We start from the raw sequence: 140,229 nt of genomic DNA, 5'->3' as shown, positions 1-140,229 counted from the left end.
CTTTTCTTAATATCTTCTGCTTCTGTTAGGTCCATACTGTTTCTGTCCTTTACTGTGCCCATCTTTGTATAAAATGTTCCCTTAGGATCTCTATTTTCTTGAAGAGATCTCTAGTCTTTCCCATTCTACTGTTTTCCTCTATTTGTCTGCATTGATCACTGAGGAAGGCTTTCTTATCTCTCCTTGCTATTCTTTGAAGCTCTGCATTCAGATGGGTATATCTTTCCTTTTCTCTTTTTGCCTTTTGCTTCTCTTCTTTTCTCAGCTATTTGTAAGGCCTCCTCAGACAACCATTTTGCCTTTTGCATTTCTTTTTCTTGGGGATGGTTTTGATCACCACCTCCTGTACAATGTTACAAACCTCTGTCCATAGTTCTTTAGGCACTCTGTCTGTCAGATCTAATCCCTTGAATTTATTTGTCACTTCCACTGTATAATTGTAAGGGATTTGATTTAGGTCATACCTGAACGGTCTAGTGGTTCTCCCTACTTTCTTCAATTTAAGTCTGAATTTGGCAATAAGAAGTTCATGATCTGAGCCACAGTCAGCTCCCAGTCTTGTTTTTGCTGGCTGTATAAATGCTAGTGATAATTTCTAAAAAACCTTTGCTTTCTTATAGAAAGCGTCTCAGGATGGCACCAAGCATTTTTCATCAATAGCTCAAAGTTTCTCTGTAAGAGGAAATTAGTTTTCAAGAATCAGTGTTTCAGAATCTTATTTTATTTGGAAATGACCTAGCTATTCAATAAGCTTTTATCACTCAGTTTAGCATAACCCTAGAAATTCAGGTTACCAAAATCTGCAGAGACTATTTTAGACAGATATTTCTAAAGTATAATTATTCTTAATAGAGTTTATCTAAAAGCTCCTATCTCATTTACATTCTTTCCTGAGAGGTTTCTTGAGTTACTTTCCTTGCTGATAAACTTGTAACAGATATAACAATATTTAACATATTAAACCTACGCACAATTAAAATATTGTGCTTAATGTTAATGACTCTTAGACATGTCTGTATTAGTTAGATCAACAAACTAACATTGACACCGGGTATTAACTTAATACTGAACATTTCCCAATTCACATGGACCTGAAATTCATTTAGGTTGATTTCTCTTATATTTAGAATTGTTTGATTGTGCTTACTTTTCTTTCTGCTGATTAGATTATAGCTCATTTACAAACTAACCTCAGCAATCACCAATATTATCCAAAGACAAAGCCACGAGCCGAGACACATGTACATCCAAACAGACACGAGAGATCTCATAACTTTGTTTTCCAAACTTAGCTATGAATCAGGTATCACAATATAAAACTCACTACTTGTAAACAGCAGTTGGAATAAAAACATTTTTAAGGCTTCATTCCCTTTTTTTCCCTTCAATTTCAGGAATTAGAGATGGTCTAGATAAGTGATCCAGAGAGCTCTGGTCTCATGGCATAATAGGAGTTATTTCCTCAGGGCAAGGATTCTAAAGAGATCATTTTCCTTTCAAACTTTCTCTGGAGGCTAAAGACTATTGTGACCACACTGTCAAAAAGCATATTTATTTTCCTGTGGTCATAGTTTCAGAGCCAAATTTTAGGCCAGATAGTGCTCAAATTGGCCCTAACTGGCTGATAAAATGTCTGTCCCAGAAGGGATTGTCCCTCTGAGAGATGGGGGGTCTTAGATCAGCTCCAGGCTGTTGAATACAGGAGTAAAGTCTTAGACGTAAGGGAACTTCAGTCTATTTTCCCATCCTATGGCAATAAAGATCTAATATTATTAGGCCATTCTTCCTTGTCATTGGATCATAATGTATGGGGTGATCAGTCATTTAAAATCGTTCCCAAAAGGCTCCCAGGTGAGAGGTAGGCTTCCAGTTTTAACTTGAGCAGTTTGTACAGGGGTCTGTGTGCTCAAACCAAACCAGAAGCTTACCAACCAGAAGTCACACTTCAAACAAAACAAAAGGCAAAGAGATGCCCAAGAATTCAATAGCCAAATGGCATAAATGTCAAATGTGACTTATCAGTCCCATTAGACCTGTGACCTGGCAGAGTCAGGGCTAGGTGGCATTTTTTAGTTCCGATATACTTTCAAGCAATTTCATTTGATTTCCTGCAAAGAAGTTACTCTGTTGTTCCCTCTTTTAGAACCTTCTAGATACTAAAGAAAGCATTCCATTCAGTCTGTTTGATCTTATGGCCAGCATTTTCTAAGTGTATGCAAAAATATCAATTTTGGAATATCAAAAGAACTCCAAGTTGGACATTTTTGTTGAGAGGTCCTTTAGTATGATTTCTCCAATTAACTACATCTGTTAGTCACCCAGTCATGTCCAACTCTTTGTGATCCCATAGACTGTAGCCCTCCAGGCTCCTCTGTCCATGGAATTCTCCAGGCAAGAATACTGGAGTGGGTTGCCATTCTCTTCTCCAGGGGGTCTTCCTGACCCAGGGATCAAACCTGGGTCTCCTGCACTGCAGGCGGATTCTTTACCGTCTGAGTCACTAGGGAAGTTCAGTTAACTAGGTACTTGTAAGTATATAAGTCTGTATATATTGCACATAAATCTAGTTGGAATGTTAATCAGAAGTTGACTTTCTGATGCCCTTCATTTCTGTTTTTGAGATACTGTTTCCCATTTTAAGTTGAATTTGTCAGGGACAAAAGGGAAAATTGTGTGATGGGCCTGTGTGCTGCTTGTTAGCTTAACTCCTCCAGGAGTCATCCCAAAGTTGTTTCAGCCCATCTTACTTGTCTCAGATTCTGCGTCTGGCAATCCAAGATGACTGTGGCTGCTCAGGTTGCTAAATGGCCAATTCTTATTGTGACCCCTGGATGAGCAAGTGTTTTAATCAATGAATGGGTTTCCCTAAGGGACCACTGCATGGTATGAGGACTAGGCCTCCACTACTTCTATAAATTTCTCAGTCACCTGAGAAAACTGTAACCAGCTGGGAGGAGACTTGTCCCTTTTCTTCATTCCCCTCACTTTTATCCTGACAAATTCTATAAAGGCAGCAGAATTGAGGAAAAGTGACAGATCAGCCTCTTACCTAACCACTCAGTCCTCTGCAGCAGAGCGATGTTGGTAACTTTCAGCCAAGCCCCCAGTATCCCTGAATTTTTTTCAGTTGAGCCCCCCGACCCAGTACCTTTCCACTGGGTGGGTATTCCCATGGTATCTTTCAACCAAGCCCCACACAGTGTCTGGACTATGAGTGGGTATTGTTCTTGTTCAGTTGCTAAGTCATGTCTGACTCTTTGCAATCCCATGAACCACAGCACACCGGTATTCCCTGTCCTTCACTATCTCCCAGAGTTTGCTCAAATTCATGTCCATTGAGTTGGTGATTCCATCCAACCATCTCATCCTCTGTCATCCCCTTTTCTTCCTGACTTCAATCTTTCCCAGCATCAGGGTCTTTTCCAATGAGTTGGCTCTTTGCATCAGGTGGCCAAAGCATTGGAGTTTCAGCTTCAGCATCAGTCTTTCCAATGAATATTCAGGGTTGATTTTCTTTAGGATTGACTGGTTTCATCTCCTTGCAGTCCAAGGGACTCTCAAGAGTCTTCTCCAGCAGCCCAATTCAAAAACATCAGTTTTTGGGTGTTCAGCCTTCTTAATGGTCCAGCTCTCACATCCATACATGAATACTGGAAAAACCATATCTTTGACTATACAGACCTTTGGTGGCAAAGAGAACGTCTCTGATTCTTAATACACGTCTAGGTTTATCATAGCTTTCCTTCCAAGGATTGAGGGTCTTTTAATCTCATGGTGGCAGTCATTGTCCACAGTGATTTTGGGTATTAGTGGATGTGCCCCAGCATATTTCAACTCCCCTCCCTCAGTATATTTCAGCTGGCAGGGGGAGCAGGTAACCTGCTCCACCACCAAATAAAACTCATGATCTCAACCAATACAGGATATCTGAGAACCAGGAGAGTTCCCATCTGCACTCCCCAAGGAGGCGGATGGGCACAAGGGTCCCAGCTGCTGCTGGTACCAAAGCTCCAATTTCTCATGAAGTTCAGGCGGAGGAGGGAAGTCGACTTAGGTCATTTCATTGGCCACCATAACTGTTGACTAAAAAGGTGCACAATGTGAGCGTTGCAGGTTGAGTTTTACTGGGGATAAAATGAGGACTGCAGCCCAGGAGATAGTTCTGAGAGACTGCTCCATAGAGGTAGTAGGGGATGTAAATATTTAAGATTTTGGTGAAGGAGGGATTCATTGCAATCAAGTGCTTACTTTACAAAAGGTTCTCTGCTAGTCATGAGGAGCTGATGTTACTATGAAGGGATTTAAGGATTCTCTAGACATGAAAAGATACAAGGATTGGGATCATGAAATCAGTTCCTGAAAATAATCTAACTATCCAAAGGCCTGTTACACCAGATTCTCTGGAGCACAGAGTGCCTCACTCTCCACCCTGATCTCCCTCAAGGGGTGTTGAAAGTTGGCAGCTGCAGCAGCACAGGCTTCAATCTCCACAGAGGTAGACCGGAAATGTCCTTGTTGCTGTTCAGTTGCTGGCAAGAGCTCTTGGCAAGTGCCAATTTGTGGCTGACAATACCATCATTGGAAAAGACCCTGATGCTGGGAAAGATTGAAGACAGGAGGAGAAGGGGATGACAGAGGATAAGATGGTTGGATGGCATCATCAACTTGATGGACATGAGTTTGAGCAAGCTCCAGGAGTTGGTGATGGACAGGGAAGCCTGGCGTGCTGCAGTCCACAGGGTCACAAAGAGTCAGACATGACTGAGCAACTGAACAAACATTTAAAAAAGAGAGAAACTGTAGAGGAGAGTAACAGCACATATATCACCAAACTGGGCCAACCAACATCCAGACGCAAACAGTGTGGGAAGTCCCATGTAGTAGCAATCTGGAGTCCCAATTGGGAAGGTTCTTCCACCCCATGGGTGAGACTTGAAAGTTGTAATTTCGGGGCTTCTGATTATAATCCCAGGCCACAAACTGATCAACAGTTTGCAAGCAGAAATGTAGCTCTGGTTTCATGTTAATCTTTTTACAATGCTATTTTTCTTTTATCTTGTAAGTGATAAGATTGCCAGACCATGGGGGATTGGCCAGATTCAGGGGCTCAAGAGAATTCCAGGACTCACTCCCAATCTTATCTACAGTGCCCCTGGCTTACAGGTAACAACTGGTGCCCTCAGGAGCAGACAGATAGTCAGGGTAGTGTCCAGGCAGGCCTGCAGCAAGGTTGGAGGCCTGCTCTGCTTCCTTGCTTCTGAAGCCTGAACAAGACTACTTCCATTAAATTCCCCTAATACCTGATTTTATGGAGTTTCTGCTATTAGGGTGCTTCTAATTGTTTAGAAATTGTTCAGCCAGGGGCCCATCTACCTCTTGCCTCGAAGGCATCTCCCCAGCACCCCAGCATGCTAGGACTCAGTGGCCTGGCCTTTAAAATCTTCCACATGCTCTCCCCAAGACAGTCCCATCTGGTTGGAATGTAACTGGCCCTCAACCCCTAGGGTCAGTGTGGAAAAACTTTTCTTAGTTAAGAGGACGTGGTTGGTGGCCTTGTATCTGTGCCTCTTCACGTACAGGGACTAAAGACACCATGACCTCATTGTGCCCACTGCCGGGTGGGGAAACCTGGGCCCAGCATGGTTCCTGCAGAAGGCCCCAAGCCAGGAGAACAGCGCATCAGGGCTGTGAGCTGACATCCCAGACCGGCCAGTTCCTGCCTCCATGACCTCAGCTGCCATGAGCTTTAGTGCCACAGCTCAGCACACTGCTGACATCACAAGGTCACAGGGTCACACACTGAAAGGACCTGAGGGCCACAGGTCAGAGCCCAGAGTTCGTGTCCCTGCCGGTCCCTTTCAGGGCAGCCCTGAGCGAGCCTGGGTCCTGCCGCTGCTGCTCTTTGGTGCCAGGAAGGAGCCTGGCCCTCCCGCACACAGAGACCAGGTCACAGACCCGCACAGGTCTCTGAGGTCACATCAGTGTGACTGTCGAATGTTTTAACAAGACTGTCTTCAGCTTTGCTCTGGCTCTTTGTAGAGGGGCAAGGTTCCTTCCTGCCCGTGTCAGGCAGCAAAGGGCCCTTGCCTGCAGTAAGCTGTGTCTGCCCCACCTCTTCCAGTTGTCGATTTAAAGAAGATGCGCAATGTGAGAGCTGCAAGTTAAGTTTTATTTGGGGCAAAATGAGGACTGCAGCCCAGGAGACTGCCGGAGATAGTGTTGCCAAAATCTTGGCTCTCTGTGCACCAGGGCCAAACAGAAATATGGAGACAGAGTTATGGAGGAGAAGGAGAGACTAGCTTTATAACTTTGCCAGGCAAAGGGGGAACAGAGTAGGCTAGTGCCTCAAGAACTGTGCCCTCCTCCCCGGTGAGCAGGGAGAGGTTATATAGTCAGGCAGGAGTATGTGATAAGAATTAAGACAGTAACAGGCTATTCATTCTTCTGCAAGATTTCAGGGGCTTCCCTGGTGGCTCAGATGGTCAAGAATATGCTTGCAATGTAGGAGACCTGGGTTCAGTCCCTGGGTTGGGAAAATCCCATGGAGGAGAGAATGGCTACCCACTCCAGTATTCTTGCCTGGAGAATTCCATGGACAGAGGAGCCGGGTGGGCTACAGTCCATGGGGGTCGCACAGAGTTGGACACAACTGAGTGACTAAGCACAGCACAGCACAGCAGAGTTTAGAAAAGGCAATGTTGCTGACAAGATGAGGGGTGTGCAGGGTCTCAGGTGCTCTGTCTCCTGATCTTGATGAATCTCTTTGGCCCTTCAGTCTGGGCTCAGGTGGTTCATTGCTGATCCTCCTTTGATTAAGAACTGCTCTGCCTCTTGGAACTGAGAGGTCATGAAGGCTCGAGTCTTACCTATAGGAAAGGCGGGACAAAAAGGCCTCTGTGTCCAGGAGTCCCACAGGGCACTGCTTCGCATCAATAACTAAGAGAAACTGCTCCAAAGAGGTAGGTGGTAAACTACAAAACTCCAATATTTTGGCCACCTCATGCAAAGAACGGACTCACTGGAAAAGACCCTGATGCTGGGAAAGATTGAAGGCAGGAGGAGAAGAGGACAACAGAGGATGAGATGGTTGGATGGCATCACCAACTCAATGGACATGAATTTAAGCAAACTCCAGGAGATGGTGAAGTACCAGGGTCCAGCCCCGGTAGGATCCAGGGATTCCCTCGGGAGGACGGCATCGGCGAAAGAATAGATAAAGAGATGAGGAAAGAATTTTGAAGTTAAGAAAATAGAAGAGAGAAAAGAGGCTGATATTCTTTGGTTTACGCAGAAAGCCAATAAAGTCCCAGCACGGGACTTGCTCTGTTCACGTAGGCCGCAGGCGCCCTCTCGAATAGCTGAAGGTGCCCCACATTAGGCACCTTCTCGAGTGGGTCTTAGAAGCCCAGGCAGGAAAGTGAACGCAGAGAGCCCCTGCGCTCCTTGGAATCAGCCTGAATAGGAAAAGGAAAGAGAAAGAACGACATGGGGAGACCAAGCTTCAGTGAGCAAGGCCCGCACTTTATTTTCCAAAGTAGTTTTTATACCTTAAATTGTGCATAGAGGATAATGGGGGAAGGGGTAGAGTCATGCAAGGTCAGCAGTCCTTGACCCTTATCGAAGCCAGGCTTTCTTTCTGCAAACTTATCATATGCAAAAGTTTTTAGGTGATTTACATCATCTTCTGGCCAGGAGGCCTGTTAACATTTTATGACCCTTTCTTCAGAAAACTGATTTTTCTCTAAAGGTGATTATTCTAAAGTCAGGCGCCACCCTCCGAAAGCATGAGATAAAGTTGCATTCCTATAGGGTAAAAGTGTGGTGGGCTATAACAAGAAAAGAATTAACTAAAGGGTCCAAGGTTACAAACATTAAAGCTACTACTTACATTTCTATACACCAACTATATTAATCAATACACTCCCAGGGACACAGTAGGTAAGGGATATGGAAACTTGGCAGCAAGCATTAGCTCAATAAAGAAATCCTCTACTAGTTCTATTTTAACAATTTTAATTCTCTGAGAATCTGAACAAACCTGTCAGGCAAACTAGAAAGTCATCAGAAGGGTTTGAATTGAAACACTCCTATTATGCCCAGGAGATTTATTAACTAGAGTTTTAAGTTGATTTTCTTACAGAGAAAGGTGGTAGGGGATAGCCCCCCATTAATGTCAAAAGAGTTGGTGAAAGTTGTGAAATAGTAAAACAGATTCTGGTTTGGGGGTAGATGCTCAGGCAGGCCCAGAGGGGCACCCCTCGAGTTCTGGCTTGCCTTGCCCACCAGAACTCTCCCACATGACCTTGTCATGGGTGGGGACTCCCATGCTGGCTCCCTGCAGGGAAGGCTGGTGTGCTGCAGATCATGGGGTTGCAAAGACTTGGACACAACTGAGCGACTGAATGAAATATGAGCACCTCTGCATTCAGATGGGTGTATCTTTCCTTTTCTCCTTCGTCTTTCACTTCTCTTCTTTTCTCAGCACTTTGTAAGGCCTCCTCAGACAGCCATTTTGCCTCATTGCATTTCTTTTGTTTGGGGACGGTTTTGGTCACCGCTTCCTGTAGAGTGTTACAAACCTCCGTCCATAGTTCTTCAGGCATTCTACCAGATCTGATCCTTTGAATCTATTTGTCACTTCCACTGTATAATCATAAGGGATTTGATTTAGGTCATACCTGAATGGCCTAGTGGTTTTCCCTACTTTCTTCAATATAAGTCTGAATTTTGCAATAACAGTGAGCTCCAGGTCTTCTTATTGCTGACTGAATAGCACTTCTCTGTCTTTGGCTACGAAGAATATAATCAGTCTGATTTCAGTATTGAGTATCCGGTGATGTCCATATGTAGAATTGTCTCCTGTGTTATTGGAAGAAGGTGTTTGCTATGACCAGTGTATTCTCTTGGCAGAACTCTGTTAGCCTTTGCCCTACATCATTTTGTACTCCAAGACCAAACTTGCCTGTTACTCCAAGTCAGGTTACTCTTGACTTCCCACTTTTGCATTCCAGTCCCCTATGATGAAAAGGACATCTTTTTTTCTGTTAGTTCTAGAAGGTCTTATAGGCCTTCATAGAACAGAAATAGAAGATATTAAAAAGAGGTGGCAAGAATACACAGAACTATACAAAAAAGATCTTTATGACCCAGATAATCACGATGGTGTGATCACTCATCTAGATGCAGACATCCTGGAATGCAAAGTCAAGTGGGCCTTAGGAAGCATCATTACAAACAAAGCTAGTGGAGGTGATGGAATTCCAGTTGAGCTATTTCAAATCTTAAAAGATGATGCTGTGAAAATGCTGCACTCAATATGCCAGCAAATTTGGAAAACTCAGCAGTGGCCACAGGACTGGAAAAGATCAATTTTCATTTCAATCCCAATGAAAGGCAGTGCCAAAGAATGCTCAAACTACTGCACAATTGCACTCATCTCACACGCTAGTAAAGTAATGCTCAAAATTCTCCAAGCTAGGCTTCAACAGTACGTGAACTGTGAACTTCCAGATGTTCAAGCAGGATTCAGAAAAGGCAGAGGAACCAGAGATCAAATTGCCAACATCTGTTGGATCATGGAAAAAGCAAGAAAGTTCCAGAAAAACATCTATTTCTGCTTTAGTGACTATGCCAAAGCCTTTGACCATGTGGATCACAATAAACTGTGGAAAATTCTGAAAGAGATGGGAATACCAGACCACCACCTTACCTGCCTCCTGAGAAATCTGTATTGCTCAATCTGTATTGCTCTAACTGTTGCTCAAGAAGCAACAGTTGCTCAAGAACCTGGAACAAGGGACTGGTTCCAAAGTGGGAAAGGAATACATCAAGGCTGTATATTGTCACCCTACTTATTTAACTTATATGCAGAGTACATCATGCAAAATGCCAGGCTAGATGAGGCACAAGCCGTAACCAAGATTCTCAGGAGAAATATCAATAATGTCAGGTTTGCAGATGACAAGACCCTTATGGCAGAAAGTGAAGAGGAATCAAAGAATCTGTTGATGAAGGTGAAAGAGAAGAGTGAAAAATCTGGCTTAAAACTCAACATTTGGAAAACTAAGATCATGGCATCTGGTCCTATCACTTCATGACAGATAGATGGGGAAACAGTGGAAAACAGTGACAGACTTTATCTTCTTGGGCTCCAAAATCACTGCAGATGGTGACTGTGGCCATGAAATGAAAAGACGCTTGTTCCTTGGAAGAAAAACTATGACAATCCAAGACAGCATATTAAAAAGCAGGACATTAGTTTAGTGACAAAGTTACTTTACTGTCTAGTTAAAAGTATGGTTTTTCCAGTAGTCATGTATGGATGTGAGAGCTGAACCATCAAGAAGGCTGAGCACCAAAGAATTGATGCTTTTGAACTGTGGTGTTGGATAAGACCCTTGAGAGTCCCTTGGACTGCAAGGAGATCCAACCAGTCAATCCTAAAGGAAATCAATCCTGAATACTCATTGGAAGGACTGATGCTGAAGCTGAAACTCCGATATTTTGGCCAACTGATGCAAAGAACTGACTCACTGGAAAAGACCCTGATGCTGGGAAAAATTGAAGGCAGGAGGAGAAGGGACAACAGAGGATGAAATGGTTGAATGGTATCACAAACTCAATGGACCTGAGTTTGAACAGGCTTGGGGAGTTGGTGGTGGACAGGGAAGCCTGGTGTGCTGCAATCCATGGGATTGCAAAGAGTTTGATATGACTGAGCAACTGAACTGAACTAACTTCCAATAAAAAATTTTAAAAAGCCACATTTGCATTCTTAGTGGAGTACATACCATCCTCGGCTTAGAACTATGTCCCCAGATAGCAACATTTAAAAAAAATTTATTTTATATTTTTGGCTGCACTGGGTGTTCATTGTGTCAGCAACAGATTGCCAGCGCTTGCCAAGGGCACTTAGCATCTGCCTCTGTGGTTTACTGAACCCTGTGCTGCTGCAGCTGCTGACACCCTGTGAAGGGAGTTCGGGGAGGAGTGGGGCACTCTGTGCTCAGGAAACTGGTGGAATGCATCTTTAGATAGTTAGATATTTTCAAGAACTGATTTCCTGATCCCAATCCTTGCACCTCTTCATATCTAGAAAAGCACTGAATCCCTTCATGGTGACGTCAGCTCCTCATGACCAGCAGAGAACCTTTTGTAAGATAAGTTCTTGATTCCATGTACTCCCTCTTCACCAAAATCACGTATAATGGCCTTCCCCCCCTACCTCTTTGGAGCAGTCTCTCATAACCATCTGAGGTGCCGTCTCCTGGGCTGCAGTCCTCATCTTTTTAAGTCGACAGTTGCTGCATGTGAGTTTTCTCTAGTTGCATCGAGCTGGGGCCTCTCTCTAGTTGTGGTGCTCAGGCCTCTTCTTGTGCTAACTTCTCTCGTTGTGGAGCATGGGCTCTAGACTCCTGGGTTCGGTAATTGTGGCACACAGGCTTGGTTGCTCCTTGGCATGGGGGGTCTTCCTGGACCAAGGATCGAACTGGTGTCCTCTACATTGGCAGGTGGATTCTTAACCACTGGATCACCAGGAAAGTCCAGAAGGCAACATTTTTTTTCATCCTAACAACCACAGGACAGCCATGTGCTGGCTCTTGAAAGACACTGGGCATTTGTCACATTAACCAAGACACAGTGTTCACGGCTGCATCTCAAATGCTGCCCTCAGCAAAGGCATTTAAAATCCAACTGAGGTTTTGGGATAATTAGATAATGAGGAAGTTTTAAAAATAGTAACTAGAGCCTTAGTCCCTGTTTGAAAAGGTGGAGGTGGTGACAGCATTATTAAACTTGATGCATTCAATTGTCAGAGAGCATCAAGCTGATGAAAAATGTGAAATACAGCACTTTCTGGAGAAACTGATTGTTGTCTGCAATGTGAAATCTGTTTTTGCAAGCACAATGGTTAAGGAATTATACTGACACAATCACAGTGGAGTCAGCTTGGGAGAAATAATTGCAGCACCCCAGCAAGATGGAGCAGGCTGTCCACAGACAGAGCAGACCAGTCCCAGTGGGCGGTGGCCTAAGCCCTGGTGGTTCTGGAGCGCCAAGGCCCCCTCCCCAGGAGTGTGCATGTGGGAGTCACTCAAGTTAGGCATTTTCACCTGAATTTCTTGCAGGAAAGGGGACCTCTCAGGGCCTGAGAGTGGGCAACACTCGGAAATGAATTGTCCAAGTAAACAATAGCTACCGACAAGCAAGAGACTGAGTTGAGAAGGGGCGCTCAGGCAGAGAGCAGCAGGGTAAGGGAACCCAGGAGGACCGCTCTGCCATGTGGCTCAAAGTCTCAGGTTTAATGGTGATGGGATTAGTTGCCTGCTTGTCTCTGGCCAGTCATCTTGACTCAGGGTCCTTCCTGATGGTGCACACGTCACTCAGCCAACACGGTACCAGCGAGGAGAATTCTGGGAGATTGGTAGGACACATGGGCTTGTGTGTCCTCTCTCCTTTTGACCTTTCCCGAATCCTTCCAGTTGGTGGTAGCTTGTTGGTTCCGAGTTCCTTATCGGGACCTCCTGTTGTAATATAACCCACGCAAGTGGTTACTATCAGGCCTGGTCAGGACAGGCGACTTCCATCAGTGATTCCTGTAACATGTCGTTTTTATTAGGTGGTCGAGCGTGCCATTGATTTTCTCATCATTGTTAGTATATTCTATAGAAAGTTAAAGAATGACTTCCAGAAAGGCTGTGTGAAAAGATGAAAGCTTCTACCCAGACAGGTCGCATTTTAACCCCTGGGATTATTTTCAGTTCAGCTGAGGGCAAGGGAACCCTTGAGCACTGGGAGGGATCTGGGAAGGTCTGCAGGGCTCTTAGATAGGCAGGGGTCATTGGGAGGGATGGACAGAGGCAGAAGACTGTGCTGAGTGTCCGGAGCCCACTTTCCATGGCTGGATTGAGAGACGGTATGGGCCATGCATGCACCCCCAGGTATGAGGATGGCTCCAAGGAGGGCTGCAAGCAGGAAGGCTCCCCAGGCCCTGGCAGGTCGGGCCTCTCAGGGCCCTAGGATTTGTCCTGGACTGAAGCAGGGGTACTCTGCCACCCATCTCTTCCCACGTGGGCAGTCAGGATCCTTAAAGCAAGGATTTAAGGATTTGTCCTGGACCAAGGCAGGGGTACTCTGCCACCCATCTCTTCCCACGTGGACAGTCAGGATCCTTAAAGCACTTCCTCTCAGGGACAGGAAGGGGGCGCTATGGACCCCTCCACCAGTACCTCTTTCTTTTTCAATTGAAAAAAATTAGAGGGCCATGCTATGTGGCATGCACACGACACTTCTCTGACCAGGGATGGAACCCGAGCCCCTGCACTGGAAGTGTGGAGTCGTAACCACTGGACTGCCAGGGAAGTCCTCTGCCTGCACTTTGACAAAGCAGAAAACAACTTTTTCCCAGGTCATGCCGGGGAGGCAGGTTGGGCCTGAACCTAAGGGTTCACCCCGAGGGTCCACTCTCCTTCCTGGGGTCTCCATCCTACCAGGAGAAGGTGGAAACATTTCAAAAGGATTATTTGCAAACTAGCCGAAATAAGTCACAAAAACAGGAAATGGACTGAGTCTGCTGTTCATATTCCTTCAGGCTCCTGATCCTAGCCACTAGACCAGTGGTCAGTGACCAGGGCCCTGGCCCTTTAGCTTGGCTGAGAAGAATTGCCATAGGGATGGAAAGAGGTGAAGTAAGTATTTACTAAGCGGAAAAAGAGTGCAGTACAGGCGGTAGACACACAGGAGTTCTGTACGTGTGGGTGGACACACAGGGGTGTGATACGTGTGGACAGACACACAAGATACAGTTCAGGTGGACAGACACACAGGCCGACTCAGAGGGAGAGCCCTTGAGATGCAGACTTGCACCCTCGTGGCAGATTAGGTTACTTTTATGAGGCATTTCTTCTGGGCTTCCTCTGACCAGTCATTCTGGTTTCTCTAGTTCAGTTCTTTTCTGGTATATCTCAGGGCGCTCCCACGTGTGCACACATCTCTCAGCCAAGACGGATTCTATCACAGAGGCATATGGGTGGAACATCCCATGACATCCCTCCCCTTTGACCTCCCAGGAGCCTTTCTGAGCGTGTGTGGTCAGGGAGGTCTCCTGACCTCAGGAGTGAGAGATCTGTGGCCTAGGCAGGGCCCAGCCTCCTCTTTTAATTGTCCTGCTATTCTCATCCTGAAGTTTCAGTCTACAGGGAAAGAATGTTCAAGGGCTTTACCCTGGTGGGGGTGGCATCTACCTCCCGCCTCAAAGGCATCCACTATTCTAGTTCCTCACCTGCCCAGGTCCTAGGTCTCAACAGTAAGAGGCCCTCAGCAGTTAGAGTTTAAAATAAAAGTAGGTGACTCAATGGACCTGAGTTTGAGCAAACTCAGGGAGATAGTGAAGGACAGGGAAGCCTGGCGTGCTTCTTGGGTTTGCAAAGACTTGAACACGACTTTGCAACTGAACAAAAGGGACCAAAAGCCAGGTGCCCTCTACATGTGTCCCTTTGCAGGTCTGCTTGGGACCCCGAGGATTCTGTGATACTGTGATATAGTAAGAAATATATGTTTGTTCAAGGCACAGAGCTCCTAGAACTCTTGGAATTTCCTGAGTGATGAGTGAAAAAATATGTGTCTTGGTTACTCACAACAATCCCCTTTCAACCACATCAGAGTTTGTTCAAGCTGTGACCTTTGACAAGTAGCTGTGGATGGGGGCTGGTTGCCAGGAGAATTTCCAGTCCCCTTGGCAGTCCGACCTCCAGGGAGGGGAGAGGGGCCCAAGTGATATGATCAACCATGCCTAGGCCTATATAATAGAAATATTATGGGAACCACCTATCAAAACTGCCTGCCCTGGCCAGACCTGAGAGTAACCACTTGTGTGAGTTATCTTACAATGGGAGGTCCTAGTAAGGAATGCAGAACTAACAAGATACCACCAATCAGAAGAATTTAGGAAGATTAAAAGGAGAGAGGAGTCACTAGCCCACATGCCCTACCAATCTCCCAGAATTTTCCTCACTGGTACCATCTTGGCTGAGCATGCGTGGGCCACCAAGAAGGACCCTGAGTCAGAATGACTGATCAGAGACAACCTGGAAACTATGCCCATCACCATAAAACCCGAGACTTCAAGCCATATGGCAGAGCAGTCCTCCTGGTTTCCCTTAACCTGCTGCTCTCCGGCTGGGTGTCCTTTCTCAATAAAGTCTCTTGCTTTGTCAGCACATGTGTCTCCTAAGACAATTCATTTCTGAGGGTTACACATGCAGGTCCCCCTTCCTGCAACAGAACCTCCATAGAAACCCCAAAAGGGCAGGGTTCGGGGGGCTTCCAGGGCGAGGAGAGTGGGCTCAGAGAGCGCAGAAACCCTGCAGCCCTTCTGGCTGTTCATTCATTACAAAAATAAACTGGTAATCTAGTGAATAAATTATTTTCCAGTTCTGTGAGCCCCTCTGGCAAATTAACCAGATCTCAGAGCGATGTAGCTGGTCCATCAGAAGCACAGGTGGCCTGGGACGGGCAAGGATGGGGGCGGTCTGGTGGGACTGAGCCCTTATATCTGTGAGATCTCCAGGCAGATGGAATCAGAATTAAGTAAAATTTGTGGGACGCTGGTCAGTGTCCTCAGGGAACTGAGTTAATTGCTTGGTTGTGTGGGAAAGTGCAGATAGCAGAAGTGGCCCACTGTCCAAACTTGCCCAGATGCAGGATTTCCCAGGATAAGGAAATCTGAAGGTTAAACCGGGTAATCCCTTCGGACATCCCTGGTGGTTCAGTGGTTGGGACCCCGTACTTCCACTCCAGGGCACTCAGGTTCATCCCTTGTTGGGGAACTAAGATCCCACATGCCATGTGGCTCGGCCAAAAAAAAAAAAAACCCCGGACATTCCAGGCCACCCTGGATAGTTGGTCACTGGGCCTGGCTATGAACCATGCCCCCACATCATTCTGATACCCTCCCTCCCCCCTTTTCTCCTCCCTCCCCACCCCGTGTATGCCACCTGCCAAGGGTCACGACCTGCCTGTATGGGAACCCAATCCTAAATTATCCATTTGGGCTGTGTGCTTGCTCTGCCATGGTTCAGAGCTTTTCATAGCACAATCCCCTGGTAGGGGCAGGGGGGCAGAGGTTGAGGGAGGGCCCCCCTGACCTGTGGTCCTAGCAGCATCTAGCTCCTTTCCCGGTGGTATCGGTGCTGGGATGGACTGGCCTAAGGAGACAGGATGGTGCACGATGGAGGTGACATTGTTAAAGGATAAAACAAACCCACAAAATTAGCTTGTTGAAATGCACCCACAGTCTAGAAACAAACATCTGAAAGGTTGTCATTGAATGAAAAGACTGCTGGGATTCTTGGCCTCCAGAGAAGAATTCAATCCGGGGCCAGAGACTTGATCTGAGGCTTGATCGCTCAGAGCTTTGCGTAATAAAGTTTTATTAAAGTATAAAGGAGATAGAGAAAGCTTCTGACATAGGCATCAGAAGGGGGCAGGAAGAGTACCCCTCTGCTAGTCTTCAGCTGGATGTTATATAGTCACTAGCAGTCTGTTAATGAAAGAAAGGAATGTCTTAAAACTCAGAATGGCACCAGGCTCCTCACCCATAAGATGCATTTTGGGATAATCTTGGCACCAAATGGTTCATCCTGGGCCATAAAATGATTAACTTGAATCTTGTAGAAGGACAGATTACCATACAAATAGCTTCGTTTACATAAATTGGGGGAACAATATCTGAGTATAACATACTGGTTTGTCAAGTAGGTTCTGAGCCATTAGGCAGAACGACTTGAAGAAAGAGTCTGGAGTAAATGCATAGCACGTTAACATAGCTTAAGACAAACATTTCCATAAGAAAAATGCATTGGTTATCTCAAGGTTTGAGAATAGTTAACTTCAGGTGAAACCAGGTGTCATTTTGGCAACACAGTATTTTAAGAGAAACCTCCTTTTAAATTTGTATAGAGAAGAAAAAAATATGCTAGTTTGTTTCCTCCTGCCGCTTAAGAGAGATAAAAATGTCTGACACTTGCAGGCTATTTCCTCCATTTGGAGACCCCTGGCCTTCCTGCCTGTTACCCTCTCACATCCGCGGAGTTGCTTGTATAAGCGAGGTAGGATTGTGACCCTATCTGAGTCTAAACCTGTGTTTAAAGCAGAGAGTGAAGGAGAACACTACAGGATCTGGAGGGTGAGGCTCCAGCTGTTTTTTTCTGGTCCACAGGCTTGTGCTGCCAGGAGGAGGTTTAGCTGGAGGTTTGGGGACCAAATACCCATAAGGGACAGCACCCTTATGGCAGAAAGTGAAGAGGAACTAAAAAGCCTCTTGATGAAAGTGAGAGTGAAAAAGTTGGCTTAAAGCTCAACATTCAGAAAATGAAGATCATGGCATCTGGTCCCATCACTTCATGGGAAATAGATGGGGAAACAGTGGAAACAGTGTCAGACTTTATTTTGGGGGGCTCCAAAATCACTGCAGCCATGAAATTAAAAGACACTTACTCCTTGGAAGGAAAGTTATGACCAATCTAGATAGCATATTGAAAAGCAGAGACATTACTCTGCCAACAAAGGTCCGTCTAGTCAAGGCTATGGTTTTTCCAGTGGTCATGTATGGATGTGAGAGTTGGACTGTGAAGAAAGCTGAGCGCCGAAGAATTGATGCTTTTGAACTGTGGTGTTGGAGAAGGCTCTTGAGAGTCCCTTGGACTGCAAGGAGATCCAACCAGTCCATTCTGAAGGAGATCAGCCCTGGGATTTCTTTGGAAGGAATGATGCTAAAGCTGAAACTCCAGTACTTTGGCCATCTCATGCAAAGAGTTGACTCATTGGAAAAGACTCTGATGCTGGCAGGGATTGGGGGCAGGAGGAGAAGGGGACAACAGAGGATGAGATGGCTGGATGGCATCACTGACTCAATGGACGTGAGTCTGAGTGAACTCCGGGAGTTGGTGATGGACAGGGAGGCCTGGCGTGCCGTGATTCATGGGGTTGCAAAGAGTCAGACACGACTGAGCGACTGAACTGAACTTGGGGACCAAGGGGTCACAGCGTGGAGAGGACTGCACCTTGTTGTGAGACAGGGAATAAGATCACGACTGCCTGCCTGTGTAGATGCCAATGCGCAGCAAGGGCAGGGGGACCCCACCCAGGAGGGCCCCAGAGGAAGGAGCCACTTGGGGGAGATGCCAGACGGACTTGCCTGTCTTGACACTGGGGGGTGGGGGTGGGGGCGTCTGCAGGGCCTCGAGGCTGGAGTGGGGCCCCTCAGTGTGCAGACCAGGTGTGAGGAGGGGCTTGCCTGCCAGGGTGGCAGGGAGGGTAAGGTCAAGACCAGGCACACGCAGAGCCACCCACATAAACCAGGTGGGGAGCCGGGGTGACCTGCGGCCCAGCGTTGTCTGGAAGAGAGTTCATGTTGTTCAATTGGGTTTTAACATTTTGGAAAACCAGCGCCCGGTTCTCCTGGGCGCGGAAGGATGCAGCACCACGAAGGTGGTAGAAGGTTGACCTTGGGCTGCTCTGTATCAAGCCCTCGTACTTATGAACAGGGTAGGAAGAAGAGACGCCTGGGCGCTGGAGCGAAGGCTTCCAGGCGGGAGCGCGCCTGCGCCCTCGGCCACGTTCTGTGATTGGCGGCCGGATGGCGAGGCGGCAGAGGCACTAGGTGGGAGGGGGAGCTCCCCCTGCAGGAGAACAGGCAGCAGTGCAGGTTACTAGCGGCAGAAGCCTAGTAGGTGAAATGTGCGTGTGTGCTCAGTCGCGTGCAACTCTATGCAACCTGATGGACTGTAGTCCGCCAGTTTCCTCCATCCAAGGGATTCTCCAGGCAAGAATACTGGAGTGGGTTGCCGTTTCCTCCTTCAGGGGATCTTCCGGACTCAGGGATCGAATCGGTGTCTACTGAGGCGCCTGCACAGGCACCCTCCCTCTAGTGCCACCTGGTGGGCGACATGGGCACTTTTATTTCTTTAAACCTTGCTCATTAGAAAAGACCCTGACGCTGGGAAAGATTGAAGGCAGAAGGGGACGACCCACTCCAGTGTTTTTGCCTGGAGAATCCCAGGGACTGCGGAGCCTGGTGGGCTGCCGTCTATGTGGTCTCAAAGAGTCGGACACGACTGAAGCGACTTAGCAGCAGCAGAAGGGGACGACAGAGGACGAGACGGTTGGATGGCATCACCTACTCAACAGACAGTGAGTTTAAGCAAGCTCTGAGAGATGGTGAAGGACAGGAAAGACAGGCGTGCTGCAGACCATGGGGTTGCGAAGAGTTGGACACGAGTGAGTGACTGAACTCAGTTCTGGACTGCGTGCCCTTCCGTCTCAGCGTGCATCCTTTATCATTTCATACCGGCAGGGAGGCTACCCTGCGTGTACCTCCGTGAAGGCAGTGAGCGTCTCTCCTTTGCCCAATCTTCTCTGCAGTGACTGGCAAAGGCAGAACTTCATAAGTGCTGTTTGAATAAACAGGATGTTCTTTTTAACAAAGCATTATGCTGGGGTTTTAATAAAGAATTATATATTTTAGGGAAAAATAAGGACAAATTTCATCTGAAACTATGTCTAGGCATTTGAATATATATCACAAACATGCACTCCATACTCAACATCTGTCTGCCTCTCTTAGGCCTGTGTAACATGAAGAGAGCCAGCACCAGCCGGGTTTCAGAGGATGTATTTTTTTTGCTGTTTTTCATTTTTGGCTGTGCTGGGTCGTTGTTGCTGCCCAAGGGCTTTCTCTGGTTGCCCTGAGCAGGGGCTGCTCTCTCTCTGCAGTGAGCTTGCTTCTCTTGTTGCACAGGCTCTAGGGTGACCAGGCTTCAGTAGTTGCGGTGCACGGGCTCAGCTGCCCTTTGGCATGTGGGATCTTCCTGGAGCAGGGAAGGAACCCGTGTCCCCTGCACTGGCAGGCAGACTCCCAACTCCGTGACCAGAGAAGTCCCAGAAAATCTTAGTTTACGGGAGTACGGCCCTTCCTTGGGGATCCAAGGACTGTCCCATCCTCACGGGCTCTCACTGGCCACACCTGGACCCTGACCCATACCAAGCGTACTGAGACTGGCAGATACACACAGGTCTCAGTGATCACGGTGGGACCTTCCCTCTGCTGTCATCACACATCGGATCAACGTGACCTCCAGGTCACTCTAGAAAACAGCCCACAAGAAACACACTCAAACTCTGTCCCATCATTAGCCGAGAACAGGTGTAGACAGTGGAGAGGGGGACAGACGCCCACTTTCCCATCTTGCCTCAGCCCTACTCAGGCTCCACAATGGGACCCCCTTGTGGGGGTCTGCTCCTTCTCAAAGCAGCTTTTGAGGGGGACCCAGGTAGGGACAGAGAGAGGCTTGCATGGGCCACAGATGAGGAAGGAGAAAAAGAGAACCCCATGCCCTGGCCCAGAGGCCACACGGACCCTCAGAGTGCAGTGGCAGAGGAGCAGAGCCTGGCTCCCATGAAAGCTTCTGCACAAGAAGATTTTATTGATTTTTTTTTTATTGATTGGGGGCAGCATAACCAAGGGGATGTAACTTCATACCCTGAGAAGTTCACACATAAATAATTCTTCATCAGACTGCTGTGCTAATTTTTACAAAGGACCTGTGTGTAACCATACAAAATGTAGGCAATTCCTTCTCTGACTTGCTATCAAAAGTCATTCATATCAGAAGGGGTAGGCTGGCCCTTACCATGAGCCCATAGAATAACCTGGCCACGCCCATCATTCTGGGGCAGAAAAAGCAGTGCATTTTTGGTTAACGGTGAAGTTGTCAGCCACGTCCACGAGGCAGCGGGGTCACGGTCAGCCTGCTGGAGGGGACGTGGAGAGGGGGTGTTCCCATCTGGGTGGTGCAGAAGGCCTTGTCTTCACCGGGCACCCCTAACTCTCGGCAAACTTAGGGTTCATGACTGTCGTGGTGGCACTCTTGAAAAGAGGGTTATCCTGGTGAGAAAAGCAAACGTGGCTTGTCAGCACAGGGAGGAAGGCGCTGGGCTCTGGGCCACAACAGTGTCCACTGGGGGTGGACGAGGTTCAGGGGCGGGGGTGGGGCAGGCGCACACGCCCGTGGGGACGCCTTGGCTTGGAGGGTAGGAGGTGGGCCTTCGCAGGGACCCTGAGGCCACTCACGTTGTTCCACTGGGACTTGAGCTTCTCCTTCTCGAAGCGATGGTACTCCCTGAGGTCGCTCAGGTGTGTCAGGGCCTTCCAGATGACCAGCAGGAGGATGCCGACGAGCACGACGCCCCCCACGGTGCCCCCCACGATGGCAGCGATGTTGGGGCCCTTCACACACTCTAGGGCACACATGTGGTGTCAAGGCTGCCCCGGCTCCCAGGCCCCGGGTGTCAGCCCTGTCCCTGCACGGTGTCCAGGTCCCACTGCCAGATCTCTGTGGCAGGTAGTAAGCAAACCAGCCCTGGCCCCGGCCCCCAGCCCAGGAGAGCCCAGAGCTGAGCACAAGGCCAGGCTCCGCGGTTCCCAATGAAGTCGAGAGGGCCCTTGTTTACAGAGAAGGAAAGGGGGGCCCGGATTGCCAGAAACCAGGGCCAGACTCTGGCCTCCCACCCAGACCACACTGTATCAGAGTTTAGGGGGGACTCTCCTCATGCAAGCATTCCCGGGGAGACTCACAGCAGCAGCCTTGGGAATGGGAGGCAGGGTCCCAGGGCCCAAGGGGGCTGCACCCAGCCTCCTGCTGAGCTCAGGTGGGGGTCTCTGGACTGCCACATGCCCACTTTGGCTGCCGACAAAGGCACCGAACTTGGTGCAAGCCCCCCTCCGGCTGCCGACAGAAGCACCGCACTTGGTGCAAGCCCCTCCCTGTCTGCCTGGCTGAGGGCACCGGAGTCCGTGGTGGCACCGCACTTGGTGCAAGCCCCCCCGTCTGCCTGGCTGAGGGCACCGGAGTCCGTGGTGCTCCCTCGTTCATCACCCTGGCCTTTCCAGGGAGCCTCATGTCCTTAGAGACTAAACACCGTAGCCACAGCTGCCCCAATCCAGACCTGACGGCACATCTGCTCTGAAAACCCAGGGAGAGCCATCTACCCCAGCAGGCTGGGCTCTGCAGCCCTGGGGATACACAATGGACTGGGCCCCACATGCCTTCTGGGGGTCCTTTCCTGGGGAGGGAGAGCGGGAGCAGATCCCAGTCTTGCAAGAACCTGGGTGGACAGCTGTCACATGTCTGCTGCGGTCACCCTGGAGGCTGGCCTGGAAGCCTGTGCTCGTACCCTCAGCCTCTCTGAGTGGGAAGGGTGGGGTACTCAGATCTGGTGTCCAGATGGCTCTGGGTGCTGCTGCTCCAACCCTTACACTCATTCCCTCAGGGGTCTGTTGTTCTAAGTCCCTCCATCTCAAAATGTCATCATCACTCAATGTACCTCCTTGAAACTGACCCACCCTCTGCCCCCACTCATCACCTGTCCCTTTCGATCCTGCCCAGAGTTACATTCCAGAGCAGGCTCTGTCCACGCCGCCCCCAGGGCCCCAACCCAGCCCTGCTCAGTGCCTGGGCCGGGCTGTGGCCCTTCCCAGGTGTGTGTCCGGCTTCTGAAAGCTCCTCTGAAAGCTGTTGGCAGCCTCCTTTTATGTCTGGGAAAAGACCTAAGGCTCCCCTGGACTCTCAGGGGTCCAGTAAGTGCCCAGCCCAGCACCTGAAACCTTCTCCAACTATCTGCAACTGTCCTCCTTAGAGATACCTTCTGACCTCTGACCTCAGAAACAGGCCCCGCTGGAGTCTTTGCCCCTCAGAACCTGCTCATATGTCCCCAGACTGTGTCATGGGGGGACCTATGAAGACTGCGCTGGTCTCTGGGTCCTGGGCAGAGCCGGGTGACTGGAGGGTAGTGGGCATCTGGGGAAGAGAGCAGCAGCTCTGCAGGCCCCTCCAGGGCAAGGGCTGGACTTGGGTCTGGAGGTCCCCACGATCCCCTCCGCCTGGCTCTCAGGACCCGCTCGGCTTGGGGAAGCTCTACTGTGGGACAGCCCACCGCCCACAACGACGTGGGCGGGCTGAGAGATGAGGTGGGGGCGGGGTATGGTGGGGGTGCGGCGGGGGCGGGTTGAGAGATGCAGGGCCCCGGGGTGGAGAGTAGGGGCGCGGAGGGGACTCTTCCCGACACCCCCACCCCCACCCCGGGCTCACCGAGCATGTCGTCCACGTGCACGTCGTATCTGTCCCGCCCGTCGCGCTGCACCAGGGTGTAGGTCATCCAGCAGCCCTCGGAGTCGCGCTCCTTGCACTTGCGGCCGGGCACCGGGCTGGACAGCAGCTTCGTCTGCCCGCACGCTGCGCTGCAGTTCTTGGCGAAGGGGCCCTTGTCGAACTTCAGGCACTCTGTGCAGGGGCTGCGGGGAGCCGGGGCGTGAGCGCGGGCGGGGTTGGGAGGAGTGGCCGCCGGGAGCGGCGGGTCTGTGCAGGGCCTTCTGGGGAGGGCGGGCCGCCCGCGCCCCCGCCCCGCGCCCGGGGCCGGGCAGTGGTTCTCCCCATCCGCAAGGAGGTGCGAGCCCGGCGGGGCGGCGGACACTCACGCGAAGCCCGCGCAGGGCACGGGGCAGCCCGGGCACTCGCTGCACAGGGGCGGCTGGTAGCCGGGGTCGCACTGGCACACATTGCAGCGGCATCGGCCGCGGCCGCTGCACTCGACGCCGTCCAAGTTGAGGCAGCCCTGAGTGGACTTGAGGCACTGGCATGCCGAACCCTCATACTGCTCGTCGCACCTGCAGGTGCCGCAGAAGCAGAGCCCCCTCTCTGGAAGACAGCGCGGCCGCGGACTCAGTCCCGCCCCAGCCCCGGCCCGCTCCGGACCCCATCCCCGCCCTGGAAGACAAAGCCGCCTCGGACTCAGTCCCTCCCGAGCCCCGCCCTGGCCAAAGCCCCCGGCCCCATGCGGCCGAGGCTCTGTCCCGCGGCCCCCCAGCACTCACTTTCGCCCCCGCAGACTTGGCCGTCGTAGCGTTCGCAGTTGACGTTGTCGCACTCGCAGAACTGGCCGTAGATCTTCTTGTTGGGCACGTCGCTCGTGTGGCACACGCACTGCCCGCAGATGCAGTCCCCCAGCCCCGAGCAGATGATGGAGCTGTTGTCCTTGCGGCAGCTGCCCTCCAGCTCCTGGCTGCTCCGGCCCTGCGTCTGGCACTCGCAGTTCTTCCCGATGTAGCCGGCGTCACACCTGCGGGAATGCGGGGTCAGAGCCCTCCGGAGCGCACCCTGCTTCCGGGCGCCTGCGCCGGGGGCGGGGCGGAGGCCTCACCTGCAGACGCCGCACTCCATCGAGCCTCTGCCGCCGCAGATGCTGCCGTCCCTGCTGGCGTCCCGGCATTGGCACTCGCACTGGGGGAGGACCCGCACGGTCACCGTGTCCGTGAAGCCCAGCGCCCGGATGGTGAAGGACTGCTGCTGGATGCACTCGGTGGCTGTGACCTTCACCTGGAAGGTGATCTGTCATGGGAACGTAGAGCTCAGGTGAGCATGGGACCCCAGGCTCATGACCCTGCTCTGATCTCCTCTGGGCAGCATGAACAAGGGCACAGCCTAGAAGGGGAAGGGCCACCACCCTCTGCTACCAGGCTGGTAGGGTGCTGCCTCTGCTGGGCCAGGGAAGGAGTGGATCGCGGTGGGAGAGGGGAAGGACAGGGACATTCCAGGTGGCTCCAGGGCTCAGGAAGGGAGATGAGGGAGAAGATGAGAGCTGTAAACTCGGACATGCTGGAACATGCACCCCCACCCAGCTCCCCCCACCCTCCATCCTCAGGTGGCCTGGACTTGCGCGGAGGTGTCTTTAGAATTCTTTTAATCATGCATCTCTTAAAGGGATTTTATTTATTTTTTTTTTCAGATATCTTTATTTATTTTTTTTTCTCTCCAATTTTATTTTATTTTTAAACTTTACATAATTGTATTAGTTTTGCAAATATCAAAATGAATCCGCCACAGGTATACATGTGTTCCCCATCCCGAACCCTCCTCCCTCCTCCCTCCCCATACCATCCCTCTGGGCTGTCCCAGTGCACCAGCCCCAAGCATCCAGCATCATGCATCGAACCTGGACTGGCAATTAAAGGGATTTTAAAGTGACTTCGTATTAATAAATGATGTATATTTTCTCCAGGTATTTTGTCCTGAAGCCCGGAGGCTAAGATGTCAGAATACCATAGGAAGTCCTAGATTCTGCATGTGAAGGTGTATCTTGAGCCTGAATGCCCCAGAAGAACTGAGCTGGCAGCACAGAGCCCCACCCCCACCCCCACCCCACCCCACCACACACACACACTGCTCTGCTGCTCAGCCCTCAGGGAGCTTCAGGGAGCACCCGCTCAGCCTCACTGCCGGTCAACGTAAGTGAGTCTCCACCCAGTACATGAAGACAGAGCAGAAACATCAGGGAGGAGTCAGGCAGTCAACACTGAGTACATTCGGGTATGGATCCCCCAGTAAGAGGGGCAGAGATTTCAGTCAAAGTTCACATGCACTTAGTAAGTCACATATTTGAAAGAATTTCAATGTCATTCAGAAATAAAAGGAAGTATTTTGCTGAATATTAATTCACAGCTGGTGAGAGGAAACGTTGAATCATTCCTGGTCATGACAAATTTAAACTATTAGAGAAACAACTCACTGCCTGCTTGTAATCATCTGTGTGGCCCCTGCTTTAATGTCTTTGTCAAAAAACAGGGACTTCCCTGGTGGTCCAGGGGTTGAGAATCTGCCTTCCAATGCAGGGGACTTGGGTTCCATCCCAGGTTGGGGAACTAAGATCCCACATGCCAAGGGGCAACTAAGCCCGCTCACCACAACTGGAGAGCCCATGTGCCACAACAAAGATCTGACGCAGCCAAATAAATAAATTCATAACAATAATAACAATAAACAAAACCACAAAAATCAGGAAAATCAAACCAAAGCAGATGCCCAGAGGGGAAGGAATGCCCTTTTTAGGCGTGTGGTGCTATGCCCAGCATTTGCCACCAGGGGGCGCTGGGGTCTGTCCACATCAGGCCACAGCGTTTGTGGATTTTAAAAGGAAGGAACTGGACCGAAGGTGGACAGGCCCAACCTCTTAGCTGATCCCTGGTAGGCCATTGGCCAGGGCACACCCTCTTGCTGTCCAAGGGGAACCCCTTCCAGAGGCTGGGAGGGAGCCTCACCGGGACGTTGATCTGGACGCCGTCGCAGTCCCCTCTGGGCTGGTCCACCTGCGATTTCCCGTTACTGCAGAAGGAGTCGTAGGTGACTTTCAGGGTGTCAGGGAGGGTGCTGTGATCCAGGAAGACTCTGGAGGACAGTTTCTGTGGGGAGACAGTGGTGCCATCAGACTCATCTTCCAGGCCATGGCTGGCATGCCTCTCACCTCCCCCGCCACCCACCACACATCCATGGAGAGCTCTGTGGGTGCCAGGTCACCCACGTCACGCCCCTCAAGACAGGCCAGTGGAGGGTACGGACGTGGAGACAGGCCCCAGCCCCATGAGAAGAGGGGCTCAACTGTCCACTCACCACTGAAACCCCAGTGCCTGGCACAGGGCAGGAGCTGGAAAAACTGTTTAAGTGAATGAGAGAGACAGACACAGAGAGAGAAAAACAGAGAGACATAAAGGTAGACAGAGAGGTGAGACAGCCCCTCCCAGACAGCATCTGGAGTTTGGGAGGGCCTGCTGGGGCTTAGGGCTCCAACAGGGCAGGAGCAGCAGACGGAGCTCCCCCACAGGGCTCCGAATTCACCCAGTGCCGCCAGCGCTTCCTGGTGTGCCCAGCAAGCTGAGCCCGTGAGGCCCTCAGGCCCTGCGGCTGTAAGAGGGCTTGACGCTCATGCTCCAGCCAAGTGCAGGAGGGCCTGGGGTGGCACCTACTGCGCCATTAACCAGGGAGGACATTGCTCCCCAGTGGAGGCGCCCGAGGGTGGCCCAGACAAGGCCGAGGCTCTCCGCATCAGATCACCCTCCTGTTGACCTGCGGTGGGGACCCCATCTTTGCTGACTGCCCGGGTGACTCACATTGTAGGCATTCTTGATAAGCTCCACCACGTTCCTGGAATCTTCAGACAGCTCCCCGACTGCAGACTTGGGGATGATCTCTGTCAGCTTCTGTCAGGGCAGAACACAGGTAGCCGTGGCCAGAACCATGGGGCTGAAGACTCCTCAGGGTCCACCCAGTTCTGTAACACCCCTGAGGGTTTCCTTCGTGCTGGTGAGATGGCCCAGACAACCCCCCACTTGACTTCTTACTGTGTGCATGGTCAGTGTTGTGTGGGCAGACATTTGCTTGGTAAAACTACTTCCCCCTGGTTATTTCAAGCTGGTCACTGAAAGCAGAGCCGGGAAGACGTGCCACAGCTAGGGGCCCGCCCCACCTCGCAGATGTGACAGGCACAAACAAACCAAGGGCACGGGTCATCGTAAAATGTGGCATGAAGTCAGGAAGCGACGTGTACCGAGCGTGTGAATGAGCTGACATAATTTCAACAATGGCTGCGTTAAACAACAGCGTGCCAGTTGACTCTGGCAGGCAGGGCCACATCCAGTCCAGGTACACCTCTTCGTAGGCAGGCCGGAGCACCGGGTCATGCAGGCAAGCCTGGGGCCAGCCTCCAGGACCATCTGTGCCCTCTGCCGCCGCCTCTCTCCCGCTTAGCTTATCTTTCACAGGAAATTACACCATCAGTTTATCTTGCAGAGCCGAGGGCTGGGCCATGTCCCTGCCCCCAACCCTGCTGTGATGCCCTTGAATGGAGTCCAGTCCCCTCCATTTGTGGCTTACGAGGATCATCACAACCTGGCCACCCACCTTGGGCCTCCATCACCGAGCAGGTGATGCTCCTAGCTCCTAGCTCAGGACCCCGCTGGGGCTCGGGAAGTCCTCCAAGCCACCTGCTCTCCACTCAGAGCAGAAACATGTACTGAGGAGGGTCCTGCGTAAACTGTCCACACAGACCCTGGGCCTCCTAGAACCCCCCAGGAGCTCCAGGAATGGGGGTCAGGAAGCTGAGACTCAGCGAGGCCTGTGACTGCCCGGGGCCTCGCCCTTACTGTTGGAGAGCAGGGTCCGGGGTCCATGTATTCCATCTCCAGCTCCTGCCCTCTCACCACACTGCCTTCTGGGACACGAGTGTGCTGGGACCCATGCTGCCACTCGGTGAGGAGAGACTGTCGCATCCGGTAATACGGTTGGGGACGTGGTGACTGGAGGTCCTGACCTGCCGGTGCTCAGGCAACTTGTGGGGCAGTGGTCTCTCAGCTGCACCCCCTTGCCACTGCACCCACCCTGGCCACTTGTCCCTCCTCCCTGGATGCCCCCTGCATCCTGTGCCCGAGGTGGGGCCCCGAATGCTGACGGCAGGTGTGGCTGGTCCCACCGTCGGGCCTGCAAGTGTCCCGCACAGGCACAGCAGGTCACAAGCAAGAGGAAGGAGCCTGGGACTTAGAGGAGGAGAGGGGCCAGGAGGCGCCCCCAGCCCATCACAGCCAGAGGCCGCCACGCTGAGCCCAGCAGCGAAAACACAAGACAGCAAGTAAAACAGCCCTCCAGTGACGGGCAGAGGGGAGAAGTGCTGATGTGCAAATGTACTTGGACACAAAACAAGGAACTTTTCCTGATGTGAAGAATGGGACCTGCAGACTCAAAGGGTTTGCTATGTTGTAGCAAAACCACGATCACTGAGCCACAGGGACCTGTCAGCTCCTCCCTCCACAGTGCTCACTGTCTGGGGCCGCCCACATGGCCTTGGCCAGCACACCCAGTGCAGAAGCAGCACTCAGTCTGATCACCCCAGATTTTGTCACTCTTGAGCTGCAACACTTTGTCCTGCCTCAAGCCCACTTACCTCGTACGTTTTCACCATCTTCTTGGTTACTGCAAAGATGGGCTGGATGTTGCTTTCTGCCAGTTTGTGTGCCAGCTGGCCCACCGATGGGTAGTCCTAGAGAGGAGACCCCCAGTCAGATAGCCCTGAGGCTGGGGACAAGCCATCCAGGCCACCCGTCAGCCCCTACAGGCAGAAGTGACTGCCCAGAGTGCAGAGGCTCCGCCCTGCTTGTGCTGTGATGGGGCTGTTCCCAGTGATGTTTGCAAACACATAAGAGAGTGGGATTAGTAGGGAAATGGACAATACTGAAATACACTCAAGAAAATATTAAAAGTTGTGGTGTGCTTCTTGATCAATGCACCAAAAAAGAAGTCCAGTGGCAAGTAACGGCTCACAGACCCTCAGCGTGGAGATGAGTGAGCAGCACCTCGCTGTGTCTGAGCTGTAGGGCAGAGATCACAGACGCTGCACGCCAGCATGCGTAGTCACTCAGTCGTGTCCAACTCTGTGTGACCCCATAGACTGTAGGCCGCCAGGCTTCTCTGTCCATGGGATTCTCCCGGCAAGAATACCAGAGTGGGTTGCAATTTCCTCCTCCAGGGGATCCTCCCAACCCAAGGATCGAACCCGTGTCTCCTGTGTCTCCTGCCTTGCAGGTGGATTCTTCATCTGCTCAGCCAGTGGGGAACAGCACAGTGGCACCTATTTTCATAGCTGTCTCATGTACAATTTCAGACAGAAGCTCACAGGAACCTCAGATGTCACATTCATCCTGTCCCAGTCGGTGGGCCCCTGAGAGCTGCCACCACCACCTCCCGCCTCAAGTCTGCAGGCTGCAGGTGGAGGGCCCCAAGGGTCCCATCTCTGAAATCCTCTGCAGCTCCAGGGATTACAATGCCAGCAGACCAGGGAATTCTACCCTCTCGGTGCCATCAAAGCACCTCCCTGGGAGCGAGGGCCCCTTCTCGCCCCTCTGGACTCTGGGCTGGGAGTGAGCCTGCACCCCCGCTGCCCTGGGGCAGACCCACACCCTCCCACCTCCCACCCAGGATGCTGAACTCACAAATTCGTTGCTGCTTTTGTACAGGTTGTCTTCCAGGTGGCAGCGGCCGTCATTGGGGGTGAGGATGGCACCCAGCTTTCCATCGCCCGCAAAGTGGAACCCATCGTCCGTGGCGAACACCAGCAGCCTGGTGACATTGCGCCAGCCGATTTCCTCCTGACAAAGAGACGGTGGGAATGACCTGCCTCGGTTTCCCCAGTGGGGCCCCCACAGACTGCAGGAGCCAAGGCTGAGCTTGCTATGGGGGCCTTGTGTGCCCCCAACACCTGGGTTTTCTAGGGAGCACGGGGAGCACAGAAGGCCTCAGCTGCTCAACTCAGGGTCCTGTGTCTGCTGCAGATTCCAGCGCTCAGGGGAACCCGAGAAGTGTCTGCAGGGTGACAGCCTCCCCGATGCCTGGGCGGGTGTGGGACGCCAAGGGGATAGGAATGCACATCTGAACACTGCATCCTCCATGCCCAGTCAGCTCAGAAGAAAAAATACTTAGAAATGTTTATCTCAGTGGAAAAGCACTGCCAACGCAGAAAAGCGGCCATGGGCACTGGGGTGAGGGGGTGATGGAGGCGGGCACGTCAGCAGCACTCGTCATGAACCATGATAATCACACAGACGTGAAAGTCTGGGTCCATGAGGCAGGGCGGTGTGCCCAGGGACCAGAGCACCTGGAGGGCTGGGATCCCATCTGTGAAGGCGACAGGACTGCGTGGCTAAACAGGATCGACGCGCTGTAACACTGACGTCACAGATACAGCGCAGCACAGGACCACGTGGGAGGGGTCAGCAGTGGCCGGGGAGTGGCCGGCACTGACACTGAAACCACATAACTGTGGGCGAGCCTGGCCAGGATGACCTTATTCTCTGAGGGGCTCTGGAAGTAGGGGGACTACCAGGATCGGGTGGCAAAGGGGTCTTGCTTTCCAGGGTCATTTCCTCTTATTTGGGCTTCAGAAGGTTTGCTCAGGACGGAGCCTCACCGGGCACGCGGCCACCTGCATCATGGCGTCCAGCCCACCCTCAGGGGCGTCCAGATTCCCCGAGATCAGCTGCTTCCCGACTTCTGTCTCGAACTGTTTGGAGTTGTCAGTGAGCTTCAACACGTGCCTGAAGGCGAACGGGGGCTGGCACTCCTTCTCCTTGTTGGGGCAGGGGTTCCGCAGCTTCTCGGGGTGCGTGTTGACGAAGGGGAGCACCGTCTTGTCCACGAAGGACCCGAAACCTGGGGGACAGTGAGGGGCCATGAGCCTCTTACCAGAGAGGGGTAGGAAGGCCCGGCATGTGGGGAGGGCCCTGGCGCCCTGCCCTTGGGGTGCAGAGGTGCAGAGGTGCCTGGGACCGGGGCTTGGGGTTTCAGGGGAAGATGGAGTAGCTGCCTCACCAATGCGGCCCGACTCGGTGATGCCATTGAGGGCCCGGAGCAGGTCACCCCCCAGCTTCTTGACGTTGACGAGGTCATCCACCATGGAGTAGGAGAGGTCCATCAGGTAGTACAGGTCGATGGGGTAGCCCTTGGCCCTCCGGAAGGTCACGTTGAACGCAACTGCCTGACCTGCCAGGATTTGGGAGAGAGTCAGGGTGTACCACCTGGTCTGGGGGTGGGGGGGGTTCGGGGGCACTGATGCCTCTTGCAGGCCTCAGAACCCTCAGGACTCCCCCATTCTCTGAGGCTGGTGGATAGGATGCAGGACGCCTATTCAGATTCCGATTTCAGGCAAAGCACACGTTCTGACATAGAAGACCATCTGGATACAAGATGTGCTGGATACAAGAAGATATAAGAAGTGGTCATTGTTTATCCAGCACTGTTAAGATTCAGTTCTACCTGGATCTCTCTGGGTCTCCCTGGTAAGGCCTTCTCTACCACCAGCTGCTAAGCAAACCTGCCAGGGCCCAAAAGGGCTCCCTGGCCATCCTGGGGACAGCCCCCCCCACTTCCTCAATCCCAGCTGCCCTAGTTTCTGCTCCTCGTCATCTTAATCACCACCTGCACTTGTAACGACTTCTTTCCTTGTCAATACAAATAGCCTGTGTCCCCAGCTCTCAGGTAGATGCCTGGTGCTCGACAAATCCATGACCATCAAGTCCCCTCTGCCAGCCCACCTTCCAGCATCAGCTCCCCCATGTGGCTACCCCAGCCCTGCCCAGGGCCGTCCACCATAACCCCCTGCTGTTCCACCAAGCCACCTTCCTGAAGGATGTTTCTTGGAGTGCTAACAGAGAGCTGTGTCCTATACCTGGGTCTGTGGTTAAGTCAGGTGGGCAACATTGATTCAAAGGTTTACTTGGGTTCCTAGTTTACAGGCCTTATCAGAGCCTTCACTCAGCCAAAAAATACCTCATCTTCTGAGAGAGGGATAAGGAGTGTTTTCCAGATGGTTTATTCTCCCTTTTTTTTAGGACGCAGAACTCAGCGCTAAAAGCGAGACTAGGCACCAGCTGCAGATGGGGCGTTGGGGACGTCCTCCTGGGGCAGGGACACATGGATACACGCGCCATTAGGGCCGGCCCACCTCTAGCCAGCCAAGCCTACCTGGTCTCAGGTAGAGCGTCACTTCCTGTGGGGACAGCTGCTTCCGACTGCCCGCCTGGCTGTCCCGGGTCTCAGCGAGGCTCTTGGGTTCCATGATGTCATCAGCTGGGCAGCCCTTTGACAGCAGCTCCGCTCGTGTGTCACAGCGAATGGAGTCGGGCTCCCCTTGCCCTGTGAAGTTCTGGGGGAGGCAGGGGTCAGGGGTAGCACAGAGGAAATATGGGAGCCCATGCTGTGGGTGCTGTGCCAAGCTGACCCCCTCATCTGCTCCACTGTTCAGGAAGAGGTCCCTGGGGGGCGGGGCGGGGGTGGGGGGCCTGGGCAGCCTCTTCACAAGGCTCGGGGTCGCAGGGGAGCCTGGCGCCAGCGGGCTTCTCCCCACAGCCTCCAGCAGTGGAAGCAGCTCAGGGCCAGCATCTCAGCTCCAGGCAGACCCATGGGTACCCTCCACGGCCCATCGAGCAGCTGGCCCAGGTTTTCAACCCCTTCCTCAGCAGTGCCTTGCTGGCAGGGAGTGGCTCTCTCCTGAGGGAACGCGGGTGCCCCTCTTGGCCTACCAGTTAATGCCCGGGCACCCCAGGAACCCGGAATAGAGGCCAGGGCTCTGGGCCAAGTAGATCAGAAGGAAAAGACAGGGGGCAGCGTGGGGGTCCTGGGTCCAGGGCACTTTCCTCATGACCACCCTGCCCCCATGAAGGCCCCCTGGATGTCGCTGCAGCAGGGAGAGCCAAGGGGCCGCGTTGGTGGATCTGGCTTCCTCCCACAGAGGGAGACTAGGGGATAACAACCAGACAGGCCTGATAAGAGGCACTCAACATGCTGGCAAATTTGGAAAACTCAGCAGTGGCCACAGAACTGGAGAAGGTCAGTTTTTATTCCAATCCCAAAAGGCAATGCCAATGACTGTTCAAACTACTGCACAACTGCACTCATCTCACACGCTAGCATGGAGAAGGCAATGGCACCCCACTCCAGTACTCTTGCCTGGAAACTCCCATGGATGGAGGAGCCTGGTAGGCTGCAGTCCATGGGGTCGCTAAGGGTCGGACACGACTGAGCGACCTCACTTTCACTTTTCACTTTCATGCATTGGAGAAGGAAATGGCAACCCACTCCAGTGTTCTTGCCTGGAGAATCCCAGGGACGGGGGAGCCTGGTGGGCTGCCGTCTGTGGGGTTGCACAGAGTCGGACACGACTGAAGCGAATTAGGAGCAGCAGCAGCAGCAGCCCACGCCAGCAAAGTAATGCTACAAATCCTCCAAGCTATGCTTCAACAGTACATGAACTGAGAACTTCCAGATCTTCAAGCTGGATTTAGAAAAGGCAGAGGAACCAGAGATCAAATTGTGAACATACCTTGGATCATAGAAAAAGCAAGAGAGTTCCAGAAAAACATCTACTTTTGCTTCATTGACTACACTAAAGCCTTTGACTCTATGGATCACAAAAAACTATGGAAAATTCTTAAAGAGATGAGAATACCAGGCCACCTTACCTGCCTCCTAAGAAGTTTGTATGCAGGTCAAGAAGCAACAGTTAGGACCAGTCATGGAACAACAGACTAGTTGCAAATTGGAAAAGGAGTATGTCAAGGCTGTATATTGTCACCCTGCTTATTTAACTTATATGCAGAATACATCATGCGAAATGCCGGGCTGGAGGAAGCACAAGCTGGAATCAAGATTGCCGGGAGAAATATCATAACCTCAGATATGCAGATGACACCACCCTTATGGCAGAAAGTGAGGAAGAACTAAAGAGCCTCTTGATGAAGGTGAAAGAGGAGAGTGAAAAAGTTGGCTTAAAATTCAACATTCAGAAAACTAAGATCATAGCATCCAGTCCCATCAGTTCATGGCAAATAGATGGGGAAACAGTGACAGTCTTTATTTTCTTGGGCTCCAAAATCACTGCAGATGGTGACTGCAGCCATGAAATTAAAAGACACTTGCTCCTTAGAAGAAAAGCTATGACTAGACAGCATATTAAAAAACAGAGACATTACTTTGCTGACAAAGTTGTGTATAGTCAAAGTATGGTTTTCCCAGTAGTCATGTATGGATGTGAGAGTTGGACCATCAAGAAGGCTGAGAGCTGAAGAATTGATGCTTTTGAACTATGATACTGGAGAAGACTCTTGAGAGTCCCTTGGACTGCAAGGAGATCCAACAGGTCCATCCTAAAGGAGATCAGTCCTGGGTGTTCATTGGAGGGACTGATGATGAAGCTGAAACTCCAATACTTTGGCCACCTGATGCGGAGAGCTGACTCATTTGAAAAGACCCTGATGCTGGGAAAGATTGAGGGCAGGAGGAGAAGGGGGCGACAAAGGATGAGATGGTTGGATGGCATCACAGACTCAATGGACATGAGTTTGAGCAAGCTCTGGGAGATGGTGAAGGACAGGGAAGCCTGTTGTGCTGCAGTTCATGGGGTCACAGAGTCAGACATGGCCGAGCCCCTGAACAACCAACAAGGAGGCCAGAGAGCTGGGGGGCAGGGCCAGACTAAAGGGGCGTGGCCACTAGAGGGGTGGTGCTTCCTGAGCTGCCTCTGTACTGGCTTCACTTTTGAAACCCTATTAAAGATTTTACTGCTGCGTGCCTGCGAGCTGCTTACTGGCTCAGTCGAGTCTGACTCTTTGCGACCTTATGGGCTCTAGCCCGCCAGGCTTCTCTGTCCATGGGGTTCTCCAGGTAAGAATACTGGAGTGGGTTGCCATTTCCTCCTCCAGGGGATCTTCTTGATCCAGGGATGGAACCTGCATCTCTTGCATCTCCCGTGTTGGCAGGCAGATTCTTTACCACTGAGTCAGCTGGGAAGCCCACTTTAAGTGTTAGGGAAATAAAATTAACAGGAATGGGGAGGGGAAAAAATCCCTAAAATGGAATCTGCTCAGAAGCAATTTAGCCTAACTGCATTTCAGATGCAAACCAGAAGCTCACAGGAGGGAAGGGAGAAACCCACCCTGAGGAGGGACTTTGCAAGCTGGACTGTGACTGCTCTCCCGCAGAAGAGCACGCAGACCACACCCATCTCCTCCCTGCAGTGCTGTGGTAGCAACTCTGTAACCACTTCCCCAGAGTCAAAGGAGGAGGAAATGTGGAAATGTATTGTGGATGTTGGGAGCCTGGCTTCTCATGAAGGGAACCAGGAACCCCCTGGTGGTGGCCAGGCAAGTGCCAAGGGGCCAGGAGCGCCTGCTGATTCCAGAGAGAGAGCTCAGGAAGTGATGCTGGGGTGTGCTAGTCGGGCACAGGGCTAGCCCCAGGGCTCCCATGGCCAAATGGGGAACAATTTGAGCTTCAAAATGACAAAGTGAAAGTGATACCACATAAGCTACGGAGTAACAGAAACATCTATGGGTCCACACCAATGAGAAAGAGAGAGGGAGAGTGCAGGAAGGAAATATTCCTCTTACATTAGGAGGCATTGGAGGGAGTCATGAACAGGAATGTCACCATTCTGCAACCATCCCAGTGATAACTGATTCAGGCTCCCATCAACCAATGGACACTAGAGTGAGTGGGTGTAGGCTACAAGGGAAGCAGAGTGCTTCCTGGCTTCAGAGCATCTCCCCACAAATTACTTACTAATTGCAAAGGGGAAATACTGGCATCACCGTGGAGAGTCTGGCAGATGATTCCCTCAGCTGAGTGGTCTAGGCTGTCATCGCCCGTACTAGGACAGAATGACAGCCGGAGCCCTGGGGGTTCCTGCTGAAAGGCCCACCCCAGGCTGTGTCAGAGGGAACGCCAGACAAACCCACACGAGGGACATTCTGCAGAACTGCTGTTCTAAACTCTTGAGGAATGTCAAGGATGTGAAAGACAAAGAAATCTGAGGAAAGTTCCAGGTTTGAGGAGATAAAGAGACATTCGAATGCAATGTGCAATCCTGGATTATAATATTGATCAGTGAGGCAGGGATGATAGCAAAGACATTATTGGAACAATTGGCAAAATTTGTACAAGGTGTGTAAATTTGTCTTTTTATTTATTTTACTTATTTATTATTTTGGCTACACTGGGCCTTCGCTGGGCATGGGCTTCAGTAACTGTGGTGCAGGGGCTTCGTTGCTCCACGGCCTGTGGGATTTTCCCAGACCAGGGATTGAATCTGTGTCCCCTGCATTGACAGGTGGACTCTTAACCACTGGGCCACCAGTGAAGCCCCGAGCTGTGTAAATTTGATCAGAGTAAAGTACTGTGTTAAATTTCCAGGCTTTGATAAATGCATTGTGGTTTTGTAAGTAAATACCTTGTTTTTGAGAAAGTCCCTGGAAACCTTAAGGGACAAAGGGGCTCGTGTCTGCAACCTACTCTCAAACAATTGAGAAAAAATAATAATGTGTGTGCACGCATGTGTTTCCAAACAGACCTGCAGTGTCTGAACCTCAGGGATCTCCAGGAGGAGGGAATGGTCAGTATCTCGGGGGTCCCCAGGGAAGGGGTCCTCCCCAGGAGGAGGTGGAGTTCCCCTACATCCTGGCTGTCCTGGGCCTTTGCCTTTTTCCCCAGAGGGTCTTGCAAGTAAAACATGAAGTAAGGACAGCAGAGAGTTCAGGACCCAGTAGGGAGCTTCCCCACTCCTCCCGGTTCTGGGAGTGGATGGCTAACAGGGAACCGGGGCTGCAGCAGCTCTGCCCACACGTATCTCTTCCTTGTCTTGCCCAGGGCTCCTGCCTCCAGGGCCCAACGAGCTGCACCTGGTCCGACCCAGTGGTTTCACTTAGATCTGCCTCTGCCAGGCTGTCTGGGGACACCACTGTGTCTGCCTGTCTGTCTGCCTCTCTGACAACGCTGCGTCCCTGGCCTGCTCCTGCCCCACTGGGAAGCAGAGTGATAGTGCTTCTGGGGGCCGGCAGTTTCAGAGGCAGAGAAGGGGCTCCAGCCCAGGAGGAGGGAAGAAGGGAAGGGCAGGCTGGGTGAGAGGACCCTCAGGGTGGCTGACACCATTCAGCGAGGCTCTTACCAGTTTCTGGCACCAGGCGCAGCCGGGGCCCGACTCGATGCAGTCCCGGCAGGTGCTGACCTTGTACTTGGTGCACTCCTGGGACAGGACTGGGAGAGAGACACGGGCTGGTGAGCCGGCACCGGTCGACCCCCCTCTCCCAGAGATGGCGGGCCTTCCAAGGGCAACAGTGAGGGGCTGGGGGCTGTGAATGGATGACCAAGCCCGCAGGCAGGGGTGGTGGAGAACGAGGGCCAATGGGAGGATCAGGAAGCAGGGAGGAAACCAGGGCCCACGGGATGCTGTCTTCAGTGGGGTGGGGCCCAGGTCAGCCCCAGGTAGAGGGGCAGGGGAGGGCAGAGCAGGGCCTTTCCTAAGGCCCCGCCCAGGAGGGTGCGAGGGTGGGTCCCGCTGTTCCCGGGAGGAGCCACCCCCGTGGGACTCACCGGACTGGAGGGCAAGCAGGCCCGCTAGGAGCAGCAGCTGGGGGCGCTGGCGCAGCATGTCCTGAGGAGGGAAGAGGCAGTGACATAGCTTCAGACCCCAGACTCTGGGCCTGGAGACACAGAGTTGGGAGGCCCAGTCCCTGCTGCTGAGGGCTGCTCAGCGGTGGGGTGGGGCCCACACAGGTCAGTCTCCCTTACCCCCTCACCCAGGCTGTGTGACCAGCAGGGGAGGAGGCCTGAGCTGGTCATGTGCTCCACTCCGCTGAGCCATCCTGACCTCCAAGGGTGAGCAGGGAGTGGGCCTCCTGCCAGTGACACACATACACACACACACACGCACACACCACACAGGTGTGCCTGAGGGGTGGCAGGCTCTGGGTCAGGGCCCTGTGTCACCTTTGTGGCCCTGAGTCCTCAGCGAATTGAGCTGAGCTTGGAGCAGAGACTCGGTGTGCCCAGGCCTCCTGGCAGGAGGCAGAACCAGGATTGTGCTGGCTGCCTGCTGGACGCCTGCCCCCAGGGCGAGGAGGTGTGACTGGACAGGCCCTGCCCACCCCATCCTCTGCTTGCCTCTTGTTTACAGAAAAGCTGTGGTCTCCCAGGCCTGGCTGGGGAATTATGATCAAAGGATGTGAATGTGTAGTAACAGCGGCAGTTGGGCCGGGAGAACTGCTAAGAATTTAAACAGTAATTCAGCCATGTGGCAGTCACAGAAGCTTTAGTTTCTCCCTGAAGTACCTAGATAACAGTCTCTGAGATACATTTCCTAGGTTGTTTTACAGAAGCTAAAATCCCCACCAAACAGAAGAAGCTGACTGAATGATGACCATGAACACACGGCCCCGGGACCTACTGGATCCTGAGGACTGATAATGTTAACCCCTGTGATCCTGCCCTATTACCTCATCATCAACCAATCAGAGAACTGGACACAAACTGATCACATACTCTGCTAAGCCCCCTCCCTCCTTTTGGCTTTAAAAATGCTTTGTCGAAATCTTCGAGGAGCTCGGGGATTTGGGGGTGGGGCCTGAGCCACAATCTCTTTGCTCGGCCCTGCAGTAAGCTTTTCGCTGCTCCAAGGTGTTTCGGTTTGTCTGGCCTCACTCTGCGTCGGGCACTTGAGCTTGGGCTAGTGGCCAGCACACAGTCCTGCAGAGCCACCACCTGCCTTACCTGCAGCCACCAGCTGTAGGCCACTGCCATTGTGTTTTTCTTATTCCGCACCTGCTGTCCTTAGAAACCCAGCACCTGGAGTGAGGCCTGGACCGGGCGTTGGGTCATCACTGACTGGTCCTGATGCTCCCCAGGCACTGTGGCGGGGGCGGGGCGGGAGGCTGGTATGCTGGTTCTGGCATTGGGTCTTGGAGGTGGAGGCAGCACCTTCAAACCCACTGCCTGCTGCGAGGGACCCAGCCAGCTGGCTCCGCCCTCAGGGAGTTGCTGCCCACCCCCTCCCTGGAAGTGTCCCAGGGACCCAGATCCGGCCCAAAGTGACAGACCTCCTCTAACTTAGCTTCCAGGAGGGATGGCAGGGCTTCCTGGGCACATGAGCCCCCAGGTCTGAGAAACCTGTAGGGCTGCGGCCTTTTAATCTAAGAGAGTGGAGAGAGTGCTGAGAAGCCAGCAAACCAGAGGCAGCGGACAGGAAGTGGCTGTGTTTTATCAGAAACCAAGATCAAACCAAGATGAACAGGCTCGCCCTGAATACCTTGCCCAGTGCACTGCTGATGGTGTTGGCCAGCACGGTGGCCTCGGGGTCCCAGATCTGGGCCCGCAGAGGCTCCGGCCCAAGGTGTGCTTGTGTGGCCGGCCACGTGGTCCCTGCTGTGGCCCCTGCTGTGGCCTGTGGGCTCTGGGTGCCCGTGGGGTGGGTCGTGCCCGAGCCTCTGCTCTCCCATAACCTCTGCATGTGTACCAGGGGCTCTGGGTGGGGGAGGACCCCAGGGTGCCCCTGGGAATTCCCAGTCCTTTTGAGTTCCACCCAGCCTCACCCTGCTGTCTTTTCAGAGGGACCTTGCTCCCTGGTCCCTGCCAAAATTACAATCAGGAGCTAGAAATGTCAAAATGGAACCGTGGATCCTTCCTGTTCGGGTCAAAAGCAGAACTCATGCCCTGCTCTGGCCTCCAGGGTCACAGAGTGGAACTAGGAAGAAGGTTTCAGTTCACTGCATGCCCACCCATTTGTGAAAGCCCGGAGTTGCCCCAGAGTTCTCCCAGTCCTTTCAGGTTCCACAGCCGGGTGGCCTGTCGGGCCAGTGTGTGCCCATGACCTCAGCTGACCAGGGCACTGCCAGATCCGGGCGGCCTCAGGAGAGCACCCCACATCTGAGCCAGAAGTGGCTCCAACTAGAGGAGGGGAACCCCGCATCCCAAGTGCCCCAACCATGCATGTGGCCTAGTAGGGGGGCTATAACCCCAGCTCTCCATGCTTGTTCCTGTGGCCACAGATGGAACCCCAAAGGGTCAGCTGGCAGGTAACCCCATCCTGGCCTTCCTGGCCTATGGAAGCTAAGGCCCCTCAGCACCAGGCTGCGGACCCTGAGCTGCTCACAGCTGGAGCCCCTCCCACACAGGGGGGATGGCGAGGGGTGGGGAGAGGGGAGGGGAGCCGATCACAGCTGGAGTGGTACCCCTGGAGCCCCTGCCACCTGGAGGGAAGGGAGTGTACCTCGGTTAGGCAAGACAACCCACAGGCCGCAGGTCCTTCCCTTGACCGCAGGAAGCTAGTAGGGGGGGTGGTCTGTCCCCACAAGTGTCGTCCCCACTCGCTTCCTCACTCAAGCATTGGGACAGCCTCTGCCAATGGCTCCAGCCTGGCCCCGGTGTCCACAGCCCCTCAGGGACAGGACACCTGGACACACGGCAGCTCTGGGAGCTGAGGGCGGCCAGCCGGGAGCAGAGGCAGGGCCTGCAGCCAGCCCTGTGCTCAGCTGCAGGCAGAGGTCACAGCACCCGTGCCCCGCGGCCAGGACTGGCTACCAGAGCCTTGATGCCTGAAACCAGCATCACGGGGCTTTGCAGACTGAGACCCCTCTGGGTGCCGATGGCTCAGGTCAGTGTCAGTCCGGGTCCCCCAGCGACACGCTGTGCCTCAGCTCTCTGTGTGCCTGGAGGGGCTTGCAGGCCTGGACCAGCTTGAAGAGCCCTCATGTACTTGGGGCGCTGACTCAGCTGGGACAGCTGGTCCAAGAGCAAGGAGGAGGCGCTCCAGCCGGCCACCCGAGCCCAGGTGTGTGGTGCCTCCCTGATGATGTGCCAGCCTGAAGGCTGCACTGCACGCTCCTCAGATCAAAGGGCAGCCCAGCACCAGGACTCAAGGTGCAAAACCCCAAGTCCAGGCAGGTTCAGAAACCCAAGGCCACCCCCACCCCACCCCCACCGCCCAACCCACTGCCACTGGCAAGGATTTTGCATCAGAGTCACCCTTGAGCTTGCCCTTGCCCAGCAGGGGGGCGCTGGCGCAACTGAGTGCAGCCACAGAAGTGGTTCATCTGGAGACCCCGGGCGCCCTGAGGATTACCCTTCACAGTGAACAGAGCTCTGAGCTTCAGGGACTGAGACTCAAAAGAAAAACTGAATCTATTCCTTTCAAACCCCACACACGCCACAAAACCCCATAGTTCATATTTGGTAAAAGACAAGAAAAAGAGGAAACATCAACAAAGGGAGAAAAGTTTGAGCAAGAGGCAGTGGGAGGCCCACATCCGAGGCAGGGCGAGCTGATGTCAGATCAGCTTCCTGTCAAAGACAAAGCCTCTGCCAAAGTGCAGACCCCTAGATGAGGCCCCTCTGACTGCCATCAGAGCCTGCCATAAACCCAGAGGCATGGCCAGTAAGTGACGAGGAACAGAAGCGCCCTGGGGAGGTTACAAGAGGAGAAGGCAGTGTCCAGATGCACCCTGGGAGGTGAGGATTCAAGCCTCTTTCATGTAGAAAAAGTGTTTATATCAACCTTTAAACAGGTATCAACCTTTAAAACCAAAAAGACAAAGTTAAGATGTAGTTGTGTCTGCTTTATGTAAAGACAAGAAAGAATTGGACAGAAGCAGATTGCAACAGAGGCTTGAACCCCCACCTCCACTCCAGGACTTAGAGTTTCAGAGAGACCAGGGAAGAGGAGGAAACCACCCACCGATTCTCCAAACCCACACATTCTCAGGCCCATGAAAACCCACCATACACGTTCACCACTGCTCAATTCACTGTCCATTGCAGAAATTTTCAGGGCCATATTTTCTGGCCAAATGGAAAAAAAAATTGATGCCCCCCCACACAGTTGCTAATTGGAACCTTTAAGGCACTCTGCTCAACATCGCTTGAGTTCAAGAGGAAATCAAGTTTAATGTTTACAGACACGTCAGAAAGGAGAGCGCACAGTGCTCACTGATCAACATGGTGAAAACCTCTGTCCCTGCAGAGACAGAAGCCTAAGGGCCTGGGTGGCTTTGTGCCAGATGAAAAGGAGTGATGACGCACACCTGCAGGACAGAGAGCTCAAGGCGAGAGAAAGAGCCAAGGGCTTAGGAAGTGAGGTGAGGGAGGGAGGAAACAGACAATAGAAGAAGCTGGAGAGTCTGAAAACAAATGCAAAAGCTGCAACTGATAATTACACCGAAACCCATTTCTTTGGAAAAAGCAATCCAGTAGGTGTCATCTGGAAGAGAGTGTGTGTGGCAGGTGCCAGGGAGCTTAGAAAGGGAAGGGGCAAGGTGGCTGCCAGCTGGGCAGTGGCCTCTGAAACTCATCTAGAAGCTTTGGGACAGAGTTGGTGCCGCCCTGAACCTCAGACCAATGGCCAGGAGAGAGAAGTGAGCAGCAGGACTCTGGCCTTGGAAGGTGCAGGGCAGAGCACGTTCCTGGGGAGATGCGCCCCCTTCACATCATGGGCCAGGTCAGCCCAGGTGCAGGAAATGAAACGATTAAAGGAATGAGAGACTGCGTATTTCAGAGTAAGGATGCTGAGCATAAAAACTAAGGGAGAAGCTGTTAGAAGATAGACTCTGAGACGAAAACCCTAATTTGAAAAGACACATCCCAGTTGTTTATTGCAGTGCTGTTTACAGTAGCCAGGACATGGAAGCGACCTAAATGTCCATCAATAGAGGAATGGACAAAGAAGATTTGGTATATATATATGATGGAATATTACTCAGCCAGGAGAAAAGTTTGCCTGGAGAAATGTCAATAACCTCAGATATGCAGATGATATCACCCTTATGGCAGAAATCGAAGAAGAACTAAAGAGCCTCTTGATGAAGGTGAAAGAGGAGAGTGAAAAAGCTGGCTTAAAAAAACATTCAAAAAACGAAGATCATGGTATCCAGTCCCATCACTTCATGGCATATAGATGGGGAAACAATAGAAACAGTGACAGACTTTATTTTCTTGGGCTCCAAAATCACTGCAGATGGTGACTGCAGCCATGAAATTAAAAGACAGTTGCTCCTTGGAAGAAAAGCTATGACCAACCTAGACAGCGTATTAAAAAGCAGAGACATTACTTTGCCAACAAAGGTCCATATGGTCAAAGCTATGGTTTTTCCAGTGGTCATGTATGCATGTGAGAGTTGGACCATCAAGAAGGCTGAGAGCTGAAGAAATGCTGCTTTTGAACTGTGGTGTTGGAGAAGACTCTTGAGAGTCCCTTGGACTGCAAGGAGATCCAACCAGTCAATCCTAAAGGAAATCAAGCCTGAATATTCATTGGAAGGACTGATGCTGAAGCTGAAGCTACAATACTTTGGCCATCTAACCCGAAGAATTGACTCATTAAGAAAGACCCTGAAGCTGAGAAAGATAGAAGGCAGGAGGGGAAGGGGATGACAGAGGATGAGATGGTTGGATGGCATCACTGACTCAATGAACATGAGTTTGAGCAAGCTCCAGGAGATGGTGAAGGACAGGGAAGCCTGTTGTGCTGCAGTCCATGGGGTCAGAAAGAATCAGACCCGACTGAGTGACTGAACAACAACATTACTCAGCTGTAAAAAGCATGATATAATGCCATTTGCAGCAATATGGATAGATCTAGAGATTGTCATTTGAATGAAGTAAGTCAAAAAGAGAAAGACAAATGATATGAAACCATATCATATCACTTATATGTAGAATCTGAAAATTGGTACAAATGAATTAATTTACAAAACAGAAACATATTCACAGACATAGAAAACAAACTTCTGGTTACCAAAGGGGAGAGAGTGGGAAAGGATAAATTAGGAGTTTGGGATTAACATTTACACACTGTTGCTGCTGCTAAGTCACTTCAGTCATGTCCGACTCTGTGCGACCCCATAGATGGCAGCCCACCAGGCTCCGACATCCCTGGGATTCTCCAAGCAAGAACAATGGAGTGGGTTGCCATTTCCTTCTCCAATGCATGAAAGTGAAAAGTGAAAGTGAAGTTGCGGGCTCCTCCATCCATGGGATTTTCCAGGCAAGAGTACTAGAGTAGGGTGCCATTGCCTTCTCCAAACATTTACACACTACTATATATAAAATAGGTAAATAAGAAGGACCTACTGTAGAGAACAGGGAAGGGAACCATATTCAATGTCTGTAATAACCTATAACCTATAATGGGAAGGAGAAGGAAATGGCAACCCTCTTTAGTATTGTTGCCTGGAGAATCCCATGGACAGAGAAGCCTGGCAAGCTAAGGTCCATAGGGTTGCACAGGGCTGGACACGACTGAAGCAACTTAGCATGCCCGTACACACGCATAATAGAAAAGAAACTGGAAAAGAATGTATATATATATACAGAATCAATTTTCTGTGCACCTGCATCAGTGTAAATCAACTACACTTCAACAAATTAAATAAAAAAGAAGACTGACTCTAAAAACAAAGTTTGTAGATAAAAAATTGAGTAGATGAAAACATTCAGTATTTGTCTCATGCAGAAGGTGAATGGTAATTTTTGTGTCTAAGGAAATCTCAGGAATAAAAGCAAAAAGGCAAATACCCCATAGAAAAGTCTGTTGTAAACACAAAATGCAGAAGAGAAGAAATGAAACTTGTTCTCAAACATTTGAAAAGGCTGCTCTGGATGATAATCAGGTATTCCAATCAAAGTACCTAGATTCCTGGTCTAGTTATCAAGCTGGACACTGTTTTTAACAACTGTGATGCTCACGAGTGGAACCTACACAGAGGGAAAATGTGTGAACGGTGAGTCCAGCTCAATTTTTCCAATAAAATGTTGCTGTGTGAAAAAAAAGTAAGTGAACAATAACCAAACTAGGCCGTTTCTGCTGGATGGTGGCATTGCAAGTGTTTTCAATTTTCTTCATTATCCCAGTTTGTATTTTTCAAACTGCTACAATAAACATATAAACTGATTTTTTAAAAATTCATACATTTAAGAAAATTTCAATTCTGTGGTGCTCGATGCATTGCTTTAAAATATCTCTGGGTTCCCAAAGTGGTCAGTTTTTCTGTCCCCAGTGCGGACAGAGGGCAGTCCTCAGTCCACAGACTGAGGGCAAGTGACTCTCTGCTGGGACGCCGGCTCCCAACTCGGTCACTCATTCACTCATTCTCAGAACAAGTGCTACCTGTCTGGTCTCTGGCACTGTTCTCGATCCTAGGATTTTGACTTCTGCCAAGCCCTTGTGGTGCGCCACACCTCTGTCCCTCCCCCAAATTCCCATCACCCTGAAACCCTCACCACTGCAAAGCCAATGCACAGCCACATCCATGCTGTTTAGAAAATGAACTGGGGGCTTCCCTGGTGGTCCAGTGGCTAAGACTCCGTGCTCCCAGTGCAGGGGGCCCGGGTTCAATCCCTGGTCAGGGAACTAGATCCCACAGGCCACAACTAAGAGTTTGCTTGCTGCAACTAAGAACTGGCACGGCAAAATAAAAATAAATATTAAAAAAAAATGAATTGGTGGATTTTCGTCACTAGATATTCAACAAGGGCCTCCAGAACACTGTTGAACGGTTCCAACTTGCAACTAACTATAAAGCGTTTACTTTTCGTCTTTTGTAACCAGATACGAATAAACATGTTTACAAAGTAAAACCACAGATGGGTGGGAGCACTGGTCCCGCTGGGCTGCCGTTCTGTGTGTCCCCGCCCTCGGGGCACTGGAAGAGGACCGTGCCCCATGCTTGGGGAGGCCCCTCAGGCAGGAGCCCTGGCCCTGCTGAGGTCTCGCCCGTCAAGGAAGCTGGCCTCAGTCCCTGACTTACTCCTCATCCAGCCAGGGAACACTTCCAGCTACTCCTAGCTATAGCCCAGGGCACAACTCCCCCGGACGACCCTCCCCTGGAAGCTTCCAGAGTGGTGGAATCAGGCCGCGTGGGTGTGAAGGTCTCTGCATTGCAGACTGGCCAGATCTGAGCACCCAGGAATCTGACCCCACACTGTGGGCTCTGTGGTGACCCGTGGGCAGAGGGCGGAGGCCGTGAAGGCCTGGGCCACAGCGACCTGACCACGGCAGGCACGGCCAGTCTTCAGGGGGAGCCTCAGGCAGCGGGCGTGGTCCCTGCCTGGACAGTCACTCAGGACCCCAGGTCCCAGAGGACCAGGGCTGGGTGATGCCCACAGCAGCCCCCTGTGGGCCTGGCTGCCACTGACACCCACAGCCTCAATTCGTCAGCAGCTCCCTGGCGTGGGGAGGCCAGACCTGCTCCCCATTCCCAGAGGTGGGGGAACCAGACCTGCTCCCCATTCCCAGGGGTGGGGGAACCAGATCTGCTCCCATTCCTAGGGGTGGGGGGCCAGACCTGCTCCAATTCTCCCAGGGGTAGGGATGGTGGCTCTGAGGGTCCCTAAGCCCCACAGCCAGGACAGATGCCAGGACTGGAGCCCCCATCAACCTGACCCCAGGGTTGCTATGCCTAAGTCTATGCCCAGTGCCAAGTGACTGTGGACAGGTCACAGTGACTTCCCATTCTGGACCTCGGTTTCCTCCCGGTCACAGAGAGCCAGGGGTGCTGTGAGCGTGAGTCTCATGTGCCAAGTACACAGGCCCAAGGGACCCAGATGTTTGCTCAAACTCTTCTCTGAATGTGCTGCAAAGATGTCTCTTAGACGGAGTCAACATTGAATCAGTGGACTCTGGGTAAAGCGGATTGCCCTCAATGCTGTGGTTGGGCCTCATCCAATCAGTTGAAGGCCTTAAAGGAAAGATGGGGTCCCCCAGGAGGAGAGGCCTCTGCCTCTGGACAGCCCGGAACTCCAGCTGTAGCATCAGCTCTCTGCGGGTTCTCCAGCCTGTCCTGCAGACTTGCGGTCTGTCAGCCTCCATAGTTTCACAGGTCAGCTCCACCAAACCAACCTGTCTCTCTGTACAAACACATGCAAACACGTGCACATGTTTACACACACACACACACACACACACACGTGCACGTGTCCTGTTGGCTCTGTCTCTCTGGGGAGCCCACACTTCATAGCTCCCAGGAGAAGCACCTCAGGTTCAGGGAAAGCTGCTGGCATTTTTTGACAGCACCTCCAGGTAGGTGGGCACAGCTGTGCCTTCCTGCTCTGTGTGTTTCAGAAGCGGCAAGGGTGCCTGGCTCCCACATCTCTCTGCCCCCAGCAGAGCCCTGCAGTGGTGGCACCCCAGCCCCGAGTCCATGTGCTCGGCTGCAGACCTGGCCTCATGGGGTGCCATGCTAAACGGGGATCGTGCCAGGGCTCACGTGGAAGCTTGAGTCTGCTGGCTCCCTGGCACCCCCAGCCCTGCTGCTCGACTGCTGGGACGGTGAGCAGCCTGGACACCCCTAGCTATTGGGGGGGACCCTGGAACAAGCAGGAAGGCCTGCCCGGGTCACAGATTGGCAGCTTGGGGACTTAACTGCACCTGCTGCGTCACCAAGATGCCCACTCACCAGTGGTGGGAGCGACTGGAGACCCCAGGCCCGCCCTAGGGCTGCCGTCCGCACGGCCTGCCCTGCCCAGGGTCAGGGGGTGAGTGGGGGAAGGTAGGGGAGGTGGGGGAGGGGAAGGCGGGGGACATGGCTCTTTCTGAACAGCCCAGGTTCCCTGCCCACTGCAGCAGCTGGACATGGACTTCATCAGCCTGACCATGACCCCATTCCAGGGACAGGGCCCCAGAGGCCAAGGGGGTGACAGATGGCAGCATGGCTGGGACAGGTGGGTCTTGGCATCCCAGGGCCCCTGGGGCTTGGCCCCCCACCCTGTCAGCCACTTGCTCAGTAGGTGCAGGAGGTTTGGGTGGTGCCTCCTTCAGACCTCAGCTCCTGGCTCAGGTGGGATTGGGTGAGATGACCTACAGCCCATTTTAGGTCTTGTTTAGGGAAAAGGGAAATGGACAGGGGCCAATTAGCATTGCAGCCCCGCCCACCTGCGGTGTCACTGGGACTTCACTGTTCCCAGAACTGGCATTCTCAGCTGGCCCCACCACCCACAGGGGCTTAGTCACTAGCGCCTGGTAGCTGCCCCCGTGATGTCGGCTCCAGAGGGACTGAGGGACACACGCACAGTGACAGGTGTGCAGGCTACCGGGCCCCACCCCCACATGCCTTCCAGATCAGGGGGGCCAGAGTCACATGGGGCCCCTCGGGCTCCATGCTGCCCCACCCACGGGGTGAAAACCTCTCCACAGTCCAGTAACCAGCCAGGCATGGCCTGAGCTGAACTTGTGGGGCCCTATGGACACAAGGCCAGCCTTGCCCACAGGCCCACATCGCCACCTCCCAGGGAAGTGGTTTTCGAATCACAAGTCGATTAGACCATCAGCTGGAGTGCAAACTACTAGCCCATTTCACAGATGGAGGCTGAGCAGCCAGCCTGGCCCCAGCCGTTTGGCCAGTGTGTGGGCGGGCCTCTCCCATCCCCTGGACAGCGACGCCCCCTCTGCTGAGCTTCTGAGAGGCCCCTGACTTTCTGGGGTATCTCCCCTCAGAAACCTCCAGGAGCTGACTGTGACCTGCCCCAGGGCTGCGCTGGCTTGGTCCAAGCCAACAGCTGTGGGCAGGCACGTCCATGCAGATTTCAGCTGAGAAACCCGAGGCCGGCGGGGCTGAGTCTGGCTGCCTGGCCAGCCGAGCTCCCAGGAAATATCTCAATTTACTCCCGTCGGGACAAATCCCAGGGCAGCCAGGAGTCCCCTTTCCCTGAACTCATCTGGGTCCTTGGACCCTTGTCCCCACACTCCCAGGGGACAGGCCTCCAAGGGCCTGGTTGCGGGAGATTTAGGTCACACACCCAATGACCGCCTAAAGCTTTAACTGTCTCCCCGCATTTTCACATCATTAGGCCAGAACTCATGAGCCTCTGGACCCTGAGAGAAGAAGCAGACCTGCCTTCAACACAATGCACCATGGACACAAACACACACAGACACACACACAATGCACCTGGATACACACACAGACAGACACACACAAAGCACTGTGGACACACACATACGCACAGAGACACATACACTCAGAGGTACCACATGCACACAGACACACACACAGAACAAACACACACAGACACAAAATGCACCATGCACACACAGACACACACAGACACATACACTCAGAGGCACCACACACACACACAGGGGCTCGCTGGAGGACAGACCTGCCCGGCCAACTGTGGAAGCATGAAGAGAGGATGGGGACAGACCAGGGCAGGAAGAGGAGGGCACGGGGCAGGAGGAGGAGGGGGAGGCCCGGGAACCCTCCTTCAGAGCCCGGCCGCGCGGACCCCGTACCCCCGAGAGGGGCCTGGCCTGCCTCCAGCCTCCTTCTGGCTCTGCGGGGCCTAGTGGCCCCCAGATCAGGGGCTCAGCAAGCGCCTGGGCCTTGTTGAGAGACTCCCACGGCGGGACCGAGGCTGAGGTCTGCGCGCATCCTTCCGCCACGCTGGTCCCATGCCCTTGGTTACATGCCTCCCGGCAGCCAGTAGCTCTGCAGCAGTGGGCTCAGCGCTTCCCCTTGTGGGGTCTCAGCTCAAGGGGCCTGGAGCGGACGACCAGGGCCACCGGGGCCCCCGCAGCCTGGGCTCCTCGGAGCTGCTTCCCTCGGGAAAGACAGCAGCCGGGGCCTCAAGACTGAGCAGTTCCCCTTCAGAGAAGCTAGCCCGGACACAGAGGAGCCTCTGTCCACTCACCCCTGGATGCCCTGGAGACCTCGGCAGGGGTGTCCCAGCTGGACTGGCAGGGGCTTCGGCTCTGCTCTTCACCAGGCTGGTGCTTCACGGATCTGGGAAGACACTGGCCACTGGAGACCCCACGGGTGAAGGCGCGGTGCTTCCTGTTCTAAGTCAGCAACTTGGAGGAAGTAGTTACATGTGCTTGATTGCACCACTTGGGGCCCGTCATCCAGCCCCGGCCCCTCTGCCTACACAGCTCCAGCCCGGGGGCTGTCAGAAGAACAACATGCACACAGACACACCATCCCTTATACATGCTCAGGGCGGGAAGCGGAACAGGGTGGGAGCGGATGGAGCAGGAGCAGGGCCCCTGGCAGCACCGCCTGTGCCCTCAGGGGATGGGGAACCCTGGAGGGCAGTGCCCAGGAATTTGCACCCCTGGAAGGGACAGCTTGCAGACCGAGCACACCCATCAGAGAAGAAGCAGACAGGCACAGAGGTTCCAAACTTGTATCACAGAAATGGAAAAGCATCACAGGGCCCGAAGGGCAGAACAAGAAAGTGGAGAGCAAATCAGTGAGCAGGCTGTGGGATCAGCTGGGGGGACAAAGGAAAAAGAGACTCAGAGACAGAGATAGAGAGAGACAGAGAGACAGACAGCACACAGGAGGAAGGGGAGGATAAGGATGAGGAGGAAGAGAGGAGAAGAGGAGACACAGACTGATTACATCCACAAAGAAACAGAAAGCAGAACCTTCAGATGAACCCAGTCTCACAAACATAAACTACCCTTAACTCTGTTTGGAAGATGCAATCTCAAAGACAGATAGATGGAGAAATCCAAGAGGAATCCAAGGGTGGGTGTGGGGGCAACAGTAACCAAAGAAATAAGTACAAATTGTTGAGCCTAAGTAACTGTTGATTTTAAACAAATGATAGGAAACATTTAATATTTAAATTAAATTTTAATATTTTAATATTTAATTTTAATAATACATTGTGACTTGTTGTTCAGTTGATAAGTCATGTCCGACTCTTTGTGACCCCACGGACTGTAGCACAACAGGCTTCCCTGTCCTTCACCATCTCCTGGAGTTTGCTCAAACTCACATCTATTGAGTCAGTGATGCCATCCAACTGTCTCATCCTCTGTCACCCACCTCTCCTGCCCCCAGTCTTTCCCAGCATCAGGGTCTTTTCCAATGCGTCAGCTCTTCACATCAGGTGGCCAAAGTACCGGAGCTTCAGCTTCAACATCAGTCCTTCCAATGAATATGCAGAGTTGATTTCCTTTAGGATTGACCGGTTTGATCTCCTTGCTGTCCAAGGGACTTTCAAGACTCTTCTCCAGCATCACAATTTGAAAGCATGGATTTTTTGGTGCTCAGATAGGAAACATTTAATTTTACACGTGGTAACTATTAAAACTCTTCTAAAGAAGAGAAATAGGCAGGTCTTCCCTGGTGGTCCAATGCTTAATAACCTGCCTGGCAATGCAGGGGACATGGGTTCAATTCCTGCTTGGGGAACTGAGATCCCATATGCTGCGGAGCAATTAAACCTGAGCACCACAACTACGGAGCCTGTGCACCCTGGAGCCTGCGCTCCACAAGAGAAGCCACTGCAGTGAGAAGCCTGCACGCCACCACTAGAGAAAGCCCACGAGCAGCAACAAAGACCCAGGGTGGCCAAAAGTCAATAAAATAAGTAAGTAAATATTTTTTTAAAAGAACAGAAATAGGAAGTACACAGCTGAAGAAGAAGGAAATATGAGAAAAAAAATTTTTTAAGGCAGAAGCAATAGAACAACAAGAAAGGACTGTGAACTAAAAGCACACAGTAAGACTTTAGGAATGGTTTCAAAAATTCCAGAGAACACAGAGTTCCAGGGTTGCAGCACCTGTGAACAGGCCAATCTCTCCCTGTTCAAATACAGTCTTGGTGACTTTTTTTGAAAAAAAGAACAAGTTCCAATTAGATGTCTTCTATAAATGGAACTTCCTCTTTATGGAACTATTTCAGAAAATACGACAAAAAAGGAAGAGATTGAGATGCAGCAGTGACTGCCCCTGGCAGTGACCCCACAGAGACATGCCAGTCACAGAGACACCCCTGCCACTCACAGACATGTCATCTGCTGCCCTAGGCCTTGGAACATGTCGCAACAGACACTAAGATAATCATAAAGTAAATAAAATAACTGATGCTGAAGCTGAAACTCCAATACTTTGGCCACCTGATGCGGAGAACTGACTCATTGGAAAAGACCCGGATGCTGGGAAAGATTGAGGGCAGGAGGAGAAGGGGATGACAGAGGATGAGATGGTTGGATGGCATCACTGACTCAACGGACATGAGTTTGGGTAAACTCCGGGAGTTGGTGATGGACAGGGAGGCCTGGAGTGCTGCAGTCCATAGGGTCACAAAGAGTCGGACACGACTGAGCGACAGAACTTAACCGAACTGAAATAAAAGAAACAATGTTTACTCTTGAACCCCAATCACATCAACACTTTATCCCTTTGATTGGGAACAAGGAGGACAGAGGGCTGGGCTAGTGGGCGTGGCAGAGATGAGAGAGCACCATCAAGGCTGGAAAGAAGCCCCCAGGACCAAGAGAGGTTGCATGAGAGAAGAGTAGTTGTGGGAACCCCAAGACAGGAGACTGGAGAGACAGGAGCCACTTACCACGCCTGGACCGCAGGACATTCACAAACTACCGTCAACAGCTTTAGGCTTGTTAAAGGTTCCGTGATTATCTTAAAGAATCACCACCTTTTAGAGTCTCAAGTTAAGATATTTGCACAGGGTGTTTCGGGTTTGCTTCCAAACAATCAGGGGTGTGGTAGGTGGGAGAGAGTGGAAAGTGAAAGTGAAGTCGCTCAGTTGTGTCCGACTCTGCGACCCCGTGGACTGTAGCCTATCAGGCTTCTCTGTCCATGGGATTCTCCAGGCAAGAATACTGGAGTGGGTAGCCATTTCCTTCTCCAGGGGGTCTTCCCGACCCAGGGATCTAGCCCCGGTCTCCTGCATTGGAGGCAGACGCTTTAACCTCTGAGCCACCAGGAAAGCCCACCAGGGAGAGAGTGGGCAGGGATGTAAATAAGACAAGATTAGCCAGGAATTGATTGTTGTTGAAGCAGATGCTGAGGACACATGGATTCACTAAACTGTCTGGTCTATTTGTATATGTGTAAAATTTTCTGTAGTAAAAATTTTTAATTCTAAAAAGAAGCATAAAGTTGCCTAATGGGGGTAGAGGTTCAGTTTTGCAAAATGAAAAAGTTCCAGAGTTTAGTTGCGTGACAGTGTGAATATATTTCATAATAGTGAACTTTACACTTAAAAATGGTAAAGATGGCTAAATTGATGTTATGTATTTTACCATAATTAGAAAGAAAAAATGTTACCTATTAAATTGTTAAAAGTGACATTGAAGGCTGAAAATAAAGGATTGGAAAACATACATATCACATAACAAAATACTAAAGATACAATATAGAGATAACATTAAAAGATAGAATTAAATGCAAAAAAAACCACATTAAATGAATAAAGATGTACATAATGAAAGTTCCAATCCACAAAGAAAGTTCAGCCATCCTAAATATATACTAAACAAAATCACAATACATGAAAAATAAAAACTGACAAATACGTAAGTGAACAGATACAACCACAAACATAGCAAGCATCTTAATATGCCTCTCTCAGAAATGAATAGATCCCAAAGAAAATTAGGTCTATGGAGAACTTGAGGAATATAATCCCCAGAGGCAGGCATGGCAACTCACTCCAGTATTACTGCCTGGAGAATCCCATGGACAGAGGAGCGTGGTGGGCTACTGTTGCAAAGAGTTGGACATGACTGAAGCAACTTAGCACACGCTCACAACCCTTTATTTTTAACTTGTATGCAGTAAAGTTAAAAAGGGAGGGAAGTAACAAGCAGATCATTTATTAAGCCACAAAGGAAATTTCCATTTGTTCCAAAGCACAGAGATCATAAGGAGGCCAAATTCAGTGTAATAAAAGTAGATGACAAGTAAAGAAGGTTGTGTGTATATTAGTTACTCAGTTGTGTCTGACACTTTGTGACCCTAGACTACTCTGTCCATGGAATTCTCCAGGCAAGAATACTGGAGTGGGTAGCCATTCCCTTTTCCAGGGGATCTTCCTGATCCAGAGATGGAGACCTGGTCTCTTGCCCTGCAGGCAGATTCTCTCCTGTCTGAGCCACTAGGGAAGCCCGAAGCAAAGAATAGCAGTAAAGAAAACCCAGCACTCCCAAACTGGAGCCAAACCCAAAATGGAATAAAAAGATAACTTGTGGCCTTTCATGCACAAGAGGAAGCAATTAAAGTATGGTTCTGGAGCTGTCTGCATCCATACAAGACACCCAAAACCATAACACTGAGGTTAAATTTAAAAACAAACTGCAGAAGAAGGCTTCCTACTACACCATGCACATTTGATATGATCCCAGGAAAAGCACCCACACACTCAGGAACCCACGTCTAGGGCAGCGGCTGCCTCTGCAAGTGAGAAGGCAGTGGTCCTGGGAGATGGATGCAGAGGGCTTTAGTTTTGTGTTTTAAAGTTTTATGAAGAAGAAAGAAGAAAACTTCTGGGCAAAGTAAAGCAAAATATTAAGATTTGATAAAGTTGGATGGTGGGTATATGGGTGTTGATTATGCTGATCTCCACACTTTTCTATAGTTCAAAATAATTTATTTTCTTTTTTAATGAGCATTTTTAAAACAAAAATTTTATTTATTATTTTTATAGTTTTGGCTATACTGGGACCTTTGTTCCCAACCAGGATTGAATCCTCATCATCCTGCATTGAAAAGTGGAATCTTAACCACTGGATCACCAGGGAAGTTTCCAAATAATTTTTCTTTCTTTTTTTTTTTAAAAGGAACTAACAGGGAGTGACTGCAAATGGGCATGGAGATCTTTTGGGGGTAAGGGAAATACTTTAAAAATGGACTGTGGTGGTGACCGAATAAATTTGCAAATTCAGCTAAAATTCATCATCATTAAATCGTACACTTAATATGAGTGGTATTGGCTTGCAAGCTCTGTCTTAATGCAGCTGTAAAAAAATGAATTTAGATTAAGAATAAGAAAAAAAGGGCCAGTAGCTTCCAGTCCCAGCTGAGACAGAGTAAGCCCAACCCACTCCATCTCTACAGTGACCACAGCTGAAAATATCACACAGGATAAAATGGAGCAACTTTCCAGACAGACTAGGGGTAGAAATCAAAACCTGATGAAAGGCTGCTTTCATTGCAGATGTCTCCTACACCCACGGGTTAGATTCAAGGTAGCTTGAACCCCAGGAGAGACAGGAGGCATGGCCAAGAGAACCCTTCCTTTCTGGTCAGTGGACTGGGAGGAGCAATGCCCTGAAAGACAGGCAGAGTGAAAGAGATGCCCTGTTTCATTTTCCTAGTCTTGCCCTAGAGGCAAATTCCTGTCCCAACGCTGCACCCCCAGCATGGTGGTAGTGGTAGCAGCAGCTACAGCAGCGGAAACTCTGGTCACTTTGACCCACAGGCGACCCAGTCACAGAAAGCAGGAGGCACACCAGTGCAGGAGGCTGAAGTTCCTGCTTTATAGCCAGAGGACAGGAAAGGGAGCCTCAGGAAGCCGGAGAGCTTGGGAGAAATTAATAAGAAGATCAAGAAGGAGAACACATAAAGCTTCACATGAAGTTCCAGACTCAACTCTGGGCTGGGAATGTATGGAAATGACCCAAAAGAGCAAGTCAAAGCCTTTGAGAGTTGAATCATGGTGTAGATAGACCACCGTCAAGGTTGAAAACTGGATCAGGGGGTGCAGATGAGAAGTGGATTCAAACAGCACTGCAGAGAGTCTGAAAAGTAAACTCACATTGGAACCACATCCCACAGGAGGCAGATCTGAACTTGTGGTCTAACCCAACCAGGCTGATGGGTGGGGCGGGGGCAGGGTTGGGGGAAGAGCAATGTTGGAGAACACTGGAAAAGATTTTGAGAGGATCATTAAACAATGTCCAAAATGTTTAAAACATAATCCAAAAGTTCTCAAACAACAATAACAACAAAGAAAATCTGACCAAATTGTAAGAGGAAAAAAAAAAAAAATACTAGCTGCCAACTCTGAGATGATCCAAATGTTGAAATTATCACATAAAGCATTTAAATCGATAACTTAAAATATGCTCTATTATGTAAAAAACACATCTTGAAACAAATGCAGAAATACAAAAACTTCAGCAGCAATATAAAAGCTATAAAAAGAAACAAATGGTATTAAAATATGATTATAGATTTTAAAAAATTCATTGAGTGGGCTTATTAGGAGGGTAGTGAAGACAGCAGAGTGAGTGAACTTGGGGACCAGTAGAAATTATCCAATATTAATGACAGAAAGAAGAAAAGATTGACAACAAATGAAGAGAGCCTGGGGACCTGTGGAATAATATCAAGAGACCTAAGGCTTGTGTCACTGGAGCCCCAGGGTGAGAGGAGTAAAGGGCTGGCCCAGAAAAAGTATTTGAAAAAATAATGGCTGAAAAATGCCCCAAATTTGATGAAAAAATATACTACTGCTACTGCTAAGTCACTTCAGTCGTGTCCGATCTGTGCGACCCCACAGACGGCAGCCCACCAGGCTCCCCCGTCCCTGGGATTCTCCAGGCAAGAACACTGGAGTGGGTTGCCATTCCTTCTCCAATGCATGAAAGTGAAAAGTGAAAGTGAAGTCGCTCAGTCGTATCCGACTCATAGCGACCCCATGGACTGCAGCCTACCAGGCTCCTCCACCCACGGGACTTTCCAGGCAAGAGTACTGGAGTGGGGTGCCATTGCCTTCTCCAAAAAATATACATTTACAGATTAAAGAAGCTTAGCAAACCCCTAACAAGATAAAGCTGAAGAAAATCAAGCCTATACACACCCTACTCAGACTGCTGAAAACCAAAGACACAGAAAAATGTCCCGAAAGCAGCCAGAGTGAAATGACGCATCACATGTAGAAAAGCAATCGCTGGAATAACGGCAGATTTCCCGCCAGAGTCCACGGATGCCAGAAGACAATGGAACAACCTGTACAAAAGCTCTGAAAGGAAAGAAGTCCTTTCCCTCAGCTCTGAATTCTATTCCCACCGGTGAAGGGGATACAAACACATCCTCTGACAAAAGTAGGAAAACTAGTGCTCAGCAGACAAGCTCTAAGAGAAACCTTAAGATTTCAGGAGGAAATGGTATCAGAGGACAACTGGGAAACCTAGAAATGAAGAAAAAAACAGCAGACCCAGTAAATAGCTGGTAAACATGTACGGTATTTCCCCTCTTCAGTTCAGTGCAGTCACTCAGTCACGTCTGATTCTGCGACCCCATGGGAAGCAGCTTGCCAGGCTTCCCTGTCCATCACCAACTCCCAGAGCTTCCTCAAACTCACGTCCATTGAGTCGGTGCTGCCATCCAACCATCTCATCCTCTGTCATCCCCTTCCCTCTGGCCCTCAATCTTTTCCAGCATCAGGGTCTTTTCCAGTGAGTCATTTCTTCACATCAAATGGCCAACATTTTGGAACTTCAGCTTCAGCATCAGTCCTTCCAATGAACACCCAGGACTCATCTCCTTTAGAATGGACTGGTTTTCTATGATCAAACGGATGTTGGCAATTTGATCTCTGGTTCCTCTGCGTTTTTAAAATCCAGCTTGAACATCTGGAAGTTCTCGGTTCACATACTGTTGAAGCCTAGCTTGGAGAATTTTGAGCATTACTTTGCTAGTGTGTGAGATGAATGCAGTTGTGCTGTAGTTTGAACATTTTTCGGCATTGCCTTGCTTTGGATTGGATTGAAACTGACCTTTTCTAGTCCTGTGGCCACTGCTGAGTTTTCCAAATTTGCTGGCATATTGAGTGCAGCACTTTCACAGCATCATCTTTTAGGATTTAAAATAGCTCAGCTGGCATTCCATCACCCCCACTAGCTTTGTTTGTAGTGATGCTTCCTAAGGCCCGCTTGACTTCACACTCCAGGATGTCTGGCTCCAGGTGAGTGATCATACCATCGTGGTTATCTGCATCAGGAAGAGCTTTTTTTGTATAGTTCTTCTGTGTATTCTTGCCACCTCTTCTTAATATCTTCTGCTTCTGTTAGGTCCATACTGTTTCTGTCCTTTATTGAGCCCATCTTTGCATGAAATGTTCCCTTGGTATCTCTAATTTTCTTGAAGAGATCTCTAGTCTTTCCCATTCTGTTGTTTTCCTGTTTCTTTGCATTGATAACTGAGGATGGCTTTCTTATCTTTCCTTGCTAGCCTTTGGAACTCTGCATTCAGATGGGTATCTTTCCTTTTCTCCTTTGCCTTTCACTTCTCGTCTTTTCTCAGCTATTTGTAAGGCCTCCTCAGACAACCATTTTGCCTTTTTGCATTTCTTCATCTTGGGAATGGTTTTGATCATTGCCTCCTGTACAATGTTATGAACTTCCTTCCACAGTTCTTCAGGCACTCTATCAGATATAATCCCTTGAATCTATTTCCCCTCTTCATGTCTTTACAATATGTTGATGGTAATAATGATGACATTGTCTGGTGGGGTTTTCAATGTACATGGATGTTAAAATGGACTTCCCTGGAGGTGTGGAGGTAAAGAATCTGCCTGCAATGCAGGAGACACAGGTTCAATCCCTGGGTTGGGAAGATCCCCTCTGGAGAAGGAAATGGTAACTTACTCCAGTATTCTTGCCTGGAGGATTCCATGGACAGGAGCCTGGTGGGCTACAGTCCATGGGGTCACAAAGACTTGTGACTTGATTAGTGACTGACCGTGTACGCAGATGAAAAATAGACACAACTACATCATAAAAGGAGACCAGTGAGGAACACAGTTTTAACATTCCGGTTCATTTCACTTGCAATGGTAGAGTGGGTACTTCAAGTAGACAATGAGGTGTTTAGTATATATATTGTAATCCCTGGAGCAACTGCTGAAAAACTTATATAAAAAGATGTAGTTAAAAGCCTGCTAATAAATTAGAATGTAATACTCAAAACCCTGATACAATAAAGGAATGCAGGAAAGTTGAACAGAAAAGTGAAAACCAAAGAGCAAACAGAAAATGAAGATTTGAACAACACCTAAATCCAATGATGTTAATAATTACATCGTGTAAACAATCTAAATACACCAGTTGCAAGACAGATACTGGCACATGGAGTTTCTAAAAATGTGGCCCAACTATATGCTGCCTGTAAGAAACACACTTTATTAATTTTTTAATTGAAGTATATAGTTGACTTACAGTGTTGTGCCAATGTCTGCTGTACAGCAAAGTGACTCGGTTATACACACATATATTCTTTTTAATATATTCTTTACCATTATGATTTATCATAGGATATTGCATATAGTTTCTTGTGCTATACATTAGGACCTTATTTTTTATCGATTCTAAATTTAATAGAGAAACACACTTTAAATATGATAGTATAGGTAGGTTAATAGAAGATGGATGGGGAAGATATACCATGCACTAATAAAAAGAAAATTAGAATGACTGTGTGAATATCAAGCAAAGTACACTTCACATCAATGCACGTTACCAGGTGCATGGCGGGTCCTGACTTGAAAGGATCTATTTAACAAGACAATACAACAGTTGTAAAATGTGTATACATCTAATGACAGAATGTCAAAATATTAATACAGGAAGCAAAATTTGAAAGAAATAAAAGGAGAAATAGATGATTATAAGAGGAGGCTTCATTACTCCTCTCCCAGTAATCAATTTTTTTAAAAATTAGACACAAGATCAGCAAGTACACAGAAGACCTAAAAAATAGCACTGACCATCAGGACCCAAAGAACATTTCATCCGGAGCAGTAGATGTCCACAGCACGGCCACCAAGGAAGGCTGTGTCCAGGGCCACGGAGCAAAGCAGAGCACACTTAAGAGAACTGGAATCATGTGGGGTATGTTCTCCAGCTGCATGGCATTGCTAATTGGAATTGAACCAGAAAGCAAGCAACAGAAAGACACAGGGCACTCTCGGAAGAAATGATGTACTTCTAAATAATCCATGGATCAACAGAAGCCTCAAGGGAAATTAGAAAACATTTCGGATGGAATGAAACGAAACACAACATATTGTGTTTGTAGGAAGCAGCTAAAGCAACATGTAGAGGGAAATTCATAGCAGTAAACCTATCCATTAGAGACCCAACAGCATGAATGATTCACAAGCATTGTGCCAAGTGAAGAAAGCCAGGAGGAAACACATAAGGCCGGATAGAGACTCAGTGTGCGCAGGGGAGGTTAACAGCAAAACTGCAGTGAGAACCGCTTTCCAACCATCGCAGGGATGGATCTGAAAGACAAAGAGGAAATGGGGTGCAGCATCCTGTGTCTAGTGCACAACACGCACCCTGTTTGGTGCAGCACCCCAGCCTGACGCCCACAGGGTGACTGGAGGGTCTGTGTCTTCATGCGGCAGCATTCGTACGAAGTGTCGTGAAATCCCATCTTCCAGGGATGTGGCCTCAGCAAACCCTGGGCACATCCGTGCTAGGGGATTGAAGTGGTTGAACGGCTGGCAGCAAGAAGGCAGACAGGGAGCTCTGACAACGTGGAGCAGAGGACATCACTGGCTTTGGTGGGGGAGCGACCAAGAGGGACAGGGCTTTGCACTACAAGGAAAACTGAAGCCACGGACAAGTGAGCTTCTGCAGCAGGAGTCTGGGAATAATCTTCTCCCCTAGGTCAGCTAAGAAAGTCCATCTGCAGGCACTTTCGCCTTCACCTTCCAGATAGTTGACTTTATTTCATCAGGTGCTCATTGAGGACTCCAGGGCTGGGGCCAGACTCTAAGCACAGAAGGTGCATGGCTGTGCGCTCAGAACATCAGGGCCTGTGAGAAGGCAAGCATGTCATGGTGACATAAAGCAGGATGAGGGGGCCCCCAGTGTTCTAGGCGTGGAGGTGGGCGGGCAGGAGGCAGCCAGGTGAGTATAGAAAGAAGGGAGAGATGCCTTCCCCTTGAGGTCCTGAACATCAGCCTGGGTGCCCCAGCCTCCTTCCCACCCAGTCACGTCCCCACAACACACTCCCCGAGAGCACGAGAAGCGGGCTCCTTTGAGACAGTGTGCAGGTTAAGAAATATTCAATGATGGAGCACCATGAGAAGGGTTCCTGGCTCACTGTGCAGAGGTTCCCGTGGCGGGGCAGCTGGCGTCAGACACTGCAGCCCATGAGGCTGTGCCCGTGGGGCGGACGAGGAGGCATGAGACCTGGAGAAAGAAAGAGCCTGCACCCAGCACCCAGAAGGCAGAATGCAGTCCCTTGAGAACTCGCCCCATGTGACGAGCGGGCATTTAAGTGAACAGCGAGGCTGCCAGCAGCTCTTCTCCAGCCCTCCCTAGTCCCCAGCTCCTGGCAGGCAGTGCCACCATCTTGCCTCCCTCGGCCAACCCCCTCCCAACTGGCCTGCAAGTTCCCCCACCTCCTCCTCCACTCCAAATCGTCTTCTCCAACCCTTCCCCCCATCTTTGCTTTTTTTCTTTTTTAATTTCTTCCCACCAGTAACTTCCTACTGAGTGTTGATTCAGCTGCTGCTCTTTTGTGGGGAGGCGGGGGTGGGAGGCGCTGGCAGAGGCAGCTGTGGAGGGGCGGGTGGAGTAGGCACACGCCACTGGGGGTGGGGGGAGCAGAGCAGGAAATAGAACTAGCCATGCAGGTGCTCTAAACAATTCCCGCTCCCTTGAATCCCCACAAATCCACACCAACAGGCAGAAGTCACCCAGCCAGGGTGATGGAGATGCCCAGCCTAATCCAGGCCATGTGTGTGCGGTGGGATAGCCAAGTGAACCTAGAAAGGAGAAGAGGTCTGAGAGGCGGGGACTGCTTCTAACTCTCCTGTCCTGAACACTGGCCACAGCACCGCTGGCCCCACTTCCCATATCTAAACAGAGGGCCCTTTCTCCTTGCCTTCCTCCTTGTAGCTTTCTCTGTTCATGGGAGGAAGTTGAAGAGGTGACTCTCTCTCCCTGGCATGCCTGAAAGGAGGGTGTCTGAGCACCCCAGGGAGGCTGGGGTGGGGGCTGGCCTGGGCAGGGGTTGCTGGACCCTCCTCAAAGCACAGAGATGAACTGACAGGTTCGACGGTGTGGAAGGTCACACTGAGAAGAGTCCCTGGTGGACAGAGGAAGACTTGGCTCCAAGTTCAAAGGAGACTGAGCCAGCAGAAACGTTAAGCAACTATCAACTTGAGGGAAAACAAGAAAGCTGTGCCAAGATGAAAATGTAATTATCATGAGTGCACTTGGCTCAGCAGTGCACATTTACACAGTCAGAAGAAGGGAAGCACTGAGCCAGGTTAAAAATAAAACTGTGATAACAGCTCCAGCCAGAGGCGAGGGGTGGGTGGGGGTGTGAGGCACTATCACCTCCTCTACCAGAACAGGAAGGACACAGTGCTTTCCCACACCGCTCCCCTCAGCACAAAGGCCGGGCTGATCTGTGGGGCACCCACGGGTCGGGGGAGGGCATCAAATCCTAACCCAGTCCCCTGGGTCGTTCCTCTCCTTTCTGGGACTTGTCACATTGCCATTTCCTGTTCAGTTTGTGTTTCCATTTGAGAACATCTTGGTGGATGCATGGCCATGGAAAGTCTGGGTTGCCTCCATCTAAGCAGGTTTTGTGTCTTCCATCCTGGATGGAGTAGCTCAGTTCCCACATTCGTTGTTTGGGCTCCTCCTCTCCTGGGGGCCCAGCTGCGAGCCTGGAGGCCGAGGCTAGGGCAGCCCTTGTACTTGGGGTCTAACAGCTGGCCTTGGTTTCCTACAGTCTCCCCCTCCCCCAGGTTGTGAGCATAAGTGAGAACATGGGAAAGAGTCCTGCAGTGGGCCTGGCACACAGCAGGTGCCCAGTAGATGTAAAGATTAAATCATAAAGAGAAGACTGAGACGAGGTCCCAGCCCTCATGTAGCTTTTCTTTTTTTTTGAAACTTCAGTTCAGTTCAGTTCAGTTCAGTTGCTCAGTGTGTCCGACTCTTTGCGACCCCATGAATCACAGCACGCCAGGCCTCCCTGTCCATCACCAACTCCCGGAGTTCACTCAGACTCACGTCCATCGAGTCAGTGATGCCATCCAGCCATCTCATCCTCTGTCGTTCCCTTCTCCTCTTGCCCCCAATCCCTCCCAGCATCGGAGTCTTTTCCAGTGAGTCAACTCTTCGCATGGAGGTGGCCAAAGTACTGGAGTTTCAGCTTTAGCATCATTCCTTCCAAAGAAATCCCAGGGCTGATCTCCTTCAGAATGGACTGGTTGGATCTCCTTGCAGTCCAAGGGACTCTCAAGAATCTTCTCCAACACCACAGTTCAAAAGCATCAATTCTTCGGCACTCAGCCTTCTTCACAGTCCAACTCTCACATCCATACCCGTGTCCCCTGCACTTGCAGGCAGATTCTTCTTCTTTTTTTTTTTTTAATTAACTAATTAATTAAATTTTTTTTAAGTTAGTTAATTTATTTTCGGCTGTGCTGGGTCTTTGTTGCTATGCGTGGGCTTTCTCTAGTTGCCACAAGTGGGGGATCCTCTTTGTTACTGTGGTACTTGGGCTTCTCATTGAGGTGGCTTCTCTTGTTGCAGAGCACGGGCTCTCGGTTGCAGGGGCTTCAGGAGTTGCAGCACACAGGCTCAGGAGTTGTGGCATGCAGACTTAGTTGCCCCGCAGCACGTGTGGAATCTTCGAGGACCAAGGCTTGAACTTGCATCCGCTGCAATGGCAAGTGGATTCTTAACCACTGGACCACCAGGGAAGTCCTAATTTATTTATTTTTAATTGAAGGATAATTGCTTTATGATATGGCAGGCAGATTCTTAACCACTGGACCACCAGGGATGTCCCACTCATGGAGCTTTTGAAAACATTACAGATTTTTTTTGAGGGGAGGGTCTATATCTAGATTTACAGAGCAATTTCTCATTAAATTTCCTGCTTCTACTTCCTAACGTTGAGCTTGGGAGAACAATTTAACTTCTTTGCATTGGTTTCTTTTCATGTAATAACAGGAATCAGATTCTCTACTCCTTCCCTCCCAGAAATGCGGTGCAAAGGTGAACCTGGCTCCATGAGCTGAGAGAATGTATTAAGGAGGAGGCAGAGGAAAGCGTGGCAACTGAGGCCTTCCTGGGCCGGCGGGGCGGGGGGGGCGGCGGTGCGGGAATGTGGCACCACTGGTTCCTGCCCACCCCCAGGAGATGGTGGGTTTGGGGTTGTGAGATTTCGGGGGAACATCTGAAGAATTCTCTCCCTGCTCCCTGCCAGGATCCCTGGGAAGGTCTGTGAAACCCCACTTTCAAGCCATTCTCCGCCACGGGGATCCCAGGCTTCAGCCACGTCTCATTACCTGCCACATCCTTGTAGTCATCTATATTGTCACACCTGCATGGTTGGCTATGAGTCCACCGCCCCCCCCACCCACACATTCCATCCTGAAGGGTCCCACCTAAACCCTGCTGGCCTGTGGACCCCTTGTCCCTGCTGTGTTCCTAACTGGTCAGGAGCTGTCACTTCCTCTGTCCTCAGGTGGCACTTTAGAGGCAGGTGTCACATTGGTTGTGCAGAGGTGAAGGGCAATGGCTTGGGTGTGTGGCCTGGGACTCGGACTTGAAGCCAGACCCTTGCCCACCAATGAGAACATTGATCACAGTGCTGTCACCCAGCGTGGGGTTGCGAGCCACATGGTCACAGAGGAAGTGCAATGGGTCTGGAGGGTGGCAAGAGGCAAACTTTCCTGGGGAAAAGCGTATAGCACCTATTTTTGGCCTGGCTGGCCATGTGACCTGTGGTGTGACAGCCACAGCCCATCATGCTGTGAAGAAGCAACGGGGTTTAAAAATGGGCAGAGGGTCAGTCTGTGGGTTGGGGTTCCCAGAACTCACTAGAGACCAGCAGTTCTCTGGGAGTGAGCACACCGGGGCGAGGCACGGGGGAAGGAGCACTTGGGTGCCTGCTGGGAATGCAGTGGGTGCATGTCCAACCCACTGGATCAGACTCACTGTGGGGCTGGGTGTCTGTGTAACACAAGTGGCAGGTCATCAGCAGGGGGGACGAGCCCAAATGGGACCCTGAGCCCCATGCCATGCTGGCCTGCTTGGGAAGGTGCTAGGCACTGGGGAGGAAGGAGAGGTGGGAACAGAGCCTGAGACCACCCGACGCTGAAGCAGACCCTAAGGGTCATTTCTGTCTTGGAAACCTCTCTTGGCTCTCCTTGTCATTTCAAGACTCCTCCTCTTCCACCCAGAACCTCCCAGGGTGCACTAGTGGTAAAGAATCCACCCGCCAATGCAGGAGTCACAGGAAACAAGGGTTTGATCCCTGGGTCAGGAAGATACCCTGGAGGAGGAAACAGCAACCCTCTCCAGTATTCTTCTTGCCTGTAGAATTCCACGGACAGAGGAGCCTGGCGGGCTACCGTCCATGGGGTCACAAGGAGTCGGACACGACTGAGCACACACACAGTTCTTCCTCCACTGCAGCACCTCACTGGCTCCCCAGTTCCCACTGAACCCCGAAGGTGCATGTTGCTGTGCCTGGCCCACTGGGCTCCCCTGGCACCCTTGTGGGCATCTTCCATGAAGTGGCCATGTGCCCCCTCTGCACACCTGCTCCCTCCTCCTTCCCTCTCCCTCCTCCTCCCTCCCCTCTGGTTCTGGGTGCCAGCCCAGTGGCAGCCTCTTGGCCCAGCAGGACCTCTCCAGAAAGATCTCACATCCTCCATCACTGGGAAGCCCCTGCAGCTCAGGGTGGGGGGGGGTGGGGGGGGTGGGGGGGAGGGCGGAGTCTGCGTTCTGACTTCTCCCGCTTAAGTTTTCTTGCTCCAGGAACTAGCCGCATGGGCTCCATGAGTCAGCCTTGCTGCTGGCACCCAGAGGCGCAGGGTGAGTGAGCAGTGGGGGGCTCGGGGTGGGGGGCTGGGGTGGAGGACCAGGTACACCCCTCCCCCCCCAGGGCAAGTAGCTCCAGGGTCTTAGGCCAGTTCCTCGAAGGTGCCCTTTTCTATCTGTAAAATGAGGGTGGGGGTCCCCCTCTCAGGAAGCTGGGATGAAGTGCAGGAAGCTCTCAGCAGAACCTAGGAACATGGAGGCTGGGCAAGGTCAGGGCCAAGCCAGGTCTAGGTCAAGGCCAAGGCCAGGTCGCAGCCCAGCCAGGCTGCTGAGGGAGGCAGGGCAGAGAGGAGGAGGGGAGAGCGTGACACCCAGAAGGCGGCCACCGCTGGGGTGAGGCAGAGGGCAAGCAGGGAAGGAACATTTGCCTAGATCTGGGTGTGGCACTCCCACAGGGAGTGACCCTAGGAATCACGTGGGTGGGAGGCCGGCCTGGCTGACAGGCCAGCCAGCCGACCCTGGGCTACGTGCTGGGTGGGTACCAGGGAGATATAATCCCTTCAGTTCAGTTCAGTTGTTCAGTCGTGTCCGACTCTTTGTGACCCCATGAATAGCATCACACCAGGCCTCCCTGTCCACCACCAACTCCCAGAGTTCACTCAGACTCATGTCCATCCAGTCGGTGATGCCATCCAGCCATTATTAAAATTCCTATTGACTAAGGCTGCACTACCCCCGTGGGTGGGGGCAGGAGAGGAAAGAGGCTGCAGGCGCCTGGACACTATGGGGCACCTCTGGGAAATGGGATTGAAGGGGTTTTCACCTTAGAAACGGATTTCTGTATTCTCCAAATTGTCTATGAAAGCCATGTATTAATTTTATAATCAGAAAAGCATGCAACTATAAATTAAGTTAATGAAACGTAAACACAGAAATCAAGGGACCCACCCGCTCCCCCATCAGGGGGCTCTCTTCCTAGCTGCGGGAGGGCTGGAAGCAGGAAAATGAGCCTAGCTGGAAGCAGGGGCTGGCGGGCAACGGGCCAGGAATGCGACGGGCCAGGGCCCCCGCGGAGTCAGGTGGGAAGCCTACTGCCAGCCTCATCCTCTCGCCCCTCCCTCTCCACTTCCTTCCGATCACCCCGGCGACCACATTTAGGGCTCACTATTTTAACCCAAGAGTTTCTCATCTCAGCAACTCCACCACTCCCATAGTTTGCATTAGACCTTCCTGTCGCGTTGCTGGGCGTGGACGGGCGGAACCCGCTAGCCCCGCGGTGGCCGCCCGTGGAGGCGCACCGGTGGGGCCCCGGCCAAGAGGGATTCGTCCTCTTTCAGGGACGCTCAGACGACAAATGGCCCCACGAAGACCCAAACCGACCGTTTTCAACTCCAATGCCGGCCTCAGTCTAGCAGTCTGTAGCCAGTGGGGGAAGCCACTCTTCCGCAGCCTAGGGGGGTCTCAGCCGCAAGCCCCGGGATCCTGGAGCCTCCTTCCGGAACCCTTTCCTTAGGGGCCCTCGGGGCGGGCCCCTCGGGGCGGGGCAGGAAGGTCTGCAGTCGCGACTTTTCTTTTCTTTGCCCCCGCCTGGCTCAGGCGTCCCCAGGCCCGCACACGGAGCCTCCGTCTGCCGCGGGGCGACCTACCGGGTGCGGACAATCAGACCCTGAGCCTCACGCTCCACCGCGTGCGCTGCGCACCGGCTCGCGGCTCCTGCAATCTGAGCACCGGCCGCCCGCAGGTGCTTCCTGGTGCTTTACCTGTCGGCCTCAAAGAACCCCTACAGCAACTCAGTGTAGTGACGGGGAGACAGGCTCCTACCTTGCTCAGGTCACCTTCGAAACTGGCCAACTCCCCGGGGGCGCGTAAACCGGGCCTCCTCTCGGAGGAGAGGCCAGGCGGGGGCTGAGCGGAGAGGAGTGTGGCGGGGAATGGGGCAGAGAGGACGCATTCCAGGGCTGAGCAGGGCTAAGACAGGCTTATCTGGATTCACGCGGGGAGCTGGTGCAGCAGGACCACCCAGGACTGGCGTCCTGACACGGGGCACGTGGAAACGCGTAGGGACAGGGCAGCGTCCGGATGTATTGGGCCCTCGGGCTCCACATCCCAGCAAGATCGCTGGCCAGGGCGGCGCCCACGCTGCAGGGAGCTGGGCGCTGGGAGGGGCAGCGGGTCAGAGCCTGGCATCTGCAGCCCGGCTGTTCGCAGGTCCCCGTCCGCTCTCACGCGCAGCCCGGTGGGGTTTGGGAAACCCGAGAGCAGAGCTAGGGGCTGGAGATCATCAGGAAGTCCTTGCGGCGGGCCCCGAAGGACCGGGTGGACAAGGATGGACTGCGGGGTGTTTGCCCCGAGGCTTTCCCGGAAGCCATCCTTCCACGACTGCGTGGGACCCCTGGACCCGCTCGGAGGACCGCGTCCTGCGGAGGCTGAAGGCGTTCCGGGGCCGAGGAAGGGCCCGCGCTGGGATCCAACCATCCCCCCACCCCCAGCATCTCCGCATCTGCGCCCTCCGCGCCCCAACTCCTCTGCAGAAACCCACGCGGGCCGTGGGCGCCCTCGCGCGACAGAAGAATTAACTAGCGCCGCCAGCACGAGGCGCAGGGTCTGTCCAGGGACCATCAGGACCGCGAGGTACCGCTGGGAGGCCCCCAGAGGGAACAGAGGAGCTGTGGCTCAGCGCTGGGAAGGGCAGAGCTGCTGAGGGAGGGGGGCGGCCCGGGAAGGGCAAAGCCGGGGGTAGGCTTTCCAGGGTGACCATGGCCACGACCCCTGGGGAGGCAGGGGCTGCTGTAAAGCTGAAGGGGCTCCATCCTGGCCAGGGGTGGAGGGAGAGGGCAAGAGGCTCCAGTGAGGTGGCCAGGGCAGAAGCCCAGTGGGGGTGGAACCTGCTGCTGGGTTGGATGTGACGGGGGACTGCATGCAAGCAAGGTGACATGTAAGCTAAGGTGGCACCCTGGTTTGGGGTTTGGGTGGCTATGTGAGTGCCAGTGCCATTTCTTCTGAAGGGGGATGCACTGCAGGGTGGTGGGGCAGGTTGGGATGGGAACCAAGAAGTCCACTTTAAGATTCCCTCAGTTTCAGGTGGAGACCCAGAGAGAGGTGGAGGCTGCAATGAAAGTGTCAGGGTATTGGGATGTGACCTCGTTACCCAGGAAGATGAAGGCAGAGACGGAAGGGGCCCCAGGATTAAAAACTAACATATCCATTTTGCAGCAGCTGGACAGTCTTTTCCTTTAATCGAGAAAGCACGGACTGCACAGAAAGGGCAAAAAGCAAACCTGAAGTGCAGGCTGCCTTGCGGGCCTCTGGAGCTGGCCAGGGGCCCAGCCACTGGGAGTCAGGCAAGGGAGCAGGCCTCCAGTCCAGGGGCCAAGCCCGGGCCTCCCTCCCTAGATGGCTCAGGAAACAAGCCTGATTGGATGCAGAGGATCCAAGTGTTGATGATCAGGTCCAGTGATGCTGGGACCCATAGAACAGAGCTGCTCCTGGAATGCATCTCCCAGTGTCTTGGCACTGGCTGCCAGGAGGTCGTTCCTGGATGCCAGCTGGATTAGCGTGGTGTCTGCATGCACCATGGCCCTAAGTGTACCCAACAGTCATTACTCTGTGTCTTCCTTAGATCAGGGCTTCCCTGGTGGCTCAGATGGTAAAGAATCTGCTTGTAATGTGGGAGATTTGGGTTCGATCCCTGGCTCAGACCTCTGGGTCAGAAAGATCCCCTGGAGGAGGGAATGGCTACTCAGTCCAGTATTCTTGCCTGGAGAATTCCATGGACAGAGGAGCCTGGCGGGCTGCAGTCCATGGAATCGTAAAGAGTTGGACATGACTGAGCAACTAACACTTTTTCACTTTCACTCCTTAGGCCTAGCAGAGCTGCAGAACGAGAGAATGTCTCCTGACACACTTTAAAGAAGTTACAGGTGCCACCAGATGGGTGGGGATATGACTGGGTGGTGGGCTCGGCCTTTTCCACGCTCCAGGAAGCCTCCCCAGCAGTTCCATTAGGCTTGGTCGCAGGCTGGCAACAGGTTCTAGCCAAAGAAAGCTGGTCTAGCGGGCACTGGTCAGACATCCACCCTGGCCCTGCAGAGGCGGTGATAGCAGGACTACAGACAGGGTGGGAGCGCCGGACCTGAGAGCTGGCTTCTGGGGCTTCTTCCAGGGACATTTCTCTCCAGCCCCAGTCCAGATCCATGTTGTGAAGTCGCCCCTATAAGTCCTGGCATGATGTCTCTGAGGTGCCTGCAGCCTTCAGTCCTCTGCTCTCTTCCTCCCCCGAGGGCACTTTTGACAGGCACAAGCAAACACACTCGTGTACTTCACACTTGATCTCCTCCAGCGTTCTAACTGATCATTCCCCAGATCACACTGAGGGTGGGATTAACCAACCACACCTGCCCTGGGCGGCGGGGCGGGGCCGAAGGCGGGGCCAGGCGCCCCAGGACCCCGCCGTCTGCACCGCAGCCCCGCCCCTCTGTGGCCCCGCCCTACTCCTCTCTGAAGCCTAACAGCCGGCGCGGGCAGGATCGCGACTCCTGTTTCCGCCCGGCAGTCAGAGTGCCGGACCAGCTTCCGGCAGCGTGTGCCGCTTCAGCCCAGCGGCTTCCAGCCGGCTGTGAGTCTTCCCTGGGAAGATGGGGAAAGTGAGGAGCCTGAGGGCCCGGGTGCACCAGGTTGCCGTGAGGCCCACGGGGGAGGCAGCCCCCGGCCTCCCGTCCCCCGCCCGGGAGGTAGCCCCTCTGCAGGCCTCGACTGGTGGAGTCGCGGGGAAGGTAAGCTGAGGATACTGCGGGCGGTAGGGGTGGGAAGGGGGAGCGGGTGGAAGAAGGGGGCCGCGGGCCGGAGTCGGGCGCCACACGGTGCGGCCCTAGGGTCCCCTGCCGCCCCCCGAAGCGTCCCTGCGGCCCCAGGACCGCCCTCGGCGGGCTTTGCCGCACGGTCTGTGAGCTTTCCCGGTCCACGAAGTGTCGTGGCCTCCGTGGACCGCCAGGCTCGGAGCAAGAGGTTGATTTGCTCCGCGTCTGGAGTTATGCGAGGGAGAACCAGAAACCTTCCACCTCGACTTCTAGAAATCTGCGCGAAAAAGGTAAATATTCCTTTACGTCGTAGCTGCGCTCCAAGGAAAGGAAAGGGGATTCCCAGGATTAAAGAAAAAAGGAAGAGCAAACTGAAGGGATCATGCTGTACCCTGAGCTGTTCCCTCCCTGTCCCCCGTCCCCTGCCTCGACGGTCCCCTCAGCCCGCCCGGCCCTGAGCAGCCGCTCGTCTTTGCCTGTGTCTGTACGTTTCACATGGATGGGGTCGTGTAGGTTTCCGCCTTTGAGTTTGGTTTTTTGGACTTAGCACAGTGTTTTCAGCTCTCACGCAGGTTGTGTGATGTTTAACAATGCTTCATTCTTTTTTATGGTGGAATCACCTTCCACTGTGTGGTTAGACCGTGTTTTGTTTATCCAGGTGCTGACCCTGGAGCTGCCTGGAAGCATTTACTGGTGTTTGTAGTCAAGGGGCCAACACTTGGACAGTGGACAAAATCCTCTTGGTTTGTGGGAACCATGGCTTTGGGTCAGTAATGCTGAAGAAAACAACCATGTTTGTTAAGCATTTGCTATGTGCCAGTCACCTTACATCTTTGTAACAGTCCCAGCCCTCATTTTGCAGGGAAAAAAACTGAGAGTTTAAATGAACTACCAAGGGCATTCAGCTGCTGATGGAGGAGCTGATGTGTGATCCCAGGATCTGGCATCAATGCCCTGGCTTTCATAAAACTTTATTGGGATAGAATTCATGCCATAAAATTCATCCATTTAAAGTGTACAATTCATTGGGCATTTTAAAAAGAATATTCACAGATTTGTGCAACCATCACTACCAATTTCCGAACGTTTTTGTCACCGCCAAAGGAAATCCCATACTTAGCATCAGTCATTCTGGCAACCACAAATCTGCTTTCTGTCTCTATATATTTGCCTCTCCTGGGCATTTCATATAAATGGAATTAATACAATATGTGGCCTTTTGTGTCAGGGTTTTTTCACTGAACATGTTTTTGAGGTTTGTTCTTATAGCATTGTTTTCCTAGCACTTATTTCTCTGTTGTCCTCATTCTTTTTATGGCTGGAAAATATTCCAGTGTCTGAATAAACCAGACCACTCTGCATTTTGTTTATCCATTCAAAAGTTGGTGGATAGATTGTTTCTAATTTTTGGCTGTCATGCTGCTGCTCTGCACTAATTTTCCTGTGGATTCATGGGACAGAATTGCTAGGATGTACAGAATTCTAAGTTGAGCTTTTTGATGAATTGTCAGTTTACTTTCCACAATGGCGGCACCATTTTACATTCCCACCAGCAATACATGAGGGCTCCAATTTCTCCACATCCTCACCAGCAATTGTTGTTGTCTGTCTTTTTGATTATATCCATCCTGCTGGATGTCAGGTGGTATTCACTCTTTGGATTTGCATTTCCCTAAAAGAGTCGGACCTGACTGAGCAACTGAACTGAACTGAAGAGATAATGAATAATGTTGAATTTTTTTTCTTTTTTTCTGGGCTTGTTAGCTGTTTATCTTCGGAGAAATGTCTTTTCAAGTCCTTTGCTCACTTAAAAGTTGTTGTCTCTCTTTCTGTTGAGTTGTCAGAGTTATATATTCTGGATACTAAACTTTATCAGATAAATATGGTTTGCAAATATTTTTTCCACTTCAGTGGGTTGTCTTTTTATTTTCTTGATATTACCCTTGGAAGCATAGAATTTTTAATTGTTGTAACAATAGTTTCTCCTGTTTTCCCTTGTTGCTTGTCCTTTGGGTGTTGTGAAATGTCAGGGTTTGGTTCAAAAGCTCAGGGGAGTCTGAGCAGTTTGGTCATGGCTCTGTCTCTTTCTTGGTATTCTCTGATGAGACATTGTCATCGTACTTCCCTGGTTCTTTAGACATGCTCTCTTTCAGTCCTGTGGCTGAGATGAGGTCATTGCCAAGTCCAGCACGTGGGCCCCTCGGACACAGCTTCTGTTGCCTAGGTCTTGTTTCCAGTCTCTCTGCGTGTGTCCTGCTCTGTTGTTCTTGAAAGCTGGCTGTCTTCGGTAGTGCTGGTGTTTGCAGATCATCTCGGTTGTTCCCTGGCCTAGCTCAGCTCCTGTGTAACAGACCATTCTGCACCAGTGTGCACCCTCCTGTCTGCCTATTATGTTTTCTTGTTTTTGTGTTGTAGCCTGGCAGCCTGGGTCAGCGCAAGCCTCTTACTGTCAGATTGTGCTTCAGCCCCCGTGGCCATAGAAACCTTTGCCCTTTACCGCTGGGTGTGCCTGTGTGGCTGGGAGGCTGCCTTCACAGTTCAGTCCCACCTTCAGCAGGGACTGGAGGCTTTGCGAGTGCAGTTGGTCACTCCTGAGCCAGTGCAGCCTTGAGCTCACACTGCCTCCAACCTGCCATCATGCCGCTTCCTGGAAGCTGCCCCCAGGCCAGGGCAGCGTGGTGCCTGGCCAGTGTCTGCTCAGAGGTTGTGCCTAAGCTGCCGGGTTACTGACGCCCCTTCCAAGGCCCCCGTCCTGGAGCTTGGACCTGAATGAGGTGGCCGGGCCTCGGAGGCGGGGTCTGGGGTAGCATGGTGTGCCAGGCAGAGTGACCTGGAGGGTTGTGAGACCTCGGTGTGGGATGAATATGGTCAGAGACCCAGAGATTGCTGGGAGAGTGTGGAGGTGGAGGAGCAGCCATGAATGACAGGAAGAGTAAGATGGTGGGAGGTTTGGGAGGAAACCTGGGTCCCGTCTTGGGGGTTCCTGAATGTTGTGATTTGTAATTGTTACTGATCCTGGGTCTAGTCTCAGATGGTCCCGAGGCTGGAGCCAGGCCCAGGCGCGGGCGTTGGGGGGTGGGGGATGAGCTGAGGCTGCAAGGAGCATGTGACCTGAGAGTCCTGGGGCCTGGGGTGGGGGTGGGCCTCGGGTTCCTCTCCAGCTCCTGCTCTGGAGAAGCCAGGGTCTGGCCCTTGCTGAGGGGTCTTGAAACTGCAGAGCGAGTCTTAAGTCTCCTGACTTGCCTCTTCAGGAGTTGGCTTGCCTGAACGCTGATGTGTTTGCTGGGACCACGATAGACCCCAGTGCCTTGGTGCAGCAGCTGGATGTGGAGACGAGGAGCGTCACCTCCATCAGGAGAGGTGAGAGCTGAGAGCGAACAGCATGGACCTCGGGGTGGGGAGCTTCGGTGCAGGCGAGCTTCCACATGCCCACAGGCATAGGCCGGAGCGCAGCTCAGGTCACCCTGTGCACCTTATATGTGCTTTTATTTATTTATTGGGCTGCTTCGGTGTTACTTGTGGCATATGGGATCTGGTTCCCTGACCAGGGATGGAACCCAGGCCCTCTGCACTGGGGGCATGGAGTCTTAGCCACTGGACAACCAGGGAAGCCCAAGAGGTGTTTTTTCTTTAGTGGAAAGTTTTAAAGATGTGCTGAACAGAAAGATGGTATTAAACATTCCATGTGCCTATCTCCCACCTTTAGCACACAGCGCTGGGCTATTTTGAGGCAAACAGCATTTCCGTCAGGAATCCTTTAGTCTGTATTTCTTAGGGCTCTTAGAAAAAAAAGACATACATGCCTACAGGGCTGTTAGCATACCTGAACACGTCGGTTGTAATAACCTTATTGCAGGTGAGCAAAGTAGAAGGAGCCCCTGTCTCCCTGACGCCTCAGGCAGGATCCAGGGTGCACTGTGGCCCCCAAGCCCCTCTTCCTTCCCTTTTGTATCGTGGGGAGAGGTCTTTCCGACTGCACGCCCCCCATTTCGGGCTTTGTGACACTGTTAGCCCGGTGTCCTGTCTGGGCTGGTCCTGGAGCAGGGGGCGGCTCTCCTGCCCTGGGCAGCCACACCTCGTCCGCTCTCGGCAGGTGAAGCCTTCATGCCACCTATGCTAGCTGCGTGTTTACGGCTGAGCGATTGAGAGAAGCGTCCTCAGTCCTGTTGAAGCACTCTGGCCTCCAGGGCAGGGCTTCCGGTGTTCAGCATTATTTTTCTGAATTTCCATGTACAGTCTGTGAACTGCTGCTGGAGTTGTAAGTTGTAGTTATTTCACAGGTAAGCCTGTGTTGAGTGTTTCCTGTGAGATCGTGTTGTTTGCAGCTTGGTTTGGATTTTTTTTTTTTTTCACTGGAGAGTTATCCAGATCTCCTTGCTATTCTTTGTACGTTGAGACTGTAGGGAGGGAAGCCTTCTCGTCTCTGCCCTCCTAGATTCTCAGCTAGGACCCTGCAGGTTAGACTAAGAGAAGACAGATTAACAAGAGAAAAACAGAAAAACTGCTGTGTGCAGGTCACATCCCGTGACCGTGTGCAGGCTTCGCCCAAGCCTCATGACAGCTCAGAGGCGTGGTGAGCACCTGGGCCTCTGGAGCGTCTGAGGAGGAGCAGCAGTGCTGTGGGTGGTGAGCATGGGGAGGTTCGTGTGTGCGGCTCCCTGTGGTCCTGATTCTGGCGTCCTCATGGCGTTAAACCTCCCCGGAGGAGGGGACCCAGGCAGACCTCACCTCAGAAGCTCCCAGCTTAGGTCAGATGAGGGGAGTCGCAACCTGCTGGCTCTGTTGGCTCCAGCCCGGAGTAATCCCGGCTCCCAGAGCGGTGTGTTTTCAGCGCCATCTTCTCACCCTCAGACCCTCCTGCTGCTTCTTGGGCTGGATCCTGCAGAGCTCTGGCTGCGTCCTGCCCGAGTACTTGCCCGTGCTTAGGGGTGGGGATCGGGGGGTACCATGGGCACTTGCCGTCGGGAGGGCAGGAAGGGTCTGGGGTCACGGCCACTCAGGCCCCTTTGGTGACGCACACGATCCAGCAGTTTTGTGTGTTAACTGGTTCTCCTGTGGTTTGTGTACTGGGCAGTTTTGATCACTTTTCTTAATCATGAAGAATTTTTATGTGTTATGGAGAGCAGCTCTTTATCATTTTGGGCAAAAACTCTTCCAGGGTTTTTGAGTTGCCGAGGGAGCTAGTCCTCCAGGGAGCCGATGGGTGCTGCCGTCCCTGCCCTCCTGCATACCTCTGTCTTTCTCACTCTGTCCATTGGCAAGTGCTGGGCACTTGGCGCTCAGCGTGGCACTCGGACATCTCACCTCCGTCCGGGGCTCGCATTCCTGCCACAGGAGGCTCGCATTCCTGCGGCAGCTGACAGACGTCCCCTCGCTGTGAGCCATGTCCACAGAGGCACAGCACACGGATCCCCACTTACCTGAGAGTGTGGGTCCCGCAGGGAACAGCCCACAACCCAGCACTGCCTCTGACCCCCCTGTAGTGGGACCTCCATGTGGGGCTCAGGGGACCCAGCAGAGAAGCCGTGCTGTCACTGGCGTCCCTGAGAGGTGTGCAGGGAGTGGAGGGACACGGCCATGCTCTGCTGGCGCTGCATCTTGAGCATCTGTTACCTGCGTCCGTCAGGCGAGCGTGGCGTCTGCTGGGCAGGTGTGCTGTGGGCCTGCTCGGGACTCGTCCGGGCCCCTTCAGCCTCGCGCTGGTGAGGGGCTGATGCACACGCACTGTATCCTGTGCAGACGAGGCTGCGGCACCAGCGGGGGGAGGGGGCAACGTAGCCGAGCTCAGAGCCACGCAGCCGCCCTGGGAGTGACTGCAGGCCCGCCCCTGGCACAGCTGCGGTGCTGTCTCAGCTCTTGCTGTCCTTCCCCCGTGCACCGTGTGGGTGGGGTGGGTCTGAGGCTTTGCACCCAGTTCGGGGAGGCCTGGGCCGGCACCAGGACCACTGGGGCCCCATCCCAGACCTGCCGAACCTTGTCTTCACACACCCCTCCAGAAGTCTCTGATGCTGCCAGGTTTAGGATACTGGCCCACAGCCTAGTGGGTCCTGCCTCTCAACTATGGGAGCACAGAAGTGCCCATCTCCTCCTGGACCCAGGGTCCTCTTGGTCCTGAGCTGTGATGGGCTGTCATTGGGTCTCCTGATCAGTCCTCGTGGTCCTGGTCGCTGTCTCTGAGGTGGCAGCGCAGGCGCGTGCCTGTGGGCATGACAGCCTGTGCTCATAGGACTGTCTCAGTGCGCCGAAGACACTCAGTTACCCTGAGCCTTCACGCTGAGTCTGAGGGGTTGTCGGAAAGGCCGCCACAGACAGCGTGGGCTGCCCGGGGAGCGTGGCTGATCAGAAAGATGAGGTGTCACTTCGAGGTGGAGGGGACACTAAAATCTGAGTGGCATGGCCTGAAAACCACAGGGGTGCTAGAGGGGCAGGGAGAGAAGAAAGGAAGGTGTTTTCTTCTATGGGCTGGTCAGGGAGGAGAAGGAGCCACGGAGGAGAACGTCTCTTATAGTCTGAGGGGCTGGCATGCAGGGCCAGGAGGCAGAAGACGGGGACTGGCTGGCTCTTGGAAAGCAGTCTCTCCCCAGTCAGAAGCCTTTTTGAAAAAAAAAAAAGTCATAGTGTACAGAAAGCTAAAGGAGAATGGCAGGAGGAGAGGGCCCAGAGCTTGGAGCTCAGCAGCGGGCTGTGTGCCTGTGGCCTTGCGGCTGGCAGAGCCCCGAGAGCCCCAGTGCCGAGGGTGGAGAAGGTGGGTGGGCGGCCTGAGGCCGTGTGCTCAGGAGCCTCCCGCTGGGGGTCGGGGTAATACCAGGCCTTATTTCTGTGTTGGGGTTGAGACAAGTCTGTAACTGTGGAATACTGGGAACGGTGCCTGGGCCTGGCCTTAGGATGGGGAAGCTGTGGGCCTGACTGGCCACACGTCCCGTTGAGTGGGCCTCCTCTCTGCAGGCCGAGGCGCCTGGTTCCCAGTGGCAGGTGTCTGTCACTGTGCCCACACCTCCCTCTGCAGCAGCAGACTTGCTTCCGCATTGACCCGTGCCTTGGCTCCCTTGGGCGCTGGGCCTGGCAGCCCCCTGGGTTTGAGCTGGAGTGGTGGCCAGGGCAGACACAGGTCATGGGGAACGTGGTGTCCAGTGACTCAGCTCTGCTTGTGACCTGCTGGGCCGTGCAGGCAGGGTACCTGTCCACCTGGACGAGAGCGTCCTCACTGCGGGCTGGGGGCAGGCAGCTCTACTGTCCAGCTCCCTGGCCCCTGTGGGCACGTGCTACACTGCCCTGTGGTCATGTGGTCCCAGAGACTGGTGGTGCCCCCCTCCCCGGGGTCTGCTGTGCCCCCTCCCCTGCAGCCTGGACTCAGTGGGGCTGGTGGACCCCACGGTAGGGGGGCTGGTGGGCCTTGCTGGTGGCATCTCTCTCAGGGCTTCCTTTGGGAGCCCTGCCAGCCAAGGACTGCCCCCTTCTGATTCAGGCAGGGGCTCAGCCTCCTAGGGGGAAGCACTGGGTTCTGAGGTGATGGGCCTCCCCACCCTGCAGACCGCCCCCACCCACCACCAGCAGGACTCAGCTCTGGGTGGGGACCGGGGACTGGAGGGCCAGTAGAGGTCTGGGGCCCTTCTGGGCTCCCACGTCCTCTTCCCATGGGGTGCCACTGGCCAGTTCTGTTTCTAGTACTATATTCCCTTGCACTGCGACCATGCAGGAAACAAGCTCTGTGCTCAGATAAGCGCCTGGGTGTCCCCAGTCCTCTGTACCCTGGGCTGGACAGTCCCCACCCCTAGACTCAAGCGGAGGCATGAGCAGGTGGAGGACAGGCCTGGTCGGGGACGCAGGAGCAGAAGGACCAGAGAGAGGAGGTGGCCATGCAGCGTGTCTGCAGGGGCTCTGGGCGGAGAAGTTGGGGATGTGACAATGGTGAGTGGCCCTGCTGGCCTGGAGGTCGCGGTGGAGGGACCGGGTTTTGGGGGCTCCTGTCTTGTCTCCCGGGGGCCCCAGGCAGAGAGCTCTGTGCCTGACCTTCCCTCTCTCTGTAGCCGAGCTCCCCCTGCTGACCGGCTACCACGGTCTCCTCTGAAACTCAGGCAGCTGCTCAGCAGAGGGCAGCAGTGCTGCATCTGGTCCTCAGGCCTGTCCTGCCTGGGGGAGGAGAAGAGGCTTGGGCAGGCTGACCTCAGGCATTGGAGGATCTGAGCACCTCCCAGAGGGGCTTGAAGCTCCCCATCAGACCTCCCCACCTTTCCTGCAGCTGTGAGGTCAGGGCTGTGACAGAATCCAGTTCTCCTCACTCCTCTCCAAGTGGAATAGGAGGTGTCCAGGCTGAGAGGAAGCTGCCATCCATTGCATCCGGCCCTGGGTGGGGTCCGCTTTGGGTTGGAGGGGTGGTGGTTGGCTCTCCCCTCGGTCCCCCTGACCTCCAGAGGATGCGGAGGGGAGGCCTGGAGGTCTTCGGTGGACAGCAGCGTGTGTGGGTCTGGGGGCTGGAGGATACCACACTGTCCTGGTCCTGGCTGTGGTGCTGGTTGCCTGCTGCTGGAGGCGCTGTGACCTCTGTGGCCGCAAGCTCTGCGCGCCTCCCCTTCTTGCCCAGGCTCTTGCCTCCTTGCCATGGGGAGGCCCTGAGGGGAGGAGCCCACAGCTTCTGGGGACACCCTGACCCTGACTGGCAGGGCCTGTGTTCTGGGTGCTCGACCAGTGAGTTGGAGGGCACAGGCCACTGCGTTGGGCCTGCTGGCAGCTGGAGGCAGGGAAGGCCACTGCTGGGCTCGTCTTGCTGTCGTCTGGTCAAGCCCTTTCTGCCTGACAGGGAAGTTGGGAAGGGCAGTCAGATCCAGCCCGGAGGACTCTGCCTGCATGGCATCAAGGGAAGGGCTGGGCCCTTGGGCCAGTGGGAGGAGGAGGAGGAGGACAGATGTTTCTCAGTGCCTCTTCTTGGCTCTGGGTGGGCTCTTGGCTGGTGCCACAGGCAGGAGGATTTGGCTGTGGCGTGGCTGCATGAGGATGCATCCGGACAGGCCTGGGGTGCCAAGGAGCTGGGTGCACTGGGACCTCCAGGGCCCCGCAGGCAGTGGGGGTCAGAATCACGGGGCAGGAAAGTGGATGGTTGCTGGCCTGTTGCATACAGCACAGGACACAGGTGGTTAGAGGGGGAGACGTTGGCAGGAAGCGTCCAGCCTGGCACCAAGTCCCCGCCCTCCTCCTCCTCCTAGTGGGAGGGCCGCCCTCAGGCCACCCTCTGGATCAGCCCTGAGGTTGGGTTCAAGTCACTGGGCTCAGGTCTCTATAAGGAGCCGTGCTTCCCCAGGGAGCGGGCTGGGCTTTATCGGCCATTCCTTCTGTCCCAGTGAGTTTTCACTTGAAGTGACCCTCTCACCTGAAGCATCACTAAGATGCTCACGGTTCTGCAGCGCAGGTTTCACAGCAGCCGATGTGGAGGTATGCGTTGGTCACCCTGCCTTCCCCAACGCCTGGGCCTCACAGGGTCGGCATGCTGGGACCTGTTTCCTGAGTGTGAGTCGGGGGTCCTGGCTGCTGAGAAGGGGTCCTGGGTGGTACAGGGTGGGCTTGACCCACCTGCCAACTTGTCCCTTGATCACAGGCTGCAGACTTAGGATTCCATCAGTCTCCATGTGTCATAGACTCTTTTTTTTGAAATGATTTCAAAATCTTAGAGAAGTTACGGGATTCGGGCAGAAAGGTGGCTTCCTGGACCTTTGGGGACAGGTGTCCGGCTTGAGTCTTGTCCGAGGTCCCCATGTAAGGCTACCCTCTGCCTCCTGCCACCGCCCCCCTTACTCAGCTCCCCTCCCGGACAAGCCGTCCTCACCTCACCCCTGTAGCCTGGCACCCGCGTGGGCCCCGCCGTGCAGGCCCTCTGTCCCGCCTCCCTGCCTGGGCACCTGCAGCCCGCTGACCAGCCCCGGGTGACTGGCGGCCCTTCCTGCTAGGGATGAGGGGCCAGGGTGAGTGGGGAGGAGAGTGGGTCAGCCTGGGGCACGGGCAGAGGTTAGGCATGAGGCTGTGGGTGTGGGCTGTGACTTAGAGAAGAGGTGGGAGCCCCGTGGGAGTCCTGGCTTCCCTGAACTGACTGAGCAGTAGGCCACCCTGACAAGCGTATGTCCTCTCAGCTTCTACTTAGATGCCGGAAGTCTGCGGCCATTGGATCTTGGAGAGTGCACCCGCTGGGTGTGTGTGTTGTCTCTGGGGAGACCAGTGAGAGCCCAGTGTGCGGGCGGCCTGCAGCCCCTGGGTCTCGGGTGTCCCGCAGCCACGGCCAGGCGCGGCGGCGGGCGCCCTGAGCAGAGGCGCAACCTGGGCTCCTGGTCTGTCCTGCTCACACGTGTTCTCTTGGCAGGTGCTGAGGCCAAGACTGTTCTGCCCAAGAAGGAGAAGCTGAAGCTGAGGCGCGAGCGGTGGCTGCAGAGTAAGCTTCCCCGTCCTGTCCTGTCCCGTCCCCAGTGGACCCTTGTCCTGGGCTGGCTCAGAACCCGGCCTCTGGGTGGTCCGGGCCCTGGAGGAGGCAGCCTGCACTATAACAGGCAGATGGCAGCGGGGTGGCCCTGTCACCCATGCGAGGGTCTGCACGGCCTTACCTCACTCCCCACCAGGAGTGTCACCCACTCTCGGGGGTAAAACGTCAGAGAGGGAGTGCCTGAGGGTCAGGTGATTTATGACACGAAATTTCTCAGATCACCTTCCCGGCCTGCATGTGGCCCTCGGGGTCCCTGGCAGAAGCTGCCGTTCACCCACTGGTGAGGTCAGGGACCCCGGCCTTCGCCCTCTTATGGGGGTGCCTTGGCCTGCCTATCAGGGTGGGTTTCTTCTTAATAATTTTGGAAAATATACTTATTTTTCATGATGCTGAATATTTGCTGGTGTTTTTCTGAAGGTTTTCTTGTGAACATTGTTTTGTTGTTTTTTTTTCTTACAGTTATCTTTTTAGTCTGATTTTGCTGACTTTTAAAACTACTTTGAAATGTTTTTTTATGTTCTCACACCGTTAAAATATGACCAGCATTATTTTTTTCCTTGAAGGTTTTAAACAAATTATATGTTTAATAAATTCAAAATTTTTAGAGAAATGTATCAGTTTCATCCATAATTGTTAATTTTAAGTTTTCTTTGAGTTTTTGGATGTGTCTTAAGGAAATGTCCATTCATGCATTTTCTTTTCCACGGTCTGTAGCATGGGGTTGTGCAAAATATTCTTTGTAAAATGGATTTGGAAAGTTAATAGGCCGGGACCACTGGACCCCTGAATATTCTGGGCTATAGTTCTCTGATGATGTTTAAGTTTTCTTCTGTGACGGTTGGCCTTTTTTTAACTACTTGAGCTAATCTTGGTCACTCACTCATTTTCCCATAAAACCATCTAATCAGATCTCAGCCTTCATTGGCAGAGTTGCTAGTTTCTCATTATTTAACCTCTTTATTACTCTTTATTTGTATCCCCTTCTCTCTCTTCTGATTGATTTTGTCTTATCTGTTCCAGGAATGCCTGTCTTTAGTTGTCGTCTCCTGTTTTGTTTTCTAAATTGTTAGTTTCTGTTGTTTTAATACCCTGTTCTTGGTTTCTCCAGGTTTGTTTTAGTGACTTAGTCATTTATTTTTGAACAAAAGGCTAAATGTTAGCCTCTGACTGTAGCTTTAGCTACAGCTCCCAGATTTCTTTCACTGAGTACTTTATTATGAAAAGTTTTGTACAGAAAAGTGGGAAGAATTTTACAGTGGACACCCATTTGCCCACCATCCAGACTTTACCATGAGCGCATCACTTCTTTATCACGGCTGTCTGTCTGTCTGGTCCAGCCACCAACCCTTGTTTTAGCTGTATGTTCCAAAGTGGATTACAGATTGAGCACACTTTCTCCCTAGTAACTCTGCTAGAGGTCAGTATTTGTTTACGGTTCGTTTTAGTTTTGATCTTGAGGTAACGTTTGCATGTGGTGGCCTGGGCCTTCAGTGTGCTGTGTGGTGACTTGGGGCCAGTGCGCGCGCACACATCAGAGTCCTCTCGGGACGTCGGCCGGGCCCCGCCCCCAAAGGCAGCTCCGTCTGCTCTTTTCAGGTCGAGTTCAGGCTTCGCTGCTCTGGACGTCGGGTAAGGGCAGTCTTTGTGTGTCTGGGTTCTCCTGCTCAGCTGGGCGTTGGGCTCATCTGGGCTGGGTGGAGCTGTGGTCTGGGCCTGTGTGTTGCTGAGAAGTGTTTCCTTATGTGGACACACTGCTTGGTATCCACTTTCCTGTGGATGGACACCTGGTGTCTTTTCTCTTTTTAGCTGCTGTGAATAGACTGCGATGAACATTCTTCACAAGTCTTTTTGTGGACATATGTTTTCATTTCTCCTGGGTAAACACTTGGAATGGAATGCTGGGTCATAGGGCAGGTGTATGTTTAGTTTTACAAGCAGCTCCCAGACGTTCCTCTCCTGTGGTTGTACGCTTACGCCCCCGACAGCGCGGGGGAGTTGGGGTTGCTCACAGCCCCTCCAGCACGCCAGTCCTGCAGTCCTGGCCGTTCTGCTGAGCGTGAGGTGCCTGTCACTGTGGTGAATGGGCGTTTCGTCTGCTGCTGCCCATTGGGGCGTCCTGACGCCCAGGCCTTGTTTCCCGAGGCTCCTGAGGGCTCTTTATTATTGAGCTCCAGGAATCCTCTGTCCTGGAGGTCAGTCTCCTCAAATGTGTTTTGCAGATAATTTTCTCCCAGACTGTAACTTGCCTATTTATTTTCTCAACACTTTTTTTTTTAAACTGAACAGAAGTCTAATTTTGAGGACACTGATTTTGTCTCTTTTCTTTGCATGTTTAGTGTGTGAGCACGTTCATATGTGTGTGCACGCGTGCGTGTGCCTTGTTTAAGGAGACTGCCCAGTCCCAAGACAGGACGATAAATCCTACCCTTCTGAAAACTTTATGGTTTTAGCTTTGATATTTAGATTTCTGATCCATCTTGATTTATGTTTGTCTGTGATATGAAGCACTGGTTCAGGGTTTTCTTTCCTTGCGTTTCATCAGTGTTTGTCATAAACACTCTCTCCTTGCGCAGTCATCCTGATGTCTGTGGAAAGCTAACGCCTCTCACCATGGTTCTGCTCACTGACCCTCCTCGGTTCCAGCCTGTTGAAGCTGCAGCTGTGAAGCAGGTCCTGGGGTTGGACAAGGAAGTCCTATGTCTGTCCCTCAGTTTCAAGACCGCTTTGGGGGGTCCAGGTTCTTAGCATTCCCGTGTGACTCTGATCACAGGCTGGTCAACGTCTTAAAGCCGCCACCTCCACCTGGTGCAGTAGTGACCTATGGATCATCGCTTTGAACCCGTGCATCAGTTCAGAAGTGCTGTTTTAACAAGGCCGGGTCTTCATCCACGGACATGGTAATTTTTCCTTTAGTCTTTTGTTGTTGTTCAGTCACTAAGTTGTGTCCGACTGTTTTTGACCCCATGGACTGCAGCATGCGAGGCTCCTCTGCCCTTCAGTTCAGTTCAGTCGCTCAGTCGTGTCCGACTCTTTGCAACCCCAGGAACTGCAGCACACCAGGCCTCCCTATCCATCACCAACTCCCAGAGTCCACCCAAACCCATGTCCATTGAGTCTGATGCCATCCAACCATCTCATCCTCTGTCGTCCCCTTCTCCTGCCCTCAGTCTTTCCCAGCATCAGGATCTTCTCAAATGAGTCAGCTCTTCGTATCACGTGGCCAGGGTATTGGAGTTTCAGCTTCAACATCAGTCCTTCCAATGATCACCCAGGACTGATCTCCTTTAGGATGACTAGTTGGATCTCCTTGCAATCCAAGGGACTCTCAAGAGTCTTCTCCAACACCACAGTTGAAAAGCATCAATTCTTCGGCGCTCAGCTTTCTTCACAAACTCTCACATCCATACATGACCACTGGAAAAACCATAGCCTTGACTAGACAGACCTTTGTTGGCAAAGTAATGTCTCTGCTTTTTAATATGCTATCTAGGTTGGTCATAACTTTCCTTCCAAGGAGTAAGCGTCTTTTAAGTTCTTCTTCACTTTCTGCCATAAGGGTCTTGTCATTTGCAAACCTGAGGTTATTGATATTTCTCCTAGCAATCTTGATTCCAGCTTGTGCTTCCTCCAGCCCAGCATTTCTCATGATATACTCTGCATACAAGTTAATAAGCATGGTGACAATATACAGCCTTGACGTACTCCTTTTCCTACTTGGAACCAGTCTGTTGTTCCATGTCCAGTTCTAACTGTTGCTTCCTGACCTGCATACAGGTTTCTCAAGAGGCAGGTCAGGTGGTCTGATATTCCCATCTCTTCCAGAATTTTCCACAGTTTATTGTGATCCACACAGTCAAAGTCTTTGGCATAGTCAATGAAGCACTGCCCTTCACTGTCTCCCAAAGTTTGCTCTGATTCATGTCCATTAAGTTGGTGATGCCATTCAAACATCTCATCCTTTGTCATTCCCTTCTTCTCCTGCCCTCAATCTTTCCCAGCATCAGGGTCTTTTCAAATGAGTCAGCTCTCTGCAGCAGGTGGCCAGAGTATTGGAGTTTCAGCTTCAACATCAGTCCTTCCAATGATCACCCAGGACTGATCTCCTTTAGGATGGACTGGTTGGATCTCCTTGCAGTCCAAGGGACTCTCGAGAGTTCTCCAACACCACAGTTCAAAAGCATCCATTCTTCGACATTTAGCTTTCTTTGTCAACCAACTCTCACATCGGTACACGACTACTGGAAAAACCATAGCTTTGACTGTATGGACCTTTGTTGGCAAAGTAATGTCTTTACTTTTTAATACGCAGTCTAGGTTTGTCATAGCTTTCTTTCCAAGGAGCAAATGTCTTTTAATTTCATGGCTGCAGTCATCATCTGCAGTGATTTTAGAGCCCAAGGAAATAAAATCTGCCACTGTTTTCTTTGTTTCTCCCATCTGTTTGTCATGAAGTGATGGGACCGGATGCAATGATCTTAGTTTTTTGAATGTTGACTTTTAAGCCAGCTTTTTCACCCTCCTCTTTCACCTTCATCAAGGCCTCTTGAGCCTTTTTAGTTCCTCTTCATCTTTGCCCTTAGGGTAGTATTATATGCATATCTGAGGTTGTTGATATTTCTTCTGGAAATCTTCATTCCAGCTTATGATTCTTCCAGCATTTCGTGTGGTGTACTCTGCATATAAGTTAAATAAACAAGGTGACAATACACAGCATTGTCATACTCCTTTCCCAACTTTAAACCAGTCAGTTGTTCCATGTCTGGTTCTTCTGTTGATTCTTGAGCCGTATACAGGTTTCCCAGGAGACAGGTAAGGTGGTCTGATATTCCAGTCTCTAAGAATTTTCCATAGTTTGCTGTGATCCACACAGTCAAAGGCTTTAGCTTAGTCAGTGAAGCAGAATTTTTTTGAAGCTCCCTTGGTTTCTCCATAATCCAACAAACGTTGGCAATTTGATCTCTGGTTCCTCTGCCTCTTTGAAACCTAGTTTGTACATTTCCTTTCATGTAAATTTTTCTCAATTTCTGTCATCCTGTTGTGTGATTTTCAGAGTAGAGGTCTTAGATTTTTTTTGTTTGGATAAGCTTATTGCTAACTGTTCATTAGCTTATTGCTAATAGTTTTTGAAGCTATTATAAATGGAATTCACAAAAGTTTCATTTTCCAGTTTTTACTATGTATTATTATATTATCATTTATTAATTATTATTAACTCTGTACCCTCTGATCTTGTTAAAATTGTGTGTTCTGGTAATTATCCTGTGGATTTGGTAGAATGTTTTACATAAACGATCGTGCTACAATACTTAAGATAGAGACAGTTTTACCTCTCTTTCCAGTCTCTGTTTTATGTCTTCTCTTCCTACTGCAGCAGCTAGAGGGGGTGAGGATTGTTTCTAGTCTCTGGGAGCCAAGGGCCCATGGTCACTGTCCTGTGAGCTTGCTTTGCTCAGGGTCAGTAACCTCAGGCCACGTTGGGGCATAAAGCCGGTAGTGCTCACTTGAGCTCTGTTTGTTATGGGTGAGCTGATGCAGGCAGGGAAGCAGGGGAGGGTGACCAGGGTGGATGGACCCTCCAGGGAGCTTTGCCTGACCTTCTGGGCACCACATGGACTACAGGCCCTGTTGGCACTGCGGCAGGCTTGAGGCGATGGGGGGAGGAGCTGCTTGCTCGTGTCGCCCACTCCGGGCTCGGAGTCGCCCTCACCTGGGCTCGGCTGGGTCAGCATGGGTCTGCGCCGTCCCTTCTGTGGCCTGCTTCACCAGAGAGTGTCTGGTGTGTATGAGACGCGGTTTCTGGTAGATAGTGTCTCAGATCGGGGAAGTTCTTCCTGTTCTTGGTTTCCTTGTGATCTTTATCCTGAGTGGGCAGTGAATTCTGTCAGATTCTGTGGACACTTCTTGTGGTAACTGCGGCCTTTTTTGAAGCAGCTGCTGCAGTGACCCGCCGGCACGTGTGCCCGTGTTGTGCCGTCGTTGCACACCTCAGATGTGTGCTGGGTGGACCCCACCTGTTACTAACCTAAAACGCTGATGTGCTGGCTCCTCTGTAGGCAAACAGGTGTCCTGTGTCCTGCCAGGAGCCAGGCCTGCCCTGCCCTCTTTGGTCCCCTGCAGCTTTGGTGCTGGGCCTGCCAGCCAGGAAGGGAGCTCCCTGTCCCTTCCCCTGCCTGACCCCTGACCCCCAACTCCTCCTGGGTGCTGGGCTCCCAGGGAAGAGGCACCAGCTTGACGAGCTGAATAAATTGCCCTGGCAGCATGGAGAGCCCTGGATCGTTGCCTTTAAATCCTGGTGTCCCAACACTGAGGGGTGGCCTGGGCCAGGGCCCAATGACCCGGAGGAAGGTGGTCTTTGTCCCACAGCCCAGCTCTCTGGAGTGAGGTGCAGGCCCCTGGACTGCGGCAGCCTCCTTGCGGCTGGGGCAGGTGTGTCCTGCTGGGCTTGTCTGGCTCGCCCTTGCTGGGCTTCTCTGGGCCTCTGGGGGTGACTGCTAGCTGGGAGGGGCTGCTCCTGCCAGGCTTCCCAAGTGGTCAGTTTCTGGAAATTACTCTCTTTTGGAGATGCCTGTGGGGGTCAGCACGCACCCCTCACATTTCACACATACCTCCCGCACTCGGGGTGGGCTGTCCTGAGTTGTCCAGCCCCCGTTTTCCTGGCCTGCCCTGTGTCTGGTGTCATCACCGCTCCCCTGGTTACCGTGCCCACCTCCATCACCTCTCACACCTGCCCTGAGGGGCAGCTGGGCAGCCACACACCCACATCCCCTTGCAAGGAAGAGGTCCCCTGTCGGGCCCGCCTAGGCCGCTGGCTGTCACCTCTCTCCTGGCTTCTCCTGGCCCCTTGGCTGCACTCAGTCCACCGACCGCTCGTCGGGAAGGTGCTTCCAGTTTTTTTTTTAGAGGAGATTCAGAGTCTGCAGCTGGTTATTTATAGCCCAGTAAAACTCGCACAGTAGGGAGGCGGGGAGCGTCTCTGCTGTGGTCCAGCCATCCCAGATCCATCACAGCCTCATTTCCCAGCTTTTTAGAAGCAGAGCTTTTTTTTTTTTTTTAAGGAATCTAATACAGAACAATTAACAAATCGCTTTTCACAGATTCAGGCAGCCTCCCGGAGCAAGGTCTGCACACAGACTAGTGAGCTGCCGGGTCCGCACACCACACTGTGGAGACAACGTGCTTGAGAGCGTGTTTTATTAACAGTTTCAGAATACACACTGCTTATAAAATGGAATTCAGATCTCGAGGCCCTTCCGTGTGTGGTGGCCACAGCCCTGCTGGCCGACAGCGGTCTCACCCAGCGGCTCACCCACGCCCTGCCCTCCACCTGGCACCCTGGACCTGGGCCCTGTCACCCTGTCTCTCTGGCCAGTGCCCCTGCCCCTCCTCACAGCCCCCACATCGTGCAGGAGCCCCCTTGAGACCCCTCTTGCTTTGCACCTGGCCAGTGTTGGGGACCCTTCACCCTGTCACCACCTCCCATGGGGACCACTTCTCTTTTCTGGGCCCATCCCCAGGAAGCTGACTGGGGGGCAGAGGGGAGGGTACCAGCTGCTCTGACTCTGCAGGCCCCTCTGTCTGCCCACCCCTCCATCCACCCCCTCCTCCAGGCCTCAGGGCCCTGGCCTCCCCAAGGGCAGCTCCTCTGCCTGCAGCCGGTCTCCCCAGGCTTGTAATTCCACAGCCATCTCCAGGATTAAGGGGAGCAAGTCGCTCGGGCTGCACCCCTCTACCCCCTCCCACCCTGGGTTCCCAGCTAAGCTCTGGCTATGCAGGCTGGGAGCCGGGACCCTCTGCTGCTAAAGTCCATGGCCGAACACTTATCCTCCTGGGTCCTCTCTCACTGACCCTGTGTCCCTCTTCCTCAGAGATTGAAGCCATAAAGCTGGCGGAACAGAAGCTCAAGGCGGAGAGGAGGCGGAGGGCCACAGTGGTGGTGGGGGACTTGCAGCCCCTGAGGGACGCCCTCCCTGAGCTGTTGGAGCTGGAGGCTGGCGGCCGGCGGCCCCCTACCCGACGGTGAGTGTCGTGTCCCAGGAGAGGCTGAGCAGTGGTGTGGCCGGGCTGGGCACTGACCCTGCAGAGCCCCGTCTTGACTTGGGACACTCTTGTCTCAGGCCCAACCATGAGGTGGGGGCCCTGGGCCTTCTCAGGAGTGGGTGCCCGGTGGTGCATCGATGGCCTCCCACAGCCACTCAGCCGGGTGCTATGCCTGGGGGTCCCTCCAGCTCCATTTTCCCACCCGTTGCCCAGCCACTGCCCTTGTCACCCCAGCCCCCTGCCCCAGGCTGGGCCTTCCTCCTGGGGCTCGTCCTGCTCCCCTGGGACCCCGTGCTGCAGAAGAGTGTCCTGCTGTGCACCAGCCAGGTGTGACCGTGGCTTGGCTTCAGGACGAATGGGGAGTTGGAGGCCTTCCTGTCCTATCATGGTTCCTGGACCTTCATCATTTCCTTTGTCTTTGATTTTGTCTTTTTGAAATAATTCTTCTTTCTGCTGAATACCCCTCTGAGGAGGAAGGGTTGGGGTGGTGGGTGACAGGCTCAGGGCCCCTTGGCTGCAGAGTTAGGTGGTCAGTTCTAGCCAGTCTGGGATGGGAGTGCCCAGAGCGTGGGGTCCAGACGAGGAGTGGCCATCGGAGCTGAGGTTTGGTGATGGAGCTGGAGCCCGAAATGCACATTCCATTCCTGGTTCTTGAACAAAAATGTGACCCGGTCAAGCGTCCTCACCCTGCTTGCAGTTTTCTCATCCAAAAAATGTGCTTGGTGCTCCCAGAGGGGAGAGGGCTGCGCAGACACCGGCCTTCAGCGGAGGAGGGCCCTGCGAGGCGGCCGGGGCGGGGGGCGCTCTCCCGGCCACTGTCACCCCGCCCCCAACCGCCTCTTGGCACCAGGAGCTGTCTGCCGAGGTAAACGTTATTCTAGAGCAGAGTTTGATGATAGAAAAGTTACAGTGGTGATGCCCAGAGTCACACGGCTCTCCTTACGTCTGACGTCAGCCTGTGCATTTTTCATAGTCAGGAACCAGCTTCATTCATAAATAATAGTCGGCTAAAAGCTCAGTCTGTTCAGACTCCTCAGTTTCCCCTACTGACCTTCTGCTGCCCCAGGGCTCCAGCCAGGCCCCCAGGTGACATGCAGCCATCGTGTCCCCTCAGAGCTCTTCTGGGCTGTGACAGTCTCTCAGACCTTCCTGTCTTTAACAACCTTGACGGTTTGGAGGAGGAGCCAGACGTTTTTCAGGACGCCCCTCAGGGAAGACCACAGAGGGGAGGGGCCCTTCTCACCACGTCCCGTCAGGGTGCGTGCCGTCACGTGACCTCCATGGTGGACGCTGACCGTGGTCGCCCGGCTCAGGCGAGTCCGTGGTCGCCCGGCTCAGGCGAGTCTGGCAGGTGTCTGCACTGTGCTGCCACCACCTCCCACCGTCCTCTGGAAGGAGGTCACTGTGCCCGCCCCCCTCCTGAGGAGGGGCGCTCCCCTCTCTGAGGACGGGACAGCTGCAGAGCCACGTGGATCCTCCTGGTTTCCTTCTCTGTCACTTGTTTACGTCAGGCTGGCCCCGGGGGGTATTTATTTATTTTATGCTTTGGGCCGTGATCCAGTACGACTCTGTTCTGCTGCTGAACCGGCTCTGGCGCTGGCCCTCGGGAGTTCCTCGCTTGGCTCTGCTGTCCCACCCCGACACTCCCATTTGTGGGGGCTGTTGTGTTTTGTTTCTGAGTACGTCCCTTCCTCGGGCACAAGATGCTCCAGGCTCATCTAGGCATTTCCTGTTCCTGTCTGAGAGTCAGTGTTCCTCCAGGGAGCCTAGTCCCTTCCGCTGGAAATGGTGTAAGAGACCACGATCTGGGTGCCGACGTCTGACCACGGCTGGGGAGTCCTGGCCCCTCTCCGCAGGCTGGGGTCCCCAAGACCACTCTTAGGCTTTGCGATTCCCACGGATCTGTTACCCTCACAGTCACGATTAGAGTGAGCTGAGGAAGGAGGGATGTGGGGAGGGCCCAGGAGAGTCACCGCCGTGGGCCCCAGGGGGTAGCCCCGGAGTCTCGCCCAGGACCGCAGGGGCCCTGCCACGCTCGGCCCTGGGGTGGGCTGCGAGGCCGCAGGCTTCGATCCCTCCCCTCCATCCTGTGCCCTCCTCCCGTTGGCAGGGTGGAGTGGGATGGTAGGCCACGGAGGTCTGCTGGGCCGGGTGTTTGGCCTCTTCCTGCTTCACAAGGGCAGGGCTTTCGGGGCCTGGTGCAGGAATGCCCACCCTCCCAGCTCCCCCCGGCATCAGAGTTGGGCAGGATATGTTGTGGGGCAGCTTTGTGCCTGGGAACCCAGACCCCAAGTGCCTTGCCTGGGTCCAGTCACCTGCTGGGATACCCCAACAGAGGCCCTGGGCTGCCCCAGCTTCATCCCACATCTGGGTGGTGTGGGGAGAGCCCGAGGTTCTGAGTGGGCCCAGTGGGCTGTTGGGTGTTCCCCCCGACAGGTGGCACTGCCCAGCACTGACCTGGCCCTCAAGCCCCTGGAGAGCCTGAGGGCCCAAGACCAGAGCAGGTGGTGCTCTGCCAGTGGGCTGCGCTCACCAGGGAGAAGGGTTGAGTCTAGAGAACGTGGTTCCCCCATGGTCCAAAGGTTGTAGAGGACGAGAGCGGGTGGCCTGACACGGGGGGGCCTGACCCTGGGAGCCGGCGCCTGTCACCAGCTGGGCTTCCTGGACCTTGGGGCCTCGGGATCATCCACCAGTGCTGTGGATTGAGACGAGAGTCCCATTTGGTTTTGGGCCCCAGTCCCCTTGGGGTGGGTGCCACAAGGGTTTGTTCACATCAGAGGGGTAGGGATGGGGTAGCACAAGAGCCCTGAAGCTGAGAGCCACCTGGGCCCACTTGCATCCCCAGGCACTGGGTGCCAGCTGAAGGGAGCCTGTCAGGACAGCACTGGCCTGTCTTGCATTCTGGGAAACAGACTTCTGCTGGAGCAACTTCCCCAAGGGTTACCCCAGGGCATTCAGCACCCAGAGCCGCAGCCCCCAGTGCTGGCAGGGCCAGGGTCGTCTTCCAGCTCTGTGGGTCTCGGGAAAGGGCAGCTGCTTCAGTTCTGGCAGGAAGGTCTCTGTCCACTCTTTGTCGCTTCTCAGTGCTCTCGGCCCTGCAGCAGAGCTAGACCCAGGTGCTGGGTGAGCTGGGGCCCCAGCCTTTGAAGCGGGTGGGCAGGACCTGGGCTGGTGTCTGGTGTGAATGTCCCCGCCCTGGGCCGCTGGGGTGAGCACGGAGGGGTCAGTTCCCTGCGCCCCCGTGGCCTCCGGGAATCCACCCTGCCTGCCTTTGTCCAAAGTGGAAAACCCCAGCGGGGAGGGGCGTGCCATTCCCGTGAGCAGCCTGCCAGGCCCTGGACGTGTCCTGAGGCTTGGGTGAGGGTCCTGCCTTTCCTTGCCACCCTCCCCATGTCACCCTAGGCTGCCTCTGGACCCTGAGGGGACTCCCAGGGGTGTGCTTGCACCTTGGGGCCCTTGACTGTCAGAGCAGGAAGAGGCTGTGGGAGGCCTTCTTACCTGAACTAGATGGGGATGAAGATTCAGGGCATGAAGTCCCCAGGCCTCCTGACTTCCCAGCATGGAGGCGCCACCTCCTGGGTGGGGGGCGTGGCTGGGGGAAGGGAGAACCAGGCCCTCCGGATCGGCAAGGGTGGGGCCTCCGGGAGCTCTGTGGTGGACACAGAGAGGGGTCAGTGGTGAAAGGAACAGGGCCACAGTGTCTGGGGGCTGTCCTGGAGCTCTGGAGCGGGAGGGAGTCAGGATGAAGTAGCCCCAGAGCAGCTGAACAGGGAACAGAGGGAACATGAATAAGAAATGGGGGCTCCTGGTCTGCAGGCCAGAGTTAGGTGGTGTTTCAGGACTCACAGGTTTTCTGGGTTCCCGTTCTGCCAGGTCCTTCCTGCCGCGTGGCACCTGTAGCCTTCCAAGCCAGCCGAGAGCCCTGTGTAGACTGTGGCCTCCAGTCGAGACTCGAATGTGTGCCATGCTGACCCCTTTCTCCGTGTCCCCAGCAGGGTAGCCAGCAGGCCCCGGCCCGCCGAGCTGAGCCGAATGAGTGCCGTGCAGAGACTCCAGCTCCTGTGAGTACTGCACGCCCTGCCCCCTGTCCCCAAACACACACCCGCAAAGGACGCCCGGTGTCCTGCCTGCCTCCACACGGCCCATCCAGGGCTTCCCCCACCTGAGTCCTTGGTGTGTTGGGGCTCAGCCTGGGGGGCGTGGACGACTGTCTCCAGGGACCAGGAAGCCTCTTCCCCTGGAGTGCTGAGGGCAGCCGCTGGGTCTTGGGGGGCCGCCCTTGGGACCCGGGTCCCAGGTGTCTTGGGAGTGTGGACACCTGGCCAATCAGTCAGCCATCTGTTGGGGTCTAAAGTCTCCCTGTTAACAGCACAGAAAGCTGGGGCATGGTGGGGTTTGACCTTGTCTTTGGGCACGCACCTGTGGAGGGTACAGGCTGGGCTCTCCACCCTGCCTCGCCACAGTGCCGTGGCGGGCCCGCCACCCTGAGGTCTGGACCAGGTCACCTCAGTTTCAGTGGCAGAGATGTCCCTAGAGGCACCTGACCAGGTCACCCATGGCTGTGCTGGGCTGCAGGGCCGAGGTGTGAGCTGGCCCTGGCGCCTCGGGGAGGTGACGTGGCCGGCTGGGCTTAGGGATGGGCACAGAGAGGCAGCCCCACCGTGGACTCAGGGCCCAGGGCCTTCTGCAGGAAGGGTGGGCCCACTGCAGACCCCCATCACCCCCGGGCCCAGCACCCCTGCTCCTGTGGGACCAAGCTGGCGAGGAGCTGCTGTGTGAGGTCTTGAGTGTGCAGTGTGCATTCCCCGCCTTAGACAGCAGCTCCTTGTCACAGTTGTGGCGAATGAGGGGCCTGTGTGCCCACCAACAGGCCCTAGGGCAGCCCCTCCCCTCCTACCTGAAGTGCCCCCTTCCCCGGGCTTCAGACACCCATCTGCCCCCACACCCAGACCTACCAGGCAGAATCTCATAGCCCCGCAGCCTGCCTCACACCCCGCCCTCCAGCCCTGGACCAGCCCTGTGCTGGTGTCCCTCCCTGCGGGGTGGCTGTGCCGAGGATGGCCCTGTGGTTGCTGGTTGCTCCACACCCACCCTTCCCACTGACCTCCACTCTCCATTCTTGCAGCGAGGAAGAACGGACGCGGTTCCAGGAGCTGCTGGCCAGTCCGGCCTATAGAGCCAGCCCTCTGCTGGCCATCGGGCGGCAGTTGGCCGAGCAGATGCAGCTGGAGGGCGGTGGGCAGCCCTGACCCCGTGGGGCGTGTGAGAGCGCCGAGGCCACCCACGAGGAGGTGCCCAGGGCCGGCTTGGCCACTGTCCCCTGGGCTGCCAGCCCCTTCCTCTGCGACATGGCTGCTGTGCTTGGCAAAGGTGGGAGACAGGCAGTTGACACGGGAGTATTGTGACGACACATTTATTTTTGCAATAAAAACACTGCTGGAAAACCCAAGGTGTCCATGGAGCTCAGTGCCCGCCCCACAGGAGGTGGTGCAGCCATGCAGCCGGCCTTCTCGCTTTTCTCTTCCGTCTGGGTTTGTGGGCAGTGACTTGCACACATGTGTCATATTAAGAGACAAGCCTTCTGGCTTGGTCCTCTGGGGGCTCCAGGCTGACTGTGGCTGGATGCAGCTCGGCCACCTTCTCGCGGTGCCCTCTCTCAGGGCCTCTGACCTCTGCCTGATGTCAGGACCTTCTCCTTGACCTCACATGTGGGGCTGGGGGGAGGACGGGGAGGTGCGGGGCGAGCCCGACGCTGCCGTCCTCTACAGCGGCCATCCACTGCCCTCCACTGCGGCGGACTCGCCGGGAATGTGGCAGAGAAGCCGAAACCGTCTGGGGATGCCGCCCGCCCCCAGCAGAGTGCCCTGCCGCCCAGACGGTTGGGGGTGGGGTGGGGGAGGAGGGCAGGTGGGAGAGACCCCCTCTCCCTCCCCACTCTTGGGAGCCTGCTGGCTGCCGTCTCTGACCCGGAGGGACTTCTGTGCTGCTTACCTTGTTTTTAATCTTCATAGAATGCGCTTGGATTATTTGGTAATAAAATTAAGTGACAAACGATTGGGTGGTTTTCATGTGCGTTTTAAACTCGGTTTGCTTTCGGGCTCTGAAGGCTGGTGAGCCTGGGCTGCGGTGTCCGCCCTACAGGGCCTTTGAGGGGTTCTGGTCATGGACGGGGCTCCCCAGCCAGGTGTTCTGCGGCTCCCAGCAGTGGGCGGAGGCAGGGGCAGAGTCCCGCGAGCCCCCAGGCCTTCCAAAGTGTGCAGCCCCAGGCCTCGGAGAGGGAGTGGGGGCTGGGGGAGAGAGGAGTGGGCCAGTGGAGGAGCCCCCTGAGGGGTGTGGACGTGCGGCAGAGTGGCCTGGGCAGTGGTGTCACCCAGCAGAAGGAGCAGCGGCTGCTAGGCCGAGGGAGCGAGGGCTCCAAGCAAGACAGATGGGACGCCAGGGCAGAGTCCGTGGCGGCGGGGGTGGTGGGTCCCCTAGGAAGACGGACCTCGGTCAACATGACAAGCAGTGGGCACCTGCTGCTGGCCTGGAGGCGCAGGGGGCAGGATGTGAGCATCAAGGAGAGGGGACTTGAGAGTGGGGACAGCAGAGCCCTGGGGGGGTGCTAGTGTCCTGGGTAAGGCCCTGGTCAGCGTCGCCTGGGGCCCCCAGTGAATCCCTCTGCTGCTCTGTGGGGCAGGGCTCAGGACAGGGGAGGGAGGGGTCGGCCTGGGGACCAGGGGGGTGGAGGGCTGGCTCGTGCGGGGGCCACACCCTCTGATGTGGGTGCTTAGTTGCTCAGTCTCTTTGTGACCCCACTGACTGTAGCCCACCAGTCTCCTCTGTCATGGGATTCTCCAGGCAAGAGTACTGGAGTGGGTAGCCATGCCCTCCTTTAGGGGATCTTCCCCAACCAGGGATCGAGCCCAGGTCTCCCGCATTGCAGGCATTCTTTACCAGCTGAGCCACCAGGGAAGCTTCTGTGTCCCGCATCGGTTCTGGTGTCACCCAGCCTACAGCAAGCCGGCCCTGTTTGTGCCCGGCATTGGGCGTCTCAGATTCGGTGTCCTGGGTGGGCATCCACCAGGTGGGGCCCGTCAGGGAGGGGACAGTGCACAGACAAGGCTCCCGGGATGACTGAGGTCCCGAGCCGCCTTCAGCCAGGTTTGCACGACTCCAGATGTGCCGCTGCTTGAACGCTCCTTGCTCAGTGATAACGCGGGTGACTCAGCCTGGCTGAGGTCATGGTGCTGAGAGGCTTTCAGGGTTCCCAGGGTCAGGAGCTCCGGGGGCAGGGGTGGTGGGGGGTGGTGAGGGGTTGGAGGGCTTTCACAGCGGCTGCCGCCCTGTCCTGTCTTATCTCTCTAAAGAGGCTCAAGTGACAGGTTAAAGTGTCACTACAGGCGTACTCCTGATGTTGGATCATGTTTCTAAAGTCTTCCTTAAGGTTAAGAAATCTTTATTTTTAGATTCTGGGGAGAAAGTCTGTGATTATTTGTATCTCTGAATCCAAGTGTTTCCTCTGGTGCCACAGAGGCTTCCAGACCGTGGGCCTCCTGCTGGGCCTGAGCCTTGTCCCTCCTGTTCCTCTGGTCCCTTCCCTCCAGAGGGAATCTGAGCCTGGAGACAGGGGCCTCTTTTCAGCTGGTGCTGGCCACCCATGACCCCACTTACCCCTTGACCTCGCCCTCAGTTTAGGCCAACACCAGGTGTGCCACAACACGAGGCTCGGTGTACCCCGGGGGAGCAGCCCCTTTGCCCCCCAGCGCCCTTCTGCCTTGGGTCTGGTTTCTAGCTCAGCGGTAATTACTCCCACCTCAGCGTCTCCTGGGCTGGGAGCAGAGTAATTACATAATGATGTTTAATTAGAGTGCCAGGCCCAAGTCAGCCCTCCAGCTGCAGAGCTCCTACAGGGAACGAGCAGGCCGGCCTCCTACAGCTGCCCGGGCCTGAGGACCTGGCCTGGATGACCCAGTACACCCCCCTCCCAGAGCTGATGCACCCTCATGCTCGTCGCATCATCAGCAGGGTGCACCTCCAGCTCCGTCTCATTTGGCCAACCCTTGCAGGCCTAATCTGTGGCCAGCCGAGCCACCCCACCAGGTGAAGAGACCCCTCCCTACAGGGACCTCTGTCTGGTGGGGCAGGCCCAGCTGTCCTGTCAGCCTAGTCTGGGGCTGGAGGAAGAGGCAGCGGGGCAGCAGCAAGTGTGAGTGAGGAGGGTACCAGCTCTGTGCTTGCGAACTCACACCCCAGAGCAGACAGCGGCAGAGGCCCCGGGCAGGCCCCTCCTGGCTGTGCGTCTGCATGGATGGGGCCTTCCTGACTGTGCACAGATGGGGTTCTGGAGGCATTGGGCTGGGTGGCCAGTATGCAAGGGTGGGTTTGTCCTAGACCTGGGATTACCGCAGAGCAGGCTGGGGACACTGTCCTGCTGAGGCCCAGGATGAGGGGTGCCTTGGTCATCTGCTAGTCCCTACTACAGACTGCTAGTAACAAAGAACTGTGGCTGATGATGTTTAAAATGGGAAGGGTTGCCCCTCGTATGATGAGGGTCTGGAAGCAGGCAGTCCAAGTCTTCAGGGTGTCATCAGCAGCCCAGGTGCCACTGTCCTCTACTCATCCTGGTGCTAATGAAGCTGCCAGTGCCCCAGCCATCACGTCACACTCCAGGCAGGAAAGGGGGAGAGGCAGAGGGCAAACAGCAAGAGGAATGGGGAAACCTGCTCTACTCCCATTTTAAGGTCTCCTCAGAGTCCCACCCAGGGATGTCCCTTCTCAGCTCACTGGCCAGGACTGGGTTATGTGCCCTCCCTAGACTCCAGGGGAGCTGGGCAGGCAGGGACAGTCTCTGCTATGGAGAGCAAGGCTCTTGCACCTCTGTGTGGGAGGTGAGTTGAGATTTGGACACCAGGCAGGTCTGGGACACTGCTCTGGGCCTGCAGAGACCTCAGCTATGGCTAGGCCATATCCTGGGGAGGAGCTGGGCATGGCCCTGTCCTTGCCCCAGCCCCACTCTGGTGGCCCAGCTGTCTTCCCAAAGGCCCCGTCCACTCGACCTGTGGCCCAGGGCTCTGCTCACGCACAGGCCCTCTGGGGCCTGGTCACTGTGACAGTGCCCCTGGGTTTCCTGCCTGGCCACAGGAGAGTCTGCCTGCTGGGCTGGTCTCCTGAGCCCCTGCCAGGCCACCTCCTTTGTGGAGCCTGCCTGTAGCCCCTTGGGCAGACCCACCCTCCTTCCCTCCCTGGCTGCCCTCCTCCTGTCCCCTGGGTGGACCCCAGGGCTCCTTTCCCAGAGTCAGGTCAGGCTGACCTGCTGTCCTCTTTGGGGCCCCCCTGCCCTGGGTCCCAGGCTCTTCCAGGAGAAGCTTACAGACTTGACCCAGTGGATTCCCGTCCACCGTTAGCTCTTCCTGCCTGAGGCTACACGTCTGAGTGTCATCAAGCATCCCTGGGGTCCCATCCTAGGGTCTCATGTGTGTCCTGTTGGAGTCACTTCACCGAGTTCTGAAGTCACCAGGATACGTACTCGCTCTGACTGTGTTGACCGGACACAGCCAGCTTCGCCTGCCTCATCCGAGGCTTAGGAGTTGCTTCTTACATATTTAATGTTGTAACGACATGTTAACATTCAGTTACATTGTAAGGGTCTGGACTGCAGTCAGGGTGGGTGGGCTTGCTCCTGTTGTGGTGGAGGACGTGTTTAAAAGCCGCACCTGTGTTGTAACCACAGGGGCTGACACTTGAGTTTAGAAGCAGACGCTGCAGGCACAAGGTAGGTGTTTGCTCTTGCCCTCGCTCCGCTCTGAATAGGAAGGAAGCCCCCTGTTCCTCTCTCGAGCACTTCTCCCGGAGATGCTGAGTTTTACTGAATTCCTTCTTGGCTCCTGCTCAGAGTCATGTGTTTTTGTTATTACTTTTCCCGCTGGGGGGTGGATGGCGCGATCAGTTTTCCACGCGCCACACGGCTTTGCATTCCTGGGGTCACAGCTTGTCTGCTCTGTTCACACGTGACCTGCACCCTTTCCTGGCTCCTTCCCGAAGCCGAGAGGTGGGGCACTGCTTTTGAACCACGAGACTTTCTTGTGGGTCCCCAGGAAGCTTTCCACAGCGTCCACAAGCTTCCTCTTGGTGGACTGGGGAGGGGGCGTTTCCTCTAGCCCCTGTCCCACCCTGACCCCAAGGCTGGACCTCGCCCTGCTCCCTACAGAGGGAGGGGCTGGGCCTCAGCCCCTTCTGCTTCAGGCTCCCCTGGAGTCCCAGGCAGGGCTTTGTCCTGGTCTGGCCCCCACCCTGAACTCCCCCTGGGGTGGATCCTGCACAGCCACCCTGGCCCGCCCCTTGGATGTCCTGTTGTCTGGCTGATGTCCCGGTCCCAACATCTCAGAAGGAGCAGATGGCTATGTTGGGACCGCCACCTGCTCTGGGGTCCCACAAGGTCCCTAACCAGGGCCCTCCCCTTCTGCTTGGCCTCTGGAGCCTGCTGGTGTCCCTTGTCATCATGTGACAAAACCTGTTTCGCAAGGAATTTTCCAAGTCCAGTGAACAGTGGGCACCAGTGCCCTGGCCACATCAGGACAGACATGACTAGTCAATCACCAACACTCCCAGCACGATGGAACCTCAAAGCTCGCCTCTGTGGGTGGCCTAGAAGCAGCTCCTCATGACTGGGGTGCAGGTAGGGCACCCGCCCCTTCTGTCCTTGTCTCTGTGGTAGAGAGACCCTGTGGTCCGTCCCGAGGCTGTGCACTGAGCCCCCTCCTCCCCTGGCTCAAGGTGGGCCTTTGTCCTCTGCTCCCTGGGGTTGGGACAGCCCCAGACTTGATCTGGACATGACAGCATGTAACACACAGCACTGTGGGAGCAGCTTCCAGAGTCGGGGTGACCCTGCATGCCACTCACTGAGCTGTGTGGTCACCCCCAGCGCTGCAGATGGTGGCCTGTCCCCCAGCTTAGTCCTGTATGAGGGTGGCTGGTTCACAGTGGCCTTGCTGTGCCAGCCAGGGTCCAGCCTGACTGTGAGGCTGCGACCTTGGGAGTGTTTGTCACAGCAGCAGAACCTAGCGTCGTGTGACAGATACGCCTCCTCCTGGTTCCCACCGGGGAGACCTAGGAGAAGACACAGGTCGTCGCTGAGGCCAGGGCAGGGCACCACCAGCAGGGCTGCCAGGAATATTGGGAAATAAGAATTTTCTGCAAGAAAGAAACAGCAGATCAGACGTGCTTCCAGGAAACAGAGGCTCCCTTGGGTACTTTCATGCTGAAAGTCTGGCTGCTCCTGTCTGTCCCTGTTAGAGGCAGCACCTGGGGTATGGGAAACGTACACCAGGCCTGTAGAAGAGATTCCGTGAGCTCTGAGTTCTCCAACACGCACGGTGGAGCCAAAATCAACCTGAGTCTCACTCAGCTCACGTGTGTGTGCTAAGTCGTGTCCAACTCTTTGTGATTCCCTGGACTGTAGCCTGCCAGGCTCCTCTGTCCATGGAATTCTCCAGGCAAGAAGAGTGGGTAACCATTTCCTTCTCAAGGGGCTCTTCTGGACCCAGAGATCAAACACGTGTCTCCTGCATTGCAGGCAGCTTCTTTACCGCTGAGACACCTGGGAAGCCCTAGAGCCACACTCAGACAGCATGCAAAAAGAACAGATGTTCAGAGAGCCTTGAGCCCCAGGGGGAGCCATGGGGCATGACGGAGGCCTGGAAAAGAGCAGCGCAGAGGACACTCCCCAGGGAAGCTTCCAGAAGGCAGCCAGAAATGCACTCGGAGGAGAACTTATCACTGTAAGTGTTTTCATTATACACAAGACAGAATAAAAAATACATGAACTAAGCTTTCAATTCCAGACTGGAGGGAAGAAAAATAAGACAGCCCGAAGCCCAAGGAAGCAGCAGAAATATGTGAAAAAAGGGGAAAGTGGCTGGTTTGGCAAGTAGAAAAACCATGGAATTGGTACGCCTGAGACCTTGAACGTCCCCGGGGAGCTGCCTCTGGTGAGTCGGGTGTCTCCCCTGGGCGGCCGTCAGAGGAGGGGCACCCCCCACTCGCTCCCCCAGGACCTCTATGCTGCCAGGAGCTCCTTCCTTGCTGTGCTTTCCAGGCACTGGTGGGGGCTTTGGTTCTTGGCTCATCCTGCCGTTTCCAACAAGGATAAAGATTCGACTGCGGCACAGGGAGCTGGGCCCCCAGGACAGAGCAGGGGTCACTGGCCGCCCAGGGATTGGTTGTTTCCCATGGCCGAGTAATCACGCAGTGGTTTGGGAAGAGAGCCAGGGCTCTGATGGCCAGGCGTCTGGAGGCCTGAAGAGCCACGAGGGCCGGGAAAGACCACGGCACCTCATCCAGGGCCAGCCGAACTGGGGGCCTGAGCCCACGGCTAGTGCCCAAAGGCACCGCACCAGGGTGAGTCCCAGCCGCCCTGCCCATCCTGGCCGGGACAGCTGTCTACAGATGTCAGGTGTCCAGGTGCCTTGGGAGTCCACGGCCACATGGCAGGCCCCCAACACAGGGCCCCCGTCCTGAAGGAAACCAGGCACTGTTCCCCCACCTGCGCCCCAGAACCAAGCTCGGCTGGCTGAGCCCCCTGGAGGAAGCAGGGGTCTCTCTGGAGCCCTTGAGGGGAGCATCGGGGGCGGGCCCTTGGCTGGGGACCCTCGTCCCTGCTGTGGCTCCTCTCCCTCTGCCTCTTGGCGTCGGCCCGGCTCCGGGGCCGCGAGCAGAGACACACAGCTGCTCGGAGCAAAGCGAAAGTTGTTTGTATGAAGCTGAACAAGACTGTCATATATTAAAGGCAGCTGTAAAACAGGACTTAGCCTTGTAATAATATTTTGGTTTTATTTGCACTATGTGCATCCTGAAAAATGTGAGTGTGACCTCAGCCCAGGGGTGGTCACACTCCGAGCCCTGGAGTGTTTCTGCTGCGGGTCAAGACTCTGGGGCTCCCAGTTCCAGGCGCCCCTACAGGGCCCTCACAGACAGTGGCCTCAAAGGGGTGAAATGTGGCCAGGCATCCTCCGTGGCTCACCTCTGGAACTGCGGCCCATGGGAGTTAACACAGGAGGCATCAGGTGTTCCCCATCCCCAGCTCTGGACTGAAGGTCGTCGTGTGCCGTCTTCCTGGATTCCTTCTGGCCCCTTGATGTAAATGCCACCGTTGTCCTGGGTCACACACAAGGACGCCGAGGCTCAGGGAGGTCGGGCCCCTCTTCCACTGAGGGGAGCCTGAGGCCCGGGTCCCCAGCTCACGAGAGCCTGCTGGCATGGCCCCCACGGCGCTGTGGCCTCGGGACAGACAGTCACGTGACCCTGTCCACACCGGGATCTGGGAGGCCGTGCAGCCCCCACACAACGGGAGGAGACAGGCAGCTGTGGGCAGGTGCACCGTGAGGCTTCGGCCAACTCGTGTCCTGGAAACGGACCCTCTGGCCTCCAACCTTCAGGCGGAGCAGCCAGAAACCATGGAGACCAGGCGAGCGGCTGTGTGAAGCTGCTGCTTTTGGGGCAATTTGTGAGGTGGGGACAGATAGCTCATACCCCAGAGTCCTGGACACCTGAGTGAGGGGTGGCTTCGGCAGCCAGAGCCCAGCAGGCTGCCCCAGCCCTGTCCCACCACAGCCAACCCTCGGCCCCCCGAGGCGGAGGCCGACCTTGACCTTCCCTGGAGCTGGCTGCCTTGCAGCCCCGAGCTCCCCAGCCCAGCCAGGCCCCAGCCAGTGTGTCCATGCAGACCCGGCTCCTGTCCGGCGCAAGCCCCTCGACCCCTGGCCAGGCCCACCCCCGTCTCCTCCTTCCTCTCCCCAAGCCCACCCTGGGGCCTGGCCGTTCAGGGTGTCCTCACTCATGGCCCTAGGCCCCTTGCTTGCCAATGTCTCCTGGGACTTCATCCTGGCCTCACTCATCACCCTCCCCCACCCCCAACTGCCCTTCCTGATGCCTCTCCTGGGACCAAGGGGTTTCCCTGGATCCCAGCCCTGCCCAGAGGCTCCAGAACCCAGGCAGGCTCTGTGCATCCCTCCCCTCCTCCTCTCCTGACTCCCACACCTGCCCAAGCCCCACGCCTGTCCTAGTACCCACACCTGCCCCCTCCCCAGACCTGCCCCCTCCCCAGACATGCCCCCTCCCCACACCTGCCCCTCCCCACACCTGTCCCATCCCCATACCATGCCCCATCCCCTGCATCTGCCCCCTCCCTACACCTGCCCCCTCCCCAGATCTGCCCCCTCCCCACACCTGCCCCCTCCCCTGCACCTACCCTCTCCCCACACCTGCCCCCTCACCTGCACCTGCCCCCTCCCCACACATATCCCAGCCCCACGCCTGCCCCCTCCCCATGCCTGCCCCCTCCCCACACATATCCCAGCCCCACGCCTGCCCCCTCCCCACACCTGTCCCATCCCCATACCATGCCCCATCCCCTGCATCTGCCCCTTCCCTACACCTGCCCCCTCCCCTGCACCTACCCCCTCCCCACACCTGCCCCCTCCCCACACCTGCCCCCTCCCCTGCACCTACCCCCTCCCCACACCTGCCCCCTCCCCTGTACCTGTCCCATCCCCACACCTGCCCCCCCCACACCTGTCCCATCCCCATACCATGCCCCATCCCCTGCACCTGCCCCCCTCCCTACACCTGTCCCCCCCATACCTGTCCCATCCTTACACCTGCCCCCTCCCCACACCTGCCCCCTCCCCACACCTATCCCATCCCCATACATGCCCCATCCCCAGTGGGCATGTCAAGCTACCATTCAGGCTACAAAACCCAAGTCAGGCACCACGGAACACCATGGGGATGATGGAACTCCAGGTGCAGTGGAGTGAACCACGCAGCCCCTGCTGGCCATGTACTATGAAGAGGTGTGAGGTGCCATGTGGTTATGAGCACTGGACTCTGCCCATGGTGATGCCGCCAGGGAACCCTGGGGCTGGGATGATCTTTTTCCGCCCTTAGATGAGTCCTGGAGATTCTGAGACTCTGGAGGGAGTCTTGGCCAGCCAGTGACTGACCCAGGGGAAACCTGGGCCCTCCCTGAGGGTCCCCATCTGTTCAAGCACAGGGCCAGGTCTCTGCCTGTGTCCCCAGGGCTGCGGGCTATAGGTGGGATGGCTCAGGACATCTGGGGAGGGGAAGAGGGGTGACTGGGGGCGGCTGTCAAGCACAAGAGGCTGGGTGTTTAGTCAGTGATTCTGCATTCCTGCATGCTATAAACAGAATTCCCACTTGACTTTTGTTTAGGAGACTTTATTAATGATTTACATTTCTGCTCAATTGTTTATTAGGTGTTAAGTTGATATTCCTACAACTGCGCCCTGCTGCTGAGACTGGGGCCTCTGAGTGTGTGCACGAGTGTATATGTATACTCGTATGTGTGTGTCCAAATATGCGTACACAGTGCATTCACATGCGTGCAGGCTCACACGTGCCCCTTGCACATGTGTGTGTACACATGTTTGTGTGTGCTTGCTCTTGAGCTCCTGGGTCCTGGTGTCTGTTTGCTTGAGGGTTGATGACCTGCAGAGGGGGATTCTGCAGCAGTTGATGCCAGGGGAGCCATGCTCTAAGGGAGGGTCCCCCTAGCTCTGCCATTTCCCGTTTAGAGCTGCTCCCAACCTGGAGGACTGAGTGGCCCCGCCATCTGCCTCAAGGGGCCCACGTGAGCCGCTGCCTTTGACTGGCAGGTCCAGACAGAGCCTGTTTAATCAGATGGTGTTTCCAGGAACAAATAACAAACACACTTTCTGGAAGCAGCAGGAACAGCCTGTCTCCCTGGAGAGGAAGGAAAACAAGAAGCTGCTGGGGGCCACAGCCAGGACAGCTGGAGCCGCCGGGGCCTGAGCTCACCAGCCGGCTTGTGGGAAGCTCCTCTGCATGTGCAAAGGCCCTGAGCACGGCAGCCTGCAGCCTGAGTCGGGGGGCCCAACCCCAGCCAGAGCAGGCAGGGTGAGTGGGTGGGGTGGAGTGCGGCCGGGGCCAGCTCTGGGCTGGAGAAAGGAAGAGCAGGGACCCAAGACTTCATGTGCTGCTTCTGTGACCTGGGGCCTTCTGGGTGGGGCTGGCGCATGTGCATTGTGGGGGCTTTGCGGGCTCTGGTCGGGAGCAGAGCTGCCCCTGCAGGGCTGGCCTCAGGCATCCGCTCCCCAGGCAAGCTCCTTGGAGGTGCCTCGCTTCCAACATCCCTCCAAGCCCAGCTGTGATGTGGGGGAGGGGACCTTGCCCTCAGAGGTAGGTCTGTGGCCTCTCCCCTCCCCGCCCCTGACCCCCTCACAGGGAGGAGGGCAATGTCCTTAGACAGCAGGGGCTCCTGACCCAAGTCCTGCAGGATTCACGTAGAACATTCTTTAGAAAGCCACAGATTTCCTTCTAAATCTCAGTCCTGCTGAGAGTCAAGAGGAGGCTGTGCCCACGTAGCCCTCTCTGCTTCTTGGAATTTTACCTGTTCCCATTGTGCACCCGAGCCACCCCACTCAGCTTAAGCCATCTGCTGAGGTCACAGCCCTGGGCAGGTTGAAGCAGCCAGGGGGTGGAGGGCTCCCGTGGGTGGGCTCAGGGGGCACCGTCTGCTCTGCCCACCAGACAGAGATGGGAGGGGTGAGCAAGGGTCTGTAAACAGTGAAGTGCTCTGCGCACACTGTGCTCCCAGGGCTAGGTGGCTCAGTGGGGGGCGGGGGTTGGGGGGGCTCCCCTTGGGGGAGGGGAGGGGCAGGGGCTGCAGTGTCCGGTGGCCTTCTCATGGTGTGGTGCCTGGTGGCCAATACTCATGGTGAAGGAGGAGATTTGGGGCCCTGGAGTCTGTCCAAGGCCATGGCTCCCAGCTGCGTGCAGGCCACCTTAGGCCTGGGGTATGGGTTCCCTGGGGCTGGGTGGAAACAGAAATCCAGATCTGAGACCTCTTCCGGGTGATTCTCAAGTGCAGTGGGTGCGAGACCCCTTGGCCAGCATGCAAGTCAGGGAGAGCATGCTCTAGTGGTGTTTCTGGGGAGGCCGGGCTGTGGGCCCTGGGGGTGCGGGGAGACCAGGAGCCGCTGGGCGGTTGGACGCCAAGCCTCCCAGCCTCTAACTTGGATGGGTTGTGGGTGAGTTCTCCTTGTCGTCCCTGTGTGACCTGGAGGAGCTCGGGATCTCTCTATGGTGGGGGCATCATCACAGGCCTGGTGCTGGGCGCATCCGGGAGAAACACCTTTTATTTTTAGTCTGGGTTTTCAGCTTTGCAGGCAGCTGAGGACTTGGTGATGCTGTCACCTGGATCTCGCCTCTGAGCTAGGAGCTGGGGTGTCAGCCCTGCGCGCTTGCCTCCCGCCTAGAATCGTTGGTTCCTGAGGACACACTGGTGTGGGGAGGAAGAGGGCCGCGGGGGTCAGGAGCCAGCCCTGGGCGAGCGGCCACGGGGGCAGTTTGGCTGCAAACAGACAAAGCCCCTGCAGGCCACGGCCCCTGGCTCAGCAAGGGAGGCTGTGGGAGGTTCCCCAGGACTTGAAGGGGCCCCCAACCCCTGCCTCAGGGAACTGCAGCCCTGAGTCTGCTGGCCTCTGCCAGCCTCAGGCGCCTCCCTCCTGGTGCCCTGGACCCCCCGGCAGAGGAGGGGCCGCTGCAGAGGGCTGGGGGTGCCCAAGGCTCAGATGCCCCGGCTCCAGGTGGGCATCAGGCCTGGCCTCTCCTGGCTGCTGGAAAGGCCGTAGCACACGGGTGCTCTGCGTGCTGCCAGCTCTGGGTGCTGGTTGGGCCCTGCCCCCCTCAGCCCCAACAGATGGAGAGGTGATCTGAAGCCAAGGCCATGAGCCCCAGAAACCTGGCTGGGCTGGCACCTGGCTCTCCTAGCCCCAGCCTCCCATGGGTGTGACCAGTGCCGTGAGAGGTGTCTCTGAGGCCGGTGGTGGCAACCGTGGGGACTCAGCCTCCCCCCACCTACCTTCCCCTGCCCCCTCTCCACGGAGCTGCCCTGCGCAGGCCAGCTGCCTGGTGATGGCGTGGGGACTCGCTGACCTGGCCCCGCTTCCCGAGGGTCCTGGATGTGGGGTCCAGCAGATCCCCAGCTGTCCTGGCTGGAGGCGGGCCCCCATCAAGTGCTGCTTGGCTTCTTTGGGGGAAGCTGTAGGGGCAGATGAGGGTTCCAGAGGGGGAAGCTCACCCCAAAAGAGTGTTTGGGGATGTCCCCCCTCAACTCCAGTTTCCCTCATCTGCAGGGGCTGGACCACACGGCCTTGGAGCCTCCCCAGTGCCCGCCGCCCATGGGCTGCCACGTTCCTGAGGACCTGCGGTCTCCATACTCATTGACACTGCAGCAAGGACCCTGACGAGATGACAGCCGCCTCCTCTCTTCCTGCTGGTTTCGGGGCTGGGGGAGGGGGCACCGCTAGAACCGGGAGAGTGACTCTCGAGCTATTTTGTACCCAGTCAGGTGCATCTCAGAGAAGGCGTTTGCTTTATCGCTGGAGGAGCAGGTGAGGTTGTGGGGGCCACATGACCCAGAGCTGGGGCCAAATAACCTCGGCCCAGGGTCTGGGCCCCCCACCTTGCCTGCAGAAACCCCAAATGGCTTAATGATGCAAGACAAGCAACTCAGGCCACCCCTCTGTGCATGTCTGTATCCTCACCTCTTCTTACGAGGACACCATCCCTGTTGGCCTGAGTGCCCCCCTAGTGATATGATATCATTTTAACCTTTAACCTTTTAAAGGCCCTATTTCCTAATACAGCCCTGTTCTGAGTCCCTAGGGTTGGAGGCTTCACCATCAGCTTTTGGGGGCACAGCTCAGCCCATGATAGGGGCGTTAGCAACCTCAGGTTTGGGGTGCATTGGCTGCCCACCTGCCCATCTGGCTGCTGGCATGTCTGGGCTGCAGGAATGTTTAGGATCACAGAGGCTGAGTGTCTGAGGTGAAGAGAGGCCAGTTGGGGGGCATCTTGCCTGTGGGCCTGTCCTGAGCTGGGTTCACACCCCCATCTTGTTGGTCTCCCCAGCCCTCCCATCTGTAAAAGAGCCACGCCCGCTGTTGAGCAGCTCTGCGAGCCCTGCCCACCACACACACAAGGGCTGAGCCCACCCACTCAGGACAGGGACACTCAGAACGGGTGTCACAGGCCCCCTCAGCATGGGGCAGGGCCCTGTGTCCTGTCACCTGGGTCCGTCTGCCCACTGCTGGCCCTGCCTTCCTGTAGCCACACTTCACGCTGTTTGGGGGGCTACAATCTGATGACTCAGATTGTAAAGAATCCACCCGCAATGCAGGAGACAAGGGTTCGATTCCTGGGTTGAGAAAATCCTCTGGAGGAGACAAGGGTTCGATTCCTGGGTTGAGAAAATCCTCTGGAGAAGAGAATGGCTACCCACTCCAGTATTCTTGCCTGGAGAATTCCGTGGACAGAGGAGCCTGGTGGGCTACAGTCCACGGGGTTGCATAGAGTCGGACATGACTGAGTGATTAGCACTTTCACTTTCCTCCTCTGACTGTCTCTCTTCTGTGTTTCCAGGCTTGGTGTTCACTTTTCTCTGCTGGGAGAAGGGGCACCATCCAGCCCAGAGCCTAGAGAAGCGGAGAAACAGCCATCATGTGGCCCACATATGAGGGAGGTTTCAAAGTCCTGTTCTGAAGGAAGCCACCATCAGGAGGCCAGGACCTGTCTGACTCACCCTCTGTGCTGTTATTCTGATGCAACTTCATTCAAAGTCAGTGTCAGGAGCTCTGGGTCAGTATCAGCTGTTAGGTGAAAAGTGGATTCTTTGGCCAAATTAGTTTGGGGGATGCAGAGTTAGGCAAGGTTGAAAACAGGCCCTGCAGCAGCCTTAGCAGTGCCTTTAATGGGCCAATGCGAACTCTGAACCTCGGGGGACGGGGGTGGCAGCAGGATTCTCAAACTAATTGGTGTTTTAATTTTGGGGGAAAATTTCACGAGGCCAGTGTCTTATGAACATATTTTGATAATGCTTCTTTAGAACAGCCAACAGTGGAAAATATAGGGCAGAGATCTTTAAAAAACTACACCTTAACTCTTCCTCACTTTCTTCTTATTGTTTAAAATTTGAGAAGGGACTTCTCAGTCCAGCCTCCCGCCTCGCCTGCCCCTCTCCTGCAGACGTGGTGGTGGGGGGCGGGGGTGGGCAAGGTCCCTTTCTGCCCAGGAAGAGACCAGCTGCCAGGCATTCAGGCACCTCCTCTCTCTAACTGGATTCTCGTTGGGTTTCTTAGGTCCTGAGGATGCCCTCGATGCTCCCTTGACTTCAGTGACCCCAAATGCTCTTTTCTTTAAAAACGTTGCAAATACAGGATTGTTGGATTTGAACCAGTGTCCACAGGTGCTGGACACGGGTGTCAGGATGCCACAGCATCTGGCCACTTTCTCCAGCGTGATCACGGCAGGGGATGGGAGTTTGTGTGGGTGTAGATGGCCTGCCACGGGGTTGCAAAGAGGTGGACACGACTTAGCAACTGAACAACAACAAAAAGGCAGCCTGCCACCTGCGCCCCCAGCTGCCCGGCAGAGGCCAGCTCCACTCCGTCTCTTCAGCCCCACTTGTGTGTGGCTTTCTGATTCGCATCTTTGCATCCTGGGGTTTCCCCTAAGGACTGGAGGAATTACGATGGGAGCCTTGCAGGCCGGTGAACCAGGAGGGTCTCTGGGACTCCAGCCAGTGCCAGCTTCAAGGCTTGGCCTCGCCAACACAGTTGATTAGAAGCCCTCCCACAGGCACCACTGTCCTTGACCAGGGGGGCCGGGGGCACCGGGCCAGTCTCCTTTTGGCACTGAAGCTGGAGACAGTGAGAGGTCAAGGACAGGCAGAAAGAGCAGCCCTGTCGCTCCGTCCACGGTGACCTCACTTTCCAGATGCCTCCACAGTGTGGGCAGCGGAGTGAGACCCAGGACAGTGGCCAGTGGACCCCAGGACGCATGGTGCCACCCTGTCTCCTGCCCGCAGCCTTCAGGCCCGTCGGGGGCCTGGAGGCGGCGGGTCTGGGCTTGGCGCTGCGCCGGTGGGAAGGACCACGAGGAGTTTGAACAAAGGCAGTGGAAGCATCCATCCAGCGAGTTCTGAGCTGTGTTTCTGCAAAGCTGTGCCTAAATGGCATTTTGATAAGTTAATTTCCCATCGGCTTGTTGGAATTTTGGCGATACTTTCTCTTTTTCTCATCACAGTTACGTTTCCCGGCTCATGGTGGGCCCCTGAGCGGCAGGTGCACGCACAGCTGCCTGCTGGCTGTGTCCTCGCCACGTGGGACACCCAGCGAGGTCATCATAAGAGGGCTTTCCTGAAGGAGCGAGGACGTGCCAGGGGTGACCCTGGGGGCTGGGGTCCAGGTTGGGCTTGGCTGTGGCCCTGTGGGCTCCTCCTGGGTCAACCATGTCCCGGCTGCATTAAGGCTCAGGGTCAGAAGTGTCCTTCATGTGGGAAGTGACCACAGGCTCTGGGGAGTGACCACAGGCTCTCTGAGACCCCACCCCTGCCCTCCAGGTACCAATCAGCCTCAAACCCCACCTTCCTCCTGGTCCACTGTGGCTCCCTGACCCTGTGGACTGTTGTTCTCCAGGTGGCAATCTGGCCTTTTCAAGTTGAGCTGCTCTGAACCCAGGCCCCACCTACCCTGTCTCTTCCGCATGCACCCCCTGCCCCATTCTCTCTGTCTGGTCCTGGGGGGCAGAGTCCAAACCCCCGGCTGTGCTGACGTCTCTTGGGCAGCAGGGGGTCCCAGAGGCCTCAGCTTGGAGCGATTAGGGCTGTCACAGGCACCCCAGCCCCCTCCTTGCTGGCTGCATTTCCTGTCTGCCCTGCCATGGCTATCAGCCTGCTTTGGCCCAGAAGAGAGTGTCTCACTTCTAAGCAGAGGTGTTCAGGGCCCTTGCGTGGTCAGCAGTGTCCCGCTGTCTCCTGCTCTGGCCCTAGAGTAACTCCCTGGGCGACCCTCCCAGGCAGGGAGTGTGGTGGGGGTGGGGGGCTGTCGTGAGATCTGGGGCCTGCTGGGGACGCAGGGTGATCCAGCCCACCCAGGACACACTCGGAAATCAGGAAGGTGGCCAGACACAGCTCCAGTCTCAGGGGACCATGGCTCAGAGGCGCCGGGGTTTTTAAAACTGCACTAGAATGAAACCGGAGCTTCGCCACGGGCCTGGATCTTCAGATGAGCGTGGCCTGGACTTTCCCTGTTTCTTTCTTTCTCCAGAAGTTCTTGGCGAGAGAGCTGATTGTGTGAAATTTTTTCCGGGCAAGGGTAATTTCCAATTATTCTATGATATTTGCAAACACTGCAAGAGCAAGCAGATCTGTGCTGTGATGTTTTCCAAGAAATAAAGTCTCTCCAAGTGGCCCTAACTGCTTCCTCCAATGGCGCAGAGAGAACGGGGCCCTCTGCCCGCTCGCTCGGCACCAGTCCTGCGGGCAGTGGTGTGAGCAGGGTCTCAACAGGCGTCTCAGGCCCTGGTCTGGGAACGTGTGCGTTCCTTCTCTGAGTTCTTTGTGGAAAGGCAGAGCCCAAAGCTCAGGTACAGTCTCAGCACAGCCCACCTGTCACTCAGGCCAAGGTGGCTTGTGGCCTGGTCCCTGTCTCCTGTCCCTTCCAGCTGTCCCCAGGTGGGCTCTGTGGTGCGTGCTCCTCTTCTGGGCTGATGCCCCTGCTCCATGACTGCCACCCCCCAGCCCCCTGCCATCTGCCTCAGCAGGCACTGCTCCCCTGAGATGACTGGCTTCCAACAGTTCTCCAGATTTAAGATGGTATTTAGTCCCCACTGGCGCACATGTCCACAGTCAAGCTAATGCACTTGCCCAGGTGAACTCGGCAAGTTCTCCGTAAGGATGAGAATGCGGGAAGAGCTCAGGTGCCTCCAGCAGGCACCACGTGCCTACGGTGGGGTCGTTCATAGGACAGGAAGGACCACGCTGGCCTTCACACGGCATGGACCAACCTTCAGTGCATTTTTCCAAGTGAAGGAAGCCGGAGCCCAGAGCCCACTTCCTGTCGGAGCCCATTTCTGTGACATCCTGGGGAACGTAAGACTGCTGCCTTGGAGAACAGGTGTGACTGCCCTCTGCCGGTTGGCACTGGGACAGTCTGACCCCACAGGAGCCGGAACCCGGAACCGTGGACATTCATGTGACCAGAGGCCCAGTGGCCGTAGCTTGGAGCTGGGACACAACCTCTGGGCACGCCATTCACTGTCCTTGGCTTGTGCATAAGCAGCCAGTTCCGTGGGTTCTACATCTAGAGTTGCCATCCCAGCCCCCTGCTCATCTTCCTAGAAGAGGCCATGTTTCTGAGTTGGCCTCTTACAGAGGGGAAGCTGGCACCAGCTCTGGGGCTTGGGGGACCTGTGATGTCCGGTCCAATGGCTCTGCCAGGTGCAGGCACGGTGATATGGTGGCAGGAAGCCCAGAGCGAGTGGGTTGGGGTGGGGGGCACTCAGGAGCCAGACCTGCCTCTAAGGTCATCCTGTCCAAGTGGCTCGGCTGGAGGGGATAAGACTTGTGGGGACGCAGCTGGCTCATGGCTCAGTCGGGCCCAGAAACCTCGGCTCCTGAGATCCTCCGCTGCCCCACAGTGTCTGTAGAAGGAAGAGCCCCGGATCCAGCCAAGGGCATGAGGGGAGGCTCCTAAAGGTGGTGGCCCAGGGTGGCTTCCTGCAGGCATCTCAGAGACCAGCAGTGGCCCGTGCAGGGGCAGGTGGTCCTGGCAGGTGCTGAGCTGGGCGGTCAGGACCTTGTGCCGCTGCTCTGCACTCAGGCCTCGATCTCTGGCCCTGAGCCTGACAGTCTGACTGGCATGTCCCGGTGGGGTCTCAGCTAGCTGAGCAGGGGAGCTGGCATGCTCGAGTACGTGGGAGATGACCCTCCCACCTCTGCAGGAATGAATGCAGGAGTCATGTCCATCTGTCCTGATGTTTGTGTGCCAGGGAGGGCTGTGGACAGACGCACAGACCTCTGCCTGTCTTAGCACCTCCTTGAAGAGGAGGCCAGGGATCACAGAACCAAAATTCTCTAGGTCTCCCCAGCTGCATACCTTCTGGGGTGATGGGTGCACAGGGGAGCCAGGTGGCCCTAATATTTCAGAGTCAGAGGATGCGTTACATGTGGGAGTCTATAGCAAGCAGCTGCTGGAGAGATTCAAGGAGACTGAAGGCTGCCTCTGCCTGGCGGTGGGGCCTGGCCGGGCTCCCTCCTCCCGCCTCTATGCCTCCTCGTACACTGACACCAGGCCCTGGGACCCAGGTCAGACTCTGCGGACACAGGCACAGTAGCCGAGGGCCAGGCGCACCCGGCACACTGCCTCCCCCACCCCAAGGTTGACTCCTGCGGTCTGCTCAGCTTACCACACTGTAAACACAACATACTTCGAGTTAGAAATCAATGGCAGATGTGAGCAGATTAGGCCTCCGAGGGACAGGCATGGGGGAGGGCTGGCGGCCAGCCAAGGCCAGAAGAAGCTGCAGCTGTTGCAGCAAGATGCCAGGGCACCCACGGCATGAGGGCGTCTGGGTCAGGGCAGCCCAGACTGCTCCTTGAGAGCTGCAGAGGAGACCAGCTCCTGGCGGCCCTGGGCGCATACTCCCCAAAGGTGGGCACAGGCCTGTCCCTTGGCTCTGGAGCACAGCGGACATGCATTGGCATTCATGCTCATTTTAGCCATAGTTGTCATCTTTTAAAACAATCCTCTCTTTCAGAATTTAAAAAAATTGAGGTATAATTCACATACCTTGCAATTCATCCTTTAAAAGCGTCATTCAGCATCATTTCGCACATGCATACTGTTGTATGAAGGACACCGTCCCCTCTCTAGTTCCAGAACTTTTCCATGACCACAAACACAAACCCGGCTTCCCTGGTAGCTCAGCAGTAAAGGATTATTCTGCAATGCAGGAGCCACAGGAGACCTGGGTTCAATCCCTGGGTCAGGAAAGATTCCCTGAAGAAGGAAATGGCAACCCACTCCAGTATTCTTGCCTGAAGAATCCCATGGACAGAGGAGACCGGTGGACTACAGTCCATACGATTGCCAAGAGTCAGACATGACTGAAGTGACTGAGTATGCACGCACACACGCAAACACAAACCATGCTCACTAGCCATCCCATCCATTCTGCCCCACACCCAGCCTCGCCACCACGGCTCTGCTATTTGTGTCTATGGGTTTCCCTATCTGGATGTTTCCTATGAATGGACTCACACAGTGTGGGATTTTCTGAGCCTGACTTCGTTTCCTGAGCATAGACTTTCAAGGCTCCTGCAAACTGTAGCACGTCAGTGGTGTTCCTTTTCACGGCTAAGTAATATTTCATGGATGGACCACACTGTGTTCACCCCTTTATCGCTGATGGACATTGGGGTTGTTTTCACCTTCTGACTATTATGAATGATAGTGAAGTGAACATTCTTGTACAAGGTTTTACGTGTTTCTCCACCTAGAAGTGGAATTTCTGGGTCGTACAGAAACTGTTTCTAACGACTTAAGTCTGTAAATGGAGAAATACATTTGTTCCATCTTTTATCTTTACCTTTCCCAATGTTCTTTAATTTTTTTCTTTCTTTTTGGCTGTGCCAGGCTGCATGCCAGCTGACCAGGGATTGAACTCGAGCCTTCTGCATTGGGAGTGAAGAGTCTTAACCACTGGACCACCAGGCAAGTCCCCAATGTTCTTTCCTTTTTAATGTCAATTCCAGTGACCATCTAGTGCCCTTCCATTTCAACCCAAAGTCCTCTCTTTAGTGTTTCTTGTAGGGTAGGCTTGCTAGTGATGGGTTCTGTCAGATTTTATTTACTTTTATTCATTTTGTTAAAATTAAGAACTGTGTGTATCATCAGTTCAGTTCAGTTCAGTTCAGTCACTCAGTCCTGTCCAACTCTTTGCGACCCCATGAATCGCAGCACGGATCACCATTTCCCAGAGTTCACTGAGACTCAAGTCCATCGAATCAATGATGCCATCCAGCCATCTCATCCTCTGTCGTCCCCTTCTCCTCTTGCCCCCAATCCCTCCCAGCATCAGAGTCTTTTCCAATGAGCCAACTCTTTGCATGAGGTGGCCAAAGTACTGGAGTTTCAGCTTTAGCATCATTCCTTCCAAAGAAATCCCAGGGCTGATCTCCTTCAGAATGGACTGGGTGGGTCTCCTTGCAGTCCAAGGGACTCTCAAGAGTCTTCTCCAACACCACAGCTCAAAAGCATCAATATTTACAAATGTGTGTATTCTTTCTTTTTATCACTGAATCTTGTTATTCTGTTTGTGTGTCTTTTGTGTTCTCACTGTTGTCCCACCGCTCGGCTTGCAGGGTCTTAGTTCGGTGACCAAGGACTGAACGAGGGCCATGGCAGCGACAGTGCCGAGTCCTAACCCCATTTACGTGTCTTAGCTTCCCTTTCACTTTGCGGGGTGGTTTCACTGTACATAAAATTCTTGGTTGACCGTCTGTCTTCCAGCACTGTGAATGTGATCTCCATGGTTTCTGATGAGAAATTAACGCTCAGCCTTTCTCACGCTCCCTACTTCTCTACTGCCGCTTTTAAGATCATTAAGTATGATGTATCCAGAGATGGGGATCCCTTTGAGTTTATCCTAGAGTTCATTGAGCTTCTACAGTGTGTAAATTGATGTTTTTCATCAAATCTGCGAAGCTGTAGGTCATTAGTTTTTCAAGTATTCTCGCTGGTCCTTCCTTCTGCCTTTTTCTTGACCCTTTGATGTGTGTTTTGGGTGCTAGTGGTGCCCTCAGGTCTCTGAGGCTCTGTTCCTTTTGCTTTCTTTTCTTCCTCTGTTGTTCTGCTCCTCACCTATCTTCAAGTTTGCTGATTCTTTCTTCTGCTGCTCAAATCTGCCAGTGAGACCCACAGTGAATTTTCTATTTCAGTTATTGTACTTTTCGACTCCGGAAATCCCATCTGGCTCTCTTCATGTCTCTTTGTCGACAGTCCTTACCTGGTGATCCGTTGTCCTCATGCTTGTAGTTCCCCTCCCAGGCGTTTATTTATTTGGCTTCACCAGGTTCTAGTTGAGGCACATGGGATATTCAGTCTCCATTGCAGCAGGTGGAGTCTTCAGCTGTGGCGTGTGGGGGTCTTCAGCTGTGACAGGTGGGGTCTTCAGCTGTGGTGTGTGGGGTCTTCAGCTGTGGCCTGTGGCATCTTCAGCTGTGTAGGGTCTTCAGTTGTGGCATGTGATATCCAGTTCCCCGACCAGGGATTGAACCCAGTTTCCCTTGCATTGGGAGCTCAGAGTCTTAGCCGCTGGATCACCAGGGAAGTCCCTCTTCTAGTGTTTTTACTTGGTTTCCTTCAGTTCTTTGAATATATTTAAAACAGCTGACTTGAAATCTTTGATAACTTTAGTGTCTGGACAGCGCCAGGGACAGTGTCCATTGGTTGCTTTGTTCCCTGTGTATAGGACATGCTTTCTTGTTTCTTTACGTGTCTCTGTTTTTTTTTTTTTTTTTTTTAACTGGACGTTTAAAATAATGCAATGGGGCAAGCCTGGAAGTCAGTTTGTCTTCCCTCCCCAAGGTTTATTGTTGTCAGATTTGTATTTTGGTGGTTCTTGTTTCTGATTTTCTGAGTCAATCTGTAAAGTCTGTGTTCTTTGTCCTGTGTAGCTACTGAAATGTTTCCTCAGCTACCTTAGAGGTCATCTGATGGCTGGACAGAGAGCTCCTTAAACTGCTGACCAATATGTCTCAGTCATTGCTGGGGGGCTCTGTGTGTGTGTGCTGGGGCACCTTCAACACTCAGCCAGCAGTTGCCAACTCTGCCTTAGCCTTCACTTCCTACCTGAAGGTTGGCCAGAAGTGAGAATGCAGGGCTTCATCAAGCAATGCACAGCGCTGGGCATGTTCATGGCCTTCCAGGCTCCCAGGAATACATGGGAGCTTTCCAAATCTCCCTGTGGACATCTGACTCCCCAGTGTCTCCTATTAAGCTTGTTTGTTTGTCTTTTTCTTCCCCCAGCTATTTATGGGCTGGCTTAGGCAGCTACAACGTTAAATGACTGCCTCTGGTTTGTTTTCTTTTTTTTTTTTTTTCTTTTTTGGCAGTGCCGCACGTCTTGTGGGATCTCAATTCCCCAACCAGGGATTGAACCCAGGTCATAGCAGTAAAAGCCCAGAATCCTAACCACTTGCTTTTGATTAAGAAACAAATGCCCTTGGGGATATGGCTGTTCCCATTGGGTGAGCTCCAGCTCAAGTCAGATGAAGATGGCCTTGCAAGCGTGGTCTTCAGGGACATGTCAGACTGTGATGATCTTCTGGGAATTGATGGTTGGGGGCAGCACCTCCTTTCTGCCCCCTCCACCAGCTGCCAGGTTTTCAAGGCTACTGTGGAGGTGGGGGAGGCAGACGGGAGGAGGGCAAGTTAAAATGCCACAGAGCTCGCTGTTCTTACTGAGATTCAGCTGTTTTTCTTGAATAAACATTCCTCATTGCAAGTCTTTGGTTGATTTCCAGAGGTCTGAAACAGTTGATTCCGATCATTTTTGCCAAAGTTCTCATTGCTTTTATGGATAAGAGGCTTTTTGGATGTCCCCATTCTGCCATTTTACTGATGTCATTACTCAGAATGTTAAAAACAGCCTTACGGAGGTAAAGCTGACATATTAAACTATACGGATGTAAAGCACAACTTGACAAGTGTTGAACATACATGTGTACCCGTGAAGCCATCACCACAGTGGAGCTGATGAACCGTCCAGCCCCCCAGACTCCTCATGTGCCTCTGGGGTCCCCCCTTCCTACCCTCTGCACTGCCCTTCGTCTCCAGGAAACCACTGATCTGCTTTCTGTCACTGTAGATTAGTTTGCATTTTCTACAGCCTTATGTAAGTGGAATCATTCTGTCACTCGGCATCAATATTTTGAGATTCATCCATGTTGCTGTGTGAACCAGTTTCATTCCTACTTAAAGCTGAACAGAACCCCATTGTTCGGAAACGAGAGTCTGTGTGTCTCATCCCCTGTTGATGGACACGTGTGGATCGCTTCTTGTTTTGGGCTATGACAAATAAAACTGCTGTGGACATTACGCACAGGTCTTTGTGTGGACATGTTTTCATTTCTCTTGGGGAGTGAAATGGCTAGATCATACGCGAGGAATGTGTTTAACTTTTTAAGAGACTGTTCGGTTTTTTTCAAAAGCAGTCATATTCTACACTCCCACCAGCAGAATGTGAATTGACCCACATCCTCGTCCGTGCTTGATTTGGTCGGTCTTTTCATTTGTAGCCGTTCTAATAGGTTGACGGCGGCATCTTGCTGCAGTTTTGTTTTCCCTGATGGCTGATGACATTGAGCGTTTCTGGTGTTAATACGCTGTGTTGTTCAGTCTCTACGTGTGTCTGACTCTCTGCAGCACACCAGGCTCCGCCGTCCTTCACCGTTTCCCAGACTTTGCTCAAATTCACGTCCGTTGAGTCGGTGATGTTATCTAACCTTCTCATCCTCTGCCGGCCCCTTCTCTTTTTCCCTTCAACTTTCCCCAGAATCAGGGAAATTTTACAAACTATATCAGTGTTAATTTGCAAACTGTGTATCTTCTGTGGTGAATCATCTGTTCAAATCTAAAAAAGGGTTATTAGTTTTCTTATTATTGAGTGTTGAGAGTTCTTCACATATTCAGGATTAAAGTAGAAACATAGTTTGCAAATATTTTGTCTCATTTTATGGCTGATCTTTTTATTCTCTTAATAATGTCTTTTGAAGAGCAAAAATTTTAAATTTTGATGAAATCTAGTTTATCAATTTGTTCTTTTATAGATCATCCTATTGGTGTTGAACCTAAGAAAATTTTGCCTAAACCAAAGTCACAAGGATTTTCTCTTGTGTGTTCTTCTACAAGTTTTATAGTTTTAGGTTTTACATTTAGACCTATGATCCATTCTCATTTAATATCTGTATATGGTTCAGGGCATAGATAAACATTCATTTTCCCCCCATATGGCTAGTCAATTGTCCAGACACTCTTTGTTAAAAAAGAGACTCCTTTCGACTGAACTGCCTTGGAATTTTTGTCAAAAATCATTTGCATGAGGATCTAATTTGGATTTTATATAAACACTCTATCTTGGCTACTATCTTTATAAAGTTTTAAATCAGGTTCAGCATAAGTCCTCAAACTTCATTCTTCTCTTTTAAAATTACTCCGGCTACTACAGGTCCTTTGCATTTCCTTATGGATTTTAGGGGACATCTGTCAGATTCTACTGAAGAAAGAGAGCCTCCTGGGACATTGGTTGGGTGTTTGTTGACTCTGTAGATCAACTGGTTGATATTGCAAGAACATCACTGCTTCCAACCACGATGCAGAGCAACCTCGCATTTCTTTAAGTCCTCTGCAGTTTTCCTCAGCAACGTCTTATTGTTTTCTGTGTACACATGTTACATATCTTCTGTCAGTTTTATCCTTACATATTTTAAACTCATGTGACTATAAATGGGGTCTTCCTTTTCATTTCACTTTCTGGTTGTTCATGGCTCACCGCAGAAACTCACACTGACCTTGATCTCACGACCTGGTAGGCCCCCTCCGCTCCAGTCACTTTTTTTGTGGATTCCATTACATTTTCTGCATAGATGAGCCAGTCATCTGCAGACAAAGACAGCTTCATTTCTTCCTCTCCAGCCGTGACCTCAGACTTCCGTTCCTTTTTTTCCCGCCCCAGCGGGACGGACTGTGAGAGCAGACCTCCTCTCCTGTCCTGATCTGAGGCGCAAAGCATGCAGTCTCACCCGTAAGTATGACGTCAGCTGCAGATTTTTCTAAATGCTCTTTATCAATGGAGGAAGTTCCTGGCTATTTCTAGTTTGCTGAGAGTTTTTATCAGAATGTATGTTGAACTTTGTCGAGTGTTTTTTTCTGTGTCTATGAGATAATCATATTATTTTTCTTTTAGTTTTAGTATGCTGATTTACACGGATTAAATTTTGAATGCTAAGTCAACCCTGAATTCTTGGGCTAAACTGTGTATTACATTTGTTGTACATTGTTGGATTTGATTGAGTAAACTTATTTGGGATTTTTCATCTATGTTCATGAAGGATACTTTCTGCATCTTTTCTTGGTGACTTCTTGTCTGGTTTTTTCTCTCAGGATAATGCTGGTCTCATAGAATGTGTAGCTGTTGTTCAGTTGCTCAGTTGTGTCTGACCCTGTGCACCCCCATGGACTGCAGCACACCAGGCTGTCCTGTTCTTCACCGTCTTCCCCAGTTTGCTCAGATTCATGTCCACTGAGTCAGTGATGCCATCTAAACATCTTGTCCTCTGCCACCCTCTTCTCCTTTTGTCTTCAGTCTTTCTCAGCATCAGGGTCTTTTCCAGTGAGTTGGCTCTTTGCATCAGGTGGCCAAAGTATTGAAGCTTCAGCTTCAGCATCAGTCCTTTCAATGAATATTCAGGGTTGATTTCCTTTAGGATTGACTGGTTTGATCTTGCTATCCAAGGGACTCTCAGGAGTCTTCTCCAGCACCACAGATCGCAGGCGTCAGTCCTTTGGCATTTAACCCTCTTTGTGGTCCAACTCTCACATCCAAACATGATTACTGGAAAAGCCACAGCTTCAACTATATGGCCTTTATCAGCAGTGATGTCTCTGCTTTTTAATATGCTGTCTAGATTTGTCACAGCTTTTCTTCCAAGGAGCAAGCATCTTTTAATTTCATGGCTGCAGTCACCATCTAAAGTGATTTTGAAGCCCAAGAAAAGAAAATCTGTCACTGCTTCCACTTTTTCCCCTTCTATTTTCCATAAAGCAATGGGACCAGATGCCATCATCTTAGTTTTTTGAATGCTGAGTTTCAACATAGTCTCATAGAATGACTTGGGAATTACTCTTTTCAATTTTATGAAAAATTTTATGTAGAATTACTGTGAGTTCTGCCTTAACTATTGGGTGGAATCCTCCAGGCTGCCATTTAGGTTATTTGTGTGGGAAGGTTTCCAACCTCAAATTCACTTTCTAACCTGTGCTCTTCTGCAGATGCAGGGATTCTGGGTCTCCCTGGGGTCTGTGTGCAGCTCCATCCTCACGGGTACATGACTAGAGCTGTCAATGCCTGGGTCTCCCTGGGTTCTCAGTATCCTCAACCTGGGAGGTCCACCAGCCTCTGCTGGGTGCCCTGTGCTGAGGCGTGGAAACTCTGTACGACAGCGGCCCAGGGCTCCTCTGTCACCACCTCCCTGGCTTCGTGGCTCTTTGTGGCCTGATGTCTGGGGCCTTGGAAACCCTGGTGTCATGTGTTCCGTCTGTGGTGGTGGTTTCAGGTAGGAAAGTAATCCAGTCCCGGTCACTCCATTTGGTGGGAAGTATTGTCCTTTTATTAGACAATAAGATGTTTATTAGGGAGTAAGAACTAAAGAGCCTCTTGATGAAAGTGAAAGAGGAGGGTGAAAAAGTTGGCTTAAAACTCAACATTCAGAAAACTAAGATCATGGCATTCGGTCCCATCACCTCATGGCAAATAGACAGGGAAACAATGGAAACAGTGAGAGACTTTATCTTTTTGGGCTCCAAAATCACTGCAGATGTTGACTGCAGCCATTAAATTAAAAGACCCTTGCTCCTTGGAAAAAAAGCTATGACCAGCCTAGACAGCATATTAAAAAGCAGAGACATTACTTTGCCAACAAAGGTCCATATAGTCAAAGCTATAGTTTTTCCAGTAGGCATGTATAGATGTGAGAGTTGGACTATAAAGAAAGCTGAGTGCCGAAGAATTGATGCTTTTGTCCTGTGGTGTTGGAGAAGACTCTTGAGAGTCCCTGGGACTGCAAGAATATCCAAACAGTCCATTCCAAAGGAAATCAGTCCTGAATATTCATTGGAAGGACTGATGCTGAAACTGAAACTCTAATACTTTGTCCACCTAATGCAAAGAACTGACTCAATGGAAAAGACCCTGATGCTGGGAAAGATTAAAGGCAGGAGAAGGGGACGACAGAGGATGAGATGGTTGGATGGCATCACCGAATCTATGGACATGAGTTTGAGTAAGCTCTGGGAGTTGGTGATGGACAGGGAGACCTGGTGTGTTGCAGTCCATGGGGTTGCAAAGTGTTGGACACAACTGAGTGACTCAACTGAACTGAAAAAGTTTATTGTAGGAAATCTAGAAAATGCAGACATAGGAAGAAACAAGTCGGAATCACAGACAATCTCACTGGCAGCTGACATGTTTGATGTTCTTAATGGCATAATGTTTCCTGTGCCCACCCCAGGAGAGGGATGCCCCATCTCCAGCCTCCTGGCACCACCAGGCCAGCGCTGGACTCAGAGAAACCAGGTGGGCCCAGGATTGGCGGGCTGAGGCGCAGCTCCCCTCCCTGCCTGCTGCCCCTCAGCCTCTGGAGCCCGCAGCGCCTGTCCAGACCTTGGCCCTGCCCAGGCCAAGTCCTAGCTGGTCAGAAAACCCTGCAGGAGGGCTCCCCACCCCATCTGCAGAAACTGGGGAGCAGTTTCTTGAACTTCGGATCGGTGGGGGTCAGGTTTCTTCCGTGTGTGTAAATGGGTCTCAGTGTGGCGCTTCCTCAGGGCAGATCTGAGAAATGAAATTCCTGAGTCCAGGTGTGCTAAGCACATGGGCTCCTGTTTACCGAGGTCTGGGTGTGCAAGCCGTGTGGGCTCCTATTCACTGAGCTCCGGGTGAGCAAGCAGAGTGGGCTCCTGTTCACAGAGAGGCTAGGTAAACCCAGACAGCAGCGTGGGTGCTGGGCCCCAGAGCTGACGTGGTTTTCTGGCCATTTGTGACCTCTTCTGGTCCAGAGATGGCTCTTGGGGTATCTCCCGGCTCCCTGAGGCTGGTGGGTATCCTGTTTCCTGTCACGGGGGCTGCAGTTCTCAACACACCCCTTCCGGTCACGTTGAAACTGACAAACCCTTCCTCTTGCCCCAGACCCCTCCTGGCCAACCCCTCTCTGCGTCCACAGCTGTGGGGCAGGACCTGGCGGTGGAGGTTGCCAGGAGTGAGGGGGAGGGCCCCGTGGCACACCACCCGTCACCAAGCTGTGGAAGGTCAGCTTGTCCTGATGCCACCTTCGTGGAGCGTGTGCTTTTAGTGGCTTCATCCTGTCCACGAAAACCCTAATCAATAATCAGTCTAAGAAAGAAATGGACGCTTGTACATGAGCCAAATCGAGCACTGGCCCCGTGGGCAGCCTCTCGTAACTTTGAGATCTGTTCCGAGGAGGTGACGGTTGTACACGTGTGGCTTGGTGGAGGAGTGTGTGTAACCAAGCACACGTCTTGGCGGAAGGCTGCTGCTGGTCCCCGGGAACAGACGTCTCCATTAGTGGTTTAGTGCTTTTCTAAGCGTGGAATCTGCAGGAATCCAGGATCATAAACATTTTCTCCTGAAGATGTCATCTGAGGGCCAGTTCTGCCTGTCTTCCCGGAGCACAGAGAGCCTCAGCCTGTTCTTCACCTTGAACCCCCGATGACCTGATCCTCATAGAGCTGGAGGCGGGGGAGTAATGTTCCTTATTTTAGAATCCTCTCCCTTTCAGTCTTGTGATGTGTGCTGTGCTTAGTCACTCAGTTGTGTCTGACTCTGCAACCCCACGGATTGAAGCCCGCCAGGTTCCTCTGTCCATGGGAATTCTCCAGGCAAGCATACTGGAGTGGGTAGCCATGCCCACCTCCAGGCAATCTTCCCAACACAGAGATAGGACCCAGGTCTCCCACATTGCAGGCAGATTCTTTACTGACTGAGCCACCAGGGAAGCCCAAGAATACTGGAGTGGGTAGCTTATCCCTTCTGCAGGAGATCTTCCCGACCTAGGAATCAAACTGGGGTCTCCCGCATTGCAGGTGGATTCTTTACCAACTGAGCTACCAGGGAAGACTTTCAGGTTTAATTTCAACCAAAGTTTGGAGGCATTTCATGATCAGTTTGTCCCAAGGCCCTCAGGGGCTCATTCCCGGGTCAGGAGAGGATGTTGTTGCGAGGCTGCTCCCTTCATGTGCTGTCCCCAGATGAGGCCCAGAGCCTCTGGGCTGCCTGTCCTACTGGTCTGTTCAGGCCCAGGAAATGAGTCCCTCATGTTGCTTCTTCCATGAAGCATTGCATGATCACAACCATTGATCTTTATGTTCAGAACTTCCAGCCCAGTATCTCCCTGGGTGTCTGAGCAGTCTGTTCTAAATCACTGCCTTTAAGGGGAATGACATACTGGCATTTTACTCCAAATTCACCGAAGATGTCTGTGTACAAGGCCAGTGTGTGTGTGTGTGTGTGGGGGGGGTGGTCACTGTGACCTTGTACAGGACTGAGAAAGGGATGTCTTCTCAGAAGTTACATGACTGGTGTCAGGAGGAGAGAAGTTAAATCATGGCTGAGTTTCCTGTCCTTGGGGCGGTCTGGTCAATGCAGGTGAACACTGAAGTCCAAAGGGCAGACAGAAGCTTTCTGCTTCAATTTTTCTTATCTTGCCTCAAAATATGAATTTAAAGTTTGAATTAGCAGGTATGGGAAGCAGTGACTGGTGGCCGAGGGGTAGCAGAGCCCACCCAATACCCCACATGATCCCACATGGTTGCTTGGCTGGGCCATGCGACCCTGGTCCCCTGAGCCCCCTCACTGTAGGCAGCTTGGGTCTAGGGGGGTGGCTCTCTGCAGGGAAGGGCAGAGCCCTCAGCTCTGCAGCCTGGCCTCCCCTCCCCTGGGCACCACACACCCTCTGTTCTTCGGCTGGGCAGACAGAGGGTCAGGCCCCTGGAGCCTCCTGAATGGGACGCCGGAAGTGGGTGTGCGCGCTCGTCACTGGGGATGTTCTGACAGAGCCCCCAGCCGCGCTCCCAGAGACTGGCGCTCCGAGGGCCTGGTCCTCTGATGGGAGCTCTGAGCTCCTATTCTAATGGGGAGTCAGGCAGCCAAGACAGAGGACTGCAGGGAGCAAAGGAACCACCCACAGGTGTTGGGCAGAGAGCCGGCAGTGGAGCCTCAGGGGCTAGGGGGAGAATGTTCCCATGGGAAGGGCATGACCACCGGAGGGAGGGCAAGGGGCTGTGTGAGCGATGGGGAGGGTTGGGGACGGGAGGGACAGGAACCACCCTAGTGTCCCGGGTGTCTGGGGATGTTTAGGTTGGACTGGATGTGACAAGCACCCTGCAAGTTTCCAGCCAGGAAGAGAAGATCCCACCTAGCTCAACAGTGCACGTTCATGAACCGCTTTCATGCCCATTACACAGGAATGGTGAGTGAAGTCGGAAAGGCCACCTGCAGAAGCCTCGGAAGCAGATGGCAGCCCCCCTGCCAGCCCACCGACTCTGGGCCGTGTCCACCCCACAGCACAACGACCTCTCTGTTCTTTCCATTTTTGCTGGCCGGATGCGTGGAGGCAGGCTGTTTTCTAAGTCAGCAAACCCCTAGCCTCTGTGAGGCTGAGAAGCCAGATGTTCAGGGAATCACCCACCCAGAGATGTGGCCTCATTCACCCAGCAGCCCTGCTGGGACTCGGCCTGGCCTCAGGCCCTGCGCCCTGGCAGAAGCCCCTCTCCCAAGAATGGCTCCGCCCAGGAGGCGCAGACCAGCAGGCAGCCCATTTTAAGCAGCTCTGTTCATTTGCCTGATGGATGTTTGACCAGAGAATTCAGAACTGAAGTGTAAGCAGTGTCTGCTTTAAGTGAATTATTCATCAGAGCAGACCAGGCATCCCATGAGATCAATTTTTGGACTCCTGTTTTTATTTTCCTACCAGAATCATTTAATACTGGCAGGAGGGCAGCAAGGAGCCAGGGAGGTGATCTGGGGAGGGACTTTGAGTGGGGTCCGTGGCAACCAGGTTTCGGGGGGCTGTGACCCTGCATGGAGGCTGTGACCCTGTGTGGAGGCTGTGACCCCATGTGGAGGCTGTGATCCTGCATGGAGGCTGAGACCCCAGGTGGGGGCTATGACCCTGCATGGGGGCTGTGACCCCGTGTGGAGGCTGTGACCCCGTGTGGAGGCTGTGACCCCAGGTGGAAGCTATAACCCTGGGTGGAGGCTGTGGCCTCATGTGGGGGTTGTGACCCTGTTTGGAGGCTGGACCCCAAGTTGGGGGGTGGCTGTGATCCCAGGTGGAGGCTGTGTGTGTTTCTGTGACACCACCAGACCTCTCTTTGCTTGGTGGAGGGGGTCAGGGTCCTGCTGACATGTCTCAGCAGCTGGTGAGTGGTGGGAGGGGGGCATCATGGGGAACGTGCCCTCTGCTCAGGGCAGACAGAGGGCCTGACCGGGTGAGGCCTGGTGTGAGGTCCTGGGCCCACGGCTAGGGAGACGGGGCCTCTGTGAAGACCCTGGGTGTCTGCAGTCCTCACCTCTCTTCTGCATGGAGGATGACCAGCTGGCGGGCGTGCGGTGCCAGGCCATCCACGCAGCCCACAAGTGACAGCCGAGAACAGCACTGTCTCCTCACGAGAGCACATCCGTTCCCATAGCCCCTGCCGAAGCTGAGCCGGGCCTGGGGTACCCGCGGACATATATTAATAGCTGTGCTTTCCCCTCTATTATAGAATTAATGTGTGTTCCTTTTAGAAACTTGAGAAACTGTAGATTGTCCAAAGGAGGACAATAAACCCCGCGGGCACCCTCCCGCTCTGAAGAAATCTGTGTTGGTGTCCACTTGTCATGCGGCATTTCAGACACTGTGGGGCTGTCCTGTGGCTGTCGCTGGCGGCCTGTTTTCTTAAGTCACACTCCGTCTGTGCGGGCGACTGAGAGCCTCCCTGTGCGTGTCCTGGCTACTCCACATCCTGAGTGGGTCTAACCCAGCCCTGTGGTTGGGTGCTGGTTTTTCCCTAGAGTTTTCACTCTGTGAACAATCAGTGGTAAGCCCTCACCCTGCCCTGCAGTTGGCCTCACGTCTAGTATCTGCCTCACCGCGCCCTGCAGTCGGCTTTACGTCTATTATCTGCCTCACATCTGATGGGGCGCCCTGTTCTCAGACCACATGCTTCGCTCCAGATAGGGCTCCAGACCTGGGTGTGTGAGGCAGCCTTGACCCATCATCCTGGTCAGAATGGGTCAGGGATGGTCATGTGGTCTGAACTGAGCCATCTGGACACTCTCCCTGGCCCCGGGGAGAGGGCCCTCTCTGTTCCTGGGGCTTGCTAGCCATGGAGGTCACCCCGGGCCAGCCTGGAGGGAGATCCTCTGCAGAAAGAAACAGGCCTGGGAGTGGGTGGGACAGTGGCCCGGGATCCACCTGGACCCCTGGCTTCCCTGGCCCAGATCAGTCCCCTCACCTTTGTCATTGCTCCTACCACCATGCTATTTGCTTGTCTAAGTGGGAGATACACCAGAGAATGGACCTGGCTTTGCAACCAGAGCATCTGGACAGATGCAGAAGTGGTACCAGGCCCGATGTTGCACGTGGCAGCAAGGGGACAGGCCGGACAGACATGGGGCTAAGGTGAGCAGAGGGCTTCTCTGCCCGAGGAGGGCTCCGGGGGACATGCAGGGCCACCCACCGGGCAGTGGCAAAGAGGGCCTCCCACCCCATCACAAGACTCGGCCCAGGGGCATCAAGGTACAGCTCAGCTCGCTGATCCCAGAAGCTCGCTCCTTCCCGTGAAGGAAATACAGCTGTGCAGGGATGGGGTGAGCCCCTCCCAGGCCCTCCCCAAGACAGTGGGGTCCGGTAGACGAGGTGGGAGGGCCGCGTGGTCCTCCAGGTGAGAGAGCTGATGCTCTCCCTCCAGCTGCAGTGGGGGTGGGGGTGAGGCCCCTCCTTGCACCCCTGTCTCCTGGTCCCCAGGGTTTGCTGTCACGTGGGTCCTCTGCTGGCAGTCTGGGGGTAAGACATGTGCCCCTCCTCCCGGCCTGGGGCCCCTCATCTCTGGGCCTCCGGCCTGGGCAGGCCTTCAGGGCCAGTGCTGAGAGACCAACGCCCCAGGCCAGGTCTTGGTCAAATACCATTTTCTCCATCGGTCACGGCTTCCCGGTCCTGCCCCCACAAGTAAGTGGAAGCAGTCAGCCGACGGAGACCCAGATTCTGCGGTCGAGGATCTGGTTGCTCCCACCTGGGCGGCCCCGGGCCTCTCCTCTCCCCGTGCCTTCTCTCCCTTCCCCCAAGTCCTGCCCACCCGGAACTGGACAGCTCCCAGCCGCTCCCAGCCCCACTGTCCCACTCCACGTGTGGCCACTGGGGAAATGAAGCAGCATTGTTAGGGGAACCAGAGCAACTGGACATGGCCCTCCTCCACGGTCCAGTTGGGCTGTCCGGGCTGTGGCCTGAGGCCTGGCTCTGCCCACTTTTCGCCAATGCCAGGTCCGGTCTACTGTTTCTATGACCCAGACGTTCCCACGGAGCCAAGTGGCTCCATCCTGACCCCTTGCCGGGGGAGCAAGTCACTGGGGGCTGCACGTGGCAGCCTCTGCGTGGCTGGGGGCAGGGGGCAGTCAGCCTTCCTTTGTGTGACTGGGGGAGCAAGACCACCCTCTGCAGTTAACACACCTGTGACCCCAGTGAGACCTCACAGGATGTACCCCACGGCCAAGCATGAGCCAAGAGCAAGCCCTGGATTAGGGGCTGGGACCCGTGGGAGGAAGGGAGAGGGGCCAGGGGAGCAGTGGTGGGAGGTCGATCGAGGGCACGCGGCCCCTGTGATGACCCCGATGGCCCCAGAGCCTCTGGCGCGACCTGGGGAAAGGCAGAGAGATGGCACCAAGACAGCCGAGGAGGTGCTGGAAGCTAGCACGGATGGGTTTCCCACTGCGAGGGGGACAGAAGAGGAGGGAAACAGCCAGGGTGCTGGGCTGAGCGCTGCTTGCACGGCCCCATGTCAGGCTGACCGCTGGGGGACAGGCAGGCAGGGCTGAGGCCCCCAGGGTGGTGGTGGTGTCCCAGAAGGGCAGCGGCTCCAGCTGGGTCGGGCTTCCCGTCAGTACTGCTCGACCTTCACCCTGCGTGCAGTTATGGCTCTGACCAGGTAGATGTGTAAAGGGAGGAATAGCCATGGCAGTATGCCCACGCTCGGCCCAAACCCGCCAAGGGACCCCCGGGTCCCATCCCCCTGCATTGCTCAGCCTATGCTCATCAGCAAGCCCGTTATTTCCTGATAAGCCTGGCGACAGGATGCCAGGGAGCAGAGGGACCTGGAGTCGCTCTGGCCTGGCCAGCCCTGCATTCCCCCCTGGAAGCTGGATCTGGATGTGGAGGGCCCGAGCCTTCCCTCCCCCCAGCCTGTCCTCTCCTGTCCCCTGACGTCGGGTGCAGTGTGGGCGCTGCTAGTGCCAAAGTCAGCAGAGGCCGGGAAGGGAGCACAGCCTTATCTGTCCGCTGTTTTCCTTGAGGCCCACTGCGCCCCGCTGGCTGCACACTCTCACCCTGCCCGCCCGCCGTCCAACATTCCCAGACATTCTTCAGCCCTGGATCCCTGGCATCCTGGTGGGCGGTGCTGGGAAGCGGCCCGGCTTCGGCTCCCACATGTACACTCTGTCGCTGCTGGGTTCTGGCGAGGCCTCTGGTTACTGCTCTGTTTTTGTGGGCAGGACACCCTGGGGCTCCATTCCCACACCGCCCCCAGGCTGCCTGTTTCAGCCACCATGTGGGGGACAGATGGGGGATGGCTAACCTGTTGCCACGAAGGTCCCCACCCTGCGGACGAAGCCTGAGGCTCCTGGGTGGTGGCGTGGAGGCAGTGGCCACACCTGCCCCACGCGGCCTGTATAAGGAGGAGTCTGAGGTCCCAGCCAGGATGGCTTTGGAACAAACAGAGCTGTGGACGAGAAGACTTAGAGAAAAAGAACCAAGTTCTCCCCCAGCCAGTGAGCAGTGTGGCCACTTGCCTGGCTTGTCTGTGTCCTGCTCCACAGAACGAGCCCAGGGTGCCCTCATCCGGCACTCTGTGTGGCCATGGCCTCCGTGTAGGGACCTCAGCTTCCAACCTCATGTCTACACAGCCAGCAGCAACCGCCTGGGCCGGCCTGGTCTGTGGACACACCGGCTTTTGACATCAGCATGGGGTTGTGGCAGTGACGGGGCACAGACACAGAGTTACTGCAAGTCCATTGCCATGTAGGACTGCTCTTGCTGTTGGGGGGACATGGTGGCTGTGGTCTGTGAGGTCACTGGGGGTATCCAGTGGGTCTTGCACTGGGCCTTGCCTTTCCTGGAGGCTGTGGCTTGCTGGGGGAGGGGCATCCACGGCTAAAGACGCCACCGTCCCCACCAGTCCCTGCCTTCAGGGCTCGTCGTTCCTGCGGCCCCATTGGTGGGTCATTGACCTGAAACCTAAGGGCTCCAGGCCTGGTGTTGGGGGCTGCCTGCCCTGGCCCTGGGCCATGGCTCCTGGCAGGTGTGATGGGCTGGATGGGAGAGGATGGAAGGAGAGGCATACAGTGGCCCCGGCAGAGTAGGAGGTCCTAGGGAAGAAGGGCGCCCCTAGCAGGGGCCAGAAGCCCCACCAGAGACCACAGACCTGACACCCCACTTTCCCATCGCTGCCATATAAGCGAATGGTCTTTGCAGAGCTGGAGGCCAGGTGTCTGGACAGCATGGGCATCCCCAGGGCGGAACCACATCTGCCTTTTCCTGCTTCTCGAGGCTCTGAGAGTCCCGAACTTGTGGCGCCTCCTCTGTCTCAAGGTCTCGTAGGGGCCATCCCCCCTCCCTCCCTCTCTCCCTCTCTCCTATCTCCTTCCTCCACATCCAAGACCCTGATGTTTGCATTGGGCCCACCTCCTCAGCCAGGAGAATCTCCCCAAGGTCAGCTGTTGGCTCCCCTTCATCACATAGGCCACCAGAGTCACTGGTCTAGGGATCCAGACGTGGCCGTCCCTGGGCCCACTATTCTGCTGACCAGAGCCATCAGGGCTCTGACAGGTCAGAGCCTTGGCGCTGGGCCTGGATGGAGAGGGCCCGCCTGGGGACCTGGCAGAGGACACTGGCCATCGGGAGAGGTCAAGACCCTGCCTGCGGGCCCCTGGGCAGTGGGCGGGGGGAGCCATGTTAAGCAGTCCACGGCTGCGCCTGCTCCTGCAGGGGCCCTCACTTGGGCCGCCTGGGCTTTTGTCAGCCACAAGGGCTGTTCTCAGTGTCAGGAGGGCAGCAGCGAGGAGCAGGGCTTCTTAAGTGTCATTCTCCATCTCCCGGGGACCACGCGGATCTGGGGTCAGTCAGGGTGGCCAGACGTCAACGGTGCTGCCCCGAAACCTCACTGTGATGTCAAGGGATGGAGGCGGGAGAAGGAGTAGCGTGGTGTGGCCAGGAGCAGGAGTAGGTCAGAACCCAGGACGGCCTCCATAGCGCACCGGACGCTTGGCCTCCAACCCGGCCAGTGCAGCAGGGACAGCCAGTGGACGCACCCTGGGGAGACCAGGATGGCCTGTCATCATCAGCAGTGCTGCCCTGGGTGACGCTCCAGACCCAGGGGCACTGTCTGTGGCAGCACGGCCTGGGAACCTGCCTAGGAACAGATCAATCGGACCGGCTCCTCCTTCATTCATAAGCATTGGAAGCCCGCCACCAGCACCCCTCCAAGGCAATCCGCCTCCTGCTCTACCCTGGCCCCCACCCCTACCCTGGATACAACAGCTGCAGGGCCACTCCCCAAGGCTCCTGCCTCCAGGGAACCCAGCCCCGCGCACCCGCTCGCCTCTGACCTCACACGTCCACCCAGCCGCACACCAGCAGCACCGTCACAGTTAGGCAGGCATCTTCCTGCAGCTCTCTGTCCAAAGTAACCTCCTAGGGCTTCCTCCGCCACCACTATAACATAGACCCCCACCCCCGACCCCAATACCAACCGCCGGCATCGATCCGCATCCTCCCAGCCACTCCAACTTTCTCCCACCACGTGACACTGGTGACTTGCCGCTGGTAGTCCTTGTCTCTGGCAGCTGGGCTCCCTGCTCTGTGTGGCACCCCGGCGCGCCTGGTAAGTGAGAGGTGCTGGTCGATAAGTGAGTATAGAGCCACAGAAAACACCCCCCAGAGAGGAACCATCTAGAAACTGAGGCATGGCTGGGTCAGCACATGTAGATGGGACAGATGACAAGAGGAGACACTGGTGGACAGTGACACCTGCCCAGACACCCAGCCTGCATGGCAGGCCTCACAGCACACGTGTGTGCAGGGGAGCAGTAAGGGGCCAGCTGGGCACCAGGCACACAGCAGTGTCCCAGGAAGAAGGACGACTGGATGGGACAACGTGGCCAGTCACAGAGGCGGCCTCTGCAGTGCAACTTGGCTGCCATGGTGAGAGGTCAGATGTGGGGACTGGCCCGGGCAGCCCCTTGTCCTTGCAGAGCAGGCCCACGTGCCGGGTCTGCGTGGCCTCGCTGTTCGCCAGATGGATGCAGATTGCTCGGGGCAAACTCAAAAGAGGACTCGTGGAGGATGTAATCTTAACCAATTCAAATCTTACTGCAAAGCCACAGAGGCCAAAACAGTGAGGTGTCAGCCCCAGGGCAGACATGTAGACCAACAGACTAGATGGGGAGCCAACCCCCGCACATGTGGCCAGATGGTTTTGACAAGGCCACCAAGACCATTCAGCAGGAAGGATGGTCTTTGCAACAAATGGTGCTGGGAAAGCTGGATCTCCCCGTGTGAAAGGATGAACTCAGACCCTCCACTAACACCATATAAACAATGAACTCAAAATGGATCAAACGCCTAAATCTAGGACCTAAAACAAAACTCTTAGAAGAAAATACCGGATGCAAACTCCACGACACTGAACTTGGCAATGATTTCTTAGGTATGACACCAAAGGCACTTGCAACAGAAGGAAAAAAACGACCAATTGGAGCAAGAGATCTGCTGGCTGTGCCAGAGCCCCATGTCTGTGCAGGCCCACCTGGTCACAGGCCTCTGCTTCCACCGCCGCCGCCCCCCACCATGCTTCAGTCTGCTCTCACCGGTGCACAGCAAAGCCAGATGCTGTCCGGGCCCCCTGAGACCCGGCTGCTGATCCCCGACCACTAGGATGAGCCCCGGGGGAAGTGTATGCAGCTAAACAGTTCATCGAAGTGGAGAAAAGGCGGAAATGCCTTTGACTTCCGCAGAGTCAAGCAGGGCAGAAATCCGCAGTGCTTCTTATACGCAGGTATGAGGGTCATGGGGCAGAACAGGAGGTTTGTCATCTGACCTCTGGGGAGAGGCGAGGCTGCAGAGTCCACGCTGCCCCTCGCCTCACCGGGGCTGGTGTCTGATCCCCAACAATGACTGCCGTCAATGTGCTGAGGGACACGGCTCTGTGTGGCACCACCCTGAGGTCATCCACGAGTACTGAAGGCAGAAGGACGTGGGAGAGGGGCGGGGACAGGGCCACGCCCGCAGGGGCCTCTCCATGCACCTGGAGCTCAGCAACTCTCCTGCCACCCTGCTGTCCAGATGGTCCCTGGCTCAAAGATCTCCATCCCTGGAAAGGAGCAGAGGAGAGGCGGGCTGGGGCCCCACATGAGACAGGATGGGACACGATCCTGTGTAGTTATGTGAAATTCAGTGTCGGGGTCCATGGTTTACTGGCACACAGCACGTTCATCTGTGTCTTGTTTATGTACAGTCTGTGGCTGCCATCGTGTAGTTGAGAAGCTTCAAGAGGCTGAGGGGCCCACAGAGCCTCACAGAGCCTCACAGACTGGCTCTCTGCCTCTCCTGGGAAGAGTCACGAAGCCCAAGTAGAAGGAGCAAGCACAGCCGCCCATTGTTTGGAGAGCAGTTCCACAGGGAGGGGCGGCTTCGGCCTCTGTGCCGGCATTGCCCCTGGTCTTGCGCCCAAAAGAACTGGAACCCCTGGGCAGCCCCAGCCGTGTTCCCGTCCTTCCTCAGCCTGGCGGGCTGAGCAGGTAGCAGGGACTGGGCCTTGACTTTACCCTGAACCTGGAGGCCACTCCCTGCCCTGTCCACACAAGTGCCCAGGGCTGGGGAGGGACCCATGTGAGAAAGTGCTTTGTAGTGTAAATGTTTGCTACTGTTATTCACAAAAGGGACTTATGTCGTTGATCTTGTCTAGATTTATGCCATTTTCTGTTACAGACATAAACTCAAAACTGGGCTGTTCAGGGTCCAAAACGCCCCCAGCCTCAAGCCCCTCCAGGCATCCCTTGCCAGCTTCTCACCAAAATACCAGTGAGGAGTCAAAGAAGCCACCTTCCAGATGGGTGAAACACAGTGATTAAAACACGAGGAATAGACGAGCACAACGTTTGTATTCACTGAGTGAAGAAATACTCTCTAAGCATCTCATAAAAGCAGAAATTAAGGATTCAGAGTTAAATTAAGAATTGAAACTTTTTTGCAGGTCTGAAAATAGTCCACAAACAAACTGGGAAGGGAAACGGCTGTGGGAGGCGGGGATTTCAGGCTTTCCAGTGCACGCAGTGTGTGGCGAGATAGTCAGCGCTTTGAACTGTGCAGAGACCCGGAGGACGGGTGCGTGGCTGACCTGCCAGACATCCTGGCCCCCTCACTTGCCACCCGAGTCCCCTGCACCTCTTTTCAGGGCCTGCACGGTGGTGGCCTGGAGTCCTGGGGAGCTGTGTCCCAGCCCCATCTCCACCAGCAGCCTCAGCAATGCCTGATGGGGGCTGGGGTCAATTGCTCAGCTTTCCCAGCCTTGGGAGGAGGCACCCAGGCCAGTGGGACAGCAAGTGGCTTATAGGATCCCCGCACTGGCTGCCTTCTCTTTCTGGCCCCTTTCGCCTTTCCTAGGTGGGTGGTGGTGGTTTAGTCGCTAAGTTGAGTCCAACTTTTGCGACCCCATGGACTGTAGCCTGCCAGTCTCCTCTGTCCACTGAATTTTCCAGGCAAGAATACTGGAGTGGGTTGCCATTTCTTTTGGATCTTCCTGACCCAGGGATCTAACAGTGTCTCCTGCATTGCAAGCAGATTCTTTACTGACTGAGCCACATGGTAAGTGGTGGCTTATTCTCCCAAACAAGCCACTTAGAGGCAGTCCTGGACTCAGGATCTAGTCCTGAGGGAATCAAACCAAGACACATCTCTAATTAAAAGTGAGAGAGAGGTCCATTACCAGGGAAACACAAGTAGCCAGGAATTACATGAAAGGTTTAGGAATCCAGAATTACAGATTGTAACAGAGAAGTGTGCAGCCTCCAGAGGGTGACAAAGCAGAGCCAGGACTTGCCATCCCCACCCCTCCGAGACATTTTGGGGCCACATGCACGCAATCGTTGAACACACGCATGGCAGGAGTTCGGCTTTGTCTTTTACTCTAAAGGACTAATTAGGTAAGTGTGCAAAGAGATCCATGCATGCACAAGATGTTTAAACCCCAAACAAAGAAAAGCAGCAAATAGAAATGTCCAGTAACAATGGACAGTTTGTTTAAAGCATCATTGATTCCCACAGTGAAATACCATATAGTCATTAAAAATGATGACAGCATTCTTTATTTACTGTCATAGAGAGATATTCATGATACTAGGTGGTGAAAGTGGGATTATTCAGTAGTGTGTAGAGCAGAACCATTTTACGCATAGACGCTGATGGGTATAATTTCTGCTCAGGAGAATGTCTACAAAAGGAGAGAGCAACCGACTGCTGTTACTTTGGAAGTGTGGGCGGCGTATATCACTTTGTTTTTGCCTGTTTTCTCACTTTTCTGTGATAAATATGCATTAGTTATGTGGTTGGAAAAAACCTGGCACCTGCTTCTGCCAGAGCATATTTGCTGATTGCCGAACACTCTGAGAGCTTATACGCTGTTCACACCTATCCTCGCCAACGGGTGGTGTGTACCCAAATGCAGGGGTGTGGTCTCCACCCCACCACTCTGACCCGTCAATGCGGGAGCAGGACACCCCCACACACCCGCACCTGAGGCCGGCTCTGCTCTAACCAGCTAGACCCACTCAGGGGGCTGCTTTCCCGGGGTACCTGTGCCTTCAGCCTGGGCAGAGTCATCTCTGCTTCTCCCCTTGATTCTTGTGAGTTCCTGTTAGCGCCACTGTCCATGGCCTTGGCCAGCCCCAGGGTCATGTCCCCCTGGCTGACAGTGCTTCTTTCCTCCTGCTGCTGCTGCTGCGTCGCTTCAGTCGTGTCCGACTCTGTGCGACCCCATAGACCGCAGCCAACCAGGCTTCCCCTCCCGGGGATTCTCCAGGCAAGAACACTGGAGTGGGTTGCCATTTCCTTCTCCAATGCATGAGTTCCAGGCAATATCCCAAGGAAGATGTTCATTGGTCAGGAAGGAGTCACATGCTAATCCTGAACCAATCATGGTGGTGAAGCCAGGGTGGAGTGCATTGATTGGTCAGCCAAGCCCCCCCCCACTCCCCGCTCACCTCTGAAGTGGAGGAGGCTGGGTCAGCCCAAGAGGACCACCTAAGGAGAGAAGGGGGTATAGGGGCTAACAGGAGGGTGTGGACATGCCTACCACCCTGGCTGGATGTTCCGCACCAAGGGAAGGTCTGGCTCTGTGTGACCCCACTGAGTCTGCTGATCCTTGTCCTCACAAAGTCCACCTTGAGGAGCTGCTGCTGCTCCCAGCCCCAGGAGGGCAGGTGATCACCAGGAGGGTCAGACCCTGGGCTGGGCTAGACCCGAGGCAGGACAGGGAGGCTCTGGGCTGCAGTGTCCAGGAACCCCTCGACCACAGACAGGCTTGGTTGGGGAGCAGGGCTGGGGGGAAGGTGGGAGGACTCTTGGCCCATGTCGTGGGGAGCCTGGCTGATGTCCTGAGCACCAAGGTCGAGTGGCAGGGCTGGGGTGGATTGCCCACCAACACAGGAGAAGAGCCAAGGGGGCATTGGGAGGTCAGTACCGGAAGGTCCCCAGAGCCCCCAGAACATGGACTGGATCTGAGATTGGGCAGCCTGATTCCAGGCCAGCCACCCCAGGGACCTCCTGCTCCCACCTGAATCCAGCCAGCTTCACTGGGGGAGCAGAAAGGTGTCTGAGAATTACAAGGCCATGGCCAACAGCCTGTACCAGCCTGGACATGGTCACTCTGGATGCACAGGACACTGAGAACGCGGACGGGACCTGAGGAGCAGCTCAAGCCCAGAACAGCCCAGACTCACGCCATCCCTTTGGGCCCAGACCCAGCCAGGGAGCACCCTCCCTGGGACTGCAGCAGAACAAGGAGAAAAGACTGGGACCACCAACCTGGGAGACATGACCCTGGGGCTGGCGGGGCCATGGAGAGTGTGGCTGTGGGGCCCTGGGGAGCAGGATGTGAGTTATCCCTGCTGAGGGCTATGAGGGTTGAAGCTGGCGGTGTATGTGACAGTGACCTATGAACAACCAGCCGTGTGCAGAGATGACTTTTACCTTCCCGGTCCTGCTGTGCTGGCTGTGTTCTCCAGAAATCCATGTTCAGGCCTTTCACACTCCCTCTCAAGTAGGGAGGTCCCTCCCTGGATCACCAGATCCCCTGCTTACCCAGTGACTGCTCAGCTGACAGTCCTGCCCTGAGTTGGCCCCATAGGATCGGCCCCTTGGTCTCAGTGTCCTTGTTGATAACACGAGGCCTTTTCATTACTCACCGTGCTGTTTTGGGAGCAGAGAAGCCGGGACCAGGTGGACACGTATCTTGGGCAAGTAGGGACCCAGATCCAGGACACCCGAATGCTATGGAGTATCCTAGTAGCAAGAACCTCTCCACACAGCACATGTGGAAACACGGCTACAGTTCATGCATCTTACCGAGCAGAGCTGGCCTGGTACCACACATGAGCTGCATGACCCGTGACCCATGTGGCAGTAACAGGGAACTGGCACACACGTGCTGCATGACTGGTGTAGCAGTAACAGAGGAAAGAGTGTTTCTCCCAGACCATCCTTGACTCTCCAGCCCCATCCCGGTCATCGATGCAGAGGTCACCTCTGGGCAGCCAGGGCCATCCCCTGCCTTCCTCCCCTCACATCCCAGGTCCAGGCAGGGGAGCCCTCTACCTGGGCCTACACACACCAGGGTCCTACATGCACACGGAAGACTTCTACTTTTGGCACATCCCTGGACTTGGTTCCCTGCCCGCCACTCGCATTGGAAGCAAAAGTGCTGAGCAGTGTTTCCTCAGACATTTGCAGGAGCTGGCAGGTGAGGAGTGAAGATGCAGGGGCTGGAGCTGGAGCGTGTGCAGGAGCTGGGGGAGCAGGGGAGACCAGGTGGGGGAGGCTCAGGGGCCGTGCACTCCAGTGGGGGACAGTGCACTCCACTGGGGGATACATTCTAGTGGGAGTGCACTCTGGTGGGGGTGCACTCTGCTGGGGGGAAGTGCACTCCAGTGGGGCCTCCTACCCATGGAAGAGCCAGCATCCTCCTCACATGGATGAACCAGAATAGCACCCCAACCCCCACCCAGGGGACTGCTGGCCCCTAATTGCCATAAGCAGTGGAAGAAGCCTCTCCCTCAAGATTTGTGTCTACCAGCAGACCCTCAGGAGGTTGGCATCCCAAATTCACATCCCCTGTGGGGTCCAAGGCTCATAATTTCAGCTCAAGTAGTTTCAGGCTGGCAGTACCTCTGGGAGAACCCAAGTTCAACCTGACTCCAAGGGCTCCCAGGGTAAAAGTTCAGGACACAGGAAGTCCTAGTAAAAGCTCACAGTGCACCCAGGCAATAAGGCACCACAAATGAGCCAAAAAACCACAGGCAGCAGAATAAGGCTCACGAACACTCTGTCTGGGGGTCGTCAGGGCAGATAATCTAGTACGTAGTTATGCTTAGGGTCTTCCCAGGTAGCTCAGTGTAAAGAATCTTTCTGCGATGCAGGAACTTCAGGAGACACAGATTTGATCTCTGGGTCAGGATGATCCCCTGGAGGAGGGCGTGGCCACCCACTCCAGTATTCTTGCCTGGAGAATCCCATGGACACAGGAGCCTGGTGGGCTACAGTCCATGGGGTCACAAAGAGTCAGACGTGACTAAAGCAACTTCGTAGCAGTGGCAGCAGGCATGCTTAAGTGAATAAAAAGGAGACAAAAGAAGGAAGTCAAGAAACACCTGGAGTAACAGGCAAATTTGGCCTTGGAATACAGAATGAAGTGGGGCAAAGGCTAATAGAGTTCTGCCAAGAGTACGCACCGGTCATAGCAAACACTCTCTTCCAACAACACAAGAGAAGACTCTACACATGGACATCACCAGATGGTTGACACTGAAATCAGATTGATTATATTATTTGCAGCCAAAGATGAAGAACCTCTATACAGTCAGCAAAAACAAGACTGGGACCTGACTGTGGCTCAGATCATGGACTCCTTATTGCCAAATTGAGACTGAAATTGAAGAAAGTAGGGAAAACCACTAGACCATTCAGGTATGACCTAAATCAAATCCCTTATGATTATACAGTGGAAGTGAGAAATAGATTTAAAGGACTAGATCTGATAGAGTGCCTGATGAACTATGGTCGGAGGTTCATGACATTGTACAGGGGACAGGGATCAAGACCATCCCCGTGGAAAAGAAATGCAAAAAAAGCAAAATGGCTGTCTGAGGAGGCCTTACAAATAGCTGTGAAAAGAAGAGAAGTGAAAAGCAAAGGAGTAAAGGAAAGATATACCCATTTGAATGCAGCATTCCAAATAATAGCGAGAAGAGATAAGAAAGCCTTCCTCAGCGATCAATGCAAAGAAATAGAGGAAAACAATAGAATGAGAAAGACTAGAGATCTTTTCAAGAAAATTAGAGATACTAGGGGAACATTTCATGCAAAAATGGGCTCGATAAAGGACAGAAATGGTAGGGACCTAACAGAAGCAGAAGATATTAAGAAGAGGCGGCAAGAATACACAGAACTGTACAAAAAAGATCTTTACAACTCAGATAATCATGATGGTGTGATCACTCACCTAGAGCCAGACATCCTGGAACGTGAAGTCAAGTGGGCCTTAGGAAGCATCCCTACGAACAAAGCTAGTGGAGGTGATGGAATTCCAGTTGAGCTATTTCAAATCCTGAAAGATGATGCTGTGAAAGTGTTGCACTCAATATGCCAGCAAATTTGGAAAACTCAGCAGTGGCCACAGGACTGGAAAAGGTCAGTTTTCATTCCAATCCCAAAGAAAGGCAATGCCAAAGAATGCTCAAACTACTGCACAATTGCACTCATCTCACACGCTAGTAAAGTAATGCTCCAAATTCTCCAAGCCAGGCTTTAGCAATATGTGAATCATGAACTTCTAGATGTTCAAGCTGGTTTTAGAAAAGGCAGAGGAACCAGAGATCAAATTGCCAACATCTGCTGGATCATGGAAAAAGCAAGAGAGTTCCAGAAAAACATCTATTTCTGCTTTATTGACTATGACAAAGCCTTTGACTGTGTGGATCACAATAAACTGTGAAAAATTCTTTAAGAGA

At 53.8% G+C, this 140,229-nt stretch overlaps 2 protein-coding genes and 1 long non-coding RNA gene across 11 annotated transcripts; 2 read left to right on the top strand and 1 right to left on the bottom strand.

The window, feature by feature from the left end:
- Positions 1–20,478: 20,478 nt before the first annotated feature.
- On the bottom strand, positions 20,479–50,024 carry ITGB2 (integrin subunit beta 2). 2 transcript variants are annotated; one of them, XM_086326655.1, is made up of 16 exons: positions 49,875–50,024; positions 37,794–37,854; positions 37,369–37,457; positions 32,394–32,574; positions 31,242–31,412; positions 30,841–31,082; positions 29,867–30,022; positions 28,822–28,917; positions 26,996–27,085; positions 26,150–26,290; positions 24,256–24,443; positions 23,930–24,174; positions 23,534–23,753; positions 23,148–23,350; positions 21,131–21,297; positions 20,479–20,944 (listed from the first exon to the last, which is right to left on the bottom strand). In XM_086326655.1, exons 2-16 carry the CDS (start codon positions 37,849–37,851, stop codon positions 20,882–20,884), a joined length of 2,310 nt encoding a protein of 769 aa, XP_086182781.1. In that variant the 5' UTR covers positions 37,852–37,854; positions 49,875–50,024; the 3' UTR covers positions 20,479–20,881. The 2 variants fall into 2 exon arrangements, with proteins under 2 accessions (XP_086182781.1, XP_086182866.1); XM_086326740.1 differs by having other exon boundaries at positions 37,794–37,858; positions 49,877–50,007.
- An 18,176-nt stretch (positions 50,025–68,200) lies between these two features.
- SLX9 (SLX9 ribosome biogenesis factor) lies at positions 68,201–94,487 on the top strand. 7 transcript variants are annotated; one of them, XM_086326204.1, is made up of 8 exons: positions 68,201–68,379; positions 69,611–69,668; positions 70,301–70,520; positions 73,796–73,904; positions 80,890–80,958; positions 88,872–89,022; positions 93,036–93,104; positions 94,169–94,487. In XM_086326204.1, the coding sequence occupies exons 3-8, from the start codon at positions 70,383–70,385 to the stop codon at positions 94,290–94,292; spliced, it is 660 nt and encodes a 219-aa protein (XP_086182330.1). In that variant the 5' UTR covers positions 68,201–68,379; positions 69,611–69,668; positions 70,301–70,382; the 3' UTR covers positions 94,293–94,487. The 7 variants fall into 7 exon arrangements, 5 of the variants coding, with proteins under 5 accessions (XP_086182330.1, XP_086182260.1, XP_086182424.1 ...); XR_015136775.1 differs by lacking the exons at positions 68,201–68,379; positions 69,611–69,668 and adding an exon at positions 83,777–83,903 and having other exon boundaries at positions 70,211–70,520; positions 93,039–93,104; XR_015136791.1 differs by lacking the exons at positions 68,201–68,379; positions 69,611–69,668 and adding an exon at positions 83,777–83,903 and having other exon boundaries at positions 70,211–70,520.
- A 6,252-nt stretch (positions 94,488–100,739) lies between these two features.
- On the top strand, positions 100,740–111,314 carry LOC147378973 (uncharacterized). Of its 2 annotated transcripts, none has more exons than XR_015170159.1 (4): positions 100,740–101,012; positions 107,199–107,456; positions 108,487–108,702; positions 109,203–111,314. It is a non-coding gene; the product is annotated as an uncharacterized LOC147378973 (long non-coding RNA). The 2 variants fall into 2 exon arrangements; XR_015170158.1 differs by lacking the exon at positions 100,740–101,012 and adding an exon at positions 104,823–104,958.
- Positions 111,315–140,229: the final 28,915 nt, after the last annotated feature.

This window comes from Bos grunniens, chromosome 1, assembly GCF_055505025.1.
Source record: "Bos grunniens cultivar Pamir isolate PY7600 chromosome 1, Bosgru_T2T1.0, whole genome shotgun sequence".
Lineage (NCBI taxonomy): Eukaryota > Metazoa > Chordata > Mammalia > Artiodactyla > Bovidae > Bos > Bos grunniens.
The sequence above is the reverse complement of the archived record's forward strand: the minus strand, read 5'-3'. Positions and strand labels throughout refer to the sequence as shown.

Bases quoted from the DNA above. Each gene is read 5' to 3' on its own strand.
- ITGB2 (XM_086326655.1), bottom strand. From the start codon at position 37,851: ATGCTGCGCCAGCGCCCCCAGCTGCTGCTCCTAGCGGGCCTGCTTGCC. The intron at 28,918-29,866 runs GTGAGTTCAGCA...TCTCCTCTCTAG, and splicing joins ACAAAAGCAGCAACGAATTT to GACTACCCATCGGTGGGCCA. The intron at 23,351-23,533 runs GTGAGTGTCCGC...GGCTCCCCGCAG, and splicing joins GTGCCCTGCGCGGGCTTCGC to CCCCTGCACAGAGTGCCTGA.
- SLX9 (XM_086326204.1), top strand. From the start codon at position 70,383: ATGGGGAAAGTGAGGAGCCTGAGGGCCCGGGTGCACCAGGTTGCCGTG. The intron at 70,521-73,795 runs GTAAGCTGAGGA...TTGCCTCTTCAG, and splicing joins CTGGTGGAGTCGCGGGGAAG to GAGTTGGCTTGCCTGAACGC. The intron at 73,905-80,889 runs GTGAGAGCTGAG...TTCTCTTGGCAG, and splicing joins CGTCACCTCCATCAGGAGAG to GTGCTGAGGCCAAGACTGTT.